Source organism: Gadus morhua, chromosome 4, assembly GCF_902167405.1.
Source record: "Gadus morhua chromosome 4, gadMor3.0, whole genome shotgun sequence".
In the NCBI taxonomy this organism is placed as follows: domain Eukaryota; kingdom Metazoa; phylum Chordata; class Actinopteri; order Gadiformes; family Gadidae; genus Gadus; species Gadus morhua.
Window position 1 is genome coordinate 17,393,293 of NC_044051.1, and position 144,179 is coordinate 17,537,471.

Consider the following 144,179-nt stretch of genomic DNA (forward strand, 5'->3'; position numbering starts at 1 on the left):
CCTGCCCTTTGTATTCCGTCTTTCATTTTCCCTGTGTATTACAGCTCAAACAAAGCTCTCTAATGGAAGCGTGTGTCCTTTCAGTTAGGTCCATTGACTCCGAGTATCCCCTCCAGCACTCCAGAGACTCTCCACTCAGTCTCAAACTCTTAAGAGACTCACCTGCCGCCTCAGCTGTTGCCATTTATTGCTAATGAGCACCCCAACACCGCCCCCTCTGTGTGATGTCAGTACTCACCCTAACCATAATAGGGATGGCGAAAATGTAAAATATTCTTGATCGACCACCGAGCCTCATTAACCGGTTGAAACCGGTTTACTGATCACATTGAAATGTGCTATTTGAAATAACAGCTATTTCGAACCGCGCCAGCTGCCCGCTATTTCGTAACTCTGCTTATCTCTCTCCCGTTCTGCCTCCGACTCATACACACACACTCTGCCCCTGCCCCACCCTTCCATTCACGTCACTTTTGTTAAATCCCCTACAGCGCGATACATGGAGTCCAAATTGATCCATAGTTTGGAAATGGTTTGGGTACAAGGTGATAGCGTTGAAAATACAGGTTTGATATGATGGGGGATAGCCGCAGCACGACCTGTGTTTGAATTGAAACACGAGGAATGCTTACTGCAAGTTGACCGTGTGTAGAGAGCTGGCTCGAGCGCCCACAATGATCTGAGATGGCACGGACCTGGTTGAGACCCTGCGCGGGATTCACCAGGTGCCAAATGGAAGAGGGCAGCGTTAGGAGCTCATTTGAAACTTTGCCACGGCTCATTTAAGAAAATGACAGCTCCGAAGAGACGCCGCTTGTTTAGTTTGGAGGAAACGGTAGTGCTAATAATAATTATGCAAGATGATGATTATCATAACCTTATCTGTTACCATTAAATATCCTGAAATGTAGTAATTTCCAAATCCGAGCCCATCTTATGCAGAGTAGCCTATTGCCTGATAGACCGCAACATGATAAAACAAGCATCTTCAGAATGCATAAAAGACACACGGCCAAGGCAGGTCTTGACACTGTGTGTCTTCTAATAACGGACAGAACAACTATTTTATGCATATTATTTTTTTTCACAAAGACAGATGTGAACTTCTGTCAAGGGTTAACTTCTACTAAAACATAACAGACAATATTGGCCTACAGCTATTCTCAAGAAGAACATTTACTAAACAAAAAATGAGTTTAATCTAGGAACGAGAATACTGTAGCCAACAAACAGCTCACAGAAGGTGTCAATGGTTGGGTCGCACACCCTTATTATTAAAACACAACACAATGGTTTGGCCATCAGTGATTCTTGGAAAATAAATTAACGAGAAACAAGTTAAATAGAGAATACTGTGGCCTACAAAATAGACTCTGAAAAGAGTTATCTTTAATGAATGCCTAAAAGAAAAGATTGGCCTACAGTTATTCTTAAAAACATACACATTAAAACATTAAATAAACTATGAGTTATCTATGAACGAGAATACTCTAACTGTAGCCAAATAGATTGTACAAAATGGTCAGCTTTGAATGCGTAAAGACGCCATAGGCCTACCTCACTCCGAGTCCTCATCTGGCTCCTCACATGACATGAGTCATGACGGAGAGGACATGCAGTCACTTATTTTTATTCAAGAACACAATGTCTACGTGCTCTGGGGTCAGGCGGGTACGCAGTCGATTAACTACAAGGCCCGCTCAGAGAAAACCCTCTCTGATGGAACAGAAGCCCCGGGAATGCAAAGGTAGCGCCCCGCCAAGCGCGTCTGGTTTGCCCTCCACCAATCAAGCGGATTGCTTTCTAATGAGGGGCGACTGTCTTTCACATACTTATCTACCTCCAACTGTGGATCCGTGGCATCGGCTGTGCTGTAATCATCTCCCAGAAGCAGACTCATTGCATTCTCCTTGTGGCTGGCTCCACTGGATGGACCCGCTGTCACAGCATCATCATCATGATCTCCGCCTGCTGCACCAGGCTCATCTTCCCCACCCATGTCCTTCTCAATAGCTGCAGGCTCCATGTCAGCACGTTCCTTGAGTTTACCAAGCACTGCCCTTCTCCCTTCTTAACAATACAGCTGAATTAATGTCTATAATTCAGTCATTCATAAAACTGGATATTTTGAATTGTAGCCTATTATTATATGGCCCAATAGGCCTATAGCTTGACTATGTGTAGTGTACGATGAATGAATTATGTAAAAAAAAATATTACCCCTAAAGCCAAAATTATAGCCTACCTCCATGCGTTCACTTAAGGACTTTCGAACCACCGCCTTGAACTCCGCTACCCGAGGTCTGTCATCGGTAATGATGGCCATATGCTTGTTGATGATGCTGAAGGTGATGGGGTTGATGTGGGAGATCGACACGGTCTTCTCAGAGGACATGATGGTGGTTGCGCATTTGAGGATTTCTAGGGCAGGTTTAAGATGAGCAATTATTGCCCAGTATTCGTCCTTGAGCTCGAGGATTCTGGCATCCTGCAGCTTTGTGACGGTGCGGTCGGAAAAGACGGCTGTCACTGCCCATCGCTGTTTGAGAAGCCTCTCAAATATGTTGTACACCGAATTCCATCTAGTTTTACAGGACTGGATGGGCTTGTGTTCGGGGAGCTGTATCTGCTCTTGTTTGGCCTCGAGTGCTTTGCAGGCTACAGTGCTGTGGTTGAAATGGCTTTTTGCCGGCTGCAGATATAACTCTATTTACAAACAGCTTAAATGCGTCATTGATCGCCAGTTGTAATGTATGTGCGAAACACGCAACTGATACCCAGTCCACCCTTACAGGAATGTTGGCAGCCACGATGTTGCTTGCGTTGTCGTGGACACATTCAACCACTTTTCCTGTTATTCCCCAGGCATCTACCGCTTCGTTTAGTGCTGCAGCCAGGTTGTCGGCGGTGTGTCTGCCTGGCATGCTCTCCGTCAGGAGTCCTGCTGATTTAACCTGCCAGTCCAGGTCAGTACAATGGCAGGTGACCGTCACTTAACTCTCTGTGGTTAGTGCTATCTAGCAATCCGTCGTGATATGTAGTTGGGTTCAATAAGTTCCATAAGCTCTAGAAAGCCCTCTTCGCTTACAAAGTCAATGGGCAACATCTCCTGCTCAAGCATTCCGCATACCTTTTGGGAAATAGCCTCTGAGTGCTGTTTGTCATCTTTCCTCCCAACTAGCATAGCTGACAGGGTCGGTTGGCTTTGGTGAATTTTCTTGCCCGTAGAGGCTTGCGGGTGTCGCGTTTTCAGGTGATACATCGTAGATGATGTGCTACTACTGTACTTAAGCACTGTATCACACAACTTGCAACTTACATCTGTGTCATTCTTTTTGGTGAAATGGTACCACACACTAGTTTTCTTTGCACGCCTCATGCTGTCGTCTTCGCAAACGTTGTGAGCTCACGAACCCTATAAACCCTGTGACCTTGCGCCAATTTTTTTCATTGGTTTATTAAGTACACACAGGCGAGTTATGAAATGTTGATTTTGAAGGATAATTTTTTTCACTTCACACAAAAAGATCTTGGAATGAGATGGCTAACTGTAGTCTTATAGCGTTTAGTATACTGTCCATAATAATTTAGAGATCATATTCTCCGCCGCTCGCATGCGGGAATAATTAAGACTTGAGGAGAAATTAAACAGTGGGCTCGAGACGCGGTGTCCGTCCAACTTCCAATAAGTCACCTCATCTGATCATCTTTTTATGTGAAGTGAAACCAACACACAGTCCACACTGACCCCACATTTTTTTTAACGGTTAACGTTGATACAGACAACCATCGGTCAAACGGTCATCGGTTAACATCCCTAAACCATAAGCACCCTAAAGCTAAACCAGATCGTAACACTAGGTCAGCGTATGAACGCAACCTTACATTTTTCCATCCTCATTTGTTTGGCTTTGCCGCTCTAGCCGGAGCCTTTTAACGGGGCCAGGTGGGCCTCTGACCCTTCACTCTAACGCGGTAATGGTGGTCGATGGGAGGGGAGGGGGGGGACAGACAGTGCTCCATACCAACTAGCATTAGCTTTACCCAAGAGGGCTGGCTGGCTGGTGGGCAGTTTGTCAGTCCGTGCTGAGGTCAGTCCTTGCTGAGGTCAGTCTGTCCTTAGGTCAGTCCATGCTGAGGTCACTCTGTGCTGAGGTCAGTCCATCCTGAGTTCTGTCAATAGTGAGACGCTGTGGCTCCATATTCAAGGAGGGACCTTCTATTAGTTCATTCATCTAATCGATGGACAGACAGATAAATAATTGATTGCACTTTGAGAATGCGTGCAGAGTGCCGACGAGAGCATAAGTAAGCCGGTCAGAAGCCTACCGCGGGGTTGAATACCCCCGGGCTGTCGCTCATTTCAAGATGTCATGTGGTCCCAGATCAGATGTCAAACTCGTCTCCCTCCCGTCTTCGTCCTCCTTCAGCGGTTGACCACATTTACACGGTCGGCTAGAAACCTCCAGAACCATGATGAAATATTTATATGGTATTGAATGTTGAGTATTCTAATGTTTCCATCTGCTGGAATGTAAATCAACGTGCTTTCATCTAAATTATTGTAAAGTCCTAACTCTTCCTATTAACTGCAGATTCTAGTGACATAGCTTCCAACATATAAACATTTACATTTATAGATTTATACATTAAATGTATGTATTTACTAAAAATATCCCTAAACAAAATCCCCTTTTTACAACTCTGATGCATTTTTCTTAATCACAAAGTGTATTTTTCATTTGGATATGCCAGAGATTTTTGAATAACCTGAAGGCCCTGACAGCAACTCGAAAACAAAATCGATATCCCCAATCGTTTTTCTGTAGGCTGTGCAGTCGGCCACTCTGTCTGAATGCTATAAAACGGACTCAGTGCAGGCTGAGGGTTTTATGCACACATTAGGATGAAATGGACATCCACTAACAATATGTAAGTGAAAAGCCTGTGATAATCAAACACAAGCTACTCTTACTTGTTCGCAAAAGAATCATGTCTGAACTTGATTTGTCAAAAAGACGCCTATGCTAACTAGCAGTTGGTTCTTTTGAATAGATCACGCACTCACCTTGAGTGCAGAGCAGTCAAGGTGAAAGTTCAAGTCGGCAGTATGTGTCTCTAGGGAGGGTCAGATTGAACAACATTTTAGCATTGCTTACCGCACCACTTAAGCAGCAATACGTCCTTTTGGTGTGAACATTTTGCTAATTAAGTTAATAGTTTTCCTTTCAATCGGTGCAAGGAGGTCAGGAAAAGTGAAAGTGAAACTGAAGAATACCTGGCCAGCGGTGGAAATACATAATGCATATGTATTTGTCTAGGATTACTATCAAGTATTCTAGTTTAAACTGTACTGTTTTAGTTATTTATTATACTGTATTAATAATTGCTGAACTTTTGTGATGTATTATGTATACTGTTATTATAGTTGTGTATGTATGAACTGTATTTTAATACACTTAATAGTATTACTTGTAATGTGGATTTTATGTGGACCCCAGGAAGATTATGAAACTGCTATGGCATAAGCTAATGGGGATCCTTTAATAAAATAAAATAAATAAAATGACGAGAGTCCTGCGACCAGGGGTCACTGCAGTCCATTATGGTTCACTGAGTAGGAATGGGCTTCATTTCAAGATGTGCTCATTACTTGGTTGACACTAAAGATTTTCCAACACTAGTCCAGATTAACTCCTAGTGGTTGAGTGCATTGAGGTGTTGGTGGATATGAAGTTCAAAAGGACAAAAACATCATTGTAGACGACAGGGCTTGGCTCTCAAATTCTAAATGACTAAAGTTAAAGGGCCCTCGTTCAAAATATATCCATTTGTGACATCACAAGTGTGAGTGTGACATATGATGGGAGGTCTCAATGCCAGCCAACTAGTTGATGCAGTCAACCAATCAACTCATTCCAGCTGCTGGCCAAACCCACATTATGGAATAGATAGAAGGGATACCTTTTCAAAAAAGTAGTTGATGGTTCTTCAAAATGTATAATTGGGGCTCTTTTAGAAACCATCAAAGTAAAAAAGTGCAAATGCACTGTGATTCACAAATCACACAAATGCACTATTATTAGGGTTCATAACTAAAATAACTCCATCTCTGCATAGATCAAGTTGATCAAATCAATGCAATTCCCAATGGGAAAAAAACTAAACAAATATCTATCAGGCAGGTCGATGTGCCATTCTGCTCAAACTTTGGAGAAGTGTTGTTTTGACATTTCGAAGTCCTTGTTGGCGTGACCTTTGCTGTATAGTATTACCAAACAGTCCAAGAGTCTATCCCAAATATTTCTCTGAAAATGCCGCTATTTACCTATCAAATGGCTTTCATGATGGGCACAAAGTGAAGCATTTATGTTTGTGAATATTTTGGATTTATTTACTCAAACCGGCCAATCATTCTTTACCCTGGGGGACATCCCATCCTCTGATCTACACATGGGCCAGGGCCGTACCAAATGTCACCATCAGAAGCCCACATGATCTACGGGCTAGTAACTTACTCCAGTGTGTTACACATGGAAACCGTTCATTACCCAACCACAGTGCAATTAACAAGAGTTTATACAACACAAAGTAAGATCACACTCATACACACACAAATTGTGACCTTATGAAATCGAAATGGCATGATATAACGTTATATCTAAAGGGGAGCTTTCGATATAACGTTGCAATAATTATCCTCTATTGATCATCATAAATTATAAGTTGATGGATTGAACACTTATTATACAACGTTTTTTCATTCATTAAGTTATATATTAATGATTTATCAAGGCTGATATGAATGTAATGGTTAAACAGTATCGGATTCAGATTGGATGCAATCGTCATTCAATAACGTATATAAATTATCAAATTTTATTTTATTTTATATAAAAATACATAATCCAAAAAAATATATATCAATGATGATTGCCATATATCATCCATTAATCAAAGGTGTAAAAGTATCTTCATTTTCTAAAGTGGACCCAGAGACAACATAGGAGGCAATACACGTCTTCTGGGCCAGCAGTTGTCAGTCCTTGCTCTTGGAGTTGGCCGAGGTGGCACAGATGTGCTGATGGATGGACGGGGGGATCTTGAAAGCTGAAGGCTGGAAGAGAGGAATCTGCCCCTCTTCAGATCCCCTTCCAAGTGCAATCACCAGATTTGAATCCTAAAATACGTCAGGTGTGTTCGCTATCATTTATTTAGGATTAAAATCTGGGGATTGGATTTAGAACTTAGTTCTAGAGGGTTCTGCAGGGGTACCGGGCCCTGCCTAGCGCCTTGGGGTGGGAGAACGTGTGTTGGCGGAGCAGGGAGGTAATTGGAGGAGAGATATCTCCAAGGAGAAACCGCATCTTGGAAGAGGATCCGAGCGAGCCTCCTCTAAAGTAGAATCCCGATGAGGGCTAACATAAGGTGTTCCTCTGCAAAGCAATGGCATGGTACCACAAACGGAAAATAACAAAAATATCTCAAAGCAAAGTGACGCCCAACGGTATTATCTGCAATATTATACAACTTTACGACAACAACATCATATGTATGTAAGACTAGTATTCTGAGAGTTAGTTAGTTGTTGGGGTGTGTGTGTGTGTTTGTGTGTTTCCAACTATGAGAGAGTTGTCATTGTGTGTTTGTATGTGTGTTTTTTTATACCTGTGAGAGATAAACTGTTGTTTTGTTCCTGTGTGAGTGTGTCGCTTTCTGTGTGAGTTGTTTTTCTGTACGTGTGTGTTCCATGTATATCTGAGAGAGAGAGAAAGCCTTTCATTTTGTGTACGAGTGTGTTCCTGTGTGTGAGAGAAACTGTGTTTATTTTTACCGCAAGATGATATTATAATGCTTCCCAAAATCCCTAAAACAAATCCATCCTCTCTGAAGGTCTTTCGTTTCACCGTGTGATCCGTTTAGTGTTTGATGATTGGATGAACCGTTCATTAACTCACTATCGGAGCGGAGTCAATTAGTGAGTCTGGCTGAGACTCACTCTGTCTTTGTAACATTAGAAACACAGGGAATAATAAAATAAAATAAAACATGATTGAAAAGAATACGACCAGAGGTACAAAACACTACGATTTTGGCAGACACCCCCAAATAAATAAGTAGTGTGGTCAGTCCTCAGGGGTGCAGCGAGAGGCGGTCCGAGCTGCACGCGTTTCTGAGCATTCTTGAACCATCCCAGCCCCCCAAGGGAAGCCCTCTCTTCCCTCTCTTCCTTGCCTGCGTTGGCATTCCTGTTCCAGCGTTCACCGTGTCGGAGCATGGCGTTCCGCTGGGACCAGAGCCGAGGTTATTATCCTTTTGTTTCAACATAAAAACAAAGTGAAGAAGCTCAGCGTTCCTTCTCTTCCTCCGAGCTGTTTCCTGTGGCTGCACCGCGCAGCTCGGAGTGACCGACACCACAGGCGAAACAAAGCCTACAGGATCTCAGTCTCTCGTCTTCATCACAGCGGCGTTCCTCTTCCTCGTCCCCTCCTCTGGGCTGAACTGTGAAGCGGGCTCAAACACCATCACTGCTACTGCTACTCCTCTTCCTCCTCCTCATCCTCCCGTAGCTCCTCCACGGGATCCTAACCAGAGTTCATGCAACTTAAAAGTCCCCCACCAAGGTCTGGGTTTTGTGTTTTAAGAGAATCCAGAGTCTGGCCGGTCGCTGCCCTGCCCCAGTGGGGTGAGTGTCCCGGGTGACGGGCCCCTGTCGATCTCCTCCAGAGCACAGGCCAGGGAGTCCACGTCCCCCGAGGTCTGGTGCTGGGTCTCCCACAGGCTGAGGATGACCGCTGAGGGGCTCCTCTGGCAGGCGAAGTAGCTCAGGTTCCTGGAGGGGGGAGGGGGGAGGAGGGAAAGGGAGGAGAAAGACAGGGGGAGAGAGGGGGAGAAAGGAGCGTGAGGGTTGGGTGATGTGGTGGGAGAGAGAGGAGAGGGAGGGAGGGAGGGATGGGTGGGTGGGTGCAGGAGGAGGTAGGAGGAGGAGGGAGAGGAGAGGGAGGGATGGATGGGGTGGTGGGAGAGGGAGAGGGAGGGAGGGATGGATGGGTGAGGTGGAGTAAGGAGGAAGAAGGGAGAGAGGCGAGGGAGGGATGGGTGGGAGAGAGAGAGAGAGGCCATTGGAAAGAGGAGAGGATGGAAAGGTTAATATGGAAATAACTGCTGTTCAAATCCACTTTATGCTCAAAGAGCAAAAGTGAACAACTTTGCATTACTGTTTAATACTAAATGTTGAAACGTTTCCAACAATATTCCGAAGGCAAATTTCATCAAGGTCCCTGGCCATATTTATCTTGATAAGAGGTTTGTTTCCTTTCCAAGATTTTCTGTATTTTATTCCATAATTGAGGGTGGTTAATAATAACAGAAACAAGATTGTCTTTATTATCAAATTAAACTGTACTATGTTGACAATTTTTTAGAGTTTTCTTTGCAGTTTTAGTCCTTTGCAAGGATCCACATTAACACTCAAATTGCTTACAGGGAAAAATGCATTAGAGAATCAAATCCCCTATATGTCGGATCGAATTGCTGCCTGCATCCAGTAGAGGGCACTGTTTCCCACGGTCCGGCCTTCCGGCGCCCCACCCTCTGATAATTAAAGTGAGGACGCTTTAATGAAGCCATAGCCCCCTTGAAGAAATAATTGCAAAGAAAATATGCTTAACAAGGTATATACTACTTTATTACACCTGCTGCTGGGCTTTTACTGGGTTCCACATGCAGTTAAACTCTTGCTACTCTTGCCACGCCAGGTGTTGTCGTGTAAGAATCCGGCTGTGGAAATGTTCACACATTGCATCTTTTTTGGAAAACACAGCGAGGTGAGGCCGCCAGTAACGTGTGTCCGTTCTGAATCATGAACATCGTGTTTCTCAAACGATAACACCCCGTTGTTTCGGAAACACGTCACAACCTCAAAGTTCGTGTTGGAGCCGGATGGAGGAGTCGTAGCGGGTGAGCGTCTGTGTTTGTGTTTTCTTGAGTCATGCGCAGCATTGTTAGTTAGCGCTGGCGCGACGGTGTGCTAGAGTTGCCGTTCGTACGTAAGCCTATATACCTATATAAATCGTAATTTCAATTGGGGGATAATTTGCGAAATAGGGACTTTTCAGATATTAATCTGGAAAAAGTGGTTATGAGTCTTCGGCCCCTATTTTAGCGGTCTGAAACGCAACTGAGAGGCGCGACGCATATCTAAAATGGGTTGATCTGAATACCCGTACGTGTGTTTTTGGCGTAACATGCCATATAGACCAATGAGAGTTCCATCGTCCATCCCCTTTAAGAGTCATGAGCGCATTTTAACCTGACACGTTGATATTTTGACATTATATTGTGCGTTTGCAGTCTCCGATGAGACAGATGCATGACCACATGAATTTCAAACTTCAAATGGCTCAGTTCATGGCCAAATAATATGGCCTAATTCACACATGGAATAGCGTTTTCTTCTACAACATCAGAAATACTGAGTCGTCATGTAAATTCCGGCAAATGCACATGTTCATAATATGCATGTGTCCCCCCGTTAATATACATTTCCATGGACTGAATTATGCGTCACGTGTTTAGTTTGCATGAGTTTAAACAGATGGGTGCACACACGCCCGCCCGCATTCATTCATTATTTTAATCATAAACACACGCGCACCCACATTCATTCAGATCTGTAAGATAGCACCATGTATCATTTGCGCCGGAAAACTGCTCTGCTCTTCGCCGCCATGCCTCTCTGGGCGTTTTGCTGCGGGGGAAAATCAGCTTTGCGCCGGGTGTAAACTAGCAACAATACATGCCTCGGTATTGAAAGTCAATTGTGCTGCGTGCAAGATAGGGCCCTTTGTCACATAAACAAATACACAAAAGTTCTCAATCTAATTCTGGTCCAAACTAAAGAAATTGCTCCGTTGGCATGACAACGGTCCTTATATCGCCCAAGGGTTGAGTAAACAGATAAGCATACAACGTGGCTGTTTAACATGACCTCCGCTCCATCAGTAATCAGCAGCTGTGATTAAGATACATCTGTTGCCTGCAACTTAACCATCAACCCCGCATGGTGAGAAGTCCTGTGTGGTCACCTGTCTACGTGGTGTTCACCCTATCTACCTGTCTACGTGGTGTTTACCTGTCTACGTGGTGTTTACTATCTATGGGGTGTTCACCTGTCTACGTGGTGTTTACCTGTCTTCATGATGCTTACCTGTCTACGTGGAGGTAGACATGCTTACCTGTCTACCTGGGCCAGCAGTTGCCAGTCCTTGCCCTTGGAGTTGGCTGAGTCGAAGGTGGCACAGATGCAGTGATGGATGGACGGGGGGATCTTGAAGGAGGTGGACCCCGACTCGGAGGTGAGGGGACAGTGGGACAGAGGGAAGAGAGGAATCAGCCCCTTTTCACTCTGTTGGACGAAGAAAAGGAGTGAGAAGAAAGAGGAGGAAGATGAAGTAGTAGACTATTTGCAGAGTAATGGAACAATAATCAGACTGAAGCACGTCTGGTTTGAAAACGGTGTCTTTAATGATGAGTACATGTCTTTCTTGCTCTGTTCTCCCCCTCACTCCATCTTTCTACCTCTCCCTCCCTTTTTCTCCCTCCCTCCCTCTCCCTCTTTCTCCCTCCCTCCCTCTCCCCTTTCTCCGTCTTTTTCGCACCTCTCACTCTCTAGGCTCACCTCTGCCGCCGGCGTGTACACCTGGAGGATCTGCTCGTGACCTTTGACCTGCCGTACGCTGATCTTGCAGGAGAGCTGCGGGGGCGTGGGCGCCGAGGCCCCACACCTGGGCGAACGAGAACTCCTGCCAGAGGAAAGAGAGAGAGAGAGAGAGAGAGAGAGAGAGAGAGAGAGAGAGAGAGAGAGAGAGAGAGAGAGAGAGAGAGAGAGAGAGAGAGAGAGAGAGAGAGAGAGAGAGAGAGAGAGAGAGAGAGAGAGAGAGAGAGAGAGAGAGACGGGGTCAGACTAAATAAGCACAGAGCAGCTGAAAAATGAGTTCTAACCCTCACTTTTAAGGCTGCTACACACTGGCCCAACCGTTGGCCGTCTGAAACGTGACTCGGACGAGTTCGGGAACAAGGCTGTTCCGTGTGTCCAGCTGTTTTGAAAGCTCTTGGAACCGCGTGGACGGTGTCTGGTCCAGTTCAACATGCAAGGTCTGAGAGTGTTGGCGGCCTGAGGATTTAAGGCATTGGATAATCTGATTGGTTATGTGCTGCTAGCACACAACCAGCGAATCTGGGCGGTGTGTGGGAGGGGCAGACTAGCGCCACGAGACTAGCGCCATCCATCTCGTGCATATGCAGGACGTACACTCTCCTGTGTAGTGGGCAGTAGTATTTTTTCAGAAGCACAAGGGCCTCTGAACCTCTGCCTCCACTCATAGCCAGTCATGCGTCCCTCGAAGAGCCCGCACTCCCAAGGATTGAGGCCACGTCCGGGGGTTGGGGAGCGGGGGAAGAGGCTTAATCCGCTAATAAGATGTCACTGGCGGGTTCAACATCACGGATCATGGGGAAGGACATAAACACACACTCATACACATACACACACTCATACACATACACACACAACCCTCAAAACATCACTAGGATGAGTGGGTGGTGTTCATGTCCTAGTCAATGTGTGTTTGAATGGGCCTCGAAGTTATAATTAAAGTTGTGCGTAATGTGTTTTTTTACATTTTGTGTGTGTGTGTTATCTGTCTGTGTGTCTGTGTGATAATATGTGTATGTGTACGCGTGTTACATGTGTACGTTTGTGTGTGTTTGCGTGTGTGTGTTATCTATATGTATGTGTGTTATGTGTGTTATGTGTGTGTGTGTGTGTGTGTGTGTGTGTGTGTGTGTGTGTGTGTGTGTGTGTGTGTGTGTGTGTGTGTGTGTGGAGGAGATAGTTCTCGCTGATGCCCCCCTGCTGGGGCGTACCGCTCTGCCTTTGCTTTGATGTGACCTCGCGGAGGTCACATGACGTGGAGCGGAACAGTGTTTGTGTTGGGCGGGGGGCCGGGGGGGCGGTTTAGAGGAGCGGTCACATGGGTTGGAACAAGCGCCACACACATCGCCACACTGGGTCTCAGAGGACTTCAGAAACGTCTTGGTTGGAGGCCATGCATGTAAAAATGAGTCCTAGTACAGTGACAGTGTACACTGTTCTGCTGACTGGTACACTGGAGCCAGTGTTGTTCAACTATGAAACGGCATTACAATGCCGCACATAAGCTTCTGCACGCACACATACACCCACAACTGTGCACTCATCTACTCAGTCAATCACTCGCACTCGTCACCACACATACACCCACACTAACTAACTCACCCAGTCACTCAGACACACTCTCTTACTTACTCACATACACACCCTCACACCTACACACGCACACACCTACACACGCACACACATACACACACACACCTCTTTTTGTTGTTGGTTCGAGTTTAAAATAACACTCAACTCTGGACTGAAAGCGCCCGCCGTCATGGCGGGGTTAAAAGCCGACGTTCTGCGGTGGCAGCAGTAAAAACATCTGCTTTCATCTGGGCTTCAACAGAAAGGCAGGGTAACATGGCCCCCGCTCTACAGTCTCCAGAGCCTTCTGTGTGATCACCCCCTAAAGGCCGCTGCTCTCACTGCGTATTCAGGGACAGATTAGACCAATGGCGATCGGAGGACGCGAGAGCTGAGCGAGATCCGCTACAGAGCTACTATTGGAATGCAGCCGAAGTCCCTTTGTGAAGATATCCTATTCAGAGGCAAAAGCAACTCACAGCAGTCTTCTTCAGATCACTTAAGCATTCTCAGTCATTGATTAACACAATTAATGCATTTGTGCATCAACTCAGAAGACCTCACTGTAAATCGCCCGTCTGGGCTGGCCAGCTTTACTACGAACAGGAGGGTAGTTCACTTCCACAAGATGCATTATGGGAGGAATGTGCGAAACATTAGTCTGAATGTAATTATCATCTATCAACATATCTCCATGGAATAATAACATGCTGTGCCGGTACCATAACAGTGATTACAAATAAATAAAACAAGCACCGAAAAAAATTATTACACAGCAGATTGAAAATAACGAGTCACAACCGTTCAAAAAGAGAGAGAGAGAGAGAGAGAGAGAGGGAGAAAACCAACCGAAACCAGCAAGATAAATCGGAATGGGGGAAATAGTCCATCTGCTCAACACTGATTAACATCAATAATGCATGTGTGTAATTAACTCCACCAACCACAGGCGTGATTCTACATTGTGACGACAAGGGCGAGCTCAGACTGGAAAGTGCTCACGAGTATCGATGTTTTACTCATTTTGTTACATGACTTCTGTAGTTTTCTCACTCGTTCTCTCTCACAAAGTAGCAGAGAGGAGATGCAAAGTGTACGAGCAGGTACATTAGGGGTTGATTCGTGGGACAGGGGCTCACAAGGGAAATTAATTATCACAGAACGGGGACAAACAAAATGCTAGCTGAGCCTAACCCGACCTAAAAGCAACACAAACGTACAACTAACCGTCGTTGACTGAGAGACGGAGTAACTTAGTGGTAGGAATACAAATATCTACCACTAGCAAATAAGTTTTTGCTCGATTCACGTTCAATCTTATCTTCTAAGTGAAACCTGCCGTTTGTGAGGAGCTTTAGGGCTGCGCCATATTCAGCATTCACACCAACTCATGGGAGGAGTGGTTGTGTTTTCTGCTGTTTTTCAGCCCCTGGATGAGAAGGTTTGTATGTTTGTGACTGTATGTGCATGTTTTAATAACCTTTTATTCGGCTGGTATTTAGTGATGAAGATTTAGATCTAAAGTTTGATGGATGCATAGATAAATACAGTTTGAAACACGTGGATATTGAGTTTAAATTTCTTGATAACATGTTAGTTCACGATGGTAAATAAGAGTAGACGACATACATTTTCAAATATATATGATACATGATGTGATATGATATATGATACCATATATGCTATCAGCTATGATGGAATATTACATTATTCATGTATATTATATCATATTCAACCTTTTTTTTAATCCCTTTGTTTGTAGCGCCCACAAAGTGCACTCAATAGAAATGGCCTCAATAGAAACGGAAGGAACTATTGATGAGGTTTTTTTTGTAAATGTCAATGACTGTGCTAATTACAGATAGCATAGCCGTGTGGCTTCCTTATTCGTCCAATAGCCTTCCACGGCTAATCGTGTGACCTGCTAATCATATGAAAGAAAAAAGTAAATAGCATGACCCTTTAAGTGAACCGCGGTCATTAAAATAAATGTATTCTACTTAATTTAAGAATGCTCGATTCTGATTGGCTGGGAGGAGTGCATTGATCCGGCATATTGCCCACTGACTTGTCGGTTCTACTTGCTGCTGACTGAGCACAGTAGATCAATACGCCGCTTTTATCGTTTTCTATCACATACATTTCAAACATGAGGTCCATTGTAAAAATAAACCTTGTCTAAAAAAGTTTCTAAAATGTGTCGGAAATCTATCAGAAGGTCAGTAAATACAATGTAACAACTACGTTATTAAACTAGTGATCAGATGCAGCCTTGTGTGGTTGCTATAGAAACGAGTTACCTACAGTGAGCTAACGTTATTCACTGTAGTTCTAAAGGGAACTACTTTTCGAGGGAGATTAACTTAAACAGAGTATACATTTAATAAGCATGCAATACGAATAAGAAAAGAGGCTAATTATTAAAGTATTTGAATTGTTTTATTTTGTTGGCCGGTCGAGAAGTAGAATAAACTGAATAATCACCTCAAGGCAGGGAAATAAACAGTTTGATATGCCCGGCTCGTGGAAGGTAACCCGTCCACGAGCCGGGCATATCACACTGTTTATTGCCCTGCCTCTCTGTGATTATTCCTTACGTATCGATCAGCACTCATTAACCTTAGCCTAATTGATCTAGAAAATTAAACCACTTGAACAATAAATACCTTAGATGGATCATCTCAGTCTCTGGTCCTCGTCAGCATGCTTTCTTTTTCAAGTTCAAAGTCGGGCTGAGATCTTCTGAGCCCTTTAATGTTGTCATTTCCTCATCGGGGGGTGTGTGTGAGATTTACATGTGTAGGGGAGGGGAATAGCGATTAATCATCCCTCCAGAACTCTTTGCAGCCAGATAATGGCTGGTGTGAATTACCTCAGTATGCTGGCTTCAGCTGCCGCATGCAGGTGTTCATGGTTCTAATCTATTTCCTATGGCTATGGTCAGACCCTAACAAAGGCCTTTCTGAAGACTATAACAGAAGCACAATTATGTTTTAGTTGTACAAATAGAGACATCCTTTCACAGGTCGTTTTCAGTAAATACTAAAGCGATCATGACCTAAATTCGTGTGATTCTGACCATGGTTGAAATCCTTTCTTCCTCAGATTTTCTTTTGAAGTTTTCAGTTGTTCTTAGCATGTAAGACCTGACAGTTGATCAGGAATGACCTCCCCAAGATGGCTGCTACTTGTAGATCATTACTGGCTTTTCTTTCCTTCAACCTTATAAACATACAATTAAGCCTCATACCTAAACTTAACAAATAACCCCCTGAAATCTTGACTAAACAACCTATAATATGCAACTTTTCCCTAAAAATGACAACACTACTTTTTCTAAGTGACAATAAGATCCATTGAATAAAATTGGAACGTATCAATATCATAATACCATCGCTCGCTGCACAGATATAATTACCCACTGTCTGAATGCACTTCATTGCGAAAACAATTAGTCAATATGTACGATCGGGTTTCAACGACAGGAGACATCATCTCGTTGACAGGCCTGCACAATGAAACATGAGCACACGTCTGCACGCTGAAGAGGGGAGGATGCAAGTGCTTTGATCGTTTCATCCAGAAAGAGGGACAGATTAGTCACGGAAATGTATTCAAAATGCGTTTTTTGCAAATTTGCGAGTCGTACACGATTTTGAAAAGTTGGTGACGAGACATGGTCTTGTTATGGGACATGCTTGTGATGTGCGATTTTTTTCTTCGGCGACATTTGAAAACGCCACAACGAATGTTTGGCATGCCAGAAATTTTGGGGAATCGCATGACGTATCCATTGTTGATATGGAGGGAATTCCGGAGTTCACGGGCAGTGTTTACTAACTAGTAAAGAACCAACTAGTAAAGTAAAGACTAGTAGAGATGCGCGGTGGGCGTCATACCCGCGGACACCGTGGATAATCCACGGGTTGGGTGGATTTCGTTAAAAAAAGTAGTACTTGGAGAAATTGCAGGCGGGTCGCGGGTGAAATAAATAAATAAATAAATATATAATAAGTAGGTTAACATATTGACTATACAAACGGCAAACTGACAAATTTTTACATTATATTTTTCTATAATCTCCATGCTTCTGAAATCTCCGCCCGGCGCTCTTCCACTGGTTTTCCATAAGCATTACACTGTGCGATCATCCCTGATGCGTTTTCTATCACACATTGTTGAAATTGTATGCTGGATGCTGCCGCGAATGTCCGGTACTTCATGAACTAGGGCGTGGCTAGGCTCCCATGATGCGGAAGCAAATCTCTCCTTGATGTTGCCCTGCAACATTGAGCAGTTTCATAGGAATTAATGGGTGCCATTTTGGAACCCGGGTCCATTCTATAATAGGTCCATGGACGTCGCGTGTGGCATCACTCTCTGGCCAATCAGTGGCCAGCAGCCTGTTTATGTCACACAAAAGTACTGGTTCAGCTCTCATGGAACCTCGACAGAGAGAGAGAGAGAGAGAGAGAGAGGGAGAGGGAGAGGGAGAGGGAGAGAGGTTGAGAGAGATTTAATGTCAGTAAAGCCCGGGGAGCGGGTATCGTGGAGGCATTTTGCATGAGATAAAGTGCTCATTACTTCACACTGACAGAGAGGGGTCACGCTGTTGCTTCTTCTTGAGGGACCACTCATTCCTTCCCACCCCTCCCTCTCCCTCCCTCCCTCTTTCATATCTCCCTCCTTCAGTCTCCTGCCTTAATCCTTCCTCCCTCCTTTCCTCTCTCGTTCCTTCCCTCTTTCAGTCTCCTATCTTCAGTTTGATCCCTCCCTCCCTCGCTCCCTCCCTCCCTCCCTCCACTACCCATCCCTCTTTCTTTCTGTTCTTCCTCACTGACTCTTTTATTTTTCCTTCTCTTCTCATCAATTTTTTTCCCGATGGCATAAAACACACATAAATGATTGATCTATTCATGGCTCCCCTTTGTGAAACACGTTTCTGCTGTCGAATTACATCCTGTGTAAATGTCACCCACACACGCCGCACACACACACAGACACACACACACACACACAGAGTGACAAGGGGAGGGGGGGGGGAGGTCCCACTGGCTTTCTCCGCAGGCAACACAGAAGAGTGTGTGGCTCTTGCGGGGGGTGGGGGGGGTTATTCTGCCTTATGAGGTCCCCAAAGTATTTTGAAGGGATTCTGCTGTATTCTTATGGAAGGATGGATGAATAGGAAATAGATGGATGGATTAATGGATGGATGAATAGGGGATGGATGGATGGATGTCAATGTGTGTATTAACTGATGTAAGTCGCTTTGGATAAGAGCGTCTGCTAAATGCCCTAATTGTAATTGGATGGATGGATCGAGGATGGCCGGATTGATAGATGGATAAATGTTAAGATGGATGAATGAATGAATGGAGAATGGGTGACTTGGAGATTCATAGATTAATCAGGTTTAAGATGGATGGTTCGATGGATGGATCAATGAATAGGGCTTTAGATGGATGGATGGATGAACTGGAGATGGATGGATGGATGGATGGATGGATCGTTGAATCAGAGCTGGTTGGATGGATAAAAGGCTGGATGAATGGTAGATGGATGGATGAATAGGGGTTTAGATGATGAATGGAAGGAACGATGCATGTGGTTCAGATTGATCTCAGAGTTGTGAATAAATTGTCTCGCCGTCTGTTACTCTACGTGTCTGGGAGTTGTTTGAGGTGAAGCTAAAACCGCTCTGTGGTATGGTATAGGTATAGGTGTGGCTGGATGAGGTGTTCAAAGGAGCTACATGTGAGCAGCCTCAAGCTCACACATTGCTTTACCACCCCGCCTCCAAAACAATTGCAATAAGTATTTCAGTTGGAAATAATCTTCCTCCGACTTGCAATGATAGCGATACAAAACTGAGAATGTGATTCTATATTAAAACAGATATGTGTATGCCATTTATATCTCAGGTTAGATTGTAATACAATCCCCAAACTTGCAGGAATACTTAATCTTCACTTCATCTCAAGGACAAGAAATATAGTGTAGTACGCCTGCACCTTTCAATGCTTCTCTCAATCCATGTTATTAGCCCAAAGAAGAGGGTGTCAGAGTGGCGGCCATGTCACTTTATGGATTTAGCCGCAGAAATATTAAACAGGAGCCGGCTCCATGTCTTTGACAGCCCAAAGCCTGGAACACCATTTCCATGATAGATGCAAAATAATTTGCTTGTTCTGAAACTAACTGCTTTGAGGACTTACTTTAGAAGATCCACTGCCCCATCGCTATCACATCGCACCGCATTCTCCTGGATTTATGTCGACAGTGTTACATAATGCTCAGGGTGTTTTTGGGGCGGAAACCACGGCTCTGAACTCACTGCATTTATCCTTTTGTTCTTATTGCACTGTGGGTCAGACATAAACGCAATTTTGATTCCTCTGTATGTCTGGTACATATTTTGAAATTGACAATAAATTTGACATTGACTTCTTTGACGACTATCGTTTTCCATGTTCTCCGTCCGAGCGAAAGAGGAGAGAGACGACCGGAGCATTTCTCTGGCGTTCCGCTCGTCTCTCTCCTCAATCCTTCGACGTTTACGGTGATGGTGAGGTTACCTCCCACTTGTTCTCCGGGGTCCTCCTCTTCAGACGGACGGCCCAGGTGGCGTCGGCGGGGCCGCTGAGGTCGGCGCAGTGCGCCACCGACAGAGCCACGGGGCAGGACAGGTCCAGCCCCGGGGGGCCGTAGGTGGGGGGGGGGGGGGGGGGGGGGGGGAGACAACAAAGACAAGGAGACACGTGTGAGACGCCGGGTCTGATCCCTGGAACAGAAACAGATTAGACTCGACATGACACAGAAGAGATGGAGATATACAAGCACAATGCTGGAAGAGCACTAGACACGGACATAGACAAGGAATACAGATGGGACGCATGGAAAATAACGACACACACACACACACACACACACACACACAAACACACTCACACACAGAAAACGACTCTTTATATGAATCAGAACGTGTCACGGGCGCTGAGTCCAATACTTGAGCAGGTTGTGGTGTGGACGGTCTGGGTGGAGGGGGAGCGAAATGAAACGCTCCGAGCACCCTCCCGTCCGTGGGTATAAAGGACAGGACCCCCGGGCGACATTTTGAAACATTTGGCTTTTTGGTGACCAATACATATATATGTATTGGTGTACATATATATATATAAATCACAGCCAGAGTTACATTACATATAGTCCAGGTCATTGGTTCATACACACACCCTATGAAGCATCTAAAACCCCCTATAAGTGGTGCTAGAGGAGAAGGGGTCTCTGATTGGGCGGTAGTGTCATTCTTAATAAATCATAAAGCAAACAGCTGCTGGTGAGACGGTGCGATGGAGTCACGGACCTCCCTGCTTCACAGTGCAACACAAGCACACAAACAAAGCCAGCAATATCTCCACCAAGCACAAAGCGAACTGATAACGCTCTGAGCTCTACTTAAAACACACACACACATACACACACACACACACACACAGGCGTGAGAAAGTGAGGGGCGAGCATGAAAAAATCGGCTGTCCACCAACTCTGACCTATAGACGTCCCCCCCTTATCGCCAAGCAGGCCTGCTGGGGTCCATGGCCGGCCCCTGAAAGCCCGGCTGGCCCCCGGTTCTGTTCACAGATTAGCTGGGGCCAAGGCAGCTCCTGGCCAGGGGCCCGGTCTTGGCTGGGACCCCTAAAGACTGGGCAGTAATTGATAGGACCACCATCAGTCATGCAGCTGGGCTGGACACACACACACTCACGAAGAGGACCGAGAGAGAGGACACACTCACACACACACACACACACACTTGTGTGTGGCCTGCTGTCGCCAGGCCCTTGCAGGATGGCCGGGCACTATGAATGCAACATGTCTGACCACAGTGGCTGATTTAGAATCTGATTGGTGCGTGCGCTCAAGGCCGCCTTAATGCACGGGCTTACCTGGGCTGAAGCCCCAGGGCCTACGACGATCAGGGGCCTATCATGAGCTGCAGTAAATGTTTTTCTTTTCGGTTGCTTTCTTTTTTATTTTTTTAATACTGGCTCATGATAGGCCCCCCGATCGGCGTAGGCCCAAGACAATGTGATTTTTTGTTTGGGGCTTACAAAGATCAGAGGCCTATCATGAGCTCACGGGGCCACTAGTGGTAGCTGGGCCCAGTGGCCACTTGACACCACAGCCACTGTCGTCTAACCCCCCCCTCAGGGGGCCCCCCTAAGATCCCCTCTCAGGGGGCCTACGAAACCTCTCAGCCCCAGGGCCCAATGGCAGGTTAATGCAGGCCTGCGTGCCCTCACACTCAAATTCACACACACACACACACACGCACACGCACACACACACACACACACACACACACACACAAGTACCCACTATTTGGGATTTCTTATTTTTGTCTTATCGCTTACTTAATATTACATCACCTACCAAGAGGAATAAACTGTTGGCATAAATGCTCCCGTTTTTACTCTCTAAGCGGTTTCCCCGAGGCCGGTTCCTCCATAGGTGAGCGGATCAGTCGTTCTTCCAGAGGTGAGCGGATCAGTCGTTCCTCCAGAGGTGAGTGGATCAGTCGTTCCTCCAGAGGTGAGCGGATCAGTCGTTCCTCCAGAGGTGAGCGGATCAGTCGTTCCTCCAGAGGTCAGTGGATCATTCGTTCCTCCAGAGGTGAGTGACATAGATGGTGATTGACAGATGGTTTATCCAATCAGCTAACCAGTATTGTCGCCCCTTCCCAAAAGTTTTCAAACGGAAGATTCCCAGATGGATATGCTGAGCAAATGCGAATCAATCAATCTGGCGGATTAGGTTAGTGATGAGGACCTTAAGCAACACGACCTTTAGTCCAAAACTACGTCAGCCACCACTCTGTCGCGGTACAACTCTTTTAATGAAGCTACTCTCTAACGGCTGTGACCGGTACGGATTATGCTAACATACTCGCCGTTACCCCGAGCTATAAAATAACCCGCAAATCCACCCCCCCTCCACCCCATTGCCCCACACCCCGAAGAACCGCCATGTGTGATGAAGCGCCTCGATTCTAATGAATGTCCCACCTGTCGAATGACATTAGATCGTGTGTGGGAGTGTGGGAGTTTGACAGCGTGGTCTTATTATGCTCCGAGGGTCCCCTTAGTAGAAAGCCAGAAGACCCCGACACGGCAGGGATGTTCAGAGGAGCGGCTCAGAGGACATCTGGGACCGCCGGGGAGATGGGGTGCGAGCGAGCGACGGACCCTCGATCGATTCTTATTCCTTAACCTTGATGGAGAGGAAGAGAGGGAGCGAGAGTGAGAGCGAGAGAGAGAGAGAGAGAGAGAGAGAGAGAGAGAGAGAGAGAGAGATAAACGTATCGCATGCAGATGGTCTCACAAGCATCTGGTTTCTCCTCGGGTTTCTGTAGATGATGAGGGAGGAGATTGACTGACAGCTTCTGGTAGGAGCCCGATGGAGCGCAGGCCCCTTGGCTCCTCCAGCCCAACCAACTCCTTCTTCTCCTCTTCCCCTACCACCTACTCCTCCTCCACCACCACAACTCACTCCCACTCCACCACACACTCTTCCACTACCACCCACTCCTCCACCACCATCACCACCCAATTCTCCTCCTCCTCCTCCACCACCACCACCCCCTCCCTGTCCTTCACCACCACCCACTCCTCCTCCTCCTCCTCCACTACTTCTCCTCCTCCTCCACCTCCACCCACTCTTTCAGTGGTCTTTCAGGGAAGAGATGGTCACCAGAATGCACCACCATGAGTTCCCAGCATGATAATAAAACCTATCAACCTAAACTTCGGGGTGCGGCAAAAGGGAAAAGAGGGAGAAAGTGTGTGTGTATGGGGGGGGGGGGTAGCACAAGTTTGATTCCCAAAGATGCAGGCGATGCGGACTCTAACGTCTCCAGCGGAAGCTACGGGTTAGCGGGGTGACGGCTAACTGGTGGCAATGACTGACCAGACTTAACGTCTTCTGCTCTGAGGCATGAACGCACCGTGGCCCAGGAACACATTTCTTCAGTCTTTCTTTTGTTCCTTCATCGCATCTACCCCTTTGAGATGCGCGTGCCTCTGACACAGCAGACAGGCCCGACACAAAAATCCACGAGTTATGATTGTTTATTTGTTTCTCTTCTGGTTTACCCCAATGAACCCCCAAAAGGGGATTGTCATCACAGAGAGAGAGCGGAGGAGAGGAAACAACAGTGTGTTTGCAACATTTGCCACTTTAACCAGTCATGACAAAAGGAGAGGGTGTCATCACTGCACTGTCTCCAGGCGCAAAGCAGACTCTAAGTATAGCCCTCCATTCTGCAGTGTCGCGCACATACACACACCCCCCACACACACACACACACACGTACACACTTCTATTGGTTACACATTACGTCCTACCCTGCAGTGTGTGCAAGATGAGCAAAGACCACATTCCGTGTCAAGTAAGTGTGTGTGTCTTGCACTCAGTCATGGTGAGTGTGTGTGTGTGTGTGTCAGTGTATGTGTATGCATGACTGTGTGTGTGTGTGTGTGTGTGTGTGTGTGTGTGTGTGTGTGTGTGTGTGTGTGTGTGCGTGCGTTTGTATTAATGTGTTTGATAAAGAAAAAGAGAAAAAAAGGAAAAGAACAAAAGGAAAAGGAAACTTGAAAGACGAAAACGGAATTAGGTATTAATAAGGGAAGGAAGTAAAGAAGGACTAGAGAGAAGAGCACAGAAATAATAGGAAAAAGAAAAAAGAAAACGAAAAGAAGCTCCACTCCGACCAAGGAACAGGTGTGTGTGTGTATGTGTATGTGTATGTGTCTGTATGTCTGTATGGGTATGTACTGTATGTGGATGTGTATATGTATGTGAGTATGTGTGTGTGTGTATGTGTATGGGTGCATGCGTTTGTTTGTTTGTATGTATACGTGTCTGTATGTGTCTGCGTGTCAATGCGTTTGTTTGTGTGTGTGTGTGTATGTGTGTGTATAGGTGTGTGCGTGTGTGTATATGTGTATGTATGTGTGTGTGTGTGTATATGTATATGTGTGTGTGTGTGCGTGTGTTTGTGTGTGTGTAAGGAGTGGGGGGTGAGAGAATAAAGGGGTTGGCGGGAGGCGGCCTCAGAGCCTCAGTGTGGGCCTCACCTGCTGTCCTCCTGGTTGATGATCATGTACATCTCCCAGCTCATGTCTTCAGCTATCCCTCCGCGGGGCACCAGCAGGCTAATGCCTACAGAGAGACACAAGCATGGCTGATGGTCCAGACACAGGAGGTAAACACACACACAGACACACACGCACGCACGCATGCACCAACACACGCAGAGACACCAATACCCAATGCATATACACTCGTACAAACACACACGCACAGACACAAACACACGTACACACACTAGCACACACCCTCACACGCTAGACACACGCGCAAACACTCATGCAAACACACACACGCACACACTCTGACGCATAGCCACCTCCTGCCACAATCAATAAATGTCTGCTCGTCAATCTTTGTATCAGTAGACTCAAACATGTCCCCGCTAGGGAACTTGGGAGAAATAAATCATATTTGAAGCTCCTGCTCTTGTCCTTCGTTCTTTTTGACATCATGGTTCAGAATAATAACACTCGACGACACTTTGCCACACATATAACATTGAACTTGAGTAGAACTGCCTGTTGAGAAGCCCTTGTTTCATTCTTTCTGTCATCATTAAACCTCATCTTTTTACCCACGTTATCTATTTTCTGAGAATTACATGATTATGATTGACTAAACTTAACTTTTGGTCTCTCTCTCTCTCTCTCTCTCTCTCTCTCTCTCTCTCTCTCTCTCTCTCTCTCTCTCTCTCTCTCACCAGTGTTGGATACGACCAGCCTTCCTCATGCGTGGCCCAGCACCCTGGTGGTCTTCAGTGGGGGAGGAAGAGGAGGGGGGGCCGTGCGGGATGAAGAGGGTCTTCTCCCTGCGGCCCAGCGTGGCGTCTACGCCCACGCCCTGGTAGTCCGGCGCCACGCCCCACGGGAAGGTCCTGGGATGGGACATCATCGGGTACTCGGCTCTCTCCCCTCTCCCTGGAGAGACGGACAGACAGACGGGACACACACCCTGGTCTTATCTGTCACCATCACCTCCCCCCGGGCAGGGGCGCCGCTAGGGATTTTGGGCCCCATGAAAAGAATGAAACTTAGTGTCATTATTTTTTCTGTATTATAATTTCATCATCATTAGGGGCCTCTCTGGGCCCCCCTCCACCATGGGCCCCTAGAATCCGTCTCCTTTACCCCCCCTTTTCGGCGTCCCTGCCCCGGGTCATGAGGTACTGACGTCAAATGAAGCTGGAACGGGGGTCCGCTAAGCATAGTGCGCTGACCATGTAGGCGGTACGCATTGTGAGTGATTTGATTCCCACCTGTGCTCCTATGCTACACGTCATTTCTTAGCTTCTCCGCTCTTCTCTCCTGTCTCACTTCAATGTACTGCACATGAAAGCACAAAGAAAGCCATGAAATATATCTTTATAAAATAAAGCTGAAATCAGCCCTGATCAAAGAATGCTTTGGGGACGACGTCGCAGAAAGGGTCGGCACTACAGCGAATATTCACACGACGACACTGAGCGATGAAAAGAAAAACTGACAGGAATTCATTGCTTTTCTTTTGCAACCTTCTTTATGACTGTTAATTTTTTTGTGGCCTTTTCTATGAATGTATTTTTTGACAGCCTTCGGGGAACTTTATGTACAGGACTGGAAATACAGATGGACATTTCAAGGCAAGGCAAGGCAACTTTATTTATATAGCACTTTTCATACACAAGGCAGACTCAAAGTGCTTCACATATAATTGTTGTTTTATTGTTATACAATAAAATAAAATAATAGATAAGTAAAAGAAAACATATGCAAAGAAATGAGTAAAATAGAAAGTTAAAAAGGCTTTTTAGCAAGTAAAATTGAAAGTGCAATGTATTTAAGAAAGTGAGAAAATTAAATTGAAAGTTATTTAAGATCAGATCAACAGTCTCTCTGGAACCCAAGTCGGGACTACAACCCGACCTAAAGGACAATATTCTAGGACTCTAACCCAGCTTCTAGGACTCTAGCCCAGCAACCTTTCTCTCTGGTATCAGATCATGTATTTTTCTGGTAAAAATAGAAAATAAAGGGAAAGTTAAAAAGGCATTTTAGTAAAATAAAGGTAAAGTATTTTCAGATTTAGCAGAAAGCTAAAGCAAACATAAAAGTCTTCAATCTTGTTTTGAAGGTGCTCAGAGTTGGGGCAAGTCTTAAATCCTCAGGGAGTTTATTCCAGCTATTTGTTGCATAGTAACTAAATCCTGCTTTCCCATGTTTTGTGTTTACTCTGGGGATAATTAACAGATTGGTCTCAGAAGATCTTAGTGTTCTAGAAGGCTTATGTAGTGGAAGCATATCAGTTAAATATTTTGGGCTTAAACCATGTAGGGATTTATAGGTTAGCAACATGATTTTAAAATCAATTCTCTGACCTACAGGAAGCCAATGTAACGATTTAAGAATTGGTGTAATATGTTCAAATTTTTTGGTCTTTGTTAAAACTCTAGCAGCAGCATTCTGAACAAGCTGAAGCTTCCTTAGAGTTTGTTTTGGGAGACCTGTAAGGAGACCATTGCAGTAATCAAGCTTACTAGTGATAAAGGCATGTACAAGTTTTTGTAAGTCTTCGGTGGACATGAGCCCTCTTAGTCTTGCTACATTTTTAAGGTGATAATATGCAGATTTTGTAACTGATTTGATGTGACTTTCGAAATGTAAATCAGAATCCATGATAACCCCTAGGTTTCTGGCTTTGATTGAGGTTTTCAGGGACAGAGAGTGAAGGTGTTGGGTTACTTTAAGCCTTTCCGTTTTAGCACCAAATACAATTATCTCTGTTTTATCCTCATTTAGCTGAAGGAAATTTCGGCACATCCAGTCTTTCACTTGCTCAATGCACTGGCACAGCAGATCTATGGGCCGATAGTCATTTGGTGATAGCGATACATAGATTTGCGTGTCATCAGCATAGCAATGATGGTCAATATTGTTATTATGCATGATTTGCCCTAGTGGGAGCATGTAGATGTTGGATAAAGAGGGTCCTAAGATCGAACCTTGTGGGACTCCACACATCACGTTGGTTGATTCTGATACAAAGTCGCCGATGGAAACAAAGTAGTTCTATTTTGTAGGTAGGATCTGAACCAATTTAAGACTGTGCCTGAAAGCCCCACCCAGTTTTCTAACCTGTCCAAAAGTATTGTATGGTCTACAGTGTCGAATGCAGCACTGAGGTCTAGTAGCATTAGTATTGAGGTTTTGCCAGAGTCTGTGTTAAGACGGATGTCATTTACAACTTTAATGAGGGCGATCTCAGTGCTGTGCAGGGGTCGAAATCCTGATTGGAAGGTGTCATAACAACCAGTTGATGCCAGGAAGTGATTAAGTTGCTGGAGGACAACTTTCTCAATGATTTTACTTATGAAGGGCAGATTTGATATTGGTCTGTAGTTGTTAATAATAGAGGTATCTAGGCTCCGCTTTTTTAAAAGGGGTTTAATAACTGCAGTTTTCAGGGCTTTTGGGAAGTTGCCTGACTGGAGAGAGTTGTTAACTATCTGCAATATGTCTATTGCTAGGCAGTCAAAAACATTCTTAAAGAGGTTGGTAGGTAAAGAATCAAGGCAACAGGTGGATGGCTTAAGTTGTGTAACAGTTTCCACAAGAGTTTTAGAGTCAATAACATTAAAGCATGCCATCCCTGCCACGTTACTTTTGCCTGAACAGGGTGGTAGTCCAACATTTTTGTTTGAAGTGGAGATATTGATGGCGCGTCTGATGCCTTCAATTTTATCAGTATAAAAAGCTGCAAACTCATTGCATTTCTGCGTGGAATGGAGATCAGGTGGAATTTGTGTTGAAGATATAGATGCGTTCAACCTTCCTGCATTCTTTTTTCTGTGCTGTTACAGAAGCAGCTTTTCTCCAGGGTGCCTTTTGCTTTCCAGAAATCGTTTTAACCTTATAAGGTGCAATGACATCCATGACTTTCAACATTTTCAAATTAAAGTTTTCTACAAGATCATCAGCAGAACATGGTTGAGAGGTGGTAGTAAGGAGATGGCCTTTTTAAAAAGTACATACGATTCTTCATTGATATACCGTTTTTTGACAGTATTTGATTTTGTCTGTATGTTGGGAATAAAATATATATTAAAGAAAACACAAAAGTGGTCAGACAAGGAAGGATCAGTCACAGAGAGATCAGAAACATTGAGGCCCTTTGTGATAACCAGGTCTAGAGTGTGGCCCTTACAATGAGTAGTCTCTTTCACATGTTGGGACAGTTCAAATGTGTCCAAAATGGTAAAAGTTTTTTTGCACACTTGTCATTCAAATCATCAGTATGAAAATTGAAGTCACCAGTTATAACTAGACAGTCAAAGTCTGTGGAGATGCTAGACAATAATTATGTGAATTCATCGAAAAAAATTGCAGAGTATGTGGGTGGCCTGTAAATAATTAATAGGAGAACTCTGGGGGAGCATTTCAATACAGCACAAAGGTATTCGAATGATGGAAAATCACCAAATAACATCTGTTTCCCCTGAAAATCATTTTTAAATATAACAGCAACCCCTCCACCTCTTTTTCCAGATCTACATGCATCAAAAAAGTTATAGTTGGGAGGAGCTGTCTCTATCAGAACGGTTGCACTGTTATTTTGTTCCAGCCATGTTTCAGTTAAAAACATAAAATCCAGTTTAGAGGTTGTAATAAAATCATTAACTAAAAATGATTTGTTATTAAGAGACCTAACATTAAGTAGACCCATCCTGATGGTGTGGTTGATAGGCTTTAAGGTTGTTTTTGGTTTGGAGGAAATATGTATGAGATTTGTGAGGTTAGCAGTGTGTCTAAGTTTCCCTTTGTTTACTCTCTTAGTGGTTACAGCAGGAATGCAAAAGTTGCCATGTTTTGACATAGGCAACCTTGGGTTCAGCAGATTATGCGAAACGTCCTTTATACTTTGTCTACGGCTGAACCCTTTTTTGTCTCAGTAATACTCAGGACTACTATCAGTACAGGGGGCGGGGGGCTGGGGCGCCCTCCGCTTTGGTGTTATCAGCCTGTGGGAATGACCTGGCGATGCTATCATTGACACAGATGCAAGTTTGATGCCTACATATTCCTGTTTCTTAAATTCAGCTGGAAAATCGCAAAGGGAGGAGACAGTGGAGCTGGAGTTGTTGTGGCTATGGGAGAGATGAGGAGGGGGGTGGCCGTTCCTCGCCAAGCCAGCATCAGCGATGGGGGAGGGCACGGTGTCCATGGTGTCGGGCAGGCTGTTGTCTCTCTTCAAGGTCTTTGGTCTGTAATGCAGAGGAGGGGGGTGGCCGTTCCTCGTCAAGCCAGCATCAGCGATTGGGGAAGGCACAGTGTTGATGGCGTCGGGCGGGCTGTTGTCTCTCTTCAAGGTCTGTGGGCTGTCTGCTATCTGTGTGTCAGATAGTGGCAGACTAGATGTGTGGGGGAGGCTGTAGTCTCGCTTCTTCTCAACCTGTGCTCTGATTGTGGCCTGTGCGTCAGACCATGGCAAGATTGTGGCCTGTGCGTAAAGCGAGAAGAGAAGATTGTCCCTCAACAGTTTTGAGCCTAACCTGTTTGGGTGTAGGCCATCTGCTCTGAAAAGATATTTGCGCGCCCAGAATAAGTTGAAATTGTCAATAAAGCCCCTTCCTCTTTCATTGCAGACTCTGGAAAGCCATGTATTCAGTGCAAGTAGACGACTGAATCTGTTTATTCCCCTGTCAACTGCTGGTATGGGTCCACTGATGAATGAGTTGATGTGTATTTTGTCCAGTGTATCCAATAGATCAGTGTAATCCCTCTTCAGAAGTTCTGACTGTTCTCTTTGAATATCATTAAATCCCGCATGCACAATAATCTGTGAGATTTTGGGGTTTTCCAATATGATTTTGGCTAGTTTATGGTTGATATCACTAACCATTCCATATGGGAAGTTGCATGTTTTGATCTTCTTATATGTTCTTCTAATTTCAGGTTGAAATAGAAAGTGAACGACTTTAGTCGGAATCAAACCGGAGTCTCAGCGAGCCGCGTTGTCTACGTGTTGAGCGCACTAGCGGCTCGTGCGACAAACCCAGCGAGCTGCCTTTAGCACTGCTACCGTCTTTAAAGGCGTTGTGTGCCGTACCTTTGACCATGATGTCGGGCAGCGGGTCCAGCAGAGAGTGGTCGGCCATCAGCTCCTTGTCCATGGAGTCCTGAAAGCACATGGGGCTGGTGTAGGTCCGCGACCCGCTCAGGTCAGGCTGCATGGACGAGTTCATCAGCAGGGGGTTTCCTGACCACACTGGACACACAGAAACAGGTCAACCTCACCCAGGCACCGTGACCATGCAGCGCTGCTGTTGAGTCATGGCGAGTGGGAAATGGACTGCGTTTATATGTTCTTCTAACCAGTGGCCACTCAAAGCGCTTTACTATTATAGCCTAACATTTAGCCATTCATACACACATTCACACACCAATGACGGTGTCAACCATGCAAGGCGACAGCCAGCTCTTCGGGAGCAGTTTCGGTTTTGTGTTTTGCTCAAGGACACCTCGACACTCAGCTAGTAGGAGCCGGGATCACACTAGCAATCTAAGTTGCTAAGGCTTGATCTAGTCCAGCTATGCCTCTCTGCACCTAGTCCAGCTGGTTGGGTTTTATGCTAGCCAATCAACCCGGTTATGTGCGTGCTGTGTTCCGATATCCATACTACCCGTACTTCCTATACTTAGTTTGAGTACATAGGGCGTTCCAATTACGATCGGGGCGAAAAGAAGTGTACTGAGAGGACCCGGATGGTTTCCTAAAAACAGTCAAAACACTGAGTGTGGATTGATGTACACTTTTTGTACTCAACGGCAGCCATCTTAGCTACGTTGCGGAAGAGGCGGAGACAACGTCGGCGCATTTTCCACGTAGCCTGCATTAATGGAGTCATTTTGTAGTTTTTATAGCTTTTTTATAGCTGGTAGGCGTGAAGGGTTCATGAGCCGTGGCGGCAGTCGCGATCACGATTTCTGTGTTTTGGGCTGAAAGTTCGAGGAAAGGGGGGGTGTGCTACGACCAAAGGCAACTTTGTGATACTCATTTCGTAGCGTTGTTGTGTATGAGCGTTATAAAGAGCGATGTTGTATATGAACTGCGGGACACACCGTGGCGTTATACTGAGAAGATTAACCCCTCACTCGGACACAGAGATAAACTAAAAATAAGCTGCTGCTGATACAGAGCTCCACACCTCAACACAGCGTAGTGTTAAACTATAGGGGTCCTGGAAGCCTAATCCTCTCTCGGTAGCCATCATCAAATTCAACGTCTGTCCAGATCAAGCTCCACACATCTAGACATCCCCAAACACCGATGTGTCATCCTATAAGTGTCTGAGAAGCTTAACCCCCTCTCTCTGACAACGCAGTCATCCACTGCCAAGACAGAGCTTGTTCTCCGGGGCTATAACTAGATGCTACTTGAATGGTGGGTGACCAAGTGGTATGAATGAGGTGGAGAGGAGCTGGACCTGAGCCAGGGATGAGGCTGGACCTACAGATGGAGCTGAAATAAGTCAAGCTCAACCCATCAGCTCCAGCCATTGGTTGAGCAGCCTCTCAGTCAACCCACTCTACTTCCTGAGCCAATCAATTTTGCAGTGGAACTACAGTACAACCCAACTCTATCCTAGTCTGTATGGGTTTTATGTATTGTATACATTTGTGTTTCTTGTCTACAATATTTTGCTGCGATGCCAAAGTGTTCCCCTTGGGGATCAATATAGTATTAACTTACAATATATTTGTAGTAGTGCCATAAAATATAACAAAAAGGCATATAAGAGAGAGAGAGAGAGAGAGAGAGAGAGTGTAATTTGGGGCATGGATTGATTATAATAATCTATGAAGTTACAGCTTTATTCGCTCTTATATCGAAAGAGGCCCAGAGCAGGGTAGTAGTCTTCGATGTGTCCTGCTGGGTCATCAAAATGCAGTTTCTGCCACTCTGCAGAATATCACTGTTGTGTTGACCCATCAACTCAGGCTTGGGAAAATAAATCCCCTGTTCTGAGAGTAAAATACAGGGTATTACATGAAATACATCAACACAGTCATTTGGTGACTACATCTTAACTGTAACTTTCTCTTGATTAAATAATGGGGGTATTTCTTATTCAAACGTTGATACTTATGACCAATGTTATTCTAAAATACGATTGGTGATTCAATATTGAGTGCAATCAAAAATAAACTGTCGGAGTGAAGAGATGGGAGAGGATGTTTCTTCCTCATTTTGAAGGAATAACAAATAAATTAAATTGTTTTTGTGTCCAGACTTTGCAGACCTTGAATCAGGCTCTCGGTCAGCAGTACCTTAAGTGGTGGATTAGTCCAAGAACAAGGCCTGTGTGAGATGCCCTGGCCCCTCCCTTTCAGACCAACAGAACAAGCAGCAGCAGCGCCACAGCTAAGGCCAGGGATTTGACCTCGCCAACGCATGGAGCTTCCCGTAGATTTAGATTGTCCATCGCTAGCATGTTCCTTCACAACAGACAAGAAAAAGCCACTAAGGACCAACCTACGCCCTGCACCCGACCTGAAGGTTGGGATCCATGCTGACAGCGGATGAGCAATTGTTATCTGACAGTTGTTATCTGACAAGATTCTCAGAGGAGGAGATTAAAGAAAGCGTTGTTTTTTCTCCCCGAAGAAATCTCTGGATTGTGCACTCATCGAGACGGAGAACGACCCATCGACCGTGTGATCAAATAACAGGAGCGGGAGCGACCTGTCTTGTCCGTAAAAACCTAAGTGCCGTCGTAGTTGTGGTCGTGGTCGTATCCCAGTCAGAGCCAACAACGTTAGCTACTGTCAAGGGTTAGAGTAGAAAAGAGATGTGCTGAGACGGAGCAGGCTGAGCAGACTGTGGTCAAATAAACTGTTGTGTTAGATATGCAGCTTTAAAGCCCTGAGACAGCCCAGGCTGAGACACATTCTTTTTTTCCACAATCATTATTTGGCTCGAGGGTCGACCCAAGCGCCTTAATTGTGTCCTTCTTCGTCTCCTAACGAGGACTGAGGAGGCAGGTGGGGGGCCAGAGTTTTATACTTTAATAAGGTTGAGAGGCCGGCTGGAGGCAGCCCGTTGGTCGTTACCCTGTGACTTCCTGATTGGACGATATAATGGGGTCAGGGTTGGCATACCAACCGCGTCATACAGCACCACGTCACTGCTGCTCTCCACCTCTACCGGGGGGGGGGGGGGGGGGGGGGGGGGGAGAGAGGGATGGAGGGAGATAGAGAGAGGGAGGGAGGGAGGGAGCAGTGTATCTGCAGGTTTCAGCAAGTCAAATTTAAGACTTTTAAGACCTTTTTAATACTATCTTGAATGAAATGTAAGACCTAAAACACGCAATGGTGGGGGTTGGCAACAGACGCGAGCCAACTTCGGAAACGGACGTATTCCGGCCGACTGTCCTTGAATTTGCACCTCCCCATTGTCGCAGACTAGCTAGCAAGCACGCAGATAATCGTTAATATATGCAGCTAGCAAGAAAGAAGTCTCTCTACATGTCCTTCCTGAAAAGTCCCACAAGGAAAATAAAAAAATATATAGTCCAGCCCCGACAAATTTAAGACCTTGAGTTACAGTATTTAAGACCAGCACATGACATTTGTACCGAATTTAAGACTTTTTAAGGCCTTCAATTTAGAAACATGAATTTAAGACTTTTTAAGACTTTTTAAGGATTCGCGGACACCGTGGGAGGGAGAAAGGGAGAAAGAGGGAGAGAGAGAGACAGAGAGAGAGAGAAACGGGCAGAAAAACGAGAATAAAGAATTAAAGATAACGATCCAGACTTAAAGAAGTTTATTTGGGGGATATTACAGATAAGAACGCCTCTGATTGCTAGCACCATTTCCTTTAATCATGGTACATATAAATATTATTCTGTTCGAAAATAACCAACAACTGAAAATGATTCCAGTTTTGTCTGCTAGAGGACTGTGAACTGTGTGGTAGCTTCAGTGGGTATTGGACAACCTTATTTTCAGTTTTATTCCTGCTGGTTTGAAAGTGCATCGTGAAGATTCCCGTTGTGGAATCGTGGTAGTGTGCTGGAGACAGAGCAGGAGCAAGAGTGTGTGAGAAGCTAGTGCTAATGAGGATCCACACAGGGAAAGCACTTCTAATCAACCCAACACCTGAAGGTCATTTCACAAACGGCATTTGGGTCTGATGTGTGGTGCCACAGAGCCATCCGAAGGGACCGTCTGACAGAAGCAATTCATTAAATTAGCTCATCACGGCGATTACCCTGTAGCCGGTCCAAACGGCACGGCAGCATGAGACACATCCCCCCACCAAGAAAAAGAGCTGAGAAATGATTTGCAGTTTCAGTTCTTCAAGAAAATAATGAGCTCCATTGTACAAAAGAAAAAAGGAAAGGTGTTATTTTCTGGGGAAGCCTGACAAGTAGCCAGAGGCATTATGGGAGGAGAATTCACAGCTACAGCAACCTGGTCTCACAGGAATCCGTGAAATGACCACAGACGCTTAACTGCAAATCCGTGGCCACATCACGGAAACACGCAGATTTCCGTAACAGGTTAATTGAGGGCTGGGGAAGTTTCGACAGATGTGGCTGCATCTGGTTCAATGTCACCTATTCCTCTCTAGCCGACTAGAAGATGGACCCCCACTGTCATGTGACCCCTCTCAGGGTGTCCTCCTGGCTCGTTGTTCGATGCCCAACGCTATTAGCCAGGTCAGTGGGTAGGGTGTCGAGGAGAAAGTCGTCTCATCTCGTTTGGATACGGACGTGTGTGGAGCCCTTTGTGGCTGTAATTGTGATTATGTAAAAAAACCTGACCTGACTTTGAAAGATCATGTGACTTTTGGATGGCCAAGTTTAGAAGCCGGCGCCATGTGAACTTGGAACTTGGCCGTGGTCACCATCGCGATGACCTGCGGGTCCCGTATACTAATTACATAAAACTAATCTCAATTTTATTTTCTAAATTATATCCCTTTAAATAATGGAAACCCTGCTTCAATTATGCGTCACAATTATGCATGCAATAATATGTTACATCACAATGCATTCAAATTATGTTTTTCTGCATAGTTTAGCATTTTCACATGCATATCATTATGCACCATGAAGCATAATGATGATCATAATGCATTAGAAGTAGGAATTACAATCACGCATAAAAGATGGATATACTTTGACATTATACGACTTCATGAAACCAAGCAGACCATTTTAAGGGCCAGAAAATGGCTAGGATGAACTGCTGGATAATGGGAAACATAGCTTTTATACAGCATTCAAATTAAACATTGTAGCTTGATAAAACTCATAATAGGATTACGAGTGGTTCAAACGGAGGCGATTTGAAACCGATATGAATAATCGCTGCGTGCTTTATGGAAAGAGCTGAAACAATGTGAAGAGGGCAGCTCCACGTAAAGACAAGCAGAGGGCCTCGCTCCACCGACGGATGTTAGAACGGGATTGAAATGGTCCGTGTACCGGCTGCATATCAGTGTTACTGACAGTCGTGTCTCCTTCAGTGCTCCATTTGATACGGCGTCAGGGGAAGGTTTCCATGTACCGTACATACATACACCCGCCGACAGCAGAGGCCGGCTTGGTTCTCAGCAGTACTTCGATTCGCTCACTTCTGTATACCGTATAACGGTTGTGAGTTGCTCAAAAACATCTGCACTGCCGGGGGCTAGGGGTCCCACTGCCACTGGGCTGACCAATGCTAGGAATATATGACCACAGGGTCTTTTTATCTAGCTTTATATATGAGCGATCACGTTGACCCATTTTGTCATGTTTTGCGCAATTGTATAAGTTGCTGTACAGCTTTACACTCAGTGGATATGAGGATGTTGGTCTGTGCCCTGATCCTACCATGGATAACCCTAGCCCTGGAGAACCCTTACCCTGGATAACCCTTACCCTCACCCTGGAGGACCCTGACCCTAACCCTGGAGAACCTACCTTGTGGCTTGATGTCATGAAGCAGCTTTCCATCTGCAATGACAAGGACACAATGAATGTCTGGTTTAGTCTCACGTCAAAGCTTTTGCGCATGTGTGTGGACATTTATTTGAATTTGTGTGAGTGAGTATTTACGTGTATGTGTGGTGTTTTTGTGTGTGCATGTGAGTGTGTATTTATATGTGTGTGTGTGTGTGTATTTATTTGAGCATTTGCATGTGTGTGTTTATACGAGTGTATGCATGCGCTAGTGTGTACATGAGTATCTTTGTGTGTTTATTTGAGTGTGCTTGTGCGTCCCTGTGCGCGTATGTGCCTATAAAGCACAGCATAGCCCTGATTGCCTACAAAGTGTAATCTACGGCCACAAAGCCAGACGCTCCCCCTGCTCCCTCCTGGAGGACCACTGAGTCCATAAAGGAGGGTAAGATAGCGTCTCCGTCCTGAGGACGTTTAGCCCCAACGGCCCCTAGAGGCCCAGCGCTCTGGCCCCAGGGCCTCAGAGACGTCCGGCCCCACTCACTCAGTATGCAGAGGCCCCCGGTGCAGTTGTCGGCCCCCAGCCCGGGGCCGTCACAGGGCCGGCCCCCGTGCCGCGGCTCGGGCTCGGCGCAGTCCCGGCTCCGCTGGCGCCCGCAGTCCACGCCGCACGCCGTCCACAGGCTCCACGGGCCCCAGCCGCCGTCCACTGCAACACGCAGGGAGACGTGAGAGGGGGAGAGGTCCATACACACACTAAGGAGGTAAATACATACCTAGATACAAATACGTCCGTACAAACGTACGTACATACATGCATAGACACAAATGTAAATACATACATACATAAATACACGTATGAATGTATGTACGTGAGTACGTACGCAAGTACAAACGTGCATCAATACAAATGTAGATAGATACATACATACATGTATAAATGCTTACATAAATACACATACATACATACATACATAGATACACGTACGTACATACAAGTTCATACATGCATAGATACATACATACGTACATAGATAAATAAGTAGGTACATGCAAACATATACAAACATAAATACATACATACAAACGCAAATACATGGCAAGTGTTGAACAATGTCATTCATCAGCGGTCTGCTGCATGTAAAGACAAGGAGACGGCCTCACTCCACCGATGGATGTTAGACAAGATTCAAATGGTCCGTGTAGCGGCTGCATATCAGTGTTACTGCCACTTGTGTCTCCTTCATTGCTTCATTACATACATACATACATAAATACATACATACATCCATACTCACACAAACAAATGAATATACATAGAAATGTTCATACATATATTCACGTACATACCCTATCTTGCATCCGGCACAATTGACTTTCTCACATGGCTAATGTGTCGTTGCTAGTTTGCAACTGGCGCAGTACAGTTCAGCAAACACATATTTTCTTGACACAGACATCGTGTACATGCACATAACTTTTAGGATTGATGAGTATTTGATTGTGAGAAAACATTGTTTTACCGCGAGTGAGTGTTAAAAAGAATGAATGAATGCGGGCGCGCGTGTGTGTATGTGTAAAAGAATGAATGAATGAGGGCGCGCGTGTGTGTATGTGTAAAATAATTAATGAATGAGGGTGCGCGTGTGTGCGTCCATCTGATCAAACACAAGCAAACAAAAAAGCAAAAAGTCATCGGAGACTGCAGACGCGCTGTCAAAATATCAACTCGTCAGATTCAAATGGGCTCATGGCTCTTAAAGGGGATTAGATGGGAGCTGGCACTCTCATTGGTTTATTGCACGTTACGCCCAAACCACACCTACGAGTAATCAGGCTACTTCAGACCAACCCTTTTTAGATTTGCGCCGGGCGCAAGAGTCATTTTTGCGCCGGTAAAATAGCGACATCGCCATAGAACCGCCCACAAAGCTACTTGCGCTTGGGCCTTCTCACTTGCGTTTCAGACTGTTAAAATAGGGCCCTCAGAGTATAAGTATTGAGTCAACCTTAGTGTGTGTTTGGGTTGGCGGAGGCTTCAAGGAGTACTTTCTGTTTATCTATTACACATAAAAAGTTCATATTTTAATCATTTTCTGGCAGTGTAATGGTTTGTTTATGTAATATTTCCCTTCATTTCAAGCCAGCAACTAAAAAAAATGAGTTTGTTCTTGAATCACGTTATCTAATTAAATCTACCTAGTAAATCAAGTCAAGGTAAAGCCTTCCTAAGGGTAAACTATCTGTGTGTAACACGGGGGTTCACAACCTAATCTCTACTTACATGCTCTACGATCCAATCCACAATTATTTTATTTGTAATTAAGGACTATTACACTCTTTGAAGAATGGCAAGTAAACCAGTAGCTATAATTAGAAAAATAAATGTATAATTCATTCAATAGCCAACAAGCGACTATAAGGCATTTGGCTTATATGAACCTTCCCAGGAGTTAATCAACATACAAAATGATTCACAAACCAACAAACTGCTTGTACATGCGTGCAGTAAATCAACCTTCTTTGCTGCGTATACATATATTTACATTCCATTTTTGTCATTTAGCAGATGTTAAAATTAGTACTTTTTGTTTACAGTTAGTGAACAGAATATACATTCCTGTCACATAGGAGAACCCTTCAATAAAAACAAGAGTTATTAGTAGTTTCAATGCTAGATGCTGTATGTATTTGTTTGTGTTTTACAGCGGGTTTAACCTGAGCCAGACAATACCAAAATGATAGCAGTCATTAAACATCCATACTGGGTTAGTAGTATACAACTGGGGCCGTATTCACAAAGCATTTTATCTTACCGCTAGGAGTGCTCCTAACTCGCGCTAAAACATTTTACGTAGGAGTTTTTTCTTAAAAGTTATTCACAAAGCCGCTGAGACCTACTCTTACTAAGGATAAATCACAAAGAGTGAACTAAGAGTGACGCGCCGTTGCTATGGATTACGTCAATTCTCGTGCACGAGTTTAGAAGCAGTCAGTTCGGTGATTGGTTGTTCAGACGAGCCCACTGAATCACCGAAAAACAAGGAAATAGCCTAGGCTAGAAATGAATTCCTATTAAGTTGTTATAGTGCAGTTAGCAGAATACACGCATGATGACAATTTTGTGCAGACCACGATAATGACGTTGTGGCCTGCACGTTCAAGAGAGAGAGAAAGCAAACAATAAAAATACGTACAATTTAAAAGAAAATAAATGTTATGAACTACACAAGTGTTGACTGATTTGTGCCAAGGTGTTTACCTAAAATGTGTTTTCAAAGTGATCCCTAAATGCCAGTCCACTCGGTTCCACACGGCCAAATTCATTGTCATGTTGATCGCCATCATCATCATCATCATCATCATCATCATCATCATCATCATCATCATCATCATCATCATCATCGTCTGGCTGTGGAATGTTCCTCCGCTTGCAGAGGTTGTGTAGAATGGCACATACAGTGATTACTGTGCTTGCCCTCTCTGGGGTGAGGCGTATTTCGCCGTGGAGGACATGAACCGACGTTTCATCTGCCCAATTCCTCTCTCCACAACATTTCGTGTATGTTTGTGTGCTCTACCATATATGGAAGAAATCAGTAGACGATAATATGGATTCAACAAATAAAAGGCGTCAAAGAGCCAATACGATGTGTTTTGCGCATAGGACTAAGCGTAATCTGCGTAATCACTTACATGTTATACTTTAACTGTGCTCCCGGTTGTGGATTGAGGTAGGGTGTCTAGAGCCACGTCTTGCATGGATGGTCACTGTCTCCCAGCAAGTGACACCCAACTGGTACATCTCAAAAAGCTGCCTCAGACCGCTCCCCATTAAAATGCGCGAATCATGGGTAGCTGAAGATCCAGGCCACTTTGCAACAACATACAGTAGGCTATGTTAAAATTTGCATCAAAAACAACCTGCGTGTTGATGGAATGCACTTTCTTCCTATTGACGAACACGTCCTCGTCTTTTGATGGCGCAATTATTTTTATGTGCGTCCCGTCAATAGCACCGACCACACCGGGCATACCTGCAATTGCCATGAAGTTGGCTTTGATCCTGTGTAATTGTTGAAAGTCCAAAGGAAAGTTTATGGCACGGCTGACTGATGGTTGGGATATTTTTAAATCGTCGGCATTGCAAAGTTGCATTTCCCCTGTTGCTAAATAACGTAGTGTGGCCAAACATTTTATTTCGGGACTAATCGGATTATTCCTGTTAGTCGGGGATGTTATTGCATCGCGATTAACTCCGTAACAAGTTTAATACCCTAACATTTCGTCTCGCAGGCATTTACGATTCTTTGTGAATAGGTCTTACTGAGTTAGGAGTCCTCTTGAGGACTTTCAAGCTCTCCCAGACTTAGGTGCTACTTTTAGGCCTAAAATACTTTGTGAATTGCTCTTAGTGAAAAAAGTTAGGAGTCCTAAATTTAAGAGTGACACGCCCATTATTTTTAGGAGTTACTCCTAAATTCGCGTTAGGACCTACTTTTAGCAGTAAAATCCTTTGTGAATACGGCCCCTGATGTATATACCCCCCCCCCCCCCCCCCCCCCACAAAAAAAACAAATCAGGTCTCGGGAAGAATAAAATGGTATCGTAACATTCTCAAAACAGACTGATCACGGACAAGGAAGTGTAAAGAGGAGGAGAAGAAGAAGAAGCAGAAGAAGCAGAAGAAGCAGAAGAAGAAGAAGAAGAAGAAGAAGAAGAAGAAGAAGTTGGAGTATTTTGTTTGGTTGAAAACCATTTGTTGAGAGGAATCTTATTGCCAATTGCTCAGATCTGATGGGCTGAGGATATCGCTATTTGGGGCCAAAACAAGAGTTGGAAGAATTGTGAGTCACGGAATATAAGCCAATGGATATCCATGGAAGCCACAGGCGTTTGGAACTTCAAAATCAAAATATTACCATGACCACCACTATTACTAATATATTCATGTACACATATATTCATTGATTGACACGATTAATTAAACTGTATCAACTCTTTGAATTATGGATGAATTCATGTTACCCTTAAAAAATATATCTAAGTGAGAATATGACATAATATAAATGTTGATATGAATATATATATATATATATATATATATAATGCATTGCATTGCATTGCATTAAAAACCTTTGTGAAAGACTCATTTGTGAGACAAGATTATAATGCTTCATAAAATGGCTGACATCCCAATAGATTGGTGTCCATCTGCTTGAACATAACCCTAGTAGGGATGAGCTGCTCCCAAATTGAAGGGATTTGCCATGGCTCTGAGACTTTGAACAAGACTGGGAACGTTTCACAAACAACGACTATTCCCAAAGCTTGGAACCGTTCAACTTCTGGTAGTGACATGCCATCTCCTGGCTGGTTGATTCTGGTTCCAATCCATTCACATTCATTGATTAAAGGATAGAGAGAGAGAGAGAGAGAGAGAGAGAGAGAGAGAGAGAGAGAGAGAGAGAGAGAGAGAGAGAGAGAGAGAGAGAGAGAGAGAGAGAGAGTGAGAGAGAGAGAGACCTTTCCAAACCTCTGACAGAGCACAAACATGCACATCTTGCTTACAAAAGGACCAAGCCTGAATTAGAAGCTACAACCTCCTTTTGTACAGCTTCCTGTAGTCTGCCAAGCCAGCTTTTCTTTCAACCCCCCGACCAAAAAAGAAAGGCAGAAGATGCTGTTTCTTCCCCTCTCCCTCTCACAGGAGCAGGGTTGTGTACAATGTTACCTCCTGACTTTGAACACAAAGTCGCTTTGATTGTGTCATGTTTCATCAAGCCTCCCCTCCACCTTGACCTCTCCATAAAGATCCACCCCTCTTTCTACTTGTTAATCTAATGCTAATTTTTCTGTTGTGCAAAAGGAACAAACAAACAACATCAAACAAAGGAACTAAAGAAAGAAAGAGGAAAATATAAAAACATTCAGGAGTGGAAACAGAATCCCTCTGAAAGAGAGAGAGAGCGGGGGGGTCTGTTGGTTTGAGGGGAAGCAGGAGGATTGTTTATAAAAGTAGCCTCTTTCTCTCCATCTCCCACTGTTCTTTCCTTATGCACAAGCTGGCCGATAACAGCCGGTCTGGAAACACACACTTGGAAAGTGCAGATTAGGTTGAGGATGAGATATCTGGCTCACCTCCTCAGCACTTTCACAACTTTAAGCTCTGTCTGTCTGTCTGTCTGTCTGTCTGTCTGTCTGTCTGTCTGTCTGTCTGTCTGTCTCTCTCTCTCTCGCTCTCTCTCCTGCTCTCTCTCTCTCGCTCTCTCTCATCCCTTATTTCTCCACCAGTGAGAAGTGAAGCATTTCATGAATCTGTGATTGACAGGCAAGATGGCTCCCACAAACCAATCGGGGAAGATATGCACTGATTGTCCAGAAATCAGCCGGGAGTCAAGAGCACCAACTCCGAACGGATATTCTCACAGCGCTTTTCGCTCACTTATAGCTGACGGATGGTAATGAGTGTAAAACATTACACTCAAACATTAGCTTGTATATTTGACCTACAGCCCCTTGTAGTGTTACGCACATTTTACCACACAAAACTTCCTTAATGTGCTTCATAAGACAGACTTTGTGGTGGAGCTCACCTGGACAGAGAGTGGTGGGGCTCACCTGGACAGAGTGTGTGTGGTGGAGCTCACCTGGACAGAGTGTGCTGCAGGTGCTCTTCTGCACCGACATGCCCTCGCAGAAGGCCCCCCCGTTGAGCGGCGCCGGGTTGGTGCAGGTGCGCGAGCGCTTCTGCAAGCCCCACCCACAGCGCACGTTACACAGCGACCAGTCGGTCCGCAGAGGCCAGCCGCCGTTCACTGGGAAGACAAAAACACACAAACAAATGGGTTAAAGTTATAATATAATGAAAATAATTAAATTTAATAGAGAATTATTTTCTCAACCTCTAGTTGTAATTAAACCAATAGCAATAATATGGAAACCCCAGTCGATAATGTATCAAATTTCTGATCACATAAAAAAATAAAATGTTTGCCTATAATGTTCCAACCTTTAACATTTTGGTTCACCTATTACGTAAAGAAGCAACCATAATAAATTCCTCCTTACATTTTGAAGCAAGCATAATCATTTTCTACTTACAAGCTGTTTTCACAAATTTTTGCCGCATTTGTATATCAGGAGATATGTTTTATATGCGGACATCAATGTAGTTTAGACATCAGTAGAATCAACGGGGGGTTTAGGGGGATGGGTTTGCAAGGGGCGGGTTATGGCTTAGGGTCTAAATTTGCAAGAGACATGTTTGTCAGATTTCTAAGCGTGAAGCTAACATTGCCCCCCCTGCTAACCTAGCTTACAGTAAATAACCACGGCGGCATTGGCCCTGCCCCGCTTGGCCACGATGTTGCTCGCCAGGCAGGTGTAGTTGCCCGAGTCGGACAGGCGGGCCTCAGAGATGATGAGGTTGTGGTCGGCTCTCTTATCCTCCGTGTTCAGCGGTTCATCGTTCTTTAGCAAGGATACCTGCAGACAGCGGAGACGGGGGAGGAGATAAAACGCTATTAAAGCTACAGATTTTTGAGCATTAAAAGCAACAGAGAGCAGAAGAGAGCAAGATTTTGGAAACCAACAACCTAAATAAACGCCCCATCCCTCTCTGCCCTATCCCTCTCCGTCATTGACAAGTCTTGCGTTTGTTGGCGAACTGTGGTGGAGCTTGATACTCTGTGACAGGTAAGATGGATTCCCTTAACCAAGTAGGGAAGAGATGCCCTGATTGGTTAGAAAAGAACCAGGATTGGACTGTAGTCAAGGTTGTCACACACAGTGGGAGGAGCAGTCAACCAGGAGCGATATCCTCAGAGCACATTTCACTCTCTAACAGCTGAGGGATTACTATGGCATTACTAACAAATTACACACAAATGATAGCTTTTAAATCTTCCCTACAGCACCTTTAAAAGGATGAAAGTCAGCCAGAAATGTGTTTTGCTTTGTTATTGTGGAAATATAGACCACCAGGGAGGGGGGGGGGGGGGGGGGGGGGGGGGGGGAGTAGGCCTTGTCTCCTCGTACCGAGGAAACCTAAATCCCATGAGTGGAAGAAGCTTTCAGAAGGGGATTTAAAATCTGTATTTCTACAGTGGCCTGTCCACACGATGTTTACAACAGTTTAATACTGCTGGCCGGGTTTGTGTTCACCAATTACACGCTCACAGATCCCGGCATCCAGCCACATGATTGGCCGAAAAATAAAATAGGAAGCGAAGGAAGTGAAACGCCCCGTTCTTTGAGCTTGTCATCCTCAGACACTAGGCGAGAACCTAAAGTCTGATTTGTGAGACTAAGTCCAAAGTAAAAGACATTTCTGACCACGTAAAACATTGGGGAGGTAAACTCCTTCAGAATGTAAATGTTAAATTTACATCTGTCTATTAGAGGCCAGACAGAAGCTGGCGATAATCTGTCTGACGTAACCGAACCGTGGGCATTAGGAGGGCTGGGCGCGGGTCAGATCTCCTTCCATTACTAATTCAGCAGCGGCTCTAGTGAGTGAATGTAATTAGGAATTACAAACGGAGGAACGCTCCGCGGGCCGCTGCTCCGCTTGCCTGACTGGCTCTGTGAATTGCTATTAGTGCGTTGTTGGCCTGAGCCTTTCATTGAGGAGACTGACTTTGGGCTCCAGGGGGAGGGGCCTGTTGATTTATGGCTGTGTGTTTGAGGAATAAAAAGTCAACATCATTCTCGAGGCGTATGTGTGCGTGTTTGTGTCTACGTGTGTTTGTGTAGTTTAGTGTAGAAATGTCTGTGTGACAGATTTTGTGTGTGAGTGTAAGAGGGATAGAATGGCCGTGTGCGTATGCATGTCTCAGTCATGTGCGTGTGGCTTCTGTGTGTGTTCCGCGTGTTTGTGTGTGTTTGTTTCGTGATCTTTGTGTTATCTTTCTGTACTTGTGTGTGCTCCCTGTGTATGTGTTTGCGTTTGTTTACATTTGTGCGTGCGCGTTCTGTGTGTGTTCCTGGTGTTTGTGTGTGTATGTTCGGTGAATTGTGTGTTGTGGCAACCCGGCCGTTGCCAATTAAGGAGATGAAGAACACCTAAGGAACCGGTGGAGAAGCAGCTTAAATAGCCTGCTTCTCCACTCATTCGGGGCTCTCTCAGCCATGTGGCTCGTGCCGGGAGGGAGCCGAGTGAGAGACAGTCGCGGGAGAAGCCGGGAGCGGGAGCCACGCCGACCTCACCGACGGACCGGACCCGGAGACCCCTAACGAGGCCGCGGGGGACGAGGCCGCGGGGGACGAGGCCGCGGGGGACGAGGCCGCGGGGGACGAGGCCGCGGGGGACGAGGCCGCGGGGGACGAGGCCGCGGGAGACGAGGGCGTGGGCGACGAGGGCGCGGGGGACGAGGCCGCGCCAGACAACGCCGCGAAACGAGCCACGCCGGCAGCAGAAGCAGCCATGCTACGCGCCAGACCGCTGCTGCTCCAAAAGGCCACCCGAGGCTTCAACAAAGGGTGGAGGAGTGTGGCAACCCGGCCGTTGCTAATTAAGGCGATGAAGAGCACCTGAGGAACCGGTGGAGAAGCAGCTTAAATAGCCTGCTTCTCCACTCATTCGGGGCTCTCTCAGCCATGTGGCTGCCATGGGGAGCCGAGTGAGAGACAGTCGCGGGAGAAGCCGGGAGCGGGAGCCACGCCGACCTCACCGACGGACCGGACCCGGAGACCCCTCACTTTTTTTGCCCCAGTGTGGAAGACACTTGAGTTCCTGTATGATTTCCCCTTTCTTTCGTGAGCTGCAGTAATAAAACCGTTGCACCGCAACTGTGCTCGAGCGTTTGTTTCGGGAATCGCAGCCGCCGACGACCGGGGTTGCCACAGTGTGTTCTTTGTGTCCATGTTTTTTGTGTGCTCCCTGTGTGTGTGTGTGTGTGTGTCTGTTCCACGTGTGTGTGTGTGCGCATGCGTGTTGGGGACTGTCTATTTGCCAAGGGAATATAACAGTAGTCAACCAATCTGAGATTGCCTTGCCCTTTCGCAGCACCCCGAAAGAAAAATGTAGCTGTGATTGCATATTCTCGAAGAAAGTTGTCCAATCCCGGGTTGTTTTAACTCACTTCATTTATTATAAAGTCGTCGGCATGTTTCGGTATGGTAACTGAAGCTATACTAGGGAATTGTTTCTAACGCGAGTAAGAGGAAAATACCGTGATCTACTTCAAGCCCCCCCGGCTAAAGCCCGGGTGGCTAGCTGCGCCGTCTACCTATTGATCTCTGGCCTGTTCACTCGACGTCCTCCGTACAGGACGTCAAGTGGGTGTGGCCTATGCAGTGGGCGTGGCCTAGTGGGCGTGGCCGGGGTGACGTTATGGCTTCGGCTTCTTCACTTAATTAAAGGTGAAGAGGGAGCAGCCTTCAATAACGTCATGCTCCCCTTGTGGCTATGTGAGGGTAACGCAGCTTATATGTTTGGTCCTGCTTCATTGGGTCTATGTGTGGGTAGCTTAGATTCTTAAAATACGTAACACTGTGAAATCAATAATCAGGGGCCGCGTTGTCACAAGTGTCCGGCTTCTGTTTCCTTCTTCTGATGGGCCACAAGTCTTTCATCAGGCCTTTAATTTCCTTATTCTTCTCCCCCCCCCCCCCCCCCCTTCTACACTCCTCCTCTGCTGTGAGAGCTGTCGTATATCTATTGCAGAACATCAAGACAATGTCCATATTGACTCTGATCGTTTCTCACTACTTTGTCCCACCCCTCTCACTGTACTCCTAACCCTAATGATAACGTCAAACGCTACATGGAGCTGATGTATTTCAATAAGACATCTGAATTGGAATGCGTCCCCCGGTTCTCTGATATCTCGTACGTGGTCGGAGAGGATAAACAGCAGAAGGGAGGACGGTACAAATCTCATTTGCACAATTTTGCCCCAAATCTTTGCTTTGATCGATATTTACGGTTAAGCTGTATTTTTCTCAGATGGAAACAGTTGTGGGGATTACATTAAAACAACATAATCTTTCCACTGAAATCACTCTGTAAGCTACCCACCACTCGTTCATCCAGCTCCACTGATCCAATTCAAATGTTTTTTTTGTTATTTCTGATTATTCATTTGAGTCCCAGTGATTTGTTTATTGACGTCACCAACGCTACCCAGATGCTAGCTTATCTGGGCGAGGCTAAGATGTGTACTAATCAGTTTATTGTGAGAACCTACTTGTGCGAGCTAATGTTTAACTTTGCAATACGTAGATGAACGTGTTGCCTTGGAGATGATGAATACATTAAGAAAGGTTATTGTCGGTTGGAAGATACATGATTAAAATAATTAGATGAAGCAATCATTGTAATTAGTCACTGGCTCCGTTTTAAAATATCCACTCCCAATACAAACAAAACGAAACATCCTCCCAATACAAATTTAATATTGAAGAATGTTAAACATCTGACAGCATTTGAAGAGCTACCTGTGTTTTGTCTTTCCAATTAAACCTTGATTTGAAACTCTTCATTTGTATATAATAAGGGGAACCTTCACCAGTCGCAAAAATCCAGTAAGGAGACCGAGACCTCATTACTTTTATGAACCACATGCCTGAGCCACAAAGTCATTCTAATTCCAAGCCTTTTTTTATCCGGCATTACTATGGCCTGCACACAGAGGCACTGATCTATATTCAATATTGAACAGACACTCAGATGAGGCCTGGTGTGTGGCACCAGCCAGAATGTGCATCGTTTAAGGAGGGAAGAATCATTTCAAATCCGTTCAATCCTTCGGTAATAAAACCGAATCATTGTTTTACGGCTATTAGAACCCCCCCTCGTAGAAACGCAAAGATTGAGTCCCCCTACAATCACATGATGAAACAGGCCCTCAAAACATTCTTCATACATCCTTAGCTTCAGGATTGGATTTACAAGATTACTGTTTTGATTATTGATCTTCAGGGGGAGTTATAGTTAGGTCTGCTATCGAGTATGAAATATTATTATTTCTCGCTGAACAGCCCATACCCCCATCAAGGGTTACCAACAAAACTAAATCATTCCAACCAAATAGTAATCAACGCAATATATCTGCTGCACGCAAGAGCACACACAAGTACAGATAAACACAGACACCCACAAACTCAAACACAACCCCCCCCCCCACACACAATCATACACACATAGAGACACAACCAAAAACACACGCAGACTTACAACCACACACACACACAGACAGACGCACACACACAGATATAGCCCCACAAACACACAGTCCCACAAACAGACACTCACACACACACACTCTTGAGTGAGGGTCCTCGTCCACGGTACATGTCGAAATGCTTCAGGGTAAATTACTCTGTATACGATATTATAGAAACAGAAAAAAAAACACATCCGTCCCGTCCACTGATCCATCAAGTGTCACCTAATGAGGTTTTGTTGAATTCTGATTCATAAGTTGTATGCAAAGGTACTCTCCCGTCGTCTGGAGCCTTACATGACCTCCCTTGTGCACCATGAAAAAACAGGATTTATTAAACCCTGCCTAGCTGCGGACAGCATACGCCGTTTACTGCATATCATAGGGGCCTCCCAGAGTGTTCCCACTCCGGCGGCTATCTTGTCTTTAGATGCAGAGAAGGCTTTTGACCGGCTGGAGTGGGGATTTCTGTGGGAGGTCCTAAGACATACGGGCTTTGGGGAACACTTTATTTCTCTGATTCAGGTTCTTTATTCCAATCCCACAGCTATGGTGTTAACAGGGAAAATCTGCACCTCGCAGTTCAAAGTACCAAGGGGCAGTCGGCAGGGTTGTGTTTTCTCCCCTTTTTTGTTTGATTTATCCTTAGAACCACTTGCATAGGCTATTCGTTTATCGTTTATCACCAAGTTCCCATAACTGTGCATAATACAGTCCACCATATATTGTTGTATGCCGACGACATTTTGCTTTATCTTGGTAATGCCCCTCAATCTGTACCTTACCTTCTTCAGATTTTTAAAGACTTTGGCAGTCTCTCTGGATATAAAATTAATTGGTCCAAATCAGCCCTGCTTCCATTGAATGAAGCTATCTGCAATTCAAAAGAGATTTCTGGGATCCCCTTTGTGAAACAGTTCCGTTATTTAGGTATTCCAATACATTCTTCAGTTAATATGATAACTAAAAACAATTTTAATTCTATTTTTAGAGCTGTGGAATCAGATTTGGAGAGATGGGTTAAAATACCAACCTCTATTCAGTCACGATTTTATATAATTAAAATGAATGTTCTCCCTCGGATAAACTTCTTCCGTTCTATGATTCTTCTGCCACCTCCAGTGGGATATTGGGATAGGCTGAATTCACTGTTATTCAAATTCATTTGCAAAGGAAAACGCTCTTGAATTATGTTCCACTTTATAAAGGGGAAAATGTGCAGGTGGCCAAAATCTCCCTAGTTTAAATTTTTATTTTTGGGCTTTTACCCTTCGCCCCCTGCACTCTTGGTTGAATAGTGATATTTCTGTCTCCTGGCGTCCGATAGAGGATAAATTAGTGTTCCTGCAAGATGTAGTAAATTGTAATATTCCTCTCAAACTCTGTAACCTTAAATTTGGGCCAATAATATCATATTTATTTGGTGCCTGTTGAGCAAGCACACCAAGAGCGTCATAAAAATTCATCAGCATTTTCCTTTATTTCATAACTATGACTTACTACTGGGAGGTCGGCCTGTCTAATTTCCTTACTCGTGATAGAGGGATCCATATAATTTCTGATTTTACAAAAGATTTCAGTCTTCGCTTATTTCAGGACATTTAACAGCAGTTCAATTTACCAATGACGTCCTTTTTCTTTTATTTGCACTTGCGTTCTGCTTTAAATGCCTTGAGAATCCCAGAACTACCACTGCATTCAATGCATCGTTTATATTCTTGTATTCGTACACGAGGTCTGGTCTCGAAATTATATTTCTTGTTGATAAAGGCAACATTCAAACCTATGCCAATTGACAATATACGGAGAAAAGACTTATCATTAATTCCTTCTGTTATAAATTGGCCCAGAGTCTGGTCTAATGTTTTAATTTCTTCAAGAAACACTTATCATCGGATGATACATTATAATTTTGTCTGGAGATCATATTGTACACCCCGGAAATTATTCCTGATGAAAGCCAGACAATCGCTGAATTGCACACTTTGCACCCAGGGTATTCGGGGCACTTTTATTCATATGATTTGGGAATGTCCAGAGGTCTTCAAATTTTGGAAATGTGTATCTTCTTGTCTTCCATTAATCATGGAATGTATTGTACCTTTCTCTCCATTGGTTCTCCTTTTGAATGATGATTCTCTTTTAAAGGAGACATATTATTGTGTTTTCCCAACAAGTAAACATAGTATTTGAGTTCCAGAAAACATGTTTTTGAAACTGATTGTTGCAAATAGCTTTCAGGAAAAAAAAATCTTGCCTACCGCTATTCTCCTCTGTTTCAGTCCCTTCAGAATAAGCTGTTTCTGGTGTCTGTAACTTTAATGCAAATTAGCTGCTTCCCAATGACCAATGAGCTGTCAGACTGAACCACAGCATGGAGGAGAAGGGATTGTTGGGGTATGCGGACTCCTGGAGCTCTATACCTATATAATAATAATAATATTATATATGGGTATTTATATAATATTATCTAATATCACGGTCAAAAGCTATGTGCACCTCGGATGATATTATGAATCATAAAGACTGCGTCTGATGTCTCTGGTACTTCCACAACAAGTAAAGACTCGTAGTGGGGGATATCTTGGCCAAGGTTGAAATTAATTGGGTGAAAAGGAACTTTGGCCTTGACTCTCTGAACTCCATGAACCGCGACATGGAGGAGAAAGGGATTGTACTCCGGGAGCTGAGCTGCCGCTGAGTTCCCCCCGCCGGAGCTGCTTGTCCTCTGGTCCACAAAGTCTTAGCTATGCTCTGATTGGAGGGGAGTGGGGAAGTGGGAGGTAATATTCAAGTCTGCCCCCTTCCTGCATAGGAGGGGGCGCTAAAACTGACTCGCTCGTTTGGTAACTGTAGGCGGGGTACTTTCAGAAAGGCATATCTCACTCAAGAAATCATGTACAGACTTTTTTCAAAGTTTGTATGCGTGTGGGAGCACCAGAAACCCAAAACAACACACCAAATCCCAGGAAAAGTGTTGTTTTCATAATATGTCCCCTTTAAGTTTTTCTGTTCAACAATGGCTGCTTACTTTTTCGGACATTCTCAATTTGGAACAATCAAGAACACATGGTGCAAAACCAAAGAACTTGGATATTTTAGCTGATGCCGCAGAAAGTGTTAAATTATTACTTTAACGTACTATTTGTCTGCAAGTCCTGTGGATGGGGTGTAGGTCTGTCTCATGTCCCATGTTGTTTGTATGTTTTGTCTGTTCTAAACTTTTCTAAACTAATAGAAATTTGATAAAAAAAAAAAAAAAGAATGAGGCCTCCTACTGACACTTAGTCGATTGATCATGTGATTAATTTAAGAGCAGGTGTCCTCTTTCATAATATTAGAGACGGGGTGCACTCAGCGGGGGGAGGGGGGGGGGCATGTCTTTCATATCCGTGCTCCAACTATGATTAAAGCTATCCCGGAGCTCCCCGGAGGACTCGTTGGCACTCTCACCAACTCATCGCATCGGTTTGACACTTCAAAAGACACCCCGGCTCCGTCCAAAACACACACCACTTCCTGTGATGCCATGTTTACTCTGGCTTTAGGGGTAGTGCCTTTTACCGCAGTATTTTATTGTCTCTTAGAATCTGTCGGGAACCAACTGTTCCAGCGTGCTTTTGATGCTCGTCTTTGGGTCGGTATGCAAGAGGGTTTTGACATGTCCTGGAGTCGAAGGCGGCTCGGTTCAGGTTTACGGTGTTCTTTGGGTTCCAGTTCTGCCGTGATGACATTGTGAGGAGCTGCGGAGCTGATGCGAACCAGCAACCCTTCCACTGCCAGGCGAGTCATACATCCTGAAAGGCAACACCTCCAACATGCTTGAGCGCCTGTTTTATCCTCTTCTGCGTCTCCTCCCTCCCTCTGAGTGCTACAAAGGCTAGGTTTGATGTTCTTTCTACTTGTGTGTTTGAGTTTTTCTTGTACTTTTGTGTTAAGCAGACTCTGGATCCAAAGTGAATTTTCAAGGTATTTTGGGTTTTCAGCATCTTGCTCAGAGAAGCCTGCTGGTCAAGGGCAGAGCAGACTTCAGGGGTTCGAACCCAGGGCATTTCATTTCTGGCCCTCCATTACTATTGGGTTAATAAGCCGGCCACACACACAACACACACAGGCCGCTCTCATGTCTGTGTCGTTTGCAGAGTGATGTCTGTGTCGTTAGGGATGTGCCTTCCTCCTCTAAAGCTATTTGATACAGACCTCGATAACAGCGGCGCCGATACGACACATGAGGACCGGTGGGTTAGTTGAAAGGATTCAGTGTGACTGGGTTTGATTAACGGAATAATCTATGGAATTTGATGTGATTCATTAGACACTTGTTTCTTGTTACACACATACATAATAATAATAAATAATAATAAATGTTATTTGTATTGAATTTTAAATCACTAAAATCTCAAAATGATACAGAGAAGTACAAATATAATCTATGATAATTACAACAATTCAAATTAGCAATAAATGGTTGAAAAGGAGAACCTATAAATAAAATTTAGCAAAATGCTTTTTTAAAAAGATGTGTTTCTAGGTTTTGTTTATAAACAGCTCTAGTCTGTTGAGCCATCGGTGGTCAGGGAGGGTGTTCCACAGTCTAGGTGCGTTTGGATGTGTGGATGCTGAACGGAGGGTACGTGAGGCGGTCTGGGAAGTGAGAAGTTCTTTGAGGTAAAGCGATTCATGTCCGTGAAGGCATTGGTGGGTGAGGAGCGAGACCTTGTACTAAATTAGTAGTAGAGTAGGACAGGGAGCCAGTGTAGAGTTTTTGGGATGGGGTTGATGTGATCATATTCGCACACCCTCATCAGGATACTTTATATACAAAACAGCAGTGCTGTTTTGTATACACTGAAACCTCTGGATGCTCTTGCCAGTGATCCCAGTGAGGAGAGCATTTCAGTAGTCCATCCTGGAGGAGACAAAGACATGGAAGAGCTTCTCTGCATCTGTCAGGGTGAGTGTTGGACAGAGTTTGGTGATGTTCCTGAGATGGTAGAATGATGTCTTACAGAGGTGTTTGATGTGGGTGTCAAAGGTGAGTTGAGGGTCCATTTTAACACCCAGGTTAGTGACAGATGTGGAAAGAGAGATGTTTTGGCCAGAGAAAGTGATATCGGTGATGGGGGAAGAGCGTAACTTATGTAGTGTGCCAACAAGGATGGCTTCCGTTTGGGAGCTGTTTAACTGAAGGAAGTTGAGCTTCATCCATGCCTCTATCTCCTCCAGGCAAGTGGTCAGTGTGGATGTTGGCAGAGGGGCAGAAGAAATGGGGGTTGTCCTGAGGTAGAGCTGTGTGTCATCAGCGTAGCAATGGAACGCTAACCCATGCCTGCTGATGAAACTGCCCGGGGGGAGAATATAGACTGAGAAAAGGGTGGGGACCAACACGATCCCTCGGCAACACGGCAGGTGACATTGCAGGTGTGTGACTTTGCTTTGCCCAGGGTGACGTGCTCGGTTCTGCTGGTGAGGCATGAGGTGAACCAGTTATGTACATTTCCTGAGAGTCCATGGTGTTTTGCAGGCGGTGGAGGAGGATATTGTGGTTGACTGTATCAAAAGCAGCAGTAGGTCCAAGAGGATGAGAAGAGATGGGGAACCTATATCTGCTGCCATCAGGAGGTGGTTGGTGACCCTGACCCAGGCTGTTTCTGTGCTGTGTCCAGGACGGAAACCAGACTGGAACTTTTCAAACTGGTTATTTTGGATGAGGTGATCCTGAAGTTGTGCTGCAACAGTTTTTTCCAGAATCTTTGACAGGAATGGAAGATTGGAGATGGACCTGTAGTTGGAGAGGACTTCTAGATCCAGGGTGGGTTTTTTCAAAAGCGGTCTGATGGCAGCAGTTTTTAACGCAGATGGGATATGGCCGGCCAGGAGGGAGTGGTTTATGATCTTGGTGATGAGTGGAGACACGGCAGAGATGTTGGCCTTCAGCAGAGCTAAAGGGATAGGGTCCAGTGCACAGGTGGACGGTTTCACTTTTCTGATGACGTCCTCAACCTCTTACTGTGTGACGCCGGAGAATTGCAGAGGGTCTGGACAGTCTCAAACTGTGGGTCGGCAGTCGGGATGGGCATGACAGCAGTGGTGGAGAGGTGTGCGGATGTTATTAACCTTTTGTTTGAAAAACAAAAGGTCGTGGCCTCTCGTGGCCTCAGAGTGGGAGGTTGAAGGGGGTTTGAGAAGGCGATTAATTGTTGAAAAAAGATGTTTGGAGTTACCCGGGCTGCTGTTGATGATAGAGGAATAAAACCTGGATCTTGCATTCCTCAGAGATTCACTGCCTGTTTGTGAACAGTCAGTACGGAGGCCTTGAGCCGCCTCTCAAGGACACACCCAGCCACCTTCATCTTTCGCAGCTCGCTGGTGTACCAGGGTGCTGAGCCCGAGAATGAGACTGACCTGGATATTAAGGGACTGGTTGTAAAAATCCACTAAGTCAGCAACAGAGAAGAAGTCAGTTGAGCCAGAGGAGAGTGGTTGAAGGTCCAGGACCATGGCATCCACGTTGATGTTTTTCAGGTTTCTGAAAAACAGTGGATCTGCCACTTTGGTTTGGTGTGGGTGGAAGGAAAGGGCTGCACCATTGACACAACCTTGTGATCCGAAAAACAGAGATAGTAAACCTTCAGGTTGCTGAGTTAGAGATGACCAGGTCGAGTGTGTGTCCCCTGGAATGTGTTGGGGCATCAACAGTTTGTTGTAGGTTGAGTGAGTCTAGCAGCTGAAGAAAATCGGCAGCAGAATGGCCAGAGGGGGTGTCTACATGAATATTAAAATCTTCCAGAATTATGGTATTGGCAGAGGTAATACAGAGTGTTGTGAGGAGATCAGACATTTCCGGGATGACAGTAGAATTGGGTTTTGGGGGCCGATGGATGAGTAGAACAGTCATGGGAAGGGGGGGGGGCTTACATGTGAATGCAAGACACTCGCAGGAGGAAGTTTTAGGCAGCAAGATGGGGGATAATTCCAAGTCCTGTCGCTGGATGACAGCTAGGCCACCACAGCGACCAGTACTGCGGGTTGCCACCAAGTAACTGTAGCTGGGGTGACAGGCTTCATTTAGGGCAGAGTCTGGCTGGTGCCAGGTTTCTGTCAGACACATGAGGTCAAGTCCTTTCTCCCGATGTGTTCTTAAATCAGGCTGGATTTATTGTTGATGGATTGAGTGATGAAAAGTTAGAATTTGAACAATGACTGTTGGTTCAATCTCTTAACAGGTCACAAAAGAATAAAATCCACTCCGCTCAGGCTGGAATCCAGTCCATGAAATCTATCCAGCCGAGAGTGCGGGGGGATCTTGTCCCCCCGCACTCGATGTTTTCCATGCTGGAGTGCAGAGGTCTTGCGGTATTTCCTGTGTTGATAGCAAGAGGAGCGACGGTGCTCTGATGAAGCGTCAGACTTGCGACGGATGTCCGGATAGATGGGATGTTTGTAGCTACAAAGTAGGTGAATTGTATAAAAAGCAAAACTGGAGCACATGAAAACTATACGAGCGATCAAAACAATTGCGGGCGGAGAAGTGGTGAATGAACAACGCCAGCGTCCTCTCTGCTGTCACACCTTCAAAAGGGATCTGCAAAATGATCACGGAAATCAGTGATTTGGAGGGCCAGGAAAATGATGACCCTATGAAATAAATGAATACTTTTTGTTATCAAAAATCGGTCTTAGGAAGTTGGTGTGCATGGACAACAAGCTGGTAGCTGCCGCTGGCTTTGCTGGGAACAGCAGCTTTTAGGGGTTCTCAAGGTCAAGGTCAAGGTCAAGGTTCAACTTTATTGTCCCCGTGGGGAAATTTGTCTTGGGCACAGTGCATCATTGCTTTCTTAACATACACAAGAGTACAACAGAACAAAAACACAACCACAGACACAAACAAAATCAGACAAACTGGGGGGTTTCATTAGTTCATACGCCCCACCCCGTCCCCACCCGCTCTGCCTTCTCCAAACCTTACACCACACACACACACACACACACACACACACACACACACACACACACACACACACACACACACACACACACACACACACACACACACGCACCCCCTTACCCCATGTTGCGATGAGTTTCAGGAATATCAGATCAACAAATCCGAGCCAATCTGAATGACACCAGGAGGGCACTCTGAACCCCATCAGGATGTGTCACAATCTTCTCTGTGTCCTTGGGGTGAAATCCCATCCCCCCACCGTCTGAGGAAATGTTTGTGTTCATCACATGATAATTACATTTGAAGTGCTTTGGGATGACTTGATTACAGTTTTTCTTGATTGTATACAGACAAAAAATGGAACTATGCACACAATTTTGAAAACTTGAAGCTCATGTATCAACTACAAGACTCCAGACTGCCAAACTCTAAGCACAATTCCACTGTTTTCACACATATAGAAATTCTAAATCACATTTTTGCAAAACTCTAAGCACAAATCTCGTCATTTAGCACACTTGGTTCACCTGGAAACACTGGCTTTCAAAACGCAACAACTCATTACCAATAAGTCTAACTCACTTCTCGCCTGTTCAAACTCAACTGGCAAAACACTTCAATCATATGTCAGAGCATAAAAGAGGCCTCAGTAGACCTCTACTGTATTGTAGATGAGCTGCTCTGGCCTTATCAGGATCGGAGGTGGGAAACAGACGGATTTAGATGTAGATCTGTTTCACCTCATTTATATTCTTATTTTTATTTTTTGGTTCGCCTACGAAAAGCTTTTCATGCAGTCAGTTCAGCTGAACATTTTACTGTATAACAGTAACAAATAAATATTTGCTTTGTTACCTTTTGGTATTTGTGCACTGTTTTCATCATTAGATCCTCCGAAAGACAGTCTAAACATTTTCTTACTGATTGTTTTTCATTTTACTGTAATTATTATCAATGCAATTACTGTACTGTATTTTTTTTGTCAAAATAGGTAACATTGGTGTATTGTCAGAACAATGTTGCAATATCAACTATTGGTATACAATATAACTCTGGGAAGCTGGGATTGTGAGTTTAGCCCATTGGAGCTCAATGGATAGGCAAATATGCAATGTATCCTATTCTGATTTGATTGTGTCAATGCAATATTTATAGGATATATTCACAGTATTGTATTACAATATGGCAACAGGCTTTATGCTAGATATACTTCCTAATTGCAACTTAAAAAAATAAGCTATTTCTAAAGAATTTTATAGATTGGAATATGTAAGATGGCATCGTGAATCCAAAACATAAGTAAATAGTATTTTGTTGGAAGTGTTATGAATTGTTTACATCAGTGTTTAATTGATGCTCTCAAGAGATATTCATTTGATAGATGTGTTTACTGTTTGGTGGAAAAAAAATCTGTTTTGAGAAGACTTTGTGGTGTTTTGACATCTAGTTTAACAATAGTTTCAGAAAACGTGTTTAAACTATTTAGAAAAACTGCAATGAAGAATCCCTTTAGGATGCATAACCCCATGGCTGGTAATGTTTTTCTTTTGTTGGGTGGTCATAGAGAAGGATCATTGAGGGTATGAGAGTACTGGGCATGATGATTAACCTCAAAGTATACATAGAAACTCATACAAACCTACAACGGCATTGAATTCATTCTCTCTGCTAAAGCTACTCAGAAAATATCTATATAAACACAGTTGTCCTCCAGTAATATTGGATTTTGCTCATATCATATCTGTAAAGGGGAGAACACAGAGAGAGAGAGAGAGAGAGAGAGAGAGAGAGAGAGAGAGAGATTAATAAAAACCTTGAATCTCTCCCTGCTGCCGCTGTGACGGCACCTCCAACTATCTAACTTAATCATCACGCATCCCGGGGTCTATTGTTTCACTCCGCTGCCATAAAAGGTGCAGTCAGTCGGAGAGATTCCACCATCTTTGGGTCTTTGTGCAAATGAAATTGCTCCAAAATGCAGACTTCAGCTGTTCAGAGGGCGATACATTATCCCCACCCTGCGTCTGACTGACGTTGGGATTATTACGTCTAGCAATATCAGGACTGTTAACGCCATTGTCTCCAGCTTCAATAACATAAAAATCAACCCAGTTGATAACCCCCACCCACACCCACTCCCCCACACCCACAACCAGCATAATTTAAATTGGCTTAGTCCCCGTCCACACGGGCGAAAATTGCAAAAACGCATCAAGCATTAGAAACGCTGAAGTAAATATTCAAGGTGCTGGTTTGAAGTGAGCAGAAATACTTGTTAATGTATGGTTAGTAATTAAATATACCAAGGGGCTGTATTTAAAGCTACAAAAAGAATGCAAATAAACAATTGAATAAAAAATTAAACACATCTCTAACGTCGCCCAGTTAGTGGGGGGTGCGAAGACGTCATCGTTTGCGTTTCAGGCGTCAACACGAAACCTTATAGGTCCGTTATTATTTGTATCCACCCTAGGACCTGGACCGACTGGTCCGTCTGGACGGTCGGCCCAAATACATGACTAGACTCTATCCCTCTTTCAATGCGGTTTGATGTTGTTTTCCTTGAGAACAAAAGCAGGTACTGCAGCGAAATTACTGAATTTGTGCGCCGGTAAAAAAAAAAATAATACAATGGTGTTGGCTTCGGTCTGAAAAAAATTATAATAGTTGAAAACTAACATTTGTGAAAAAAGCTAACATTAGAATATATAAATGTGGTTCAATATACCGTTGTCATGTTGTTGAGCATTTAAACAGATGACCACAATGCTACAACAGATGCAAGACCCTGGAACAAAATAAGCCAAATAAGTCTTAATCTGCCGTGTCGTGGGCTCTAAAAAAGTTTAGCAATTAAACAAATCACCCACAGCTGCAGCAGATGCCAGAACCTGAAACAAAAGCACTAAACCTGTCTCTGAATGTAGAGGACTCTGAATGACTCACACTACCATGGATTAATTTAGAAGACACTTGTATCCAAAGCACGCTACAGACTGAACAAAGTTGAGAATATATGTCAAAAGTTGGTCAGGGTTTGGCGTCTCGCACAAGGGCGTTGAAGGGAAGGCTGCCGACGTGAAAGCCCGAACCCTTCAGCTGGGAGTGAAAAAATTTTCGGCCCATGACCCCACTTCTAGCTCTGGAAATGTTTGCGACCCCAACTTCAACTTTTTGGAACACAGATTGTTTTCACCTCCAAGAAAAACAATTATAACATCTACGTCTTTGTAGAGTTCATCACATCGCTCCACCACACACTAAGTGATCAGAGGCAGTGTGCTCCTGGCTAGGAATCAATAGGCAATTATTTCTTATAATCAGGACGTCTATGAGATTAGAAAAGTTTGCCAACATGTATCATCAAACATCAAAAGCTTCATTGTCAATTCCCCACGACCCCATGTGCATCTCAGGGGACCCAGAGTAGGGTCCCGACCCCAAGGTTGGGAACCAGTGTCCTACATTATCCTGCCCCAAAACATTGCATCTTCGTCCTTGTTCTCTGACTGTTTGCTAAGATTCCTGTTCCCCCTTTCCCCTCGGAGATGTACACCAAGACTCCATTTGTGAGTTGTGAATCATTCATTACAGACGGACACACACACAAACAAAAAGGTAGCAGTCTGATAAATCTTTAAGAACGTGTCCGGAGACAGATGGAGAGCCGGCTATATGGAGGAGCACAGGGTGGAGCGTTTTAATATTGGCGCTTTTTGTATCATAAACCCCACAGCTATCAATACCATTATTGTTTTCATAGAGGGAGGGAGAGAGATGACGACAAGGGAAGGTAGTATGAAGGTATTTGGGATCAGGAGAGAGAGGGACACACAGATCTATCTCAATACGTTTTTGCGACACATCCTTTCTGGTGCAAAACAAATTAAAAAAATGCTTGTATTACCGATGTATTACTATATTACAGATAAATTACTGATATTTTACTGACATATTCCAATATGAATGATATATTACTATATTAATTATACATAACTATATTAAAGGGATACTTCACCCATTCAAAAATGGCATTCTGTCATTATAAAATCGCTATCGTAATATTAAAAAAAAGTTTTTGTCCCTCAGTCTAACCCAGTCTTACCTTAGCCCAGCTTTCCTAATCTAGTTTTCTCCCAAGATGACGTCAAATGGCGCATTTTACGTCATCCTGGGAGATTTTTGCTTGCCTGCTAGAAGGGCCGAGGACTACAAACCACTGGTTCCGTAAATTGGTGAGCCCACCAATAAGGAATGAGGGGCGGCAGGAGAACGTGTATGAGATGTAAACACAATGTCCGCCATGTTTCTTCACCACTTAGCTAGAGAACAAATTTGCAATGTGGAACAGCCAAAGTGGATTTTGAAAATCGATTGTTGGATTCGGACATTCAGGGCTATTAATACGAGCCAGAATACAGCCAGGAAGAATTGACACAAAAAGAGGAGGAGGCTACTGCGGCTGGAGCTGAACAAGCCTTGCCTGTTGCCGAGGATGAGGAGCCGGATCGCGCCGGTTTGCTCTGTTCGCCTACACCAGCAGAGTGTTCCTGTGCTGCAGCGAAATTCAGCAAGGCCAGTTTCTTCTAAAATAAATGGCTGAATCTGGCGAGGACGGGGCCATGAGTGTAACCTCTCACCCTGGCTTTACGCCTCATCCGAAAAGTTGGGTATTGGATACATATTTCCGGACCCAGAAAGTGAACTGGAAACGCCAGCCAAAGCCCTCCGGGAGAAACAGATGTCTTAGCATAGAGTAAGTGTTTGTTTTTTAGCTAACACATTGGCTACAATAGTTTTGAGTCCTAAGGAATGTGACAATGGAGTTATCCGAAAGTAGCCAATCTTATTGGCAGAGCATAGGCTACGTTACATTAGCTTGAAGTCATTTATCTTGCTTTGCTAATGTTGTTCTCTTTCTTTCTTCCTGTGTTTTCCAGGCCATCAGAGCTAATTACCCAGCACAAGAGGGGCAGTACTGTGACTACCAGGAGACAGTAGATGCTCAAGATGAGCTGTGACTATTTTGACTCTAGCAAACACACCCTAGGCCTACACGTTTTATTTTTGTAAATAGTTCATATATCTTTTCATGAATAAAACTACAAATTCATGATGGTTGTTGTGATTTGTTCACTAATCCAAGTGCTGTTATACTAAAGTAGGCCTACCGTATAAGATAAACACTTATTATAACTGGGGAGAAATAGTTTAGTACAAATACTTGATAGGCTGAGCAACTGTAATTAGCAAATGTTTTTATGCTGTACAGTAATAAACAAATGGTGCGTTTGAAAAAACGAGGGCAGAAGTCTAAACTAGTCAACGTATCACCGGGATATGTTTACACAAAGTTTGATCGCGCTACCACCCACGCTAGGACCATTGGTCCTTCCCCCTCCAAACGGAAACAGGCGGGCGGTGCAGCGAGCGCAATGCACTGGGGTAGTTCGAGGATTTCTTACTTTTGAGCCAGAGAGACACTTTCTGCCTTTTCTCAGGCTAGGACAAACCGATTTAATTTATTTTTGCACATTTATAATACATAGAATTATATACTTCATATAACATTCATATCTCCACCGGTGAAGTATCCCTTTAATGTATTCCTACGGTGTCCTGGGTAGGTTGGAAGGGTGCAACTGTGCTTTTGAAGCTGATTGGTCTTAATTAACGGAAGAGTGGAGAAAATGTGTGTGTGTGTGTGTGTGTGTGTGTGTGTGTGTGTGTGTGTGTGTGTGTGTGTGTGTGTGTGTGTATGTAACATTAAAAATTATGAACAAGATGCTTAAACCGTTAAATAAAAAATTAATGAAACCCAGCCGAGCTCCTGCTATTGATTTTATTCTCACATGATTGTGTTCATAAAATCCATTTACACAATCATGAGGTTGAGGTTGAGGGTGTAGGGTCTGGGGGGGTTGGGGGAGGGAGGGGAGAAAGGGGAGGGGCCGTACCTCGGCCAATGGCACGCCCTCTGGGGGCTGGCAGTGCAGCACGATCACGCCCTTAAGAGGCACATCTGTTCTGTGATGACTTGTTCTGTGAAGAGAGATGTTCTACCAAAGAGAAACTTATTTGTGACCATCGCGAGGGACTGGGGCTTCCAGAGGATTTAAAGAAGTGTGTTTCTACAGTGGCCAATCCACCCGGTGTTGATTAGAGGCTTTACAGCCGCTTTAACGAACAGTGTTGGTGTCTGGACAGGATGTTTAAGAGTAATTGTCTTCTCCTCCAGGAGAAATTTAGTGCAGGCCGGGTTTGTGTTGCTGTTCACCAATTACTGGCTTGCAGATCCCCGCCTCCAGTGATATGGTTGGTCGAAACAAATACAGAGAAAAGAAAGCAAAACGCCCCGATCAACCAGATAGCAGGTGGCCTGCTTTCAGATTTAACATCATGAATTGATTTGTGAGAATAGACTCCCAGCATATCCCGGACCAGCATATGGTATTTTATTCTTTTTCACGCAAGCTCAGTTTGTTCAATGTTAAAAGGAACATGAAGCCTCAGTGATTCCATGTTTCACCACATCAGTTGATACTTCAGCGTGTCATTTCCGGGGACTCCCTGCCCTCTAGCTCTCCCCCTTGTGTCCTCGTTAATGAAACGGCCGTCACCTGTGTTAACGACTCATTATGTCCAGCTTTGGTCTCGCCGTATGAGCTCTGCAGTTTCTGTCGCTCGTAATCACTTAAAAAAAATTCTGGTAGTTTCTGACCCATTTTATACATTCAATGGTTTAATGGCGCGTAAAATTTTCAGAATTCAAGTAATTTGAATTCAGTCAAATTACAGAAACAAGATACGCTCTAAGTATTGTTTCAGACATTAAGCTAATTGTTTTTCTCTTCAGAAACACGCAATACAATTTACTCGACGAGTTTCATATATAAAGACCCAACTCATTTAATCGGGTTTTGAGATTATTCTGTATATTGTCAATCCCCCCTCTTAAAATGGTACAGCGAGCCAGTGATGAACGGCTGGTTGTGAGGTCAGAACAGAATAAGCCTTTTAACATACGGCTGACCTAGAAGTGTGTTTTTTAGGGGAAGCAGGCCCTGTCCCTCGCTCTGGGATTACAAGAAAGTACATTGATATTTCTTTCTCCATTTCTTTCTCCCTGGCATTTTTTGGTTTTGATTCTCCCACCTACCCCCCTACCCACCCCCACCCGAAGGCCCATGGCTCAGGGAACAGCGCCAGGAAACCTGATCGCTGGCTTAGAAGAAGCATCCTCCACCCTTAAATCTCCACCTGGCTCTCTCGCCTCTGCTCTTCACTCCATCTCCAACACTCCCACTCGAAAAGGGAGCTTTTTGTGTGTGCAAAGAGATACACTAATGCCCTGGTTCTCCTTGATCGCCCGCATAGTACCTTGCCTCTGCCCTTTTTCTCCCTCTCATCATTATTTTCCAACTCTCTGTCTTTCTTTCTCTCTCTCTGTATTTATTGCTCCACCTTTCTTGAACCTGTCTCCCTCTTTCCCTCTCGATTTATTTCCTCCACCTCTCTCCCTCGATTATTTTCTTCACCCCTCTCCCCACCTCACTCACTCCCTCCCTCCCGCCCTCCCTCTCTCCCTCCCCCTCTACCTAGTTCCCCCACCCCCTCCCACCCCCCCTCTCCCTAAATCAACTCCGTGTACGGCTGCCTGTGCTCCGCACTTCAAGCCATCCTCCCCCCAGCAGCCGCCCCAGGTACACCATGGGGCGCCCCAGGTACACCATGGAGCGCCCCAGGTACACCTTGACCCCTCGGATCTCTCTCTGTTTATAAGAATCGTTTATAAGAATCGACACTTCCGGAGCCCCTCCCACTCGGGCTACCCAGCCAGCCGAGCTAGGCTAGGTAGCGACACACAGTCGCCCTGCCGGTGACAGTGACAGTTGACACAAGTTGTGAACGTGTCCTTCTGACTCACTGGGAGGGGCGCAATCTGATACACTGCCACTTTTACATTTAGTATGCAACTGTATGTTGCATTCGGTGGAATACAGAAAATCCATTGTTGAGAAAAGTTGATTTCACACACACACACACACACACACACACACACACACACACACACACACACACACACACACACACACACACACACACACACACACAGGCTCCCCGTCTTCTCCGGTCCATTCTCGGCTGGGGGTGGGGGATTACTCTGGGAGCGTTGGATGTAATCGAAGCGCCCAGCGGTGCCACGAGCCACGACTCCTCTCTCCTCCACTCCTACTCCTCGGTCGCCTTATCGCTCCTCTACCCCCCGTTCAGCCCTCCTTCCCATTCTATCTCTCCATCAAAAGACTCTGCAGGAGCCATCACTCTCCCACCCCCTCACACCACTCCCACCCAGCCAGCGCGCCCCCCTCCCCCAAACCCTCAGATCAGTCACTACCCCGCCACCGCTGCCAAATTCTAATCTCTTTCCCTTCTGCCCACTCCTCCCCGGCCCCCCTATCTCATTCCTCCTCCTCCTCCTCCTCTTCCTCCTATCTCTCCATCCGAGTATCAACTTTTCGGTGGTGGGCGGATGCCTGAACCCCGCCCCCGCCTCTAAGTGCCTCCTCCACCTTCCTCTTCTCCCTTATCCAGCCCACTGAGCGGTGGTGTTGAGCCTCACCATCCCAACACTCTCATCGCGGCGCCCTGAAACAAGGGCTCCACCCAGAATATCCTCCCGTTGGCTCGTGAGATCTCACTTCTAACCTCGTGACTCTAATGTTGTCAAATTTTGTTTGTCGGATTAGTCGTTTACTTTGCACATATTAATAATTTCTCTGATAGACTGCACTTCAAGGCTTGTACTGGCTATTTTTGTACCGCTTCTCAACTTTTTTCCTAAAAACTTGAGTCCCCTTGGATGGTATAGGCTTTAGTCCAAAGTTTCTCTATGACTTGACACTTCCGCCTCAAATCATCCATACAAATGTATTAGCAGCAGTCGGTTTCCTGTGTGTTTGTTTGTGTGTGTGTGTGTGTGTGTGTGTGTGTGTGTGTGTGTGTGTGTGTGTGTGTGTGTGTGTGTGTGTGTGTGTGTGTGTGTGTGTGTGTGTGTGCGTGTGGGTGTGCATTTGTGTGGTGAGCCAGTCTGCTGGCATCCAAAGGCTTACCAATTGGACAAGAATGAGGAAATATAATTGACAGGATTGTGAAAACACATCCGTATTTACCTTTTGATCATGTAGTTTTGAACAAACGCTGCCTTTTGCGAGTTTGTTTTGATACTAAAATCCTTCATGAATAGTCCCAAATATTTGAATTGTGAAAGCGCCTGTTAACACAGCACTGGTTTCAATGGCTATTTCTTTTATCGGGGGAAATGGGCTTACGACAGTGAAAACGGCCTTGGAACATCCACACGCAGCTAGTGCAAAACATCCAGCATCCAAGGTTTTTGGCGTCACACAATTCGACATAGCCTGCCAGTGCCACTTCATCCTCATCCACTCTATTCTGCACTTATTTGAGTCTAAACTTAAACAAATCCACTCGCTGTTTGATGATGATATGAGTAGACAATCTTCTTTCTAAAGAGTTGTTATGCTTCATGACGATTGACATGTAATTTGCAAACAAACGTGAATGAACAAAAATTGTGTGTTTGGCGTCCTTTATCAGCTTCGACAACTGCATACAAAGCAACACAACCCCATGTGACCTTGTTGCATACGTGATCATACGCAGCATACACAGCATTTCCAGTGTGTGTCAAACTCAATAATATATGCAGAACTATCTGAAATATCTCTCACATATGTCTCAAGATGATAAGCACATTCATGGTGATGACTGAAATATGAGTTACATATGTTGGGAGACCCTGAAGGATATTTGTAGCATCTAATAAAACTCCCTTGATGATATACAGCTTGGAGAGATATTGATGTATATTGACGCACGTACACACACACACACACACACACACACACACACACACACACACACACACACACACACACACACACACACACACACACACACACACACACACACACAAAGGATCAAAATCATGGATCATATGTCTTTGATACAGACCTTTGAATGTGTGTTGCGATAATGATGAATAATGTAGTGACACATCTCAGTTCATATTACCAGGCTACACAGCACTTGTTTGGGAACATCAAATGGATTAATATTTCCCTCAATCCTACAAACGCATTTGTGCTGACAGTTGACTGACAGACATGACTCAATCATTTGACTAAACACAACTTCACTCAACTATATCAGACATAATATTGACTAGGAAGAATATTACTATAATTTATCTGTATGTTCATAATATGACTCAATAATATAACTCCATTATATAACTCCATAACGTCCAAACTTATCATATTATTATTCCCAATATGCCTCAATAACTGCATAATATAACTCCATAACATCCTAACTTATCATAACATTATTCACAATGTGACTCAGCAATCTAATTAATGATTTCATAACTTAATATTTATTTTTTAATTCACATTCGATTAAACTATATTACTTCATAAGGCCATTATTTATCGTAACTTAATTCACAATATGATAACAAAAAATGTATTATAAGGTCATACCTAAACATAACTTCATTCACAATATGACTCAACTATACGAGAGGTTTGACTTGTATGTCAACAGTATGACCCAAGTTGAGAAGGCTTGTTGACGATTAATAATAGCACGATCACACTCGAGTTATATTTATATATCTGTGGGGACAGTGCACTATATAGGGCATTATTTATGTACACATATAACCGAGAGATGTTTGAGCCATTCATTCATTGGATCATTTTTCATGGCTAACAATGTTGATCCTAGAATCCATCCTCAGTGCCCCCTGGGCAGAGAAACGACAGCAAGATCAACGACACAGGCGTAACCGCGGCAACAACTGTCAATACATTTTTGGACGACCACGGACAATAATTGCAGCTGCATTTCCCAGCAAAAACTCATTATATACGTGAATAATGATGAATGATTCATCAATACAAACCATGTTTTGTGTGTGTTGAGCGTGAGCAGGGAATACCCTGGTGGTAACTCATAGAATGATTCTAACGACATGTGCTGGCCTTGACTCACCGTTACCACACAAACACCAACTATAGCATACGCAGCAGAGCCATGACACAGCAGGAACCGTGCCCAAACAAATTGTCTGTTCTTTGGTTTCTTTATATTTCAGTTCACTGTGGCTTGTATAGAGCTCCTGGGTAGCAACGTGAGCCAAACTAGGAGCAAATACAAGTTTTGTGACAGGCAACATCATGTAGCAAATCCCACAGCATGTCTGGCAAGCAAAGCCTGGCAGATATGATGCGAAGCAGCCCCACGGGGGGGTTGTACTACAACATGGCAACCAGTACATTAAGCAGAAGAGAAAACAGAACATTTGTTCAACAGGATTTGGTAGGCTTGCTCTGGTGGAAAACAAACAGACAAACAGTGCTTAGCAAGGTTAGAGTCCGAAGGAAATAACAACAGGGAGCTAGATCTGAACAAATGCTTTTCTAACTAGGCTGAGTGATTGCCAAGTGTGTTAGGACCTAAATGTATGTTTGAAAGCCATATATCTCTTGTTTATGACACAAATCCTTGTTTGACTTGACCAGTGGTGAAATAATTTAATTAATTTAAATTCCAACATCTAAGGTTTTGGTAGCTGTGTTTGTGATTGTGTAAGAATGTATGAATGTCAACTATAACTTGAACACTACACAGTCATTTTAGCTGTTTCACAGATTAGCGTGTTACTTGCCCATAGACTAACAGAGGAGGCATGGATATCTTCCTCCATCCTCACAAGGTATTGTTTCATCATAATAATACAGAGGATTTGAATGATGAATGAATGAATGAGGACGATACATGAACATATACATTTTAGGGATGGGCTGTGACTCTCTGTATCTGTATGTGTTCGACCATCAGTATTAGAACTATAACTAAATGTATAGCTGGATTTGTGTTTGGTACTAAAAACACTAATAACAGGGTCTTAAGACGGACATGGTTCTATGTAGAGGTGTGTTTTATATATTGTAGTATCAATATTATTTTAGTATTCACACTCTCCCATTTTACTTTACAAAACCTTATGATTAGGAACTTTTTCATGGCCTTTATATAATCAATCATTGATTCATGATATGTACTTATATTGTTTTGTGCAATTTATTTTGTCATTAGTCATTAAGTTGACTCTGGGTTTGAATATTTAGAAACAAATTCTGTATCCGCACACAAATAGGAGTTTCACGGATCCCAAGAGATTGTGTAAGGTTAACTTCATGATTAATGCAGCCATCAAGCCTGTTTCCCTATTGCTCATTGTACAACTTCCACATTGAAGGTTAACAAGAATATGTGGGGACGACGATAGCAATGCGGAGGTGGTTTTTAACCAAGAATCCAGACTTTGAATAATGTATGTTCATTACATTATGATGGACTAAGATAGCAATTTATTTTGAATATTTTTATTTTTAATAAATTGTCCTCCATTTATTCATGGTAGTTATTCTATTTATGAGATGTTCGAGTAATATGATCAAATATGTAATTTTGTTAATAGCTAGTGTGTATTATAGTACGTTTTCAAGTGTAACCCTAAACGGAAACAGGTACATTATCCTGCTGCAAGAGCTCTGAAAAAGACTTTTAAGAGTCGTTAATTAAATATAACAAACATGAGGCTGGTGACTATATAAACACACTATGGGCCCTATCTTGCATCCGGCGCAAGTGACTTAGTCACTGGCGCATGTGTCGTTGCTAGTTTACAACTGGCGCAGAGCGTTCTTTTCCCACCACCGCCACTCGCTGGTAAATTAGGGATTGATCATGCGCCCCAAGGGGCGGTTCGGCGGAAGGAGGAGGCGTGTTCTGGCGCAAACGGTATTGTGCCGTTTCTGAATACCATTGCGCTACTGACCAGGAAATACCTGGTTTAAAGTCAGTGGCGCGTTGTTCAGATGCTATTTTAAGGGCGCATGCATACATGCGCATGCGATGCATACGGATTGCTTGTGCACCTCGCGCATACACTTTGCTTCGCCCATCTACCTAGCCGCACATTCTTGGTAAATTATTTGGGAAAGAACAGCTGATGCAGCGGTAATAAGTTGTACTTTTAAATCAATGCATCTGCAAACACCGTACAGCAAACACATATTTTCTTGACAGAGACATCGTGTAGGCCTACATGCCCATAACTTTTAGGATTGATGAGTATTTGATCGTGAAAAACATTGTTTTACCGCGAGTGAGTGTTAAAAAGAATGAATGAATGCGGGCGCGCGTGTGTGCTCTGTTTAAACACGCAAACTAAACACGTCACGCATAATACAATCAATGGCAATGTCTATTACCGCGGGGACACATGCATATCAGGATAGCATACAATACTGATAAGAAACAATGTTTATAATGTATTGCGTATATCATTAAATAGAACCACAGTTACCGCATATCATATGTTATATCATATACGTTTTCTTTGCCAAACTTTATTTGAGGACTCAGTATTTCTGAAGTTGTGGAAGAAAACCCCTTATTCCATGTGTGAATTAGGCCATATTATTTGGCAATAAACTGAGCCATTTGCAGTTTGAAATTCATGTGCATCTGTCTCATCGGAGACTGCAGACGCGCTGTCAAAATATCAACTCGTCCGATTCAAATGCGCTCATGGCTCTTAAAGGGGATGGGAGCTGGCACTCTCATTGGTTTGTTGGACGTTACGCCCAAACCACACCTACGGGTAACTAGGCTGCTTCAGACCAACCCTTTTGACACTTGTGCCGCGACGCAAGTGTCATTTATCCGCCTGTAAAATAGCGATAGCGCCGTAGAACCGCCCACAAAGCTACTTGCGCTTTGCGCTTCCCACTTGCGTTTCAGACCGTTAAAATAGGGCCCAATGTCTTTAACAACACAACACAGCACGACCAGCACATTAATTGTCCCTCTCTGTGCAAATATATATCCTGTAGTAGCTAGAGATGGGATCAGAAAGTGCTGTATAAAATAATTTCTATTAATAAATGCTAGTCCAGAATGAAGATCCAGCTCTCAATGTCTGGCGGCAGTATGTGTTTGTGTGTAGTGGGGGGGGGAGCAGCATTAAGATCCATCTCTATCTGTACACCTGGAAATGACAAAACTTCATAGCCACTAGCCCAGGTGCAACTATATTTCCAATCTACTGCTATTTACTCTCCTCTCCCCCTCTGCTGCCCTCCCCGCATTCTGCTCTTTCGGAGCTGCTCTCTCTCTCTCTCTCTCTCTCTCTCTCTCTCTCTCTCTCTCTCTCTCTCTCTCTCTCTCTCTCTCTCTCACACAAATTCTCCCTCCCTGCCCCTCCCTCCATCCCCTACCCAATCCTCTCCCCCGTCTTTCCCTTATTTCACCCCCTACCTGCCCCATCTGTCCCAGAGGAGGTTGAGAGCGAGCGAAAGGGAGAGAGAGAAGGGCGAGAGAGAGAAGGGCGAGAGAGAGCAAGAGAGAGAGAAAGAGAGAGACAGAACTAGAGAGCGAGAGCGATGGTGACTGGTGATAAGGAGACAGATGGGAACCAGTCTATAAAGGACCGGGCCTGTGATGTAACAACCAGGTCTCAGCCGTTAACAGGAGATAGCCATCAGGGCCGTTTGTCACAGCCTTCACATTCCCAATTAGGAACGGTACTTTGAGGCAACCGATTTTTGTCGTGCAACCTTTCATGTATATCCTATCCAATTATATCCAATTCAGGATTGGTGCTTTAAAGGGGTAGTTCGGAATCTTGGACATAGGGCCTGATTCCCAAGTTAGCCTCTGTGTTCTTTATCATTGGAGACAGTTTTCAACACATTTCATCCAGTCCTTCTAGTTGCAGAGTTTGCTCATGCTAGGCTAGCGCACGGCAACGGGCAATACTAGCCTGCTAATAAAACAGTCTTACTCACTCCACAGTACACCCGAGGCAAATCAACTATAACGCCAGAAGGTTGATGTAAATGTCTCTGTTGATAGAATAATGATAGAAATAAAACCAACCTTGCATTGCATTACATTTTGAGGGACTTGCTGTGTCTCAGCAGCAGTGTTATATTCCTGGTAGTAGGCTACGGCAGCGGCGGACTGATACCTAGGTTAAATTCCACTGCTGCTGAAAAAGTAGTCCCTCAAAATGCGATGATTCATGCAATAAAAGGTTAGATTTAGTTCTAACATTATTCCATCAACACAGACATTTACATCCATAGTCTGGCGTTCTAGTTGATTTTCCTCGGGTGTACTGTGGAGTGGGAAAGACTGTTTTATTAGCAGCCTAGTATTGCCCGTTGCCATGCGCTAGCCTAGCTCGAGCAAACTCTGCAACTAGAAGGACTGAACAAAATGTGTTGAAAACTGTCTCCAATGATAAAGAACACCAAGGCTAACTTGGGAATCAGGCCCTATGTCAAAAATTCCAAACTACCCCTTTAATCACAAATCAGAGCGAAAGTTTTGAATCTTTACACCAATTTAACGAAGAAGGTGTGATTTTACTCGTCGTCCTTTTGGTCGACAAGTAGACTTGTTTAACTCCACGGTTGTCATAACGATATCACTATTGTGTGAGTGAGTGATTGAGCGAGTGAGCGTGTGCGTGCGTGCGTGCGTGCGTGTGTGTGCGTGCGTGCGTGCCTGCGTGGTCCGTAAGTGTGCTGTGCTCCGTACCGGTGCCCAGGTCAGTGTGCTCCTGGGCCAGGTGCTGGCTCTGATGGACCCATTCCCCGTTGCACTTGAAGAAGATCTGCAGCGCGGGCTGGGCCCAGCAGCAGAGGTCACAGTGCCTTTACCTGAACATTACAGTTGTGTTAGTCGAGTCTGTGTCATTTCGAGTTTGTTTGATTTCCCCGGCTCATTGTTCACCTTCAAATTAAAAAAGTATAAATATATAATGTAAATCAATACGGTACATATGGTTAAGGGGAATCTTGTTTCTCCTTCTGTAATGTATTGAATGGGTCCAGCTCACGTCACTTGAATAAATCACAGAAATGACTCCAAGACACCCAGAACAATCCATTCAATCCAAACTTCACAAGTGTGTGTATATCTGTGTATATGCATGCATTCATGTGTATTCGTTTGTGCATGTGTGTGTGTTTCTGTGTCTATGAGGGCCTGTCAATGTCTTTCCTTCTGGGGAGTGCTTACTTATGTGTGTGTGTGTGTGTGTGCGCTTCTGTGTGTATGTGTGTTCAAGAGTTTTTCTTCTGTTTGTGTGTGTTCCCATGCATGGGTGTGTGTGTCTGTGGTTCTGCACGATGGATCTGCGCTGATGCGTGTCTGTGTGCGTGGTTGTGCATGCATGTTTGACAGCGCGGCTATTAATCACACATTTTTGCACCCTGTTGTGCCTCGTCCCACACTGCGGCACACTCCCATTCACTCCCTCTTTGCTCCGGAGCCCGGACAATGAGACACGCTATTAATTTGAAAGCGCCTAGCTGCAGGCGACTCCTTGGCCTGCTACAGAGTGCCTCCATTTGTTCAGCGCCGGGTGCAGTGAGATGGCATGTTTATGTTTGGTTAAACACAAAGCACAGACGTGGGCCCTCATGCGAGGGCTCTATTCATCAGAGGAAGACACCGCTGAACCCGGGCCCCACACCAGCACAGGACCTCGCAAACAGAGTAATTGTTCATTTGTTTACAGTTTGTGGTGTTTTTCTTCCAAGACAGAGTGAAGGGGGGGGGGGGGGGGGTTAATCAATGGTATTGTATCTCCACAACGAAATCTATTAACACTGATACATCTTGGGCTTCTTGGTTTGTTAGACTAGTTAACTCTGGAAACCAGGTATTATAAATATTATTAGTAGTATTTAACATTATCATTATAGAGTTTGCGTGTTTCTTATTGTTGGATACTGATAGGTTTGAAAAGGTACATCATATATTATAATTGATTTCATATTATTAATGACATATTTTGAATCATTAGATGGGCCATTCTATTTATTTTCAAATCAATCTTGTGAGTGATCCAGCTCATTTACATATTTTAACATCAATACACCTGACCCCGCCTCCCTCTGGTTCCTTGATGGTCGCCTCAGCCACCAGTGGTGTTCCGTGCACTCCACGGTTTCCACGGTGATCTATGACCACTGGGTCAGTCCAGCATAAAAAAAAAGACACACACACACACACACACACACACACGCACACACACACACACACACACACACACACACACACACAGCCTCACCTGTAATCAAAGAAAAAACATTGATATTCGCTACTGATCTGTGCTCTAAATGTAATCGATGTACGATTCCAATAATTTCAATATTTTTTACTATAAAAATCGCTGAATTCGCCTTTTTCCTGTTCCCAGAGGGGAGATACGCGTGATGAGGCAGCGAGCAGTGGTGCCTCACCGAGAATTGAGCAAAGTTTGCATGCCTTTTGCTTTTTCACCGTGTCACTGAAAAAGCATGAAATGAGGGAGCCAGTACCTCTGCCTCACTGAACGGGGCGTATGCGTGAGCCCACAGAGTTTATAGGATGCTTCCGTTACCTTAATTTACGCAGAGTCATGTGCACTACATCCGTTTGTTTATTTACAAAAATAATTTCTGACTGCAAAAATGGTTTCTCAAAACTGGACTTTCAGTCCAGACTACCGATGCCGGAGCTAAATGGGTTGCTTCAAACAACGGGACAGAAGATAACGCACTCTTTTCAAACAGAGTGGCACCGCCGAAAAGACTGTATGGCTGTGCTACGAGAAACCTGTACTATATAACAATTGGGTTCATATATATTTTTAAATCGGACTCTGAAAAAGTCAGTGCCTCACCAGCCACGAACCTCACCGCACGTCTCTGCACACATAAACACACACACACACACACGCACCCCAACATACAAACAATGCTGTCATTGCTTGGGAGGAAGAACCTTGATGTAGGTGCTGCAAATATGAATTAACCGTGAAAAATATACGCAGGTGCTTAATAATTTAATCCATAGCTTTTAATAAAATCCCTTAAAAAAATGTCATAGCAGTTCATTTCAAAGCAAGTAGTAGTTTAACTTGACAATGCCCGGAGAGCAGCGACTTCAATTTCAATAATTCAGCATAGATACGAAACAGAAATCTAGCAAATCACTGATCTCTGAAGCACCGCACAGTCGATCTGGGAATATTGTTCAGTCAGCTTCTATGCATCTCATACACAACGTCAGTAACAGGCACGCATAAATACTGGTACAGGGACGGAGACAGACAGACAGACAGACAGACAGACAGACAGACAGACAGACAGACAGACAGACAGACAGACAGACAGACAGACAGACAGACAGACAGAGAGAGAGAGAGAGAGAGAGAGAGAGAGAGAGAGAGAGAGAGAGAGAGAGAGAGAGAGAGAGAAATTCAACGTTAAGAGACCGGCCAATCATAAAACGGGCCGCTGCACTAATGAATCCTTGAACAAGCAACGATGAGAAGCCTCATCACAAGCATTTTGAGAGTACAGCTAATTTTCAAGATCATCGCTACATTTTGAGGGGCCGATCTATTATCGAATAATCATCAGAAGGGCTTGAATCTCCCATGACATTCGTAACCTCTAATCGCATCTACTTTAGCTCGGCCGACAAGTTATTTCCATATCCCATTTCCAATCGCATTAAGAGCCCCTAACTGATCAACATTCACCCCCTCCACCACCAGTTTTAGCAGTGCTATGGGATTAGGGTTGTACAGTTAATTGCATTTTCATCTAATTCCTTCTGCAATAAGAAAATCATTAAGGTTATAATCAATGCATTGCAATTTTCTTAACAAAGTAAATGATATTGCACGGCCATTTCATTCAAATCTAAATCATCAACGATCACAACTCAGCAATTAGCACCCTAAAAAATCACAAGTGTGATTGTGTAGGGTCAAATCACAGGCGTGCCCCCCCCCCAAAGACAACACGGGATGATAAGCGCTGGGTATTAACCAGGCAGGAGGCAGCTGCTTACACATAACAAACAATCACCCAAATCGACTTATGAATTCTCTGTTTTGCTAACTAAGAAGCTGCAGAATACTTATTTGTTGATCAGTGACACACAAGCGTTGTTGACATTTCGTAAAAACAGGGGAAAATAACACAACTACTACCCTACCCTCGTGTGTGTGTGTGTGTGTGTGTGTGTGTGTGTGTGTGTGTGTGTGTGTGTGTGTGTGTGTGCGTGTGTGTGTGTGTTTGCATGCGTGTGAAGATGGGGTATGTGATGGCATGTGTGTGTCTGTGTGTGATGGCGTGTCTGTGTGTGATGTTATGTGTGTGTGTGATGGCGTGTGTGTGTGTCTGTGTGTATGCATTTGAGGATGAGAATGCGATTCATCGCGGAATCTCTCCCCTTTATCCGTATGCAAGCAAGAGCCTATTTGTATGAATTCACAACATAAATAGAGTCTGGCAATAGTCAACAGTCCATTGATTAAAGCGGCTGATGTCAAGGTATGGTTTAGTGTGTGTGGGTAAAGGCGCGCGGCGCTCGCGGCAGCAGATGAGGTGGTCTGCCTTCCGGAGCAGAGGTGAGCGAAGCAGAGGATCCGGGGGTGGAGGGAGAGCAGATGAAGGGTGGGTGTTGGAGATAGAGAGGAAGGCACCGAGGGAGCATCTGTTTAGGTCAACCAAATGTGATCCATGAAGACTTATCCCAGAGCGATTCCAGGAAAATACTTTGGGAGGACATTTCAGTATTATTAAAATATCTTGCGCCTCAAGGAGAGAAGTAATTATTTATATTCCACCGAGCATGGAGACAACCGGCTTGTTACCTATTTGAGGAGGACATTTCCCCCAATATAGAGTTACACTACACTTTAGCGCACTACTACTGTGTGCTGCGATTTAACACTGGATTATATACCAGTTAACAGGATACAACACGATAATGAACACTATCCGCTCCTGATTGTGACCAAGGCATTATGTTCAAACAGTTCTTCATGCCCCCCAGCCCCTCTCCCGCCATTTCCCAGTGCCCCCACAGGGCGCGTTTGAGAGGGACTTCAAAGAAACTGTAGAAATGGCAGAACAAATTTCTTAGTTCATTCTCCTGCATGGCCACGACAGCATGGCCACGACAGACGGACATGTCAGTGTGTGTGTTGGTGAGTGTGTGTCTGCGTGAAGTTTGTGAGTGTGTGTGGTTGTCTCTGGCTTTTTTCAAATATTGATGCAACCCTCTGGTCTATCATCTGAGGACTGTGCTTGTGTGTGTACACACAAACATGGACACACACGCATTGCAAACATAAACATACACGCAATAGGATATAAACGATATGATGATATAAACTGGACTGGAGCAGTTTGGGGGCTGAGGAAAGGCAGCCGACACTCTGCTCAGGGATTTAGAAGAGAGATTCCTGGTCGGTGGGGGGGCTTTACGTCCCCGCTGGTTAAAAGGAGCAGCCAGAGGGGCTCTGGCTGTGGAGATAAACCACCGCTTGGTCATTGTGCAAAAGTGTTGAAATGGGGGTTCAATAACTTCATTATGGCGGCTTATTGTAGCGCAAGGTAGTATTTAAAATAGGACATATTTTCTCCACTTTCGTTTGTGAACTTTGCCAAGAGTAAATTGTATTTTTGGTGGATTTGCGTTGATGGGAGGTAAAGTTGGTAACACTTTATATTAAGGTCCTTGTAATAAGCCTTAGTTAATATGTAATAATACCTTATTATATGCTTATTAACATTAATATATGTTAATAAGTGCTGTCAGTTAAACGCGTTATTAACGGCGTTAAAAAATGTATCGCGCGATTAACGCAATTATTTTATTTAAGAAAAAAAAAAAGATTTTTATTTATTTTTTCTTTGGCTCAAAACAAAGAAGCAGTAGCCTGACTGCTATGTTCAAATGACATTTGTTCAAAGCAGTCGTTTAATTGCACTATAGGATCTTTTTTTGTATCGTTCTGTTTTGATCAGTATATGCCAATGTTGTTATCATTAAAAACTCATTTGCACAAGGCAAGCCGATGCACTTCACCATGTTGATAAGAGAATTAAAATGAGAAGAATTATGGGACAAAATAATCAAGGGATTTTTAGCATAGAAAAATAATTTGCAATCAATCGCGATTAATCGTGAGTTAACTATGACATTAATGCGATTAATCACGATTAAATATTTTAATCGCTTGACAGCTCTATTAATAAGACTATCAATAAGTGTTAATTATAACATAATAAACATGTTTATTGTGAGATTATAAGACCTTTATAAGATAAGATAAGATATATTTATTTGTCATTGCACAGGAGTACAACGAAATTCAGTGCACTCATGTACTGGTCTCATTTAAAAAGAAAAAGAAAAGTAACATAAATAGTAAATAAATAAAAAAGAAATACATTCAACATTTCGTTCACTCACTACATTCATGTCGTCATACACTATACCGTTAACTTAGTGCCATCGTATGCCTATAAATACTATGCCTTGAAATAGTAGTGCAAATATGTAAAGTGCTGGGCATTGCATTAGGTGTAGATGTCACTGGTTAATACTGTCAGAACTAGTGGATTTATTTCAGGTCAGAGTTCAGTATGGTGACTGCTTTGGGATAGAAACTGTTCATGAATCTTGTGGTGCGTGTTCTGATGGACCTGTAACATTTCCCTGAGGGCAGTAGTTCAAACAGGTAATTGGCAGGGTGGTATGAGTCTTTCAGAATGTTGTGTGTCTTCTGCAAGCCTCGGGAGTTGAAGATGGTGTCCATGGTAGGTAGCTGTCGGTTGATGATGTTATGGGCGGTTTTTATAATCCTCTGCAGTGACTTTCTGTCTGCAGCAGAACTGCTACCAAACCACGACAGGATTCCGTAGGTGAGCACACTCTCGATGGAGCAGTGCTAGAAGGACCTTAGGTGCTGTGGTGAGAGATTGGCTTTCCTGAGTGTGCGGAGAAAGTATAACCACTGCTGTGCTTTCTTTACTATTGCTGTGGTGTTTATTGTCCATGATAAGTTCTCTGAGATGTGTATGCCCAAGAATTTGAAGCTGGACACTCTCTCCACCGTCTCCCCGTAGATGTGTAGTGGTGTGTGTGTGTGTCCTGCTTCTTCCTGTAATCAATGATTAGTTCTTTCGTTTTTTTCATGTTGAGGCTCAGGTTGTTCTCTGAGCACCACTCTATCAGCACTTGAACCTCCTCTCTGTAAGCGGCCTCATCACCTTTGGTGATCAGTCCCACCACAGTTGTGTCATCTGCGAATTTCACTATGGTGTTGGTAGTGTGAGATGGAGCACAGTCATGTGTGTACAAAGAGTAGAGTAAAGGGCTCAGTACACAACCCTGTGGGGCCCCTGTGCTGAGTGTCAGAGTGGGCGAAAGGTGCGGGCCCATTCTGACCGCCTGTGGCCTGTTTGTCAGGAAGTCCTTAATCCAAAGGCAGAGATTGAGTGTTATACCCAGGTAGGACATCTTGGAGAAGAGTCTGCTGGAGATGATGGTATTAAACGCAGAGCTGTAGTCCACAAACAGTAGCCGTGCATAGGTCCCCTGCAGCTCCAGGTGGCGCAGAACGGAGTGGAGGGTCGTGGAGATTGCATCGTCTGTTGACCTGTTGGCTCGATATGCAAATTGATGAGGATCCAGAGTGGGTAATAGGGCAGCTTTGATGTGTTGTAGAACCAGTCTTTCAAAACACTTCATGATTTCAGGTGTCAGTGCCACAGGCCTGTACTCATTGAAAGATGTTATTGAAGTCTGTTTAGGAACTGGAACTATGGTGGATGTCTTCAAGCAGGTGGGGACAGTGCACTGTGATAGAAGATATTTGTGAATACTTCACCTAACTCTGCAGCACAGTCTCTGAAGACCCGTCCTGGGACCCCATCTGGGCCGGTTGCCTTCCGTGTGTTGATCCTGCGGAGATTACGGATCACGTCAGCAGGCTGAAGGACGAGGGTCTGGCTGTTGGTGTCTGTAGCCGAATTGGTGGTTGTAATTCCTGATGTGACGTATCCCCTGCCATGCCCGGCGGGGGTCAGAGCTGCTAAAGAGGTCCTCGATCTTCTGTTTGTATGCTGCTTTAGCATCCATGATTCCCCTCTTCAGGTTTGCCCTGGCGGTCTTGTACCGTTGCACGTCACCGGAATGGAAAGCAGTGTTGCGTGTCTTTAGCAGGAGTCGGACACCCCTGTTCATCCACGGCTTGTTGTTAGGGAACACACAGATCTGTTTTGTGGTAGTGATGTTTTCCATGCAGCATTTGAGGTAGAACAGTACAGAGGATGAGTAGATGTCAATGTTGTCCTCTTCAAATATGGACCACTCTGTGTCACTGAAGCAGTCCGCAGTTGTTCGGAAGCCCCCTCTGGCCACACTTGTATGACTTTGACAGTGGGTCCGCTTGTACAGATACGTGGTCTGTATGCTGGAGTCAGGAACAGTGAGATGTGGTCAGACTGTCCAAGGTGGGGTAGGGGTGATGCTTTGAACCCATGCTTGATGTTGCTGTAGACATGGTGTGTTACGCCCTCTTGTTGGACAGTGTACATGTTGGTGGAATTTGGGGAGCACAGTCTTTAGGTTGGCTTTGTTAAAGTCATCTGCTATTACATAGACTCCATCAGGGTGGTCACGCTGTTGATTGCTAATGGCAGTTAGCAAGGAGTCCAAAGCTGTTTTGGTGTTAGCATCGGGAGGAATGTAAACAGCAGTGATAATGATAACTGTGAATTTGCGTGGCAGATAGAAGCGGCGACATCTTACGGATAAATACTTCACGTCTGGCGAACAGTATGTGTCCGTTGTCACAGCGTTTGTACACCAGTTCATGTTTGTGAAAACACATAGCCCCCCTCCTCTGCTCTTACCGGAGTCCGGTGTTCTGTCGGCTCGGTGTGCTATGCGGCCCGCTAGCTCGATAGCCTCAGCCGGGATGGTCGGGGTGAGCCACGTCTCAGTGATCACCATAACACAGCAGTCCTGGATGTTTTTCTGCGTGGATATGGTAAGTTCCAGTTCTTCGATCTTGTTGGGAAGTGATCTTGCATTCGTGATGAAGAGGCTTGGTAGTGAAGGCTTCTGCGGTTGATTCTGGGTCAAACTGAAAGGCTTGAACGACTGGGTTTCTACGAGCCATTGCGATACAACCACCGTAAACAGAGCGCACGTGGCTGCAAGCTGCTCAGGGCCACACCCCCACCCTCCTCCTTGACCTGCCTTGACACGCCCACCGAAACAGCGCATTTGGGGGAAGCTCAATGTGCGACTGGCTCGGAGTGGCTGTAACTCTGCACCACGGCTGAATTCCGGGAACGTCTTTGAATACTGTGTTAGTTGCCCACTAATACCTATATTAAAGAATACATAAAATAGCATGTCATGGGACCTTTAAAGGATATATTATATGAGGCACAAAACAGATCACACTCGCTCAACATGTGCGGATTTGTTAACCTTAATAAGCCTAAAAAATGCTTGATAAAGTTTTAACAATGACATAATCGGTAAGTTAGTAAGACTCAATAAATGGGTTTGTAATGTTTTTATGAACTATATTATGTTATTAACACTTATCAATGTTAATAAGCATATAATAAGTGTCTTATTACCTATTAACAAAGGCTTATTACCAGGACCTTAATATAAAGCGTTACCGCGTAAAGGGTAATGTTGCTGAATCGCCGTGCTGTAGCGATTAGTATGGTAGTATACCTGCTGCCTTTTTTAAGAAAGCATTCCTAAAATGTTCCAAAGGTTTTAGAAAGTGCAGCGTTATCTCATCCGTCCAATGGAGGGTTCTACGGCTGATCCGGCCCAGGCTGTGGGTAGCCCACCATAACGCTACCTCTCTATGGCTCGTACATCAGAATGCATCATGGGAATTTCTGATGAGGATCTTTCACCACTGTCCAAAACCTCCATCAGCATCAACCAGGCTCATGAAAACGTTGTTTTTGCCACGTCTCGTATGTGAACCACTGTGGCAGTTTCAAACTCAACAATGTCTCCCCATGATGACAAATCATTTCATGATCGGTTACCAAAATAAAATACCTGTATTTGTCATTGTTTTTGCATTGTGACGTTTGTGATGGACAAGCAAAATTATTGTGATCTTAAACCCCTTTCTAGGTCATCAGCAAACTGCTCAAACAATCAAGATTTAACTTTTCACGATGATGAAACATTTTATTATCCAAGGATGAGCTCAGATTTCGTCACACATCTTCAAAAACAGTCCACCTGTTTGTAACGAAAGCTTCTCTGTGTGTGTGTGTGTGCTTGTGAGTGTATGTTTGGTGTGTGTTTGTTTAATTGTATGTGTGTTTGGATGTTTATTAATCTGCTTTTATATGTGTGTATATTTTGTAGGTGTGTGTTTAATTGTATGCATGTGTGATGGGATGTTTATGTGTCTGTGGAGGTGTATGTGAAGATATACGTGTGCGTGATACCCTGTGATACCCTGATGCTTAGCATTTCTGTCTGAGTGTATGTGTATGTGGGTCGCCATGGTAACGCCCAGGTGGTACATGCGTTGTCTCCGTCTGTGTTGTGACAGCCTGTCAGCCCTGGTCCCGGTGGTGGGGGAGGAGGGTTCTCCCTCTGCTCCGACGATAATCAAAGAGTAAACACGGCGAAGCAAAAGTGGGTTACTTGAGATGTCAACCTTATAACAAAGAGGAAGCACCATCTCTCTCTCTCTCTCTCTCTCTCTCTCTCTCTCTCTCTCTCTCTCTCTCTCTCTCTCTCTCTCTCTCTCTCTCTCTCTCTCTCTCTCTACCATTCTTAGATATCGACTTAATGGATGGTGGCTGGCTTAGCTGGGATACAAATTATATGGGTCATAGTTGTGTGCATTAAATACACCTTTGCTTCTTCCCTACAGGTATATCAAGCAAGGGATGCACACACACAAACACACACATTCACACACACGTGTGTTTTGCTAAATAAAGCCTAATTTTAGCAGCAGAATAACAGGGTATCAATTCTTAATGATGATTTATTTTTTATTGAGCCTTTTGATCCATTCTGAAGGCAAAACACAAGAGACTGGCTCAAAACAACAGCCTCTTAAATCAATTGTCTATGCTACATATTCTGTTAGTACAACCACACGCCCACAACCTGACATAGCGCACACGGTGCTAACAAACCATCAACATACTACCGCTGTTCCTATTCCCTTCAGTATGTCGTTCCCTGGGATAACGTTGTGAACACATGTGTTGATGATTAACAGAACACATGTGATGGAACTCCATTATTAAAGACATTCATGAATGAATTGTGGCAATCGTGGCTCTATAGAAGGTTTACAATCCATTAAGGTTAATCCATTTATGCATTTTGGATTTTCTTAATAGCATGCCTTACAGCATTTTCTAGATTAATGTGTATTTTTAGGCAAATGTTGTAAAATGGGGCTGATATCAACATGTCATCATCGGCAACGTTTTTTTGAAAACGTATTCATTCATAAAGTAACTCCTCTACTAGAGAATAAAAGGATGTGAGGTTTCAAGTTTTCAAGGTTTTAAGTTAAATTCTTTATGTTTTTAAACAGATCAATTAGATTCCACATTTAATGCTGCTGTAAGTAAGACTCGGGAGTGGAAAATATAGAGCAGAAGAGAGTAGGCTTTTGAAAACGTATAAACTCTGCAAAACGTCTACTCCTTCCCCACCTTTCTCAAGGGTCGGCATTTCACGCAACTGTGATGAACAGGCAAAATGATTCCCCAAGGCAATCAAGGAAGAGACGCTCTGATTGGTCAGAACTCAGCCGGGAGCGTTCTTGAATCTAAATGGTCTCAAACAGAGGCATTCTAAGTCGACTCAAAACCGATGTTCCAACAGTGCATTTCACTCACTAACAGCTGATGGACGGCTTTGCCTTTTCTAACAACTTAGACCCAAATAACAGTGCTTGAATCATACCTACAGCCAAGATACAACATTATCATCAATGCTGTGCTACATAACATAACCACCATAGAGGGGGCAACACACAGTGCTTGGCCTATAAGTCACATGACCTGCATGTCCTCAATCCCCCATCCACAGCGTGGTTCTGTGTCTTCCAGCACACAAAAAATGCAACAGAAAACGTTATTTTTGGTCCCAATGGGACCTCCACACCACTCCACTACTCTCCAATCCGACATCCAGCCCCCCCCCAGCCCCCAGCCGCCCCCCCCAGCCGTCCACACGGCTGCGCTCCACGCACGGAGCTCACAGGCCGGCTCAAAGGACCAGGACGAGGGGCCGTGCTCTTCCATTGTGGATCCCAGGGGAGGCTCCTCCTCCTTCAGGCTCCTCACCCTCGGTGGTGAAGCCGCCGTGGTAGTGGTGGTGCCAATCTGATGGAGCTCCTCCACCTCCCGATCAGCAAGGAGAACGTATAGGATCAAGCTCACATGAATTATGAAGCAGAAGGGACTGTGATCCTCATAGCAGAGGAGGACGCTGGGAGTCTGCTTCGTCTGAGCCCGGGGCCGGTGGCGGTCCCCTTTTAGAAGACGTTTTCGGCGTTATAAAGAATGCAGAATAAAGAATGTGTTATTGTTCACGTTGAACGCCGGGCATGGAGAAGCGCGTCCCCACCACAGATTGTTTTGCTGCTCATTACTAATGAAGCGTTCGCCTCCGTCGTCCTTCTTAATAAGTCGGAGCGAGACGGGGGGCTCGTGTTCTCGTGAATCCCAGCCCCACCCCATTAATATTTGAAATGAGAAACCACAGCAACACTAAAAAATACATTGTGGTCTTTCAAGGATGGATGGGAGCATTTGTCAAGCGTAGACAAACACACACACACACACACACACACACACAAACACAGCACGTACATGCGTGTCAGCAAATCCTCTTTTCCCCATGTCCCACACATTCTGCTCCGTGCCCGTCACATCAGTGGCCCGTGAGCGAGCGAGCGAGCACACGGCCGAGTGGGCAACACGGCGCGGTGCGTTTGACTCACACACACGTTGTTGTTGTTTTGGGGACTTATTTTGATGGCGGTCGCTCTGGTGGGATATTTACGACGATGACACACACCCAAAGTACACCCAAAGTACAGGACTGGCGTCATCGCCCCGACGGCTGTGCGTGCGTGCGTGCACGCGAGAGAGAGAGAGAGAGAGAGAGAGAGAGAGAGAGAGAGAGAGAGAGAGAGAGAGAGAGAGAGAGAGAGAGAGAGAGAGAGAGAGAGAGAGAGAGAGAGAGCTTGTCGTTCAGGCGGGGCGGTGCTCTTGGGTCTGGTGGAACGGAGGAAATTGTCGGTTTAGTGATTGCCATACATGAGACTTACACTGGGGTTGCATCATAACCCTTTATCGGACTAACCGATGTGTTTCCAGAGACCCGGCAGAAGCCTCCCGTCCACCCCTCTCCCTCTCTCTCTCTCTCTGAAAAAACAAATCACTTTCTCCGGCTAACCTTAGCAAGATTTTCCATGCAGCCTAGCACTACATTGCGGTCCTTGTAACGCGGACATTTCAATGACCTTCCTTCCGATACTGAATTCAATCTGTTGCCGCTCATTTCATGGTCAACAGGTATACTACCCTTTATTTAGGTGTTTCACTCGTATAAACAACGGATTAACTTCTGGTCCACATCAGCCAGTTTGTTTCTCATCCTGAACCACAGATGGTCTGTAATGAGCGCTTAATAATTCAGAATACAGGAAGGTCTGCTTGCAGAATGGCCCACTGCCATTTATGATCTGGTGAAGCTACTTGACTTCTCCTACTTCATTTCCCATCGGTAAATGTCACTCTTTCTTAAATGGGCCGCTCCGGCCGCTACTAGTTGTGGTTTCTAGTAGCGGCCCCCCTCCCTGACTGTTATAGAATGTGACGGCGGTGGCTCTGCTTTTTATGGGAAGTGCTAAGTGTGTTATATTCACAAGAGAGTCGGTACATAAATATTGTTTCCATTATCGGCCACAATCACTCTAATGAAACTCCAGAGAGTCGCGGCGGAGCAGGACATAAAAGACAAAGTTAGGGAGGTCAAGGTGAGGTCATCACCTCATCTTAAAAACGTTAAAGCAGGAGAGGTCCGTGCTGAACTCCTGTGACACACGCACACATCTGCTTATGCAGCTCGTCAAGCGTGTGTGTGTGTGTGTGTGTGTGTGTGTGTGTGTGTGTGTGTGTGTGTGTGTGTGTGTGTGTCGGTTTGCGTATGGTAATCTAGTGTGTCATTTTCTACCTTCAAGTTACCTGTAGGCACTCAGTTAAGATGGTGTGAAAGTTTGCACAACTGGGCTGTATATTGTGTTTTTATGTGGGTGTGCGCCTGTGTGAATGAATGTGTGTGTCTGCGTGTGCGTGTGTGTGAATGTTTGTGGGGTTGGGTATGTATTTAAACAGGTTTGTCAGCAAGGGTGCAGTTTTCATGGCTCTCCATAATTGAATACACTCAGCAAGTACCCGGGATATCACTTATCCCGGACTTCGACTCCCACAATGCAGTTCGAGAAGAAACAATTTCAGAAAGAACATTTCCATTAACATCACCAATGACATTCTGAGGCATGTTTTTTTTGCGCTATAATAAAAAAAATAATATATATATATATATATATATATATATATAGGAAATACACATTGACAAATTAAACCAGATAACGTTGCGATCGATAGCATCCCCTGCATCTCTACACAACCCGCGGACCGCGGCTTAACCCTCAGGCTTTAATGCAATCTATCAAGCCCTAATGAAATACCACCACTCCTATGCTAGTTAACCATTCCTGTTTCATTTGACACCCATTTGAATATGTATTAGACAAAATCTCACCTAATGTAATCAATAGCCTTGGTGATCAAAGGATCTCTGCATGGATACCAGAGTCTAATCCTCGGCATTGAAACAGCAAGGCATGCTGGAATTGCAGCCCATTATAAATCGATGCATGGACACCCTTATTCTGGGGGCTTTAGCTACTTATTCGCCACCTTGAAGCAGCTGTAATACCTTACGTCCCTGCAATGTTCCCTGAGATAGAGTTCTTCAGACTCAATCTCTGCTTCATCTTAAGCTTACCAAGGACGTATGACACTGTTTGTCAACTCAACAGCCCTCTCAGATGCTCCCGTCTTGACCGAGAATGGGCCGTCCCGCCACTCGGACATCTCAGTTGTCTTCAGAGAGGCTGACAGTGAGTTAGATATTTGACCCTGTTTGCTGAGATGGAGGAATTTATTCCTGTACTGTAACCTCCGGTGAAATAGCATATATTTTAATGCTAAATGCAAAGATGATGAAACCTGAGTATGTGTAAGTGACCGTCTCTGTGACAGTTCCTGTTCAGAAAGTTGCCAAAGACGTCCGGTTCTTAACTTTAGGATTCAGTTTGCGTTTATTTTTTTTAAATATAGGAATGTGTGGGTGTTTTAGAGAATAGCTGCAAATCCCGTTCTCTTCTCGCCGTAAGCTTATTAAAGTCAGCAGCCAGCTGAACCTTGATTGAGCAATAGACAACCTGTTTAATTGCAGTATAAGCAAGGTAGAATGAGACATGCTGTAGGGGATCAAACAGCAGCCACATTGAAGCAGATTCTTTAAAATGTTGGTGTGATTGCACAAACAATGATTAGGAATCGGATAATAAGATGAACAGCTGACAACTGTGCCCACACAAATTAAAAATCTAAAAAAAGCAAAGGATAGATGAACATTTAATGTCCGGGAAAAAAGTTAAATGTACTTTTGGCTGCAAAGGAATTCAATCATACCATCATCAACAAACAAAACAGATAGAAAACAAGACAAACAGGTATGCTAATTGAAGCAGTCACAAACACACTTTCCAGAAGGGCGTTTTTTGTAGTTTCATGTTTGCGTTATATTGGAAACACTATAACGCACTATAATGCTCATACATACTAAACATGAGCAGAAGACACAGGTAAATTATCACGTTCAAAGTGATGATGAAGAACATTCACAGTCGGAACAAATGCAACCAGAAAAAAAAAAAAAAAAACTTGGGGGCCATCGGGGAGAAGAATGCATCCTAATGAGCTGCTGTTAGTCAGCATGGGCCCCTGAACATGTGGTGGTAACCTCCCTGCAGCCAGAGTTCATCCACTCTCCCTCCACCCCTCCTCTCAAGAGCCTGTCTGGTGCAGCGCTAGGACTGATAATGTGTGACTCACAGGTGGAGCTGATTGGAGGACTTCTGCCACCAGCCTCCCTGGTCACCGGCCTGTATTTAGGTCGACGGCATTGAGTCCGTCGAGAAAAAAGGATTGACGTGGCAGGGAACCTCTCTCACAGTCAGATGGTGAAAGACCCTTGAACAGGACGCCCCGTGGTCACTTTGTCCAACGAGAGGTGGTGGAGCGGGGGGTTGACCGTGTGTCTATATGATAAGTGGGAGTGAGGCACTGAATGTTTCAGGGACTGTTTCATTTCCCTCACTAATGGCTGACGGATGGCCCGGTGCCACTTCTAACCAACGACACTCCTGTCAAATGTTAACTACCTTTCATGTTCAACCAAGGTAGGCTTTCAAAGTCTTCTGGTAAAGTACAACTGTTATCACCATCATTGCAAACATTATTCACAATTTGGAAGCGGAAAAAAAATCGTTGTAGTAGGAATAATCGGAAGTAGGAATAATCACCAGGCAGGATACTGTTCATCTGCGGTCGTTCAACGTCTTTTGCACTTTTCAAATGAAACCGACAACGGCGACCTGAAAACTCACCTGTCAACTGCGTCAAGACAGCTCTCACTGAGTTGTTTCTCAAAGATTCTCAAAAATGTGACATTTTTTTAAAATGTCCAGAAAAACAATATAATAATAATAATAATAATAATAATAATAATAATAATAATAATACATTTAATTTAGAGGCGCCTAGTTTGTATCCTGCTGTGACTGGTAAGCGAAATGGAAGATCGTTTTGCATGTTTAGTCAAAACCTATCTTTCATCACTCAGATATAACCACCTACACACCCTCACAAACACATGAACACACACAATGTGCATTGTGTACAACAGGCACAAACACACACAAAAAAGCTTCAATGCTAGGCCTGCCAGTGAATCTCTCTCTCTCTCTCTCTCTCTCTCTCTCTCTCTCTCTCTCTCTCTCAAGCCTCCCTTGCTTGCTCCTCAAAAAGGGCAATTAGGACTAGTGAGTTGAGTGTGTGTCTTTTCAGACGGCTCATTGACCTTTTCCTCCAGCTCTGACGGTCTCGCTCGCTGGCCCAACGCACGCCCATAACTTAATTAGAGCCGACAGCGGCCGTGAGTGCGTTGTCTCATGGGACGACGGCTTCAGCCTGAGTGTACAGTGCCGGCCGCCGTCCCCCCCCACACAGCCAAGTTGGACCATCATTTCAACACAGGCCCCTGAAGTGAGCTGTTTGTTCACATAAGGTTTGTCGCCCGCAGGCATGAAAGACGGCTAATTCAGCTTCAGAATTACTGCTAGTGACACATCAAACACACACACACACACACAGACACACAGACACACGCACGCACACACACGTGAGCAGTCCGATACTCGATCGTGAGTAGGAAAGGCTTTGATTTAAGTGGACTACGTTCATTTGTGCCTGTTAATTCTGAAGAACGTTTTGATTTGAAAAATATCTAAAAGACTGTAAGTGGTCTGTTTTAATCAAGTCCTTCGAAGATAAATGTGTTTTCTGTTACTTAAGATTTTCTCGATATCACTCTCTGCAGTCTCTAAATCAAGCCGCTCTCTCGCTCTCTATTTGTCTCTTTGTGTCGTTTCTCTCGCCCTCTCTCTCTCACTCACACCTCCCTCCTCTCATCCATCTTACTCGGCCGACTCCCAGGTTTGTCTGCGTTCCTTGGCAATCCTTTTTCTATTCTTCTTTTCTCTCCTCTCTAACCATATAATGACTAGTCTGTACCGTCTCCTCCAACACTTTGCCATCTTTATTTTCTTTTGCCACTTTATCTTTCAATCCCCTCCTCACCCTCCCCGCCACCACCTGTCTTTTTCGATTCTCCCCATCTGGGCACTCTCACTCTCGATCCAATTGAGCACAAACTAATGGTGCTTCGTGGCCCTCATTCTCCTCTAAGTGCCCTCCCCAGACTCTCTTTGTTTGAACTGGACACATTTTTTTCCCGTCCCCGACGACCCAAAATAAAAAACAAACACAAATTGTGCCCAGGCCGCAAATCTCCCTGGGAAATGTAGTTCGGTTCATCACATCTGGTGCGGCCGTGGCGTCTGGTATCAATCGAGTTTCGAGGAAGCATCGAACTGGAAACCCTTGTGCCGCGGTGTACCTTTGGTCGCTAGGCGTAGGATTTTTCACTCTGCCCAGATGAGTTTAACCATAATCCTTTGTCGTTGTTTTTCTGTCTTTACGAGGAAACTATACAATGCCAAATTGTCCATCGGCATGCCACACCAATCAGATTAACGTGACTGCTTCTCGAGGGTCGTTCCCCCCCTTGCCCTCCCCCACCTCCCGTAATTTCCCCCGTTCCACTGAACGGCTCAGAGATTATTTCCTGGACAAATCCAATGGCCGTTATCACACATCGAAGATGGTATTGATGGTATTGATCCTGGGGGAAGGGGACCGTGGCCCGGGCCTGTCTGCATGGCTGCCCCGGCCCTTGGTGTAATTAAAGCTTGAACAGTGGGAAAAGGGGAGGGCGGTGACAGCGACACAGAGGCTTATCTGCTCCTTAATTGCATCTGTTGATGCGCTTCAATTTGCGAAAGGAGACGATTTTGAGCAAATTAGGAAGTCAGGGCATTTAGACAGAAGCCACTTCAAACCGGATAACCCCTGAAACAAGTGCTTGCCAGTAAGCTGAGGTAATACGTCAAAACCTAAAATGCTATCGATTCAAAAGGGTCATCAATTAAGATATAAAACCCCATTTCAGGACAATGGTCGCTTCACAGATAAAACAAATACGAGAAAAATATTAAAAAAGGAGAAAATATATCAGAAATGTATAGTCCATACAGCCATATCACAGTCCATAGGCATCTTCTCTTCAAGTCTGAAGAGAAGGATTTCAGTTCCTTTTTAAATTTGGCAGTGGATTCACACTGCCTGATGTCATTTGGAAGCGAGTTCCATGGCTTTTGGGCTATGTGGGAGAACGCTCTCACTCCCATGGTACTGAGGTTCATCTTGGGCATCTTGAGCAGACCAACTGATCGGGAAGGGGTGTAGCTCTCCAGGAGGTCGGTGATGTAGTTAGGAGCAAGGTGCAGGGCCTTATTCTCAACAGCAGGATCTTAAACTGGACTCTTTGGGTAACCGGTAACCAGTGTAGCTGTAACAGTATAGGTGTTATATGGCTTGTGAACTCTGTGCCTGTTACTATCTTCTACTTCTGGTGTGTTCTTCTGTTCAAACTGGCTAAATGTGTTAGGCCCAAGTGTCCCTGACAGTGAACTATTTTATATAATTTGCTGTAGCAGAACAAAGACTATAAGGGTATGTTCATGCGAAAGATTTTTGCTATTACATCTAACATTTTTTCACTGAGTTAAGTGCATAGGTGTTGCCTATAAAATCGCCTTAAAATAGAGAGAGAGCGAGAGCGAGAGAGAGAGAGAGAGTCTTGGAGTTACCGCTAATCAAACAATAATTCCCATAATGCATGCTGGTTAGCGGGTGCCTGTTACGTCCAAAGAGGCATATGCTTTGTAGAACTGGATCGGACCGAGGTGCGTTCACTTTCACATCTCAAGTGAATCGTACCAGGGTTCGTTTGAAAGCAAACCGAGACCAGCTGTTCAGGGAGGTCTCGGTCGGCTGATTTGGTTGACATCGAAGTGAGGTGGTTGCATTCACACCAACGCAAACGTACCGAACCAAGGGGACCAAACTCGTTTAGTGCGCACTAAATGCTGTTGGTGTGAAATTGGCGTCAGTTTGGTTTGAAATGTGCTGGGGACAGAGACGCATTCGGAAGTGCATTTTTAGAAGTGCTGGGTACAATGAGGATGCACTCCTTTTTCTCTCTTTAGTGCCGGTAATGAAAGGTTCTGAAAGACGGCATAACCATGTAGCTAATTACTAAGGAATAAAATGTAGACAAAATCTGTCTGGCATGTTTTATGAAGAAAACGTTTTCAAAAAGCATCGGACATATGACCCACTATGTTCTGCTCCATGTATCCAATGTTGACAACGTGACATGATATGGCTAAGCTAACAACATAAACAAGAGGAGCTTGGAAAGGAATTTAACTGCGTGTTTAAGTTCAGAAGGGTCAAAGGTGTGGCTACACACAGCACTACAAAAGTCGTCAAGATTGAATAATAAAAAAATATTTGTTGCACAGCTGAACGCTGTATCACATCAGGAGCTGGCTGTTCTCAATTCACAACACGCATTCCATCAAAACTAGCCTACATCAGGCATTCTGACCAAAACTCATGAACTCAATTACTCCAGAATTCAGGAATGACCAGAAGTCACTTTGTGTCAACAAGAGACTGACTCCACCGACTATCAATTGCAAGTTAAAACAGCCGACCACTTTTGCAAAAAACACTAAAGACCTCGCCACAGCGTCAAATCTTAAGCAATAATTATCGCGTCTTACCTTTATTTATGTGGCAGTGGTCTGCAAATGCATCCCATGGTGTAGCCTACCACATCCATTTGGTTCAACAGCTTATCGTTCTGATACTGTCCATGGTACTAGCAACCTACTCTGGTGCTTCTTACCTATGTATTCAGGCTAAAATGACTTGATTGTCTGATGCCACATCATCCCAGCCAAAGAGTATTGGTATTAATAGTAATGGCTACTTGCCAAATCGAAAAAATAACTTCACACAGTCTGTCTTTTTCCAATGTATTTGTTAGAATTCGTAGCGTTGTTCAGCAGAGAAATCATGTGCCAAAGTCGTTGACGTCGCTTAGCAACCAAATACGAATGTAGTCTACAGCATTGAGAAGAGCCGTGTAATAAGGAAGGGATAATGCATAGAATGCCGGTCATTATTGGGAAAATAAGCCCCGACAGGGCGAACAGGACACCGACGCGCAGCGAGGGTAATTGCTTCCCACTGAAGGGGCTTAAATTCGACCGGCGACGTTGTATCTTTTATCCCGCTTATTACACGGCTACTTGCCAAAACGAAAAAATGCCCAAGACGTTGACGTCGCTTAGCAGCCGAAGACACTGGGGTTGAAAAGTTACCGGATCTCTTGAGGAGTGATACCAAAGACGTCATTATAGGCAAAAAGTCCTTTGTTTTCCTTGACAGCAGTCAATTTATATCTAGCATTCACCGCGAAATTGAGGAGAGCCCATGCAACTGAATGGAGCGTTCCACGGCATTGAGAAGACCCGTGTAATAATCCATAATTATTAAACTCGATTATTATTATTTATTTTTTTAAAGTGGTGGGTAAAAAATGATTCATGACGAAATCTGGTGGGGACGTGTCCCCGGCGTCCCCAGCGTAATCGACGCCTGTGTGTGAAAGCACGAATAAACTGCTGAAACAGAGGAATCGTCATGTAATCCATAGATTTCAACAATGTAACTGTATTCCAGATAGCAACTATTTAAATTGTAACTGTAACTGAATACAGTTAGCTATAATTTGTATTCTAAATACGTAACGCCGGTACATGTATTCCGTTACTCCCCAACACTGGATATAACATAGGCGTTTACAAGTACTTCTGCACTCTGCTGACTGAGGGAGGGACACAGTCTTGCGATGCTGCGCTGATAGAAAAAGGCGCTGCGAGCCACAGTGTTTATATGGGCAGTGCACGAAAGTGTGCTGTCTAGTATAATGCCAAGACTTTTCACCTTGGTGGAGCGGCCAATGTTGGAGCCATCTACAGATAGGGAGGGTCTGTTTTCCATCTTTGCCAGCGTTGATTTTGAGCCAACAACAAGTAATTTAGTCTTCTTACTTTTCAGTTTTAGGTAGTTGATATCCACAGATTGATATCATGCAAACAGGCAGTGATCGCAGCAGGGGGAAGGGAGGCAGTCGGTTTTGGTGGCATATAAAGCTGGGTGTCATCAGCATAGCAGTGAACCTGAGCACCATGTTGCCTGAGGATATTTCCCAGTGGGAGGAGGTAGATGATGAAGAGCAGGGGCCCCAGAACAGACCCCTGTGGCACTCCCTTCGTGACAGCAGCACTCTCCTACTTGTGATCCAAAATCTGGCAAGCTATGTCCTGCCAGAGAGGTAGGAGGTGAACCACTGATGAACACCGCCCTGCACTCCATTGCTGGTAAGACACTCAAGAAGCAGCTGATGGGATATGGTGTCTAAAGCTGCACTCAGGTCAAGGAGGATGAGGATGGAAATTAGTCCAGCATCAGCTGTTCAGAGGAGGACAGATATATTGATATTATTTGATATATTTGAGACATTCATGGATGAGTTAAGATGATTGGAATGGGAAATTCTTAAAAGACTGCTATGGGGAACACAATGTCAACATCAATTATGGCTCACTTCACCTTCTGATAATTTATTTTGTATGTAGGTCTGATCAAAACAGAACCGGACACTTTTAGAACTTGAGTGATGTTTTAGGTCTTGTGTGATTGGACTGCCAGCACCGACTGAGGTTGACTGTCGTGAGTTCGTTGTTTATGGGAGCTGCAGAGGTTTAAAGAGAGAGAGAGACAGAGAGACAGAGACAGAGACAGAGACAGAGAGAGAGAGAGAGAGAGAGAGAGAGAGAGAGAGAGAGAGAAAGAGAGAGAGAGAAAATAGTAAAAGAGAGCAACACTTTTTGAACTAAACAAGTAAAATAGGTGTTGCATGCACCTGTGAATGACAATATGGAATCCACAAACCTGTTTGGACAGAAGTTTGGCGGGAGCGATGTTCAATCTTAATGTCTCATAAAGAGGCACATGCTGTCAGAACAGAGATTCGTACAACACACAGATCACTCTATTAATAGCTAATGGAAGGCTATGACATTTCTAACAAATTACACTCTAACGCCAGCTCTTAGATCTGAACTACAGCACCGTTAAGGCTCTTTTGCTATTTACAAAACAGTGTTTCTGCCCGCTGTTGTTTATATTATTAGTAGTATGAAAAGAAATATACTACTGAAGATCTGGTGAGAATGTTCTGTGACTTTGTTGAAATACACTTCCCAACAATACCAACAGAGATCTCTGGCGCTCATTGGCAAACATCTATATCCTCATATATATATCCTTAAAAACGTAGGATTATCTAGGATAATAATTATTTTCATTTCTCCAATGCACCGTGTTGCCTGTTACTGGTACAATGCTCTGTGGAAGTGTGTAGTCAAGTCTGTCAAAATGATTCCTCTTTCTAACCGCCTCTCTCCTCTTCGCCCTGATGTCTGGCAGGCTAGCCCAGCGGAAGATCATTGGTATTTCATTATTTCTGCATGGAAATCAAGCCTTCCCTAGCTATTTATACAGATAATGGGACAGCAATGCCAAGCAAAAGTCCACAATTTGCCCACTTTTAATAAAAGTATAATTTATTTGTTTAACAGAAGGAATTACTTAATAATGATAGGTATCCACAGATACACTGTGAATACCTAATTAGCACATTTCTTACATGCCACTTACAGTTAAAGTTGCAGTACTTACCATTTCAACTAGCTCATAGCTTAAAAGAACCTGAACATATCTTTAGTCAATGCTGAATGACTAATGGTTTCATTAATGGTATTAATAAAATTACAGCTTTTTGCGTGTCGATGGTAAGAAGACCCTAAGCCCTAAGCCCCCTGCAGGAGGGGGCTTAGGGCTGGCCTGCCACTTTTATCACAGTAATAGGATATGATTTTATTGATGACATTGTTGAAATCACTATCGATCAGCATTGACCCGATCAGATATTTCCAGTTTAGGTAAAGCTATGAGCTAGTTAAAATGTCCAGTGCAACTTAAAATGTTATTTTGTTTTTATTTTGAAAGTCTCCTGCCTTCTCACTTGGGGGGGCTCAATCCTAACACTTTAAGTAGCATAAAAGTGTCTCAAGAGTTAAGATGTGTCCATGGAAATTAATGTTAGGTACAAAGACCTCTTCAACAAGCATTTACCTCAAGACAAGTGCTGGATAAATCAGTTTAAATTATCCTAGGAATGGTGACCAGGAGATGTGCAAGCGATTGTAAACTCCATTTAAGTTCCCTGATCTTCTCAAAAGTCATCCTTTAAATACAAACAAGGCATAAAGGGCCTATCAATCAGGACTACAAGTGCAGTTAAGTGTAGACTTTGTCTTAAAGGTATTTCATAGAGCGCTAACATTAGCGCAAGAAAGTCCATAAACTGATGACAGGCCGGCAATGGGGAAGTGAATCCACCCCAGTGTGTTGCTACACTACATTACCCATGATTCAATACCACAGGGCCATCCCCTGTGCATCAGTGCAGCCAGACAGACTGCGGTGCAGACAAGTCGTGTGCTGTTACATGCACTGGTAAGACCTTCACGCCAAGATAGTGTGTGAGGACATTGTGTGTGTGTGTGTGTGTGTGTGAGTGCGTGTGTGGGTGTATATGTGTTCATTTGAGGCATATGGTCATATAGAGTTGCACACTGCATCCATCAACCTTTTTCATAGTCCATTGGAATTAATAATGATCTATATGGTCAACATTTAGCTAGTGAAACAGATCTAGAGTTTACCATGCCAAGGCAGAGAGGAGAGGTTAGGAAGGAGGTTAAGAAGGGGAGAGAGAGAGAGAGGGAGCAGAGAGAGGGAGGGAGCTGGGAGAGACAGAGAGAGAGACAAAGAAAGACAGAGATAGAGATAGACGGAAGGAAAAAGGAAGGAAAGGAGTTGTAGGGACAGCCTGAGCTAATGCATATCCAATGGTAGTTTCAGACAGATCGATTATTCACCGTCTGGCAGCATTTCAAATGAAAGCCAGCTAGTTTTTCCAGGTTCGGAAAGCCAGGAACAGGGTGCAGAAATACTGTGAAAGATGTTAGAATATGAAGAAAACATAGGACTGAATATTTTACACCAGGTAATGATAGCACTGCTGTCCTGAGCCCTGTTTCAGGTAGCTGGTTTTGAGGCAACCCTGAGTTTGTTCGCTCTGAGTTAGTGGAAACTCTGGGTTTTCCGTTTCAGGTAGCAGGTTCAGCGCAACCGAGAGTTAGTTGCTGCGGCAACATACGCCGTGGGTCTAACCTGCTCGGGAGGTGGTTAGACCTACTCTGAGTTTGTTGTCTATAAGGCTGAAGGCAGCTCTCCGACAGAAGGAAGTGTTAGAAATGGCATGTCCTTTTCTACGAGAGCCTGTGGACGTAGAGGCTGCGATCCTCAGAAGGAATCTCCGTGAGGAACGAATATTAAGACCCCGGTTGGATATACTTTATTTTCCTGATAATTTTCTTCACGAGCGCTATCGTTTTTCAGCGCAATCTATAATTTATTTAGACCACCTTCTCAGCCCCCATGTTAACTGTCAAACGCACCGGGGGCATGCTTTAAGTTTATTTTTTATTTTTTATAGCAATTAACGCATGTGCAGAATGATCCGCCCCGTGCATCCCACCCGCTCTGTACTACAGTCACTTCAACGTTGTGGCTTTCCCATGATCAGAGTAGCTGACTAACCACGGACCTATAACTGCTGCAAGTCAAGAAACTCATTTTAAGAATGCAAGGCAGAAAAGACCCTGGTACTGCTTTTAACCAGATGCTGTTCTTCTCTACATGCACATGCTCAGCATAATCGTCTGCATTGTTCACTGAAGTAAAACCCTCTGAGTAAACTGTTCAACAAAATAACTTGTCCCACCACAGCCCGTGTTCTAATAAAGACAATCTACGTATTATGAGGATTTTCTTATTTCCTGAAAGCACAAAAAAAAAAAAAAGTAATTTATATTGGGTATGTTTTTAGAGCAGGGAACAGTAGCCTATCCCAGTTTGCACCTCACCCACCTATAACTTATGTTCCAAAATTTGGATCTCCAAAGCATCCTTTTGCATCTTTTGAATTGTTACAATTGCATGGAGGTTGGTGAGGGCATCTGGTTCAAGTAGGGCGATGACGCCATCAGTAACTGGAAGAAGATGATTAGACAGTGCAATTATTACTTGAGCCAGAATATTGCCCCATCTAATTTGCAACGCGCTGGGTTGCGTGTAGGCCTACATATTTAATTATTTTGAATAACCAACCTCTTATACTGTAAAGGCACTTCTATCCTGGGGGGTGGGGGGGATCAGAGGAGCTCCCCCCAGGGATGCCCTCAGCCACAGGACGCATACTCTGTTGGCTGAGGGCCATCTCCTCAGCCTCTGTGAGGGCTGCAGGTGGTGGACCCCCTCCAGTCTGCCGGGCCTCTGCATTTTTTTCGATTTGCTAACATGGAGGAAAATGTTACCCTAATATTCAGTAAGCGCTATTTTGAAGACACATATATATTTATAATGCATTTTGCCTAGGTGTAGCCTTCTAATATATCTAAATCCTATTAAATACCTATTGGCAGTGTAGGGGTGGCTGGGAAATGTACTACTTACATTTACTGCTTAAATATAGTATACAAATATATAATACATGTTGAACATAGCTGTTAAATTAGGTAGAGCAGGCAAAACAGCACAATTGATTTGATTTCAATTAAACATTATTTTACCTGTTTAAACTATATTTTTGTAGCCTACTTCATTTGCTGCCAAGTCCTCGTGGGGCAACTCGGGGTTGCGTAAATTGACACACACACACACACACACACACACACACACACACACACACACACACACACACACACACACACACACACACAATTTACATATTGAATAAGTGGAAGATATTAAACTTTCCTCTAATTTTATTTTACTAATTTATTTGACTCACGCATTGACTTGTTCAGCTATTTCCTGCCAAGCTCTCTCTCGCGCTCTCGCTGCCGCGGCGGTAGCCTATTGCTTTTTTTTGTTAAAATGGGTAACTGCTCGGCATACACGTTCATTAGAATTTCCAATTCCGTGGGGGAAAAGTAAGTGGATCTACGCTTTTGGTCCATGTTTGATCATGTTATCAGAGATCCATTGATGATGGCTCTTCATAGTCAACAGGCACGGCCTCAACCCAGAGTGAACATACTCAGAGTTGATTAACCCAACGCTGATCACCTGTTCTGAAACCGAAAACCCAGAGTTGCTTTTCAACCCTGAACTCTGAGTCAACCAACTCAGAGCGCAGGATTAAACTCAGAGTATGTTAAGCCAGCTACCTGAAACAGGCCTCAGATGGCTGCAGACTCCTGGATAAGTTCACTAAGAGCTGCTGTCTGACCCCTGATCCCATTAAGGGGAGAATGTGTATGTTGTGTAAAGAGGTTGGGGAGGATGTCAGTGCTGCCGGTGGCTTGACATGTCCTGTAGCCTCAGTGCTAGTGGAACCGCTCTACATGTCATGTCAGGTCATGTCACATTAATTGATTGTGCTTCAGCAAATAAGGGTGCAGGAACAATAACCCGTGAAAGGTGTTATTTGCAGAGTAGCAAATAGCCCTTACACAGCTTAAATTAGAGAGATTCTAATTTGATAGCATTTAGCCCCATTCACCCCCATGCGTTTTTACACTGTCTGCCCCCGGTACTTCAGCTCGGTACTGTAGTCTTTTTCCTTTCTACACGTGTAACAAGATAACACTTTTGCTGGGATTTATTTGTTTGTATTAGCGGTAGCATATACTAAAAACTATTTTTCCTATTGACAAAAATAAAAAAATAAAATGTTGGATTGTTAATGGTCTTGCCGCTTGTCTAACTCTCACACCAAAATATACACCCTTTATTTTTGTAATAGCTTTATTAACTAATCTAAATCAATATATTTTGTCCCTAATTTTAAAAGAATCACATCACTATCAGAAACAATATACCAAAAAGAAGAACTATCCCAAAAGCTCACTGGGGAAGATTGTCTATATCAGTGGTTTTCAAACTGTGGGGCGCGCCCCCCCTGGGGGGCGCCAGAGTTCTTCAGGGGGGGCGCGACGTGAGAAAAAAATAAACCCGAAGAAAAACCTGTACTGTAGAAGTAACCTAACTAAATCAAATTTCAACCGTTTATCTTCGTGCAAACCATTTAACAAATCTACACACTTGTATCTTCAATAATATCTAAACAGAATTTCGTTATCATTTAAAATTTCTTCAGAATCACAGTTTTAGTTTCATACCGCTTCGTTTTCAGCTGTTTTCATTGAAGACGTCAGCCCATTCTGATACACCTACTTCTAGACATCGTAACTCATTCATTTTTCAACCGTTTACCATCGTTCAAACCATTGAACAAATCTACACACTTGTATCTTCAATACTATCGAAATGGAATTTTGATAGCATTTATACTTTTTACAGAATCACAGTTTTAGTTTCAAACCGGCATCGTTTTCAGTTGCTTATAATAATTTAGGTCTCCATAGCAACGCCGGTAAACAAACCCCGCCGAATAGTCGAATCTCTGGACTGAAAAAGCAGATCTGATTCGACTCTGAAAATTCAGAGTCGGGGACCCTGAATGAAAAAGGTTAAGCTAAAACATGTTTGGATAAAGTTGTTAAATTGTGTTAAGAAATGTGTTTAAAAACGCACAAAGAAGTTGTAATGTTTCAGAAATATGTTTAAAATGTTTAAAAAATATGTTTCAAAAGTTTAAAAAATATGTTTCAAATGTTATTCAGGTTACAGAAGCATGGAATATGTGTTTATTTCTGCTCTGCCAATGGAACTTTGCTTCACTGTAAATGTAGAATTAATTCAATCTAAACTAATTCCACACACTTCCACACACCAAGTCCGCCCTCCATGAAACACGTTAATTTCCAACCAATTATGGAGGATAACAATGCTAAGGTACTCGGAAGCAATCTTGGTCGAGTAGCTAAACGACGATGGCAACAACGACAACAACAACAACACCATCAAGGAAGCTGTGGCAACCCCGACCGTCAGGGGCTGAGATTCCAGAAGGAGATGCAGAAAACAGGGTGTGGGTCAACGGTTTTTTATTGCGGTTTACCACACGTGCAAAAAAGGGTGACGAAAAAGTTAACTGAGGTTCTTCCTGGTATGGGGGAAAAGGGAACCGCCCCGGGTCTGGTCCTGCTGCGGGGTCGGCGTCTTGATCCCTTGCTTCTCCTGCTCCCCAGTCTGGTGTGCGCTCGGTCCTTAAGAACCCTCTGCCGTCTCCCTCCGCCGGGTGCTCCGCATCTCCGTGATTGCGCGGGTGCGCTCGATGCGCGCTCCTTCGTCGCTGCGCCGAGCGGCACATATCTCCCACGGACTACCTGCCCGCGGAGAGGGCGCTGGTAGGGCTCGAACTCCTTCGTCGGATCGGGGTTGCCACACACCCCCAGCCTCAGCTGCAAGTCGGGGACCCCCCGGGATAGGCCTAGGCAGGCGTCCCTCCGGGACAGTGCATCTGCGTTGGCATGTGCGCGTCCGGGCCGTTGGACCACCTGGAAGTGATAATCCTGCAGGGCCAGGAACCAGTGCGTCACCCAGGCGTTGGTATCCTTGGCCGTGGCCATCCACTTCAGGGGGGCGTTGTCTGTGACCAGGGTGAAGGTGCGTCCGAGGAGGTAGTAGCGGAGCTTCTCCAGTGTCCACTTTATCGCCAGCGCCTTCTTCTCCACGGTCGAGTAGGCTTTCTCGCTGGCCAGGAGTTTCCGGCTGATATAGGTCACCGGGTGCTCCTCGCCCGCCCGGACCTGGGATAAGACCGCCCCCAGCCCAACCTCGGATGCGTCGGTGTGGACGACGAAGGGAAGGTTGAAGTCCGGGGTGATCAGGAGGGGCTCGGTGCAGAGGGCCCATCGGAGGCACGAGAACGCCTCCTCGACCTCCTCCGTCCACTCGACCCGGTCAGGCAGAGCCCTCCGCGTCAACTCGTGGAGGGGGCTGGCCAGTGTCGCGAACGCCGGGATGAAGCGTTGGTAGTACCCCACGAGTCCCAGGAATGACTTCACCTGCTTCTTCGTCCTTGGCCGGGGCCAGGTCCGGATGGTCTGCACCTTCTCCTCTTGCGGCTTCACGCTGCCCCTCCCCACTCGGTAGCCCAGGTAGGACGCCTCTTCGAGGCCCAGGCGGCACTTCTTAGGGTTGGCCGTGAGGCCGGCGGCTCGGAATGCTCCCAGGACGGCATGGAGGTGATGTAGGTGCAGGTCCCAGGTGCTGCTGTGGACGACGATGTCGTCGATGTAGGCGGCGGCGTATTCCCTGTGGGCCCGTAGGACCCGGTCCATCATCCGTTGGAAGGTCGCGGGCGCCCCGTGCACCCCGAACGGGAGGCCCGTGTACTGGTACAACCCGTCGGGGGTGGCGAATGCTGTCTTCTCCCGGGCCCGCTGGGTGAGAGGGACCTGCCAGTATCCTTTCGTCAGGTCCAGGGTGGTAATGAACCGGACCGGCCCCAGCCGCTCTATCAGTTCATCTATGCGGGGCATGGGGTAGGCGTCGAAGGCCGACACTTCATTCAATTTCCGGAAGTCATTACAGAAGCGGTACGTTCCGTCCGGTTTGGGGACCAGGACCACCGGGCTGGACCATGCGCTGTGGGACTTCTCGATGACCCCCATCTGCAGCATGCTTACGACTTCCGCTCGGATGGCGGCCCGCCGTGCCTCCGGAATGAGGTAGGGCCGGAGTCGGACTCGGACTCCCGGCTCCGTCCTGATGTCGTGGCTGACGGTCGCAGTCCTCCCAGGCCGCTCCAAGAAGACGTCGAGGTGCTGGAGGATCACTTCCTTCATGTCCTGGGTCTGGCTTGGGCTCAGCTGCTCCCCCACTGGTACCTCGGGCAGGGGTAGTCGTGCGGACAGGGACAGGAGGGCTGGTTCTCGCGGGGCTGTCGGTGGTTGCCACTGCTTCAGCAGGTTAATGTGGTAGACCTGGACGGGCTTGCGTCTCCCCGGTTGCCGCACCCGGTAGTTGACGTCGCCGACCCGGTCGATGACGTCGTAGGGACCCTGCCATTTGGCCAGGAACTTATACTCGGCAGTCGGGACGAGGACCAGCACCTGGTCCCCCGGGTTGAAGGTGCGGAGCTGGGCCCCTCGGTTGTATACCCGGGCTTGGGCCTGCTGGGCCCGTCCGAGGTGCTCCCAGACCACGGGCCAGATCTGCGCCATCCGGCCCCGCATCTGCTCTACATGCTCGATGACGGTGCGGAGGGGGGACGGTTGGCTCTCCCAGGCGTCCCGGGCGATGTCGAGCAGCCCTCTTGGTCGCCGGCCGTAGAGGAGCTCGAAGGGCGAGAATCCCGTGGAGGCCTGGGGCACTTCTCGGATGGCATAGAGGACATGCGGAAGCAGCTGGTCCCAGTTTTTCCCATCTGCTTCCATGACCTTCTTCAGCATGGACTTCAGGGTTTTGTTGAATCTCTCCACCAACCCGTCGGTTTGGGGGTGGTAGACGGAGGTCCGGAGGTGGCGGATCTGCAACAAACTGGTGAGGTCTTTTAAAACCCGGGACATAAAACAGGACCCTTGTTCTGTCAGGATCTCTCGGACTATCCCCACCCGGCTGAATAAAACCATTAGTTCCCTCGCCACCGCCTTGGCTGTGGCGGCACGGAGAGGGACTGCCTCTGGGTAGCGTGTGGCGTAATCTACCATAACTAAGGCGTAGCGATGGCCTCGGCTAGTCTTGGGGAGGGGACCTACGATGTCGAGACCCAGCCGGTCGAACGGGACTTCTATCAGCGGCATCGGTATGAGGGGGTTCCATACAGTGGGTCTGGGGGCGGTGCGTTGGCACTCGGGGCATGCTCGGCAGTAATCCTCTACATTCCGTTTCACCCCCGGCCAGTAGAACCGGTTCAGGATTCTGTCCCTAGTCTTGTCCATCCCCAGGTGAGCCCCCAAAAGGTGGGTGTGGACTTTGCTTACGTACGGTCTTGGAACGACCAACTGTTCTACCTCCTTCCCCCCTCTCTGTACCACCCGGTATAGTAACCCCCCCCTGGTGCTGAAGTGTGGGTACTGTCGGTCACTCACCGAGCCCAGGCGTGGCGGAGGGCGTCGTCCTCCAGCTGGGCGGTGGCGAACTGTCCTCCCTTGTCGGGGCCTCCCCCCGTCGGCCAGGGGGTAGTCGGAGAAGTCTATGAGGGGTGGAGTCTCCTCCCCGTCGGGCGGAGGGGCCTGCTCGGAGGCAGTCATCGTGTCCGGAGTCCCCGGGGGAAGGGACACCGTGGACGAGGCGTGGGGGTGCCGTGCCGCCTCTCTGGGGGGCCTGTCGGGGAATCGACCGAGTCGGACCGGGAGGGCGCCGGGTGGGAGGCCATATAGGCGGGCCGGCTACGCAGCCGGCGGAGTCGGACCCGCGTAACCACGCTCCCTGAGTCGAGCAGGGCGTGGGTGTCGTGCCTCCCCACGCGTACCGGTAGGCTGGGGGTGTCGGTCCGCTTGTGGGACCAGCAGGTGGTGCGGAGACAGACCCCCCCTCTCCGGTCGGACGGACTGGCCGTGGGCATGGTGGCCCGTCTGGCCGCACGTGTAGCACCTCCACTCCTCTCTCTGGGTCGGAGGGGCGGGCCCTCGGCAGTCCGCGATGCGATGGTTTGGTTCGGGTAGGCGGGGACGCGGGAGAGGGGTGCCTGGGTGCGCTGGCTCTCCGGCGTCCGTCCGCGCCGCTCGGTCAGCGTCTCACCCCCCCCACCGGGGGCCGGGGTCGCCCCGCTGCACAGACGCTGGGTGACTTGGTGGTTCTCCAATAGTTCCACGAGGTCGTTCACCGACCTGGGTTGGTTCCCGGAAGCCCAGCGTTTGGCCCCGGTGGGCAGGGCTCGGATGCAGCGATCGATCACCAGCCGGTCCAGCAGCGGGGGACCCTCCCCCTCAACGAGCCACCGCTCCGCCAGGCGGACGAGTTGCGAGATCTGGCTCCTCACCGAGCCCAGGGGGTCGTACCAACAGTCGTGGAAGGCTGGGAGGCTGTGACCGTAATGGGCGAGGATAGCCCGCTTGAGTGTGGGGTAGTGCGCCACCTGGGCCAGGCTGAGATCCCGGTAGGCGCGTTGAGCGTCCCCGGACAGGAAGGGCGCTAGTATGTAGCCCCACTGGTCCGCTGGCCACCTCTCACGGGCCGCGGTCCGCTCAAAAATCTCCCGATTTTTGAGCGGACTACCTGCCCGCGGAGAGGGTGCTGGCGGGGCTTGAACTCCTCCGTCGGATCGGGGTTGCCACAAAACCCCTCCAACCCCCCCGTGACCTGGAAGACCCCTGGGCTGGGGGGGTCTGGGGGTCAGAATCAGGCCAGGTGGCGTGCTCCAGTGTGACCTTGGGTGGGAAGGGCTGAGGGCCAAACACACTCAGACATGCACACAACGACAAACAACTCGCCTCAGAATCATAAACGGTAAAAGACACATGGCGGCGTACATCAAGGAAACACACGCATACATCACGCCACAGGCAGGTGCTTGTCCTCTGAGACAGAGACAAGAGGTTCAGGAAACTTGTTCCTGCCTTGTTCCTCGTCTTAAGCTCTCGGCGGCCTCAGATCCATCGTTTGAGCTCAGCTGGTTAAAGACACGCTATGCTGTTATTGACAAGGGCGTCCTGATCACATGGGCCACCTGAGGGCTTTAATGTATGCCATGTCATAAACACAGACACACACACACAAACACACACACACACAGAGAAAAACAGACACACACAAAAACAGAAAAACAGACAGACACACATACACACAAAGACAGAGGCACAGAAATACAGACACTCAGAGAGGGGGCCCGCCTGTAGGTTGGTGATAAAAGGTGCAGCACATCGCTGCAATTAGGGCATTAACTGCAGATCATGCCAGCTTTGGACCTGATTGGCCATCAGTCATTGGAGGGGGGGTTTTGGGGGCTTTGTCTCGAAGGTGCCAAGGATAAAAATGTCTGGGAAAACACAAGAGGGGACCCAGGGGGGGGGGGGGGGGGGGGGGGGTTGAAGGCAGAGTGTGAGCAAAGGGAAGTGATCAGAGAATGAAAGCATAATTGCACGAGTGTGGGTGACTGTGTGTGTGCGTGTGTGTGTGCGCGTGTGTGTGCGTGCGTGCGTGCGTGCGTGCATGTGTGAAAGACATAGTGATGGAGAGAAACCTATTAAGAGTAATGAATGTCTCCTACTCAAACGATCCAGGCGCTGTTGCCAATTAGGTCTCTCTCTCTCTCTCTCGCTCCCCATCTCCAGTGGTGAAACCCTGGCCTTATTTCAGGAAGCACCAGGGGGAAATAGTATCTATGGGCACTGAGCATATCAGCTGTGGAGCAGCGCTCCACAGCTGATATGGAGCACCTGTAGTTGGTGTCCTGACGGGAGATCCTGGCACCAACCCGGGCTAGCAGGTCATTGAACATGGCCCAAGTCATCCGAACTCACCCAGCTGTGAGCGCCTACGGAGGATGTCATGCACCCAAACACGACGGCGTTTGGGTTTCGTACTCTCCTTGAACTCCCACAACAAATACAGCGCAGTGATGGTGGTGATCTCAGCCATGTTTGTGGGGCAAAAGAAAAGTAGCAGGGGTAAGTAAATTTTTTTTTCTCGCCCGTAATCATAACGGCTCCGCCATCAACAAACGCGCAGGTAAGAACGCACACACTCACCGCATGCACACACCGCACGAACATACACGGAAACGCACACACACACGTGCGCACACACACGCACGTGGACACACCGCACGTCAAGACAAAGGCAACGACACATACAAGAAAGCACACACACAGGCGTGCACACACACGGGGGGCCCCCCGTCAACAATATTGCGCAGTGGGCTGGTAGGGGGAATGCGGGGTGGGGGGCCATTGGTACCTCTTGTATACTGGGCCCAGAATTTGGTGCTACGGCCCTGCCTATAACGCAACAAAAACATGTCAATAACACAGTATGGTGAATTATGTCTATAGAGTCCACCACAAGACTACACTTTGTTGCTCAGATGTAATATCACTCTCCTACTTGAGCCTCCTGAAATGTCTTTACACTTTGTTGCTCAAGCTTAATATTACACCCCTCCTTGAGCCTCCCGAAATGTCTTGCGATACTGATATCCCCCTTTCCCCCTGCGGCCTGTTTTAGTTGTTTTATATTTCTTATGTTTTGTGTGTATGCTATGTGTGCATATAGGCTACTGCTGCCTGTCTTGGCCAGGACACTGGAAGAGATGTTTAATCTCAATGATGCTTATTATTTTATTACATGATTATTATTTTCAACTAACTGATAGTAGTTGCCTTGTATTTTTAAAATGTCAATGTACTTTTCAGCCCTGAATAACAGTAACATTTATTTAATAATTGATTTGCATGCATAGTATACTACACTTTCCATTGCGCAATTACCCCCGTTACCATAAACTGACTTATTTTATAATGTAATCAAATGTCCACACACTAGCTGCTTTCAGACACAAGTGTAAGTCCTGATGAGCCGTATGTGTGAAAATCATGTGAATAATACTACCCCTGAGGTAGTATTTTTGCCGTATGAAATGTACCTTAAATGTGAATGAGGAGTATATTTCGGTATTCCTCACACCACTGCATGTCATTGAGTGGCCACCTAAATGATAATCAGCCTGTTGCCTATTGTTTGCTGAATGGTTAAAAAATATTTAAATGTTGGTACTGCTTTTAAGAGTCATTTGTGTTGAACGAATGTTAAACGTTGTAACATTATATGCAAAATGTTATTAAATTATGCACTCAGAAATTTGTTACATTATCAACTAGGGTTTCCACGTTATTGCTATGGGTTTAAACAGTGGCAATTTTAGCCTGAAATTTCTGGTGGGGCAAATTTATATTACGTCATATTACGTCACAAAAATAGAGGTAGCTGATTATTATAACAGTAGGCCTACGTATATAGACCAGTCAGGTATACTATGGGCTGCATTTTGAGTGCCAGCAGGGAGCAGACATCCTATTTCAAATACATTTCACATGCTTTAGCGCTCAGTACGACACAAAGATGTTGCCTATAATAATAATAATAATATTGCATTATATTTTAAACGCACTATTCGTTCCAAAGAATCTCAGAGCGCCAACATGGTACGCACTATAATATAGCATTAAAGTAAAACAATTAGACAGACACATAGGTTCAATAACTTCCATAATTTATTAAACAAAAAAGACGATCTCCTTCAGCTCAAAAAAAAAAAAGGTTTTGACTCACCAATGCCGATCACTTAAAGGCCCACTATGCAACTTTTTTAGCCAAAATTACATTAAGTATGCAGGTTGAGAGTTATGCTGATGGTTCTGCATCCATTTCTGGGTCGATTGGTGCGTGTGTCATTTTCCCATGTGGCCTCTACAGTGAAAAAGCGCATATGCAACTTGATGTGTTCGGACCGAGCGCTTCCGGATGTGACGCGGCGGAAGTATCCTCGAAAATGTAGTCAGATTGTAGTTTCGAAAATGCTTTACGGCACAGACACACACCCAAACATGGCACCGGCTAGATATAAACAGCCAGTTGCGAGGCAATTTGGCTTGATTTACCTTAATATAACAGGCTAGGAGTCATTGCGATGGTTCCATTATACATTTTTGTTCGATTGTTCGTTGTTTCAACTCCCCCTTGTGCATCTTGGCGGAGAAAATTAATATGTTTCTGCCGGCGACCCGCCGCCCACTCTCGCGGGAGTCTCGGGTCTCGCGAAGTAACGAATTGCTTTGCGGCACAGACCCCCAAACACGGAACCAGCTCGATATAAACACAAGTAACTAAGGGATTGTTACATTCATCATAGATCAGCCGACTAAAAAGAGACAGAGAAACCCAATGTCGGAGGAACAGAAGAAGAGAAAGGGGAGACTGACCGACAGAGAGGCCAGACACGAGTAAACGTTGGGCAAGCTTTTCAGGAATAGCGTGAACTGAAAGAAAAAGTAGACTTCAAATCAGACTCTGATTTGGCCGTGTTGCTTTTGAAATTGAAACTACCCTTGGGTGAACTTTGTCCTCGTGGTATTCTTGATGTTGATAGTCTCTGTACAAATGTGTTTGCTCAACCATTTTGTTGTGAGCCTTGTATGTTTCTAGCTTGCTTGGTTGCAGCCATATAAACACCTTTGTTTCCATTGGTGTTTTGCTGTTCGTCTGTCTCGTCCCCCAGATACAGACTGAATCCCCGAATCCAGGTTCTTGTTTATTTAGATTATTATGTTGGCCAACACTCTCACACTGATTGTTCTGTTCAACCTAAGATAAAACAATTATAATCTAGGATATAAATTCTCCCCGTCAACTATAAAAATGATGGCTTTATGTTTATTGCAATACAAATACACCATTTTAAAAATGTATAACCTTGCCTACACTTTATGAACATTTACTTCGGACATGGCTCCACGCATTCGCCGGCTTCTTTGAAAACAAATGCACATGGCTCGCGTAGAAGTGCATGGGGAAGGGTCGTCAACGAGTTGTTACGACAGTGTTGTAAAATATCTACTACGAAGCTGTAGGGGGCGCTGTGTAGAGAAATGTGCGTGCCAAAACCAAGAAAACAGCGAAGAAATTCCCGAAGTTGCATAGTGGGCCTTTAAAAAGGAAGTTGGCTCGACGGTTCTTTGCTTGAGCAAACCTCTCGATTACTTTGTCGTTAAAATCCAGCAGTCCATTAATGAAGGTGTTTTCAATAGAAAGCATGGAGAGGGCGTTCAGTCTCTTCTGTCCCATCGTGTTCCTAGTGAAAGTCTTTATCCTTTTCAGCGTTGAAAAGTTCCTCTTAGACTCAGCAGACGTCATGGGGGTTGTGATGATTATTCTGAGTAGAGTGCAGGTTTCAGACAAGGCCTCTTGCAGGTTGTTGTCGTGAATGGCCTTGAACAGCAACAGTGCAGATTTCCCTGTGTGCAGATCAGTGTGTCCGTAAAAAAGAGTCAGCTCAGTTTGCAGCTTCCCCTCGTTCATCAGAGCTGTGGGCCAGAGCTTGATAGCACAGGCGAGTTGGGCCTCCGGGAATGACTTAACAAACTTTGGGAACAGTGTGCAGTCCACCAGTTGTGCGGCAATAAGATGGTCACTCTGTGAGAACCGGTCCTCCACTTGCGCAATCATCGTATCACAGGCCTCCTTCATCACGGCAGGCGTATTTGTTTTCCTGCGCTTTGATGTGCCCGGCGCCTCACTGGCTTGGTTACCAATCTCATCTGCTTTCTCTCTGATTTCTTTCACGTGCACTTTGAAAATCTCCACTGATAGCGAACTCTTCTGTAAGTCTCCTGTAACTCCTGATCTCACTCTCACTGTATGTTTTTTTTGCTTAGTCTCGGGTTAGAGTTCTCGCGGGTTTCGCATTATCCCAGTCTACATTACGTAGAATACGTAGATTACGCAGTTAACGTCTAGGGGCAAATTTGAAATTGCCCCTAGCCTCAATGTTAACTTTGGCCGGTGTGGTTCGCGCTCATTGGTGTTTCTATGGTAACGGTGGGGCAGCGTGGGTCTTTGCCCCTCCGGAAACAGGAAACGGAAATATAGACATAACGTTCACTCAAGCAAGCACACAGGCAGTAGAACACACGAATCAAATTACTCCAAAACAAGGCAATAATGCTTGTGAGTCAAGTTTATTCACACAAATATGTACGCTACTTTGCATATAAAAATATATATATAGTTTGCCACGAAGTACGAATGGATTGAGCCTTCTGCTCAACAGCGCCATCTCGTGGGTCTGGTGGGGCACTGCCCCACCTGCCCCTAATGTAGAAACGCCACTGGGTTTAAATATAACTAGAGGTTGAGCACAGAACTCAAGTCCAGTTAACAGAGTGGGGGTTTTCTCCTCCACACAAACCAGCCATTAAATTACACTCCAAATTAAACACGGAGCTACAGAGCTTGTAAAAAATGTTTTTTTTAATTTAATGAAGATACAGCTGTAGGAGTAGATTAATATATGATTATATATTTAATATATTGGAACTCATATTGTGAGGTGGCTGTGATGGAAGCACGCACCCGACGGAATGTTCTTTTGTTTTATTTTATCCTCTTTAGTTCAGTCGCTTTCAAAGACGGTCATCACGTTTGACCCGACCACTGCTCAAACACACCGAGGAAGGGTCCACACCGACGCCCGCCTGCCAGCCACAGATTGAGTCTTCCTCAGAACACACTCCCCTGTCTCTGTGAGCTCAGAAGGCTGTGGGGAGGGGAGGATTCATACAGAAACTAAATCTCTCTCCTTATCCACCAAATGAAAAGTTACACCTCAAAACTCTTGTGATTTGTCAACTGAATCTCATTCTCTTTGAATCCCATGGCAACGGACATCATCCGGATGTGAATCAATCGTGAAGCTCCTCTTTCTCTAAGGTTATGATGTGCGAAATGCTCTTGGTTTTTGCAGTAAACGCTCCATTACATGTGTTTCCTGTGGTAATACCTTTTGCTGTGTTTTCCTGCATTTAATCCTGGCCATAAAGAATGCATATAAGAGGTTCCTGACCCCCCCACTTAGCTGTGATCACGGCTCCGCTCAGCTCGGGCTTTATGCAACTTGATATTTGTTCTGCGTTGCGATCCTTCAGCTTGTGTATTTTATTCAGACGCTCTGTGCTCCCTTCCAGGCGTCTAATAATGCAACACAAAGCCAGAGCCCCTCCGCCGTCCTTGTTACAAAGGCATATTTAGGAGAAATTATGATTTATTTATAAGAATTCATAGGTTATACAATTCATCATTGTATTGTATCATTTTCTTCAAGTTTTTCAAGTTTTGTAAGGGTTCAAATGTCATCCACATCAAACGATGCAACCACTCTGACCGCTAAAAGATACTACAGGCCCAATTACAATAGCATGTTTAAAAGGCTTTTCATCAGCCATGGATAAATGGAACGAGGCCAGGCTGAAGAAACTGTGTGAAGTGTTGCCATATCGAGAGGTTGATGGGAGGGAAGCCCAGTGCCCCTCTCACCCCCCACTGGGTCAATCTGTAAGTCCAGCTCCCCAGAGATCCATACAAAAGACCAGGCGCGTCGTTAGACCTGGGCATTCGGGGCTATAGCCCCGGATCTTTTGGGATCAGCCCCGGATCTCTGCCGTAAAAAAAAAAAAAAAAAAAGTGTGTATATATATATATATATAGCTGCTTTCATACACTTAAGTACTGGCTGCTCTTCCTAATATATGGTGCATCGTTGCAGCAACATTGAAGACGATCGCGTTGACTTCTGCGGTCTGTTCTGCCTCCATGCTGTCTGCGTCAAACCAAAACAAATCTGAGTGACAGCGGCCGCACTTATCCCGCCTCCTGCAAATGTACGTAATATCCCTCCCCTTGCAATGCCGGCGCTGGCACTGGCCGCGGGAGCAAGATGTTATTCAAACAAAAATGCATCAATCATTGTTTTATTCTTTCATTACACAATTTCTTTCATTCTTATAAATAAAAAAATAATATAAATACATATATAAATCTAGCCAACTTGTCAATCAAAATTAGTCTTGTCTTGTCCCTCTGGTTGTTCATTCTAAAACACTACAATCTTTTGAGAAGCAAATGGTTGCAGCCTCTATAGGCTTACTGTGGCGCTGATGTGAGTACTGTATGCATGCAATACTACTACTCATAGTAATAATCGGAGAGGGTTGAGAAACAGTGGGTTGACAATCCATTCTGGTACCTCATTTTGAAAATCCCCAAAAAAGAAACTTCACATAGGACTGTCTTTCGATTTTTAATACATTGCTTTGGAGGTTTTCAATCTAACATCCCACTGGTTTGATTTTACCTAAGAGAATTTTTTTTTTTTTTTAAAGCATCCACAGCAGCCATAATAATGAGATTATGAGACAATGAGAATGAAGCGGCAACAGTGTGACTGTGCAGAGTGAGAGAGATGGCTTCAGTGGATGACCAGGGATTGGTGGTGGCGTTACCCAGGAAGGGCGGCTGTAGTTAAATGCAAGCAACAGAACATGAATAGTGAAGTGGAGGAAGGAGTCGAAATGAGACTTCATTAACAGATTCATGTACAGCTCAGATTTATATGGAGATAAGCTTCTTAAACAACTTGCATACAGCATAAGCAAGTAACAGAAAGTAACAGATTATTTTTTCATTATTTAAATCTACATCCTGGTTACACGTCGCGCGATAGCGCATATCATTTCATGCAAGCGAGTGTTTACTTCCTGGTTACAGGTCGCGCGATAGCACATTATCATCTCATGCGATCTTAAAGAGAACTTGACGTGAACAGTTTAGGAATGCATATTCCGGGAAAACATTAGAACTCTGAAATGCTGACTAAATATAAAGCATGTTTTTATCTGTAACATTAAACCTACACTGACAATAAGTAATAACTTAAAAATGAAACATAAAGCAGACCACTGCCGTTGCCTGGCTGGGGGAGAAAGGTCCGTCGGAGCAGCGATGGCTTCTTGACATCGGGTAGGTGCACGCAGGCTATATAGGCTATTCTAATGTCTTATTTTTGCCCTGGCACTCGGCATAGGCGACCTATGTGTTGGGGGCGCCCTTAATTAATTAATCGATACATTAATTCATTAATTAATTATTTAATTAATTAAGATACCGTAGCACGCAGGAGTCAGGACGGTGCTCCCCCCCGGGCTAAAGCCCCGGATGTTTTCAATTGCTTACGACGCGCCTGCAAAAGACCCCGCTGATACGAGACCGGACGAGGGAACAACCGGCAAATCAAGCTCACTTCACCAGGAACATGTGGAGGAGAGAAGCAACGCTTTAAAGCAGTTGGTGTGAGAGCATGTTCTGCCCTGAGCCCAAGACTACGTTGAGAGACGGGGAGAATCTCACAGGCATCCCTGTGTTTGAAAAAAATATCAGAATAACGAGGGGATTGGATGATGTGAAATGTAGGAAAAGGGCAAGGGAGAAAAAGATTACAAAAAGGTGTTGAATGAATGAATGAAAAAAGAATGGAATAGATTTAAGAGTGGGTCATGAATTTAAGGCTTTTCCCGGTCGTCCGCGAGGCAAGTTCCGTTCCTTTACGTCCTATGAGCAGTGTACGCCAGTTATAAGCACCTGGGGTGACAAGAGTAAGTATTGTGAGAGCAAATTTTGATAAAGCAATATCAGAATCGTGCATCAGGGACGGATATCCCTTTATCGGTAGTCCCTACCTCTCTCTTGCCCCAAAACCCATGTGATTGAAAACTGAAACTGATTTTGCATAGCATACCCGGAAGTCCCCTCTCCTGGAAGTTCCGCCCCCTCTGGCTCACGAGTACCACACATTTAGTGTATCCCGTTCCAGGCGTGGTACATCGCTGTACACAGCACGACGTCAACACACCGTAAGATGAGCTCCACAGGTGGCAGAATGATATGTTTTTGTGTATGATGAAGACATCCAGTGTACTAATGATGAGGTTGTTGTTTTTGAGTGAAAGCGATGGGTTGATGTTAGCGTTCGCTGCCAAGATTGAAACTCTGCAACTTGTCTTTATGATTATTCAGCTGTTTATCCGAGCCGAATTTAATCGTTGACGGAACACTTGTGGGACCCAGCGCTGCAGGGGTCAGGATGATGATGACCCCTTATTTAGAAAGCTCCACTGCTCCACTGTTTAATATGATTTTCATGCTTTGTTTTGTTTTTCAAAAATAACTGCAGAATTAGACATTAAGGCAACCATAAAAGTTGCACTGATCCATTTTCAATACACGCTGCGACAGGGATGCGGGAAGTCAGTCCGAGTGGGGGATGCTGAGAGAGAGTCTATATAATGATGTCATAATAAATGCTGCGCAACCTCCAATGTTTACAGATGGCGCGTTTCCACTGCAGGGTGCGGAACGGATCGGATCGCAAAGGTGCGGATCGGGTCGCGTTTCCACCTCCAAAAGTGGGCGTGACCCGGACTTTGCCGTACCCGTTCCGGCCTCGTTCTCGGGACTCCTCCGTTGGGGTACCAAAAACGAGACGAGACGCCTGAAAGGGTCCCGGGAAATTCTAGCTACACACCCCCTCCGTTGATTGGTCGACAGATTCATCACTTCCGGGTGACGCGGGGATAAAAACAAACAAACAGTAGCCTCGAGGTATTATTCTTTACAATTAACATGTCGCGTAAAACGCTTGCTTGGGCGAACAAGGAGGTGGAGACGTTCGTCTGTATTCTTGGGGAGGAAGACGTTGTTTACGATGTTTACGTAGCTGCCGCGGCGATCGACATCCGGCCTACCACAAAGGGTACTGTCGGCAGTGGAAACGCGACCTCGGAACTGAGCTGCAGTCGGTTGCACCAGCAGAACGTAAAGCCGATCATAAGTTCGGGTGTAAAGTCTGCCTTAACCCTACGCTCGACGTAGCTAGTGTCAAACTAAAGGTGTTCTAAATTTTGGTTGCACCACCATAACTTAAGTTGTAACGTTACTAGCAGTGCATAAAGTGTACTAGTGTCGCTTTTAATGACGTTTAGATCATTTCAAGCCAATCATTGACAGATAACAATGTAAACAGGAAATACCGGCAAGTTTCCACCTTACCGGAGTGAAGACGCGTTAGCACCCAAATGAGAGGGCAAACAAAACAGTTTCAGTCATTTATTCTCTAAAATTTGCTTGGACGGTATAGGCGTGAGGTTAAGCTATTTGATGGCGGATTTTATAATAAATAAATAAATATAATATTCCGCCCGGCAAAACCGAAATCGCGCATATAATTCAACATCATCATAACAAAGAAATGGATCAATACGGTCACGGACAATCCGTTCCCGGCGCATATCGCATTGAAACTCCTCTTCCCATTGCTCAAAACGAATAGCCATCTTTACCCTGCGTTAGTGTTGAAATCTTTTTACGTTTTTTTCTTTTAACGGTTCTTTATCGTTAGTATGGAACTTACACCAGCTAGAGGGGAGGTGTAAAAGATAAGTTATAACTTAATGTTACGTTAAAACTATCTGCTTGGTGCAACTGCTATTTTTTTAGTAGAGTGTAAAGTCGAACGTTTGGGTGATTTACGTTCAACGTAGCCTAAGTGGGACCTTACGTTCTGCTGGTGCAACTGGACCCAGGAGGTTATTTCTAAAGGTTTACAAAGGAAAGTGACAGTAAACAAAAGCCTTCATTTCATCCAGACTTACGAGTTGTCTGATATGAGGAAGGTGACGATTTCTCCGTCAAGTGAACTGTCCGTCCGTCTTTGCTCCCTTTTTTGCCAACCAGTATACGTGCGGGATTCCAGAATCAAAACGATAACATTCAATGTGTTTATTAATATGGCCAGCAACATTTTACACCAGTTTTAGAATGTTTTGCACTACAACAGATGTTGAACACCAACTTACTTATGTAAAATCAGCATAGTATGCCTATCATATTGAGCTATGGACAGGTCACATACGGAATGCAGGGAATTTGATGTCCGGCTGGTGTTTAAAGTCAAAACACCAGCCTTGGTGCCAAAAAAATCTGAAAATACTTTTAATAATTTTCTGCGACACATTGCACTTGTAACAAGCTTGACTTTTCGAATTTTCCCGTCGCGCACACAGCATTGTTCTGCGTTGTGCGTCACTACGTCAGCCTACACAGACAATGTCCTAAATAAAATGAAATGCTAATATGATAAATATAACAAAAAGGGTGGATGTCAATAATTTCATGAATAATCATGTTGTATGATACAATTCTACTCTAAAAAAAAAAGAAGTATTGATTCGTTCAGAAAACGTTCTCACTTACAGTTACAGCCAGGGACTGCCAGGGGGGTGCTGCAGCACCCTAAGCACCCCCACTTCCCGCGTCCCTGGACAGCAGCGAGGATGACTCGCTTTGCCACGGGCCGAAACAGTGCGGAGCGACCACAGCCAGAGCGAACACAGCGGGGCAGAGGAGTGTCAGGAATAGTCTTTGGTGTACACATCAGTACAGCCTATTTGCACTACTGTTTAGTGGCAATGCAGTGTTTTATTCTATGCCTTTTTATTTTCGTATATTATTTCAATGAATACAATTTATTTATTTATAAAAACAAGATCTGGTATTCAAATCTTTTTTCCAAATATAGGTCGTCTTACAATGGGGTTTGTGTTTATATTCGGACCAATACGGTACAGCGGGCGCTCACATGACGTTAAGTTTTTTCTGGTGCATAATGTGACGCTTCAGAACCTAAAATCCCGTTTCTCCCCGTTGACACGACAACACATAACCGGCGTTTTAGAAATCTCCACTTTGGCCGGAGTTTTTAGAAATGATCGTTTTCTGTGATAAGACAGGGCCTCAGACAGGGAGTGCTGCAGCACCCCCAGCACCCCTACTTCCTGCGGTACTGCGCTGCGAGTGGACAGATTACCAACTATTTATGGTAGGTGGTAAAACATGCTCGCTTTTATTGTATGGAACAGTGCTATAAACAACTGCATCCATAAATTAAGCAGAGACTATAAGAAGAATCAGATTAAGATCTTTGTCGTTTACAAGGCTCCCACAAGATAGATAATGCATTTGGGGTTCTTAAAAAATGACATGTTGCCAAGCAACATATTAACCATTTCCCAACAGCAGGTTGGATATCTACTTAGTTTGATCCAATTTTAACTGCACAATTCTGTTGTGTGTAACAATTATTATCCCTACTTAATGACCGTACAGATCGACAGTGGGACACTACTGGATGTATTAGCATTTAGCTAATGTGAATCTTTGCTAATGTCGGAGCTGTTTTCAATTTAAGCTTCGGATATGACTGAGCGTTCACGGGCTCGGTGCCACTCGTGTGCGTTTGCGCTAGCCTGTTGTTTTTTATGGCTGTTATTTGTGAGGGAACAAAGCAATTTAGAAATTTGGACTGCTATGAAGCACTCATTAAGAGCTTATGTTGCCCCTCTTTTTACGTGTACTCGAAGCGGCACTATGAATAAATGGATATTATGTTCAACGGAATTAATAGCATATAGCTAGCACTAGGCTTTGATCAAGTGTCTTATTAGGACGATGGTAAAATTAGCCATGGATAAACGTATGACAATGTTTACCCTGCGCACGGTTCGCGTTGTAATTGACAATTTGCCTTTCGTGTTTTTGACACAACCGCAATTATCACAAGACAAAGAGGGCCGTTGGTCTGAATGGTTAGCCTCAACCCGAAGTATAACCGAGTATCACTATCAGTAAAGTGGAGAATAACTATCTCCAAAGTCAACCGTTTTGACTCTCACACACACACACACACACACACACACAAACACACACAAACAAACATTCACACAAACACACACTGTTACACACACACATACACAGATATACACTGATACACTCACACACACACACACACACACACACACACACACACACACACACACACACACACACACAAGCACACTTGCATAACACTATAATTGTATGTTATTTAGCTACTCCACCCATGCTGTCAATAAAAAACCTTTTCACAAACGTTCCAGGTTAAAGTAAAAGGCTTACGATATATATATAACCGTGCATCACCACATCCGCTCACCGCAGTTCAGCGCACGCAAAACACCGGGTGGGTAACGACGGCGCTTCTGACCCAAACAATCACACGCTGCAGTGACTGTCAGCCGTTCTCCTGCTCCCCCTTCTGTCTCCCCCCCCCCCCCCCCCCCCCCCCCTACGCCGCTCGGCAACCTGGCAGAGGGCACGCAGGGGTCTCCTCCATGCAAATAATCCCATCCCCTTGAAAGGCCCACCTCGCCGCTTCCTGCCTCAGAAGAAAACAATAAATATGGAGAGACGAAGGAAATGGCAGGAAGCCAGAGAGCAGAGTAGCACCTGTTGTACGACGCCCGCGGCTAGCGTTGCCGTCAGATGTTAGCGGTGGGTGCACATTAGAAAGACCTCCCGTTTCCTCTCGCTCTGTCGTTCTCTCTTAGTAATTCACTCGCTGTCTCTCTCAGTCCCGTCTCGGTTTATCTTAGTCTCTCTCTCTCTTTCTGCATCTCCCATGTCCTGCTAGTGTCTCTCGCTATCCATTATTCCTGTTTGCTCTCCCTCTCTTTCCCTGCTAAGATCAATCTTTCAAGCATGTGCTTTATAGGCCGCTCCCTCTCTCCCCCTCACCATCCCGCTGTCTCTCCTTCTCTATCTGCCCCTCTTCACATCTCTCTCTCTCTCTCCTACAGGGCTGGCTCTATTGTGCCTGCGGAAAATTGCCAATCCGGGCTCCACTGATTGAACACTAAAAGCAGCGTTTTATAAAGGAGCTGATTTGCCATTCATTCCCATTCCCTCTCTCTCCCACACTCCTTTTTGGGGCTTTCTTTCCTGCTGAACTAAACTGACTTCCTTCCTATCTCTATCTCTCCCTTCCTAATTCTCTCTCTCGCTTCCTATCTCTCTCTCACTCTCTCCCCCCCCCCCCCCTCTCTCTCCCTCGTCTTTTTCGTCCTTCTCCCTTTCTATATCGATTAGGCTCCCCATGGGTCCAAAAAACACCGGTATCATTGGTGATCAGTTCCCTGGTATATCTCAATCGTCGGAATCTCGCAATACTAATTTGCTGTACATTATCCTGCTTATTACCCTGCTTATTATGCACTATTTTACACCAAATATAAATATATTATTTGATATCATAAGGTCAGACAAGATTAAGGAGCATGTGTACCAAATGTGATAAATGGTTAATTTGGTTGGTTCATGGTTAGGGTAAGTATTTTCATGGTTTTCCAAAACGTTAATTGTTCAGAAGAATGTATTCAAAAAGTCCTTATGGTTAACCCAAGGCACAAAGGTTCAGCGTGTCAAATATGGTCTGATATGGGCATTGGCATGGCTGATTATCTCTGACCGTGAGTTATAGCGACCCCTTTGGTCAAAGAGACACCAATCATTTTGGAGACTGTCCCTGTTCCGATTTCCATCTGTGTGCCAAATCTGATAACCCCCAGATATTCACGTTTGGAGTGGTGATTTATGCCTTATTCACCTTCCATAATAAATAATATTATGAAACATCCCCTAAACTGATGCCTGCTGCAGGCGTTTTCGTAGATAAGGTACATGGTACAAAAGTATTCCAGTATAATCAGAAAGCTAATGACAAGAAGGAGGTTGAAGATTATCACACATAAAAACTGGTTCAGCTCTGTGAACATAACTGTGCTCTTTAATGGAAGGGTGGGAAACTACATTCCTATTCGAGTCTCGCAAGCACAACAAAACCATTGCATTTTGAAGCTTATTATAAGTGTGACCGTGGCAAGAATTTTTTGAATGTCGACAACGCCACCTAGGGGAGGGGATACCCCAGGACCAGAACTGTGCTAGCTAACATGTGCTATAGCCACCCCTGAGACGCTACAAAAGCTTTAGGCAATACAAGTTCGTACAATCTGGGCCAGAGACTTGAGTTCAAATGAATATAATCTATTAGAATTACTGGATACTAATTACCTTGGGTGAAATCAATAGCCACAATTTCATTGGGCCTAGATGCCAGCAAATGGCCCATGAAGCTATGGGGAACCGGTGCAGGGTCTTTGGCGATTTGACAACGGTCACATTCTCGACACCACTGTTTGACATCTGCATACAGACCAGGCCAAAAACAGCGGCGGCGTACAAGCTCAGTGGTGCGCTCTGGCCCCTGGTGGCCATGGTCCTGATGCAGCAGTTTCAAGACTTCTTGTCTGAGGGCTGCAGGCAGGAGGAGCTGTAACGTTTCCTCCCCCCATCGGGACGGAAAATCCGACGATGTAATACCCCTTCCTTTTCCACCAATCGATCCCAGTAGCGCAGGAAACCCAGAGCTGGTTTAGAGACACAATGTCGCTCCTTGGTGGAAGGTGGCACCTGTCTTATCCAGAAGGCCAAAACTTCTTTCAAAGAAGGATCATTGGCCTGCATGTAGCGGATGTCAGAGGGGGAGTGACCTGGGAGGACTGATATTATTGACTGTATTGCCAACACCACAGGGTTTGGTGCAGAAGCCTGCTGCAGGCGGACTGGGACCAAAGTTCCAGGGAGAGCCGACCCACCCAAGTTCGCGCTTGACAGGTACTGCCTTGACAGGGCATCAGCATTTTTATTGCTGCGGCCAGAGCGATACTTTATCTCAAAATCAAAAGATGCCAGCTGGGCTGCCCATCTATGTTCAGTGGTCCCCAGTTTAGCAGACTGGAGGTAGCTGAGGGGATTGTTGCCAGTGAATACCACACATTTGTGCCCCAGCAGATATTCCCTGAATTTCTCAGCCATGGCCCACTTGAGGGCGAGAAATTCCAACTTCATTGAAAAGTAGTTGTCCATATTGCGCTCAGTGGGCCGTAGACCCCGGCTTGCGTAAGCAACCGGCCGGACCACTCCCTCCTGTTCCTGAGAGAGGACGGCTCCGAGACCGCTATGGCTCGCATCCACCTCCAAGACAAAAGGCAGGGCAAAATCAGCATAGCCTAAAACCGGTGCGGATACCAATCTGGTTTTCAAAGCCTCAAAACTCTCTTCACACAGGGTCGTCCACGCCCCTGCCAGACTACGGCTGGATCCCCGCTTGCATTTTGTGCCAGAGAGGACTGCCACTAGCTTGTGCAGAGGGCCAGCAAGTTTTGCAAAGCCTGCCTCAAAGCGCCGGTAATAACTTGCAAACCCTAAGAATGAGCGCAGTTCGGAGATGTGCTAAGGCCGCTGCCACTTAGCCACTGCCTCGATCTTAGCCAGATCAGTAGCCACTCCCTTATTGGAGATCACGTGTCCCAGGTAACTGACCTGCTGTATGAAGAAAGCACATTTCTCCAATTTGGCCTTCAGTCCTTCTTTATGAAGACGTTGGAGAACGACTTCCAAACGCTGTAGATGTTGAGTGACAGAAGACGAAAAGACAACAATGTTGTCCAAATAAAGGAGCAGGGACTGGCACTGTTGGTCCCCGAACATACGCTGCATTAAGCGCTGGAATGTGCCCGGGGCGTTACATAGTCCGAAGGGCATCGTGTTCCATTCGAATAAACCAAATGGCGTACAGAACGCTGTTTTGGGTATATCCGCTTCAGAAACTGGGACTTGATTGTAACCGCTGGCAAGGTCCATTGTAGAGAACCACTGGGCCCCTGCGAGTGCATCTAAGCTCTCCTCGATACGGGGTAGGGGAAAGGAGTCCTTGCGGGCCTTAGCATTCAGAAGGCGGTCCACGCACATGCGAAGGCTCCCACCCTTCTTTTTGGCCAGAACAATAGGTGACGCATAAGGGCTACAACTCTCCCTCACTACCTGCGAGTCTAGAAGCTGATTGATGTGAGCTTTTACCCCCTGGCAATCCGAGGGTGGGACACGCCGATGCCATTGCCGCACGGGTACTTCGTCGAGAAGTGGGATGTCATGGGATATTAGATTGGTGCAACCCAAATCACCCTCATGAGCTGAAAAAACAGTACTATATCTGTGCAACAGACTCCTAGCCTCAGTCTGCTCTTGTTCAGACAAGGCGGACAGGTCAATTGTGTCAATCTGATCCTGTGCGGCGCTGGAGGCTACTTGGGAGGACATAGTGGCGGTTATGGGCCTGATCTCTGCTACACCAGCAGGTAAGCTTACAACTTCTACGCTACTTATGGAGCCCAGGGTAGCGCGGGGGTAGAGGAGGACTTCAGTCAACCCTACATTAACCACTGGGACATAGGCTGTGCCCTTGAGGACCCGGACCAAGCAGGGTGTGATGGAAAATCCACATGTTGTATTGTTTTGGTCTATGTATGAATTTAAGTTTTGTTGCTATTCTGTGTAATTTTATATAGGACCTACGTTCTACTCCTTGTGGGTCATCTAAAGTGTAAACCGTCAAGGGTCGTGTGATGCATTTTGATTGCCTGCCCTTACTTTATCTTTCGTGTGTTGTAATCAGCTTCCAAGCAATGCTTTGATGTATGGGCCTGTTCCTCGACACTCTGGCTAGTGTCAACAAAGTCAGAGGGTTACATTGCACGGCCGCCGACCCCACCTTAGCCTCGGGGGGGGGGGAGCTTCAACTGTAAAGATAACAATCTGGTGAAATACAAATATATATGACCACTAATTGTCAACAGTATTGTGTGCTTTTTGCATCTAAATATCTCATCTGCTTAGACGCAATATCTGATACAGAAATTGCCACGACAAGGGGGACGCCAGTAACCCTGCTAGCAGCCCTGAATTAGGAGGCTCAAAAAATGCAGTCTGCCCTGAAAGCTCCTCCGAACAGGTACTGGCAACAAATGTCATAGTACCCCCGGCTATGCGAACAGCCCGTGGTCCTCGGAGCCGGGCCACGCCCAAATGCATGATCGGAGCCTTTACGGCCGCCCGATGGCACCGCTGTAATGCCTCAATGACGGGACCTGGAGCTTTGGACACCGACGTGGCATCAAACAGAGAGGGGCCATATGCCCCAAAAAGCTCATGGTAACAACGGCTAATCACGCTCATACCAAGTACCCCAGGGACAGCAGGTGGACCTCCAACAGGATCCTTGACTGCCAGGATACCATAGTGAGTCATTATCTTACCACACAAAACAACCTCCAACTCTAAGTAGCCAATATACGGAATGGCCAGGCCATTCGCCGGCTTAAGCTGATGCCAATGACATGACTGGAGCCGTTCCTGGCCCCACGGTTCAAATTGGCGCAAAAATAAATCTTTCGTTACAGTGGATACCATGGAGCCGGTATCTATTAGACAAGGAACAGTGACTCCACCAATCGAGACATCAACATTTGGACAATGTGACATAAGTTTAGGCACCTTCCCACCCCATGAACCAGTAAACGCCCCAACTGAGCTGTGGCTCGGCAGCTCAGTTGGCTTCAGTTTCCCGGCTGCTGGGAAGAATGGGATGCACTCACTTGACCGGGGGGGCGGCCAGAGGTGGAATTGGCACGAGGGCGAAAAGGGACTCGTTCCCCGTCACAGTCACTGGCAAAATGACCTGGCTGTTGGCATCTTCTACATATCAAGGAACCTGAGTGTTGGGGCCTACTAGGGAAAGAGGGGTGTTGCTTACTAGGGAAGGAGGGGGGTCGCAGGGATGCCACCGTCTGAGTAAGCTGGTTAAGCTGTTCCTGTTGTTGCCTTAATAGCTCTTTCAACTCCTCAAACTCACCCCTAGATGGAGGTACTGGGGAGCCTGAGCGAGGACAGCCCTGCACACCATACTGTATGCCATAGGCCGTTGGAAGAGAGAAACTACGTGCCCTAGCACCCCCCGGATATCCCTCCTGTTCCCATCAAATTGCTTCCTTGCGTACTTCCAGCAGGGTGGCCCGCGGCTCACGACGGGTTAACTGTTTCAGCTCTCTACGAAGAGCACCGTCCAAGACATGCTCAATAAATTGGTCACGAAGAAGTACCTTGGCATTAGGTACGCCGCCACTGGGGGCACGTTGGACCCGATCCATCAAAGCCATCAGGGCTAGGGAAAACTCTTGCAACGTCTCACTGTTGCTGTCTAGAGAAAAAGGCTTGCTGCAGGGTCAAATATGACTGATTACAACCATACAACTCCTTTAAAATGTCCAAGACCTTAGCAGGGTCTGCTCTTTCTGTGCTAGGACGATACTTAATTTCGTCCTTCGCCTCTCCTTCTAAATGATCAAAAATATAGAAGGCCTGTTCAAGCAAAGACAGACGGTGAACGCGCATGCAAGCCTGCAACTCCTCTATCCACTTTCTTATGTCAATGCCAGTCTTACCATTGAACACAGGGCATTTTCTATCTCGAGGAACGACCACTAGCCGCTCTGTGACAGTGGACGGCGTAGGCAACGGGTCGGGTGCTGCTCTAGGATCAGGGGGAGGCCGCTCTTGACGAAGGCGCTCGTTATCTGCCTCTAACTGGCCAATTATGCCTCGCAATGCTTGTAAGTCTTCCATGATAAGCAGTGGAATACTAGCTTATTAATGGAAATAGACCAAACCCTAACTTAGATAGAATTTTGGGGACCTTGGAACACGGGCTGCTGCTCTGTTGACACCACAAAGAAACAAGAGCCACGTTGAATTTGAGAGCCACCTCTCAAATTCAACCTGTGCGCAGCAAATCAAAAAAATTATGTAAAAAAAATGAAAGAACTCAAGTCTCAGCCTTTAAGGAGTGCATCCTGCCGACAACGCCAATTGTGACCGTGGCAAGAATTTGTTGAATGTCTACAACGCCACCTAGGGGATGGGATACCCCAGGACCAGAACTGTGCTAGCTAACATGTGCTATAGCCACCCCCGAGACGCTACAAAAGCTTTAGGCAATACAAGTTCGTACAATCTGGGCCAGAGAGTTCAGACCTCAAATGAATATAATTTATCAGAATTACTGGATACTAATTACATGTCTGGTCACCACCTGGGACACACAAAATAGTACACAATAAATCTAGCAGACTGGACGAATAAACTAAATGAAAAGAAATGAAAAGAACCGACAAATTAAACAAACAAAAGCATAAAGCAGCATGCAGGCAGCTTGCATGGACAGAGTCTCAGCATGGGGACGATGGGCAGCACACCACTGCGTAGCCTTAGCCTATGAAACAAAGAAAACGATAAACCGTGCATGCAGGTCAAGCAGAGAAGATGGGCAGCACACCACTTCGTAGCCTTAGCCTATAAAGCAAAGAAAACAATAGATTGCACATGCAGGTCAAGCAGAGCCAGGAGACGCACAACACTGCATAACCACATTAGCACAAACAATAAGCGGCATACCATGCAGGGCGGGCAGAAGGACAGCACACCACTGCGTAGCCGAATACACATAAAACAAAGAAAACAATGAAATGCGCATGCAATTTAATTTGTGGCGTAACAGAACAGCAGCCCTTCGGTGACGTCGGGGTAATTGGCCACGATCCACTTCAAGGCATGGGGCCGATGAATGCCTCAGTTTGGAACAGCCGGTCGTGGAGAGCGAAGTCGCAGCTCATCTACGGCTAACAGCACAACCGGAGAAGAGATAGCCTTTAGTTTACATAAGTTGACTGACGAGAATAGTAAATTAATAGCAGCCTACCTCCAGGTGATCCCAAACCAGCACCTAATGTGTAAGCCACGCTATGCGAAGCAGCCAACTTCCAGCCTACGCCACCGAGTAATGGACGCCCCGGAAGCAAAACAACGGGTAGGACATATCCCTCCCGATGACGTCCACCGACCTTATACTAAAATAAAGTCCGCCCCCCTACTCAGGATGGCTATGGCTCGGCCAATCATACCCCGAGACTGGCCAGAGGTATAGCTCAACCTGCCACATAAGGTTAGGAAATTAAAATCAAGTCTGCTCTCGAGGAAAATATAATCCCGAGAAATCCTGGCCCACCGAATGTGAACACCTGTGTGAAGTTGGCCCCCCGTCTCATTCAAAATATTAAAATAACACTGCTGTTCGTTTGTGCTAGGTTTGTGCTGGTTTGTGCCGTAAAAAGTATCGTTTGTGCTGGTAAGGATTTTGAGTAATTCAAAATTGCATTTTCTGGCATGTGACGTCACCCAGCCCCCCGTTCACGCCCAAATCTCATCAAAATAGTCCCAATCGTTAGTGCTACGTTTGTGCTGGTTTGTGCCGTCAAAAGAAATTGTTTTGCTATTATGGTTTCTTAGTTGTTCCCGTTTGATTTTTCACACATGACGTCACTCAGCCCCCCGTCCTCCTTCAAATCGCGTCAAAGTGGTCTCTATCGTTAGTGCTACGTTTGTGCTGGTTTGTGCAGTCAAAAGAAATATTTGTGCAACTATAGTTTAAAAGGTATTCCAGTTTGATTTTTCTCACGTGACGTCACTCAGCCCCCCCTCCATCTTCAAATCGCGTCAAAATGGTCTCTATGTTTAGTGCTACGTTAGTGCTGGTTTGTGCTGTTAAAATAAATGTTTTTGATACTTTACTTTTTAAGTAATTAATACAACTTTATTTTCCCTTCTTGTTATGTAAACAGTCCACTTGTTATGCAACCATCACCCCTAGAACGCTCAAATCTCATCAAAATAGTCCGAATCGTTAGTGCTACGTTTGTGCTGGTTTGTGCAGTCAAAAGAAATTGTTTTGCTATTATGGTTTCTTAGTTGTTCCCGTTTGATTTTTCACACATGACGTCACTCAGCCCCCCCGTCCTCCTTCAAATCGCGTCAAAGTGGTCTCTATCGTTAGTGCTACGTTTGTGCTGGTTTGTGCAGTCAAAAGAAATATTTGTGCAACTATAGTTTAAAAAGGTATTCCAGTTTGAGGTTTCTCACGTGACGTCACTCAGCCCCCCCTCCATCTTCAAATCGCGTCAAAATAGTCTCTATGTTTAGTGCTACGTTAGTGCTGGTTTGTGCTGTTAAAAGAAATGTTTTTGATACTTTACATTTTAAGTAATTAATACAACTTTATTTTCCCTTCTTGTTATGTAAACAGTCCACTTGTTATGCAACCATCACCCCTAGAACGCTCAAATCTCATCAAAATAGTCCCAATCGTTAGTGCTACGTTTGTGCTGGTTTGTGCAGTCAAAATAAATTGTTTTGCTATTATGGTTTCTTAGTTGTTCCCGTTTGATTTTTCTCACGTGACGTCACTCAGCCCCCCCTCCATCTTCAAATCGCGTCAAAAAGGTCTCTATGTTTAGTGCTACGTTAGTGCTGGTTTGTGCTGTTAAAATAAATGTTTTTGATACTTTACTTTTTAAGTAATTAATACAACTTTATTTTGCCCTCTTGTTATGCAACACAGCCCACCGTCAACCTTCAAATCGCGGCAAAATGGTCTCTATCGTTTGTGCCAGGTTTGTGCTGTCTTGTATTCTTGTTACTCGTTGCGTTCTCGTCATTTCAGGTTGTGTTCATTGTATTTCTCCGTGCTACGTATGTTCATTGTTTACTCGTGTTTCTGACCTCGGACTGAACCTGTGTGCCCTATTTGGATTATGTTTGCTTACCTGTGTACCGTATCCTGCCAGTAAACGTTTGTTCTTTATTCAACTACTGAGTTCTGAGTCGTGCATTTAAGTTCTGCACATCACCTTCAATTCTTAACAACTATAGTTTTTAAGTTAATGTTAAAGCTTTATTATGCCCACGCTTGACCTCACCAGCCCACAGTCCACTTTGAAATCTCAAAATAGGCTCTATCGTTTGTGCCGTCAAAATAATTGATTGTTCCCCAATCATCACATTTGTATGTCCTGTTTATATGAGGTGTTTGCTTGTTTTTTGTGTGTTATTTTCAAATAGGCCTACATTTGAGTTTGGTTCACTTCAGTCTGGTTTTGATTTAGATGTAATATTCTTTATTAGCCACTTGTCACGGTATCTGCTGTAAGTAGCAGGGTCATGAGATGAAACACAAACAAATAGATGCACAGAATGTGCACTCAGCCAGAGCAGCAGGCAACCATACCACTGTACCACTTGACCGGCAAAGCAGAAGAAACTGCCTAGGTATCTGTTTTTACCACTTTTCACTCGCCACAGGAATTTTTTTTTGTATAGGTAAGACCTTGTGAGACAGTGTTTGAACAATTAAAATACAACCTCATGACATCGACGCATCAATTCTTAATAGGTCTATTCCAATCAAGGCTTTACCAAAAACAAATTTAAGTCACCTGTAACGACCCAGGTGGGTCTCTCAAGACTCCGCCCATTTGTGCTGCTTGCCTGTTCTGTCACCTCCCTTTCTTGTCTGCAGGTCTCAGGTGTGTGCAATGACCCTGCTGATTGGGGAGGGTAGAAAGGACCTGCCGTGCCAACATCCGGGGTCTCTGCTCTCCTCTCCTCTGCTGGCTTTAGGCTTTTGTTTGGTTGTTTCCATGACTGATCTCACACCACACTTTTGGTTACATCACATATTACTGACTTACACCACATCCCATTAACTTTACCTTAGTTTCTGTTCAATCTTATTTAATAAACCATTGTTATTCCTTTACCCTGCGTGTGGCCTCCCCAGTTGATGTTCATGCCAGAGCCAAGCATGTTACACACCCATCTCATTTGTATGAACCCAAAGGATTAAAGGTATTCGGAAATGTGATAAGAGGAGTAAAGAGGCAATTTCTCAGGTTGGCAATGCAACTGCGTGTGCCATTTATTAATCAACAAAGTGCAAAAATAGCAACAAATCAGATTTTATAAAAATAGCATCTCTTGCTGAACATGAAGCAGAACATGAATGGAATGTTTTTACTGCTCTTTTGTGTAGAACAAAACATGAGGTTGCACGCTATGTGTTTCCTGTACTGTGGAAACCCCCTTGGTCAGGTCATCATACCGCTCCCATGCCGAGAACGTCCTCCTGCAGAATGCCACATAGTGTCCCATAGCTTGCCAGTCATGCCCTGGAGTAAAATGAACAACGCCCCTAAGGAGGAACTGCTCATTTCCAATGGTGATGTCCATGGGAAAGTCTTGGAGTCTGTAGGTGCACTCTGCAGCAATTTCGACCCACAGTGCTGCACCTGTGGAGTAACCATGGTCAACCATACCAATGCAAAGGGGCGCTGGCATGAAAGGGTCCACTTCCATTGATGGCTTAGCTGCTTCTGTGTTTAGAGGTCTTAGGCATATTGAGGGTTGCAGTTCGACTCCCTCCACAAGTGCTGCCTGGAGACCTTGAATGCCCTCTCTTTCTATAATGCCCCCATCAACAGGTACTAGGGGAACTGGCCTCCTGACAGGCAAACCCCTCCTGCAGTCTGAATTTGAGCACTGGGTCTCTGTCACCAGACTAGGAGCATGGTTCATCAACCTTGTGATGATATGGGCAATGTTACACACGGAATTAACCTGCTTTGCTCCTGAATGCAGTACTTTGTGGTCAAAAATGTTCAGGAGAATTTCTGCCCTCTGTCTGTAGGCATCATTGTTGATTCCCTTTGTCACAATGCTTGTGACTAACTTGAACATTTCACTGTTTTCCTGGTGACTTTGTATGTATATTCTGAAATTTTCACTGTCACAGAATGCAGACTAGAGACACTGACAGAATGAGTCAAATGCACATGTGTTTTGAAGACTGACCTGTGCCTTGCCTATCTTAACAGGTTTGGTCAGATTGCCGTTTGGTAGAAGGCCAATTTGCATTTTTTGTTTTTTAGGAGCTGTGTCAACATGAAGCCACTCTGGGCATGGGGTTAGATAGCTTTTTCTTTTTTTGGGTGGTACAGCAAGGCCTCTCCAGTTTTCCATGGGGTTGTCTTCTGCCTCCCCTTCAACTGGAGGTGTGTCCATTTTATTTGGCTCTGTGTCCGTTGAATGGACAGAGCGCTGCAGAGGAAAGCCGCATCTGTCCTTCGATGTAACCAAGGTGTGTTCTAATGAAACGGTCCAGGCGTATGGCCAGGTTTTCATGTTTAAATAAGCCACGTTTCAGATTTTTGAATTCCGCCTCTACATGAGCAGAACTGCCGGTGGCCGTGCTGCCTGCAAAATATTTGACCATCACACCAGTCCATATTGGCAGGTATGAGCACATCCTGATTAAGTGAGGAAGCAGCTCAGGAAGGAAATGCAGATTATCCCGGTCACCCCCATGTGATGCAAGTGTTCTGCTCTCAACACAGATTTCGGCAACCCAGGATCTTGCATCCGTGTTGCATTCAGTCACTGAATGGCTGGATGTTTCAGTCACTCCGCTTTGGTCCATATCATCATCCAGGCATATGTCAGGGTTGTAGCCCTCTGCAATTCTTTTTTTGAGACCTGTTTTACAGATTTCGGAGTTGACTGGTCTGCCATGTTCATCATTTCCCTCTGACTCGCTAAGGGCCACAACTGCAATTGACTGGATGAGGTGTCTTGCATCTTCAATTGAGTGGCATTGCAAAAGCTGTGCAAATGCCCTCACATAAAAGTCCTTCACTCTGCGTCCCTTTTTTCGTAGACATTCCCATCGAGTGATAAGTTTGATGCAATGGGCAACATCTACTCGTATGAAGCAGGGAGGTAATTGATGTGAGTCTGCGTGACCCAGTAGTACACCAAAGCAGGTATTAATGTAAGCCCTTAGGTCGGGCTGAGGTGTGAAGGCCTTGACAAGAGCCCCTAATAATGCCAGTGAGAAATCTGACACAGCCTCTTTTGGAATTGGTGCCCCTGCTCTATGCCACTCAATTAGCCAGTTTGCAATGCTGTCAATGTTGTGCTTTTCAGACAGCACCTGTACTACCGGTGTGTGTATACCAGTGTGAGCAGACAGGACTCCTTGATATAGGAATATGTGGCCAGATTTATCTGTTGGTCTGCTCAGTCGTCTTACCACACCACCAGTGGCATCAAAGCTAACACAGGACCCATGGAGCTTTGAAAGCGACTTGTACACCTCCATCTGCGAAGGGGTCCAGTAGTGGCAAAAGAACTTGTCCAGCCCAATGTCAAAAATGCTCCCACTCAAACTGGCACTGTACTTTAGAAGCTGCAGTGACAAGACCGGATCTGTGTGCTGCAACTCCTTACTTCCCCTGTCTGACTTTGCCTTTCTCAGAGTAGATAGGCTGGGTAGGTGGCTTGGCTCAGGGTCGCCCATGGACATCAGCTCTTTGGCCTTGGCTGCTTTCCACACATGAGGAAGTTGTTTCCCCCGCCAGAGCTCCTCCGACACCTTCACCCTCTCTTCACCGGCTAAATGTCGCGGCTATTAGTCATATTGAGATGGCAGTGTGCGAAATACCCCTCAATATTCGGGGATGCCCTCATCCCCAGATTGTTCTCGATATGCAGTAGCCAGCTAGGCCATAACATTACAATATTTCATGGATGCAAGCAAGCCAAGACAATCAATCTATATCTATAGCCTACATGACAACACACACACACGCACACGCACACACGTACACACGTTAAACACACTGGTAAAGCAATAGGAGCCTGCATTGGCTTAAGTTGTTGGGATGCACGTTATTTTATAACAGGGAGGGGCAAAGTTGTGCATTACAATGCAAACACGACAATAATTGGCACCGTTCTTGCGCACTCAGAAGAACACGAACTGAATAAATGCCAGGTATATAGCATATTGGAGACGGGCACACAATCAGTGCATTTGCAAATGAGAGCCTGCAGTATGACCGATCTTGTGACATTATTTAACCATCCATCTACAGCTAATACGATCAGACAGATACATCATTGATCACATATAAGCCCACAACAAGCCCAACATCACCACGGCAGGTGCGCTCTCTCTCGCACATTCACACAATCACTCCAACTTCTCCAACTCCAAGGCAAAGCTGTTTCACTAAGACCACAAACAACCACAACTAACCAGCCTACATATCCACAACAATGCACAACAATCAGTTCTATACATTGCGTCTATCTTCTGTTTGGCGCACATGGCTAATTTGCATACTTGCACAGGACTGTCGGCTCCGCTTGTCAAAAAAATAGAACGTATTTGTGAATAAATGCTTTGAATTCTGAATACTGGACTTGGTGAGCTTGGTGAGTTGGCTATGGGACGTGCACTTTTACCGCGCCATTCTAGGGCCGGATTGTGGCCTTCTTGGCTTTCCATAGGTTTCCTCCTACTGCATAAAGCAAAGTGTCTCTCCCACGGAGGTTGGTCCTTACAGATACCCGTAGTTCTGACTTTAAAGTCTGAATTCTGACTTTTTTCTCAGAATTCTGAGATTAATGTCAGAATTCTGACTTTAATCTCAGAATTCTGAGAAAAAAGTCAGAATTCTGAGATTAAAGTCAGAATTCTGACTTTTTATCTCAGAATTCTGAGATTAATGTCAGAATTCTGACTTTATTCTCAGAATTCTGAGATTAAAGTCAGAATTCTGACTTTATTCTCAGAATTCTGACTTTATTCTCAGAATTCTGAGATTAAAGTCAGAATTCTGACTTTAATCTCAGAATTCTGAGAATAAAGTCAGCCCTAATCCTCTTCCGTATGTATCTGAGGCATCGCACACCCATTGGAATAAAATTCAATAACATTGAGCCTCCCTCCCCCTCACACACCATTCTTGACCACTGAACTGTGATATTTCAACCAATACTCTAAACCGATACAAATAAATGGGATGTTTTCCAATTTGAAATCCTCATGAAGTATTTAATGTTCAAAGCTTGCTGATGCACATTACAAGCTGTTGTTTGAGGTGGGGGGAGGTGAGGTATATTTTGAAATGAACTGACCATAGCCATTACTGAGTGGGTAACTCTTTTAGGGTACAGTATAGGGTACAATTATTTAAATAACATTTCATTATTGGCCTACTAATCATTTACTAATGTGTTAGCAAATGATTGTGTTCATGTCAATAGCCTAAGGGTTAACCCTAACGTAAACCCACTAACCCTATCCTTAAAGGTTGGGTATGGGATTTGCGAAACACCAGCAAATTTTGAAAAATACCCAACTCAAATGGTCCTACCCCCTCTCCCTCAAAGCTGACTCTGACTCCACCCATTCCAAGTACATGGACGCGCAATCATGCACGAGCGAACATTAGCTAGTTAGCTAGCTCCAGTAGCTACCGCAGGATAACAACAAACAGAAGTAGCTCTGGGTCACGAGATTTGAGTACGTGCACGAAGGGGTTGCGCTGGGGAGGGGGAGTGCAGTACGACCGTTTGATTGACGTACTTACCGTCCAATGCCACTCGGTGGGTCTGGAAATCATTGGCTGGAGTGTTTCGATCCCTTTCGTTTCATTTAGATGGTGACAGCGTTTTTGGGGCTTTAAAACGCAAAAATCTGAAACCACCCTCCAGAGTAGAAAACTTGAATACGCTCCGCCTTAGCGTTTCCGTCTACACTGCCAATACGCAAAACTCTGCTCAGATCTGCTCACGTCGCACACACGATTACTTCACATACATGCCCCAGTACAAGGAAATAAACAAAAATGTTGGATTATTTCCATACGTCGGACCATCTGTTCTGGCAGCTCTAATAAACTCACAGGAGTCTTTCCACGAAATGTAAAGGATCTGTAAGGATAGTATTACTGAACAGACGCCACGCCGCCACTTTTGCGTCTTCTGTTCAGACCGTCATCATGTAAACGTAGCCTTAAAGTGTGTTGGGTGGTTCTCTTGAGAAAGCCAGAGCATGAATCAGCAGCAGAACATACTTCCCTCTCCTCCGTCCTAGCATCCTGCTGGCCGGACACAGTGTCTTTCCAGTCAAGCGACTCGGTCTGTGAATCACGACCCGGCCCCTCTAAATTAAACCTGAGGCTAATTTAAATTGACTTGAGGGATGTCTCCCCCCCTGCAACACATAAATATAATAATAATACAATAAAAAAAGAGAAAAAAAGCTTGGCAGCTTAATGCGAGTCCAGCGTTTATCCCAGAAGGAGGAAAGAAACAAGAGACAAGCGAGGACTAAGTGTTTGTCCTCGACCAAACCATATTCTGCTGTTCCTCATTCCCCTGGCCGCCCGCTCCTCTCCAAGAGCCACGCCGTCGACGGCGCTGGTGGAGAGAGGGCTGTGCCGCGGCCAACACATTACGGCGGGAATATACAGCAGACGTGTCATCCATCGTGGCGGGCTGACGCACAGTGCAAAAACGCACACATCCACAGCAACTCACAGCATGTGTTTACTGAGGAGGGGTTGCCATTTACCAGGGTAAATATGCATGTTTACAAGAGAGAGAAGGGAGCAAGAGATAGAGAGAGAAAGCGAGAGAGAGGGAGAGCGAGAGCGATAGAGAGCGATGACAGCTGATTTATGGATAGAGAGAAAGAGATCGGGGGGGGGAGGGGGGGGGGGGGGCGATTGAGCGAACAAGGCCACCTCCATCATTCATTCAGATAATCTCCCCCACCCTCGGGATAAAAATATAAAATAAAAAGATGATACTTGCTAGATCACTCCGATAGCCCGTCAAGCCTTCATTGTGTGTTCAATTATGCCGCAATGGCACAATTTGGTTAAGAGCAAACCATAGCCACTTAAGAATAGCTAACTGACAGATATAATAAGCAGGAAGACAACGCTGTCTCTGTACTCTGAGTAAAATATTCATCCGAAAAAATACATTTGGACGATGAATTTGTTGGAGGAAACAATCCTTGACTCTCATTTCAATGGTAGGACGGAAACTTCCCTGGATCCCGTCCCTGGGTGTTTAATCATGTTATTGTGTCTTCATCAACAATGAAAACATAAAGACCTTCTGTGCAATCTGACGTGATTGACTTGGATACCAGAGCGCATCGATCCCACCTACTGCGAGATTAGCGCCACGTCAGCAACTTCTACAACCCCCTGCCAAAAACCACACAGAAAAATAAAATGTCAAGCGCGATTGAAGAGCTGACGAACGCGGCCCGTGGCTATGCTAATGCTAGTGTATTAAAACACAATAAAAATGGCCCTGCTCCACACACTGTCAGTGGCAAGGGTGTCCTGGAACACACTCCAAGGTTACTGTTCCCTCCATGGTTGGCCGCGCTGCCCCCCCTGCACTCGTTACCTGTTATGAGCCACCACACCTGGAGGGATGCCTTGTTAATTCAAGGCAATCGGGGCAATTGAAATGGGAACCAGCACCATCCACAAACACACACACACCCACACACCAACACATACACACCGAAACATACACACATACAGAAACATATACGCACAGGCACACACACGTAAGCAAAAACACACACACATACACCCACAGGTAAAACACACACACACCCAGACAAAAAACGCGCCCACACACACAGGCAAAAAAAACACCTGGAATACAAGAATACAGAGTCAGACCAAAACACATATGCAGGACAGAAAATACATACACACTTAGACAAAACACATTCAAGGAAAGGGACAAAATACACATGCACACACACATACACACACTCATTATGAGATTGGCGAGAGCTCTGATTGTCCATCACGTCCCAATCAGATTTTAATCACCGTCACCACGATGATGAAGAAACCCCTCGACTCTCAGGAGGCACCGCCATCCACCGGGGAGGAGCCGTGGGTCCGAACGATGAAGAGGAGGAGGAGGAGGAGGAGGGGGGGGGGTGGTAGAGGTGGAGGAGGGAGAGAGGAGGAGGAGTAGGGGGAGAAGGTAAAGGTGGAGGAGGTTGAGGTGGAGGAGGGGTTGGAGGAGGTCATAGATGCATGGGGGAGGGAAGGAGGTGAGTGGGGAGGTGCAGACACTGAGAGAACGTTCACATTAGCGGTAACATGGAGACGTGACGGGGTCACAGGGGCGGAGCTGGGGAAGGAGAGGAGCTTTAGGAGGAAATGACGAGCACATGGAAGGCATTGTGAAGCAAGAGGGTCTTTGGAGTTGATGTGTGTCTAAGACACAGACAGAGAGAGAGAGAGAGAGAGAGAGTGTGAGTGAGTGAGAGAGAGAGAGATAATGACGGCTTGATTGTTGCACACAGAGAGTTAGATAGAGTACTGAAGAGAAAGGGAGAGATTGAGTGACAGGTAGAGAGATAGAGAAATGGGGAGCGATGTGAAGAGGGGCACATAGAGAGGGAGAGACAGTGTGACGGTGAGGGGGTGAGAGAGGGAGCGGTCTATAAAGCACATGCTGGAAAGATTGATCATAGCAGGGAAAGAGAGAGAGAGAGCATACAAACTAGACGGAAAAACAGAGAGTGAGCATACAAACTAGACGGAAAAACAGAGAGTGAGAGACACCAGCAGGACATGGGAGACGGAGAAAGAAAAGTGTGAGAGAGGGAGGAAAGGAGTTGTTGTGCAGGAACAGCTTTAGCTAATGCAGGTCCGATGGTATTTTCTAACCCAATGATTATTCACTGCTGGGCAGGATTTTAAATGACATCCAGCTAGCTTGGCAGGGTTGAGATGGCACCGATTCACCAGTCTGGTCCCAGGAATCAGGTGCCCCAAATGGAAATTAAATGAATGTCATATCCACAGTATGTGGATAAGACAGGAAAGAAAGAAAAAACAACTCACTTTCATAATTACACAAGGCAAGGGAACCACAATGGAAACTACATTGAAATCGATTGATCTCAGAAAAACAAGCGATAGACATATATATTGCTTATTTTTCTTAAAATGTCCTTCATTGTTACATAAAATATAACATGATTGGCTTGTTTTCCGAGATCAATCGATTTTTTCTTACAAATCCCAAGGTGAGAGAATGTTGTTGCCAAAGACCTACAGGCATTCATGAGATATTTTTGAAATTAAATTCAGTGCTAAAGGTTGGACTTTAGTTTAGTGTTTGTCATACATCCAATCAAATTGCTGCCTGAGGATTTCTGAGGTTGGGTTATCCAAAGGTTTCTGCAGAATATCAGACAGGCTCATTAAATGATGGGTCTGGCAGCACAAAATGAGTTTGAAGCTAATGAAACATTTACTTTGTTAGCTAATCTAAATGTCTTTTTTCAAGTGGCACATCGTTCAAAACCATGTACCGTGGAGATAAATAAAATGTTAAACGGGCAAAGGAAAATAGATTTCCTCCTTCCTCTAGGCCAGGAACAAAAGAAAAAACAATACAGACTGTTAAAATTGTATGTGAACATTTCCCTTGGATTGCTTAAAGAAAAGGTCATCAATGGCATTTAACCAATATTTAAACTCGATTTGAGTATAAAATGCAGCTTCTTCTCAAAAGCAAGACATTAATGAGAAAATACTACTATAACAAAACACCAACTTCATTGTTTTATTCATAAATCTTTAACTTGTTCCTCAGAAAATTGGTTATCCACAAGCAATGGAGCACTCATGAATTGTACGTTAGCCTCATTTTGCTCTTCCTTCAGGCTTGTCTAATGATGAAGGAGATTTAAATTTAAATTGGATTACATGACCAGCAACCTAATGGGGCAGGAAAAGTCAAGTTGCATATTCCACCTCAATTGTATGAAGTTAAAATTACTTTTTATTAAATGTTACCTTTTTTATAAGATGATTCATTTTCTCTATTCCAAATTCAACATGCTTTTTGAATGCATGAATGAACAGGTGGATAGCTGAAGGTCCACCGTCCAAACCAGGATTACCACGCGGTGTGTATTCAACTGCTCATACTACAAACTGTAAACTTGTCTTCTTAGAATAGGTCTTCCCTGCATTGGAGACAATATTTATACAACATTAAATGCAAAACATGGATAGACCCATGCGTACACACACACACACACACACACACACACACACACACACACACACACACACACACACACCCACACACACACACACACACACACACACCCCGACTGTAGGGCATTCAGCTGCTGCTGCAGAGGACTACTAATTGTGTGTAAGCAAGCATCATTTAATGAGCATCTATAATGGGGAGATAATTAGTTATGGTCAACCACACTTTGACATGGAAACAGAGAGAGCGACCTCAGCACTGGCAATTTGATGAGGCCCATTAGAACGGTGATGGGGAGAGAGAGAGCGGTAGATAGAGACAGAGAAAGAGAAAATTGAACAGAAACAGACAGAGAAAAAGAGACAGAAAAGCAAAGAAACAGAGTGGGACAGTGACAGAGCGAGAGAGAGCGAGCGAGAGAGAGCGAACGAGAGCGAGAGAGAGATAGATAGACTGAGAGATGGAGACAGAAAAAAAGAGACAGATCTAAAGAGACGGAGACATAGAGTTCTAAAGACGGTAAGAAAGAGATCAAGAGATATAGAGACAGAGAGCGAGAGATAGACTGAAAGTAAGAGAAAAGGAGAGATCCGAATAGTAGTGAAACAGAGAGAGAATGTGAATCAGGAGTTCTCCCGTGGCCCCTAGTGGTGACAGGGGCCGCTAAAGTTGTCTTGACACCTGACATGTTTCATCACCAACCCCCTTCCAGCACCACGGGCCCAAGCCAGCGATGCTGCAATCCCGTGGAGTAAGAACCAAACCCACCAATCAAAACTAAATGGATGCACTTCTAAAACCCCCCACATGTAATTATCACACACTGCAGGGCAAGCCCCAAAGAGGACCAAAAAACACACACACACACAAACACCCTCTCCTGGAACCGTCACCTTATCGTGGTGGAGAGGTTTGCGTGTCCCTGTGAACCTGAGAGCTGTGTTGTCTGGAGCCTTGTGCTCCTGGTAGGGTCTCTCATGGCAGAGTGGTCTCAGGTGAGGGGCCAGACTAAGAATGGTTAAAAAAACTCCAATGAATAACGGAAAAAGAGGAGATGTGACCCGGCCCGGAGGAAGCCCGGGGCCCCCGTCTGGAGCCAGGCCCAGACGGAGGGCTCGATGGCGAGCGCCTGGTGGCCGGGTTTGCCACGGAGCCCGGTCGGGCACAGCCCGAACAAACTACGTGGCACCCCCCCTCTCTTCATCCCATGGGCCCACCACCTGTGGGAAGACCCGTTGGGGTCGGGTGCGCAGCCACATGGGTGGCAGCGAAGGTCAGGGGTCTCGACGGATCAGACCCAGGCGGCAGAGGCTGGCTCTGGGGACGTGGAACGTCACCTCGCTGTGGGGAAAGGAACCGGCGCTTGTGAGGGAGGTGGAGCGCTATCAGTTAGATCTGGTGGGGCTTACCTCCACGCACAGTCTCAGCTCTGGTACCGTACTCCTGGATAAGGGTTGGACTCTATTCTTTTCCGGAGTTGCCGAGGGCGTGAGGCGCCGGGCGGGTGTGGGGATACTCATAAATCCCCGGCTGAGCGCCGCGGTGTTGGAGTTTAAAGAGAAAGAGAGGGGCAGAACTGTCAACCGACCACCATCTGGTTGTGAGTTGGATCAGGGAATGGGGGAAATTTCCGGATAGACCTGGTAAGACCAAACGAGTAGTGCGGGTGAACTGGGAACGTCTGGAGGAGGCCCCCGTCCTAGGACTGGGACCAAAAAATGGCCCTGGTATTTTGGCCATGGCAGCCCACTATGATTATTTATTCGACATGCGGAGGCACACAACATACCAGAGGATATATCCGCATATTGTGCTGTTTCAACAATTAAAATAAATCGCAGTAGCCTACATGGAAGAGAGTAAGCATGTTAAAAAAATTATATATAATATACAGTATAGTATAGTATATTATATCATATGTACAGTTTGAACCGTCTCACAATCAGCAAAAAAACCAAGAACACAGAACAACAGGAAGAATACAAAATATATGTATTATTTCATTAAGGCCTACACTAACTAAAACACAACAAATTATAACACAGTAAGTCAAAGTGGCACCCTAAAGTATGTGAGAGAGAGAGAGAGAGAGAGAGAGAGAGAGAGAGAGAGAGAGAGAGAGAGAGAGAGAGAGAGAGAGAGAGAGAGAGAGAGAGAGAGAGAGAGAGAGAGAGAGATTCTCCGCACCTCCTTTGCGTTTCTTCTCCATTTTTCTGTCAGTTAGTGACGTGACTGATTGACAGCCGAGGCCAAAGGGGCGGGACCTCGGCCCTCTGCTGTGTGTGTGATAGGGCCAGCCCAGAACCAATCATAATGAGTTATGGCCTGGGCTAAAGTTTTATTGAACTTTCAGGTTAAGTTGACAGCCCGCACGACCGAGAGGGAAGGAGCGGACCTCGGCCCTCGGCTGTGTGACGGGGCTGGGCCGGGCCGGGTCCATTAAAAAAAAAAGTAAACCTCAAGTAAACCTCGTCGGCCCAAAAAGGCCTGCCAGCCCACCGGGCATTGCCCGGTACGCCCGATGGCCAGTCCAGCCCTGATTGAGCCGGAGTGGGCGGTGTTCAAAGCCTCCATTGCTGAAGTTGCGGTGGCTAGCTGTGGCCTCAGGGTCTTAGGCTCCTCAAGGGGCGGTAACCCTCGGACACCGTGGTGGACACCGGTGGTCAGGGAAGCCGTCCGACTGAAGAAGGAGGCCTTCCGGGATATGATATCCTGGAGGACTCCTGACTCGGTTGCAGGGTACCGACAGGCTCGAAGGGCTGCCGTGTCGGAGGCTAAACAGCGGGTGTGGGAGATGTTCGGAGAGGCCATGGAGAAGGACTTTCGGTCGGCACCAAAGTGTTTCTGGAAGACTATCCGGCACCTCAGGAGGGGGAAACGGGGAACCATCCAAGCTGTGTACAGTAAGGATGGGACTCTGTTGACCTCAACTGAGGAGGTCGTCGGACGTTGGAAGGAACACTTTGAGGAACTCCTGAATCCGAATAACACGCCCTCTATGTTGGAGGCAGAGCTCGAGGTTGATGGTGTTTCGTCGTCAATTTCCCTGGTGGAGGTCACTGAGGTAGTCAAACATCTCCGCAGTGGCAAAGCCCCAGGGATTGATGAGATCCAGCCAGAAATGCTAAAGGCTCTGGGTGTTGAGGGGCTGTCATGGTTGACACGCCTATTCAACATTGCTTGGGAGTCGGGTACAGTGCCAAAGGAGTGGCAAACCGGGGTTGTGGTTCCCCTGTTCAAAAAGGGGGACCAGAGAGTGTGTGCCAATTACCGGGGTATCACACTTCTCAGCCTCCCTGGTAAAGTCTACTCCAAGGTGCTGGAAAGGAGGGTTCGGCCGATCGTCGAACCTCAGATTGAAGAGGAACAATGCGGTTTTCGCCCCGGACGTGGAACTACGGACCAGCTCTTCACTCTCGCAAGGATCCTGGAGGGGGCCTGGGAGTATGCCCATCCGGTCTACATGTGTTTTGTGGATCTGGAGAAGGCGTATGACCGGGTCCCCCGGGAGAAACTGTGGGAGGTGCTGCGGGAGTATGGGGTAAGGGGGTCTATCCTCAGGGCCATCCAATCTTTGTACTCCCAAAGCGAGAGCTGTGTTCGTGTTCTCGGCAGCCAGTCAGTTTCGTTCTCAGTGGGTGCTGGTCTCCGCCAGGGCTGCGCCTTGTCACCAATCCTGTTTGTGATATACATGGACAGGATATCGAGGCGTAGTTGTGGTGGGGAGGGGTTGCAGTTCGGTGGTCTGAGGATCTCGTCACTGCTTTTTGCAGATGATGTGGTCCTCATTGGATCATTGGTCTGTGACCTTCAGCACTCACTGGATCGGCTGGCGGCCGATTGTGAAGCGGCTGGGATGAGGATCAGCACCGCTAAATCTGAGGCCATGACTCTTAGCAGGAAACCGGTTGATTGCTTACTCCGGGTAGGAAATGAGTCCTTAGCCCAAGTGAAGGAGTTCAAGTACCTCGGGGTCTTGTTCGTGAGTGAGGGTTCTATGGAGCGTGAGATTGGCCGGAGAATCGGAGCAGCGGGGGCGGTATTGCGTTCGCTTTACCGCACCGTTGTAACGAAAAGAGAGCTGAGCCGCAAGGCAAAGCTCTCGATCTACCGGTTGATCTTCGTTCCTATCCTCACCTATGGTCATGAGGGCTGGGTGATGACCGAAAGGACGAGATCGCGGGTACAAGCGGCCGAGATGAGTTTTCTCAGAAGGGTGGCTGGCGTCTCCCTTAGGGATAGGGTGAGAAGCTCAGCCATCCGTGAGGAACTCGGATTAGAGCCGCTGCTCCTTTACTTAGAAAGGAGTCAGCTGAGGTGGTTCGGGCATCTGGTAAGGATGCCCACTGGGCGCCTTCCTTGGGAGGTGTTTCAGGCACGTCCAGTGGGGAGGAGACCTCGGGGAAGACCCAGGACTAGGTGGAGAGATTATGTCTCAACACTCGCCTGGGAACGCCTCGGGATCCCCCCATCAGAGCTGGTCAATGTGGCCCGGGAAAGGGAAGTCTGGGGCCCCCTGCTTGAGCTGCTCCCCCCGCGACCCGACCCCGGATAAGCGGATGACGATGACGATGAGGATGAGGATGACACACAAACACACCCAACATTATAATTGAGTGCTTGTTTTCCCAAGAACAATAGATTTTGCTTTTACAAATCCCAATGTTGGAGGATGTTGTTGCCAAATACCTGCAGACAACCGTTCATTATTAGCTTGTGTACGTCGTCGTTCAGCAAGAACTGGATGCATGTTTTTAATCTAGAAATTATAACTCCCCCAGAAAGAAAATCTATTAAAATAACTACATCGATACATATCGACAAATATATATATGGATATATACAAGTTCCCCAGGCCACAACACGTGCCACATGACGACAAAACAGGGAAAAGAGACTGCACACTTTTCCCCTGTTCAAATCTATCCCCATAACTGATGCAAGCAGGGGCCCTAAAACCATTACAAGCCAATTATACGTGTGGGGCCCTCGCCGGCCCCTAGCCGGGCTGATGCTGGCCACTCACTCGTGAACTGCACTGCTTAATCCACACAGAGGAACTAATAGGAAATGTGAAAATAGAAACCACACTCGAGTAACTTTGGGGGATTTGCTTAGATTAATGAATCGTCAGGCTCACTGTCAACATGCTAGAGAGTGCAATCTTTTAGCCTGCTTCTTGGATAGTCTCTCTCCCTAGCTCTCTCTCTCTCCTAGACCCCAACACACAGATTTGAGCAGATGCGATGTACACATATACTGTACGTGGGGATATACAGTGCATACACACGCATGGGAATGCAATCACACGGATATACCCGCGCAGAAATGCGCACGCACACACATACACACATACACGCACCAATAGAGCAAATGAGCTCCATGCATAGCCATGCGTGGCTCGCTTTTGACTTCATTTTCTGTTTCCCCAATGACAGCAGATTGTTTTCTTATAATTCGTCCAAACAGATTCCATTTTCTTGTTCTAATCTTTCATAAGACGATCCGTACATGATCACCCACCTGCACACACTGAGATTGAAACACAGATAGAACTACACACACGTGATTGCACACACACACACACACACACACACACACACACACACACACACACACACACACACACACACACACACACACACACACACACACACACACACACACACACAGTGAGACGTGGCTTACCCAGATCTGGAAACACAAAAGTCACATGCACCCTCAAACATCCACACACACCAAAACACACACCCTCACACACACACAGACAGATTACTGTTCATACAGTGACAAGTCCTAATGAGCCTACCACACTTTGTCAAAGGCATCATCTTCACCATCCGCAGGGACTAACAGTACAGACACTTACGCACACACACAGAAGCAACCCAGTGCAAAGGCATAAAAGTGAGCAGATACGCCAGCATACAGACACACTGGGAAAGCAAAGGCTTCAGAGACGACCAGGGAACAAGGTCCGTCCACACACACACACACACACACACACACACACACACACACACACACACACACACACACACACACACACACACACACACACACACACACACAGTGAGGTCTAGACCCTTTAATTGGACCTTTGCAGGTTCCTACAGTCCGAGCCGCCATTGATGCCTTTGTGGCGCCTAGTAGGACTTTGAAAGGCCTGTACTCCACTCTGACTGTATGTTACCACTCAGGTAGCGGAGGCCCTCTTCTCTGCGGCTCCGGATAAAGCAGGAAAGGGGGGCTTTCATTTAAGGTTAAAGAACAGCGTTATCCGAAAAGAGAAACAAAAAACAACTCACAAAGACCGGGCATCGCTACAAAGGAAATTCGGAGCCATAAGGATTAACTCAAATTTGAATATGAAAGTATAGGGGGAAAAAGGAAAAATGGAGGTACCCCCGACCATTCCTCATCAGCTATTCCCATTGTGCCATTTGTGATGCATTAACCTTGAAAAAGGTCATTTTTAAACACAGTTAATGCACTAATAAGCATTATTATAGGGGGGTTCTGGCTAGGGTAGTTCCTAAGATTAGGGTAAGTGGGTAAGGGATATGATTCAGGTTAGGGATACCCCTTACCCCATTCAATATTATATACATAAATTCCCTAGTAAATATGAACACCATTTCCT

General features: G+C 45.4%; 1 pseudogene; it reads right to left on the minus strand.

Moving 5' to 3' along the window:
* Positions 1 to 6,940: 6,940 nt before the first annotated feature.
* On the minus strand, positions 6,941 to 64,219 carry LOC115541350 (netrin receptor UNC5D-like; annotated as a pseudogene).
* Between the last annotated feature and the right edge of the window lie 79,960 nt (positions 64,220 to 144,179).